The sequence below is a fragment of the Gastrolobium bilobum genome, unplaced genomic scaffold (assembly GCF_033153095.1).
Source record: "Gastrolobium bilobum isolate Gb01-03AN ecotype WA unplaced genomic scaffold, APGP_CSIRO_Gbil_v1 utg4070, whole genome shotgun sequence".
In the NCBI taxonomy this organism is placed as follows: domain Eukaryota; kingdom Viridiplantae; phylum Streptophyta; class Magnoliopsida; order Fabales; family Fabaceae; genus Gastrolobium; species Gastrolobium bilobum.
The window spans coordinates 1-143,133 of record NW_026898134.1 but is presented as its reverse complement, the minus strand read 5'-3'; the positions used below and the strand labels follow the sequence as shown (position 1 = coordinate 143,133).

General features: G+C 34.6%; 15 protein-coding genes, 1 long non-coding RNA gene, 2 other non-coding genes and 3 pseudogenes across 20 annotated transcripts; 8 read left to right on the top strand and 13 right to left on the bottom strand.

Annotated features, from left to right (window-relative positions):
* Nucleotides 1–1,230: 1,230 nt before the first annotated feature.
* Nucleotides 1,231–10,521, bottom strand: LOC133313093 (DNA polymerase I A, chloroplastic/mitochondrial-like). The gene is made up of 12 exons (XM_061514414.1): nt 10,382–10,521; nt 9,043–9,913; nt 8,705–8,896; nt 6,841–7,520; nt 6,118–6,556; nt 4,967–5,062; nt 4,071–4,163; nt 3,795–3,989; nt 3,072–3,164; nt 2,757–2,969; nt 2,365–2,454; nt 1,231–1,815 (listed from the first exon to the last, which is right to left on the bottom strand). Exons 1-12 carry the CDS (start codon nt 10,480–10,482, stop codon nt 1,654–1,656), a joined length of 3,225 nt encoding a protein of 1,074 aa, XP_061370398.1. The 5' UTR covers nt 10,483–10,521; the 3' UTR covers nt 1,231–1,653.
* Nucleotides 10,522–12,900: 2,379 nt separating this feature from the next.
* On the bottom strand, nt 12,901–15,234 carry LOC133313096 (probable serine/threonine-protein kinase PBL23). Its single transcript, XM_061514417.1, has 5 exons — nt 15,111–15,234; nt 14,335–14,516; nt 14,041–14,230; nt 13,225–13,616; nt 12,901–13,152 (listed from the first exon to the last, which is right to left on the bottom strand). Exons 1-5 carry the CDS (start codon nt 15,232–15,234, stop codon nt 12,901–12,903), a joined length of 1,140 nt encoding a protein of 379 aa, XP_061370401.1.
* A 4,681-nt stretch (nt 15,235–19,915) lies between these two features.
* LOC133313139 (small nucleolar RNA R21) lies at nt 19,916–19,992 on the bottom strand. The gene has a single exon (XR_009751766.1). It is a non-coding gene; the product is annotated as a small nucleolar RNA R21 (small nucleolar RNA).
* Nucleotides 19,993–20,882: 890 nt separating this feature from the next.
* LOC133313098 (uncharacterized) lies at nt 20,883–21,935 on the bottom strand. Its single transcript, XM_061514419.1, has 3 exons — nt 21,649–21,935; nt 21,217–21,321; nt 20,883–21,124 (listed from the first exon to the last, which is right to left on the bottom strand). Exons 1-3 carry the CDS (start codon nt 21,691–21,693, stop codon nt 21,026–21,028), a joined length of 249 nt encoding a protein of 82 aa, XP_061370403.1. The 5' UTR covers nt 21,694–21,935; the 3' UTR covers nt 20,883–21,025.
* A 171-nt stretch (nt 21,936–22,106) lies between these two features.
* Nucleotides 22,107–22,178, bottom strand: TRNAM-CAU (transfer RNA methionine (anticodon CAU)). Its single transcript has one exon. It is a non-coding gene; the product is annotated as a tRNA-Met (tRNA).
* A 4,055-nt stretch (nt 22,179–26,233) lies between these two features.
* LOC133313094 (uncharacterized) lies at nt 26,234–31,670 on the top strand. The gene is made up of 7 exons (XM_061514415.1): nt 26,234–26,650; nt 28,109–28,249; nt 28,328–28,693; nt 29,135–29,380; nt 29,866–29,958; nt 30,246–30,446; nt 31,103–31,670. The coding sequence occupies exons 1-7, from the start codon at nt 26,288–26,290 to the stop codon at nt 31,316–31,318; spliced, it is 1,626 nt and encodes a 541-aa protein (XP_061370399.1). The 5' UTR covers nt 26,234–26,287; the 3' UTR covers nt 31,319–31,670.
* A 1,945-nt stretch (nt 31,671–33,615) lies between these two features.
* Nucleotides 33,616–35,511, bottom strand: LOC133313095 (taxadiene 5-alpha hydroxylase-like). Its single transcript, XM_061514416.1, has 4 exons — nt 35,020–35,511; nt 34,348–34,789; nt 34,023–34,210; nt 33,616–33,934 (listed from the first exon to the last, which is right to left on the bottom strand). Exons 1-4 carry the CDS (start codon nt 35,509–35,511, stop codon nt 33,632–33,634), a joined length of 1,425 nt encoding a protein of 474 aa, XP_061370400.1. The 3' UTR covers nt 33,616–33,631.
* Nucleotides 35,512–42,156: 6,645 nt separating this feature from the next.
* On the bottom strand, nt 42,157–45,418 carry LOC133313097 (protein FATTY ACID EXPORT 5-like). Its single transcript, XM_061514418.1, has 3 exons — nt 45,130–45,418; nt 43,242–43,329; nt 42,157–42,527 (listed from the first exon to the last, which is right to left on the bottom strand). The coding sequence occupies exons 1-3, from the start codon at nt 45,326–45,328 to the stop codon at nt 42,455–42,457; spliced, it is 360 nt and encodes a 119-aa protein (XP_061370402.1). The 5' UTR covers nt 45,329–45,418; the 3' UTR covers nt 42,157–42,454.
* A 7,343-nt stretch (nt 45,419–52,761) lies between these two features.
* Nucleotides 52,762–53,979, top strand: LOC133313129 (UPF0481 protein At3g47200-like). The gene has a single exon (XM_061514457.1). It carries the CDS (start codon nt 52,762–52,764, stop codon nt 53,977–53,979), a length of 1,218 nt encoding a protein of 405 aa, XP_061370441.1.
* A 33,989-nt stretch (nt 53,980–87,968) lies between these two features.
* On the top strand, nt 87,969–89,207 carry LOC133313128 (UPF0481 protein At3g47200-like). Its single transcript, XM_061514456.1, has one exon. The coding sequence runs from the start codon at nt 87,969–87,971 to the stop codon at nt 89,205–89,207; it is 1,239 nt and encodes a 412-aa protein (XP_061370440.1).
* A 9,024-nt stretch (nt 89,208–98,231) lies between these two features.
* LOC133313115 (uncharacterized) lies at nt 98,232–101,027 on the top strand. Its single transcript, XM_061514449.1, has 2 exons — nt 98,232–100,528; nt 100,918–101,027. The coding sequence occupies exon 1, from the start codon at nt 98,302–98,304 to the stop codon at nt 99,523–99,525; it is 1,224 nt and encodes a 407-aa protein (XP_061370433.1). The 5' UTR covers nt 98,232–98,301; the 3' UTR covers nt 99,526–100,528; nt 100,918–101,027.
* Nucleotides 101,028–101,534: 507 nt separating this feature from the next.
* Nucleotides 101,535–102,519, top strand: LOC133313126 (uncharacterized). The gene is made up of 3 exons (XM_061514455.1): nt 101,535–102,186; nt 102,273–102,352; nt 102,463–102,519. The coding sequence occupies exons 1-3, from the start codon at nt 101,535–101,537 to the stop codon at nt 102,517–102,519; spliced, it is 789 nt and encodes a 262-aa protein (XP_061370439.1).
* Nucleotides 102,520–102,986: 467 nt separating this feature from the next.
* On the top strand, nt 102,987–104,657 carry LOC133313125 (telomere repeat-binding protein 3-like; annotated as a pseudogene).
* A 577-nt stretch (nt 104,658–105,234) lies between these two features.
* LOC133313114 (purple acid phosphatase 18-like) lies at nt 105,235–108,522 on the bottom strand. Of its 2 annotated transcripts, none has more exons than XM_061514448.1 (5): nt 108,273–108,522; nt 106,753–107,425; nt 106,112–106,296; nt 105,935–106,023; nt 105,235–105,778 (listed from the first exon to the last, which is right to left on the bottom strand). In XM_061514448.1, the coding sequence occupies exons 1-5, from the start codon at nt 108,414–108,416 to the stop codon at nt 105,559–105,561; spliced, it is 1,311 nt and encodes a 436-aa protein (XP_061370432.1). In that variant the 5' UTR covers nt 108,417–108,522; the 3' UTR covers nt 105,235–105,558. The 2 variants fall into 2 exon arrangements, with proteins under 2 accessions (XP_061370432.1, XP_061370431.1); XM_061514447.1 differs by having other exon boundaries at nt 106,112–106,300; nt 106,757–107,425; nt 108,273–108,520.
* A 2,180-nt stretch (nt 108,523–110,702) lies between these two features.
* LOC133313116 (disease resistance protein RUN1-like) lies at nt 110,703–113,316 on the bottom strand (annotated as a pseudogene).
* On the bottom strand, nt 112,902–114,022 carry LOC133313124 (TMV resistance protein N-like). The gene is made up of 3 exons (XM_061514454.1): nt 113,952–114,022; nt 113,190–113,696; nt 112,902–112,929 (listed from the first exon to the last, which is right to left on the bottom strand). Exons 1-3 carry the CDS (start codon nt 114,020–114,022, stop codon nt 112,902–112,904), a joined length of 606 nt encoding a protein of 201 aa, XP_061370438.1.
* A 164-nt stretch (nt 114,023–114,186) lies between these two features.
* LOC133313117 (uncharacterized) lies at nt 114,187–117,071 on the top strand. Of its 2 annotated transcripts, none has more exons than XM_061514450.1 (3): nt 114,187–115,418; nt 116,341–116,417; nt 116,596–117,071. In XM_061514450.1, the coding sequence occupies exons 1-2, from the start codon at nt 114,539–114,541 to the stop codon at nt 116,364–116,366; spliced, it is 906 nt and encodes a 301-aa protein (XP_061370434.1). In that variant the 5' UTR covers nt 114,187–114,538; the 3' UTR covers nt 116,367–116,417; nt 116,596–117,071. The 2 variants fall into 2 exon arrangements, 1 of the variants encoding a protein (XP_061370434.1); XR_009751762.1 differs by lacking the exon at nt 114,187–115,418 and adding an exon at nt 115,788–116,044.
* A 410-nt stretch (nt 117,072–117,481) lies between these two features.
* On the bottom strand, nt 117,482–118,018 carry LOC133313123 (TMV resistance protein N-like). Its single transcript, XM_061514453.1, has one exon. The coding sequence runs from the start codon at nt 118,016–118,018 to the stop codon at nt 117,482–117,484; it is 537 nt and encodes a 178-aa protein (XP_061370437.1).
* A 2,839-nt stretch (nt 118,019–120,857) lies between these two features.
* Nucleotides 120,858–121,514, bottom strand: LOC133313122 (disease resistance protein RPV1-like). The gene is made up of 2 exons (XM_061514452.1): nt 121,039–121,514; nt 120,858–120,939 (listed from the first exon to the last, which is right to left on the bottom strand). The coding sequence occupies exons 1-2, from the start codon at nt 121,512–121,514 to the stop codon at nt 120,858–120,860; spliced, it is 558 nt and encodes a 185-aa protein (XP_061370436.1).
* A 7,810-nt stretch (nt 121,515–129,324) lies between these two features.
* On the top strand, nt 129,325–133,673 carry LOC133313121 (uncharacterized; annotated as a pseudogene).
* Nucleotides 133,674–140,720: 7,047 nt separating this feature from the next.
* Nucleotides 140,721–142,507, bottom strand: LOC133313099 (uncharacterized). Its single transcript, XR_009751761.1, has 4 exons — nt 142,397–142,507; nt 141,525–141,598; nt 141,376–141,439; nt 140,721–140,803 (listed from the first exon to the last, which is right to left on the bottom strand). It is a non-coding gene; the product is annotated as an uncharacterized LOC133313099 (long non-coding RNA).
* Between the last annotated feature and the right edge of the window lie 626 nt (nt 142,508–143,133).

The following is a 143,133-nucleotide window of genomic DNA, read 5'->3' as shown; positions in this document are numbered from 1 at the left end:
CCATTTATAATTCTCTCTCAGTTGGATTAATGGATCATCCAATTGGAAATTATAACAAAATGTATAGGTTGTTAGAAGAAGATCTATTAAGCATATACAAATAGTATACCACCTAATTACCTTATTTCCTCTATGAGGAAATAAGAAAATTAAGGAACCCGCGGCTATTGGAAAAACCACAACTATTGTTAACCAAGGAAAAAAAAGAAAAAAATTCGTGATAAAAATAAGATATCGTTGCCTATTTAATTTCCCACATGGTTATTGTGGTTCACTACTATTAGTAGACACAAATAATTTATTAGTGGAAGTCTTTGCTGGACTTAGTCCCTTGTGTGGTTCATTTTTTACTAAGAGATGATTTGGGTGTGCCTATTTATTTACACGGATAGGGGAATATATTTTGCTTTTCCTTGGCCTTTGATGGTTATCTTACTTTTTCCCATCATAGGTACTTTTGTTGAATGATTTTATTTTCATTCAATCTCTAGTTGCAGATCTTTCCCTTGCCTTCTTGGTTGCAGGAGAGTTGGCAGCTAAAATGTATGTGAAAGTTCTCCAGTTGTTTTCTTCTGTTGCATAAGATAAAAACAATATTTTTACACTCACAAGAGAAAAAAAGAGGAGAGAGAATAGGAAAAAGAGAAAATTTAAAACGTGTCCTACATAAAATTTGTGTGTGTAAGAAAATTATTTTATCTTATGCATTATAAGAAAAACAATCCCCTATTTAATTTTAAATGATATTTGATGGTGGGTTTTGGTTCATTCCATTATTATAACAAACCTGTTTAATATTTTAATTTTTCTTTTCCAATTTACTGCTTTTGATGAATAGCCATCTGTTAAGCACCAAATTATGTTTCCCACCGTTTCAGTAATAATAATTAGATGTATTACAACTATGTTGGAATACAGATAACCTCTAGTACATATACCAAATGTTGAACTATTTAACGGTTAAGTAGGTCTTTGGTCCATTCCTTCATCCGATTGATCTCTCTTTCATATGATTGAAAGGTAGAAACACATGCACTATGCTAACACGAGATAACAATTCTGCGAGTGTTTCCTATTGAAAAATTGTAACGTAAATAGTTACTGGTTGCTGATCATTTGTACATGCAAAGTGCAATTCAAGCCTCCATTTATCACCACATTAAGTTGTACAGGAAGTTTAAGTCTGCAACCAGGCTCACATGGTGAATGAGATCAACAGAAATGCGGAAATTTTCATTTAATAATTTATATACAATACAGATACAGTTTGCATCAAGCAAAAAGACCATACTGGTAAATGACACAAGGCGTGAGAAATAGGTATACATTCAAAATAAGATTGAAAAAAAAATAATAAATAAAAGAAAAACCTGCCAACAAAAGCAGTAAAATGCCGAGGCCAGTGGTTTTGGCCTTTTCCTTCCTTCAAAGCTAAACGTGCTATGCTTTGGTTTTACCAAAACATCACACTGGAACTACTCATAGGACGTCAAAAACCTCTATATAGTAATATTTAAGGAATTAATTTTGCCTTGAAATAGAAGCACCAAGTGTAGCAGCCTCTTCATTGCAATCACCAAGGCTATCTGAATGAGAAACATCTCCCAAATAAAGACATGGCTTTTCATTCTGTACATTTGTATAGCGAAGTGCCTATTTCGCAGAGTACCAGTTTTGAGCACACTTGGCATCAACAGATAGGTCAACTTTAAGAATATTCTTTCCATGAAAGGGTTTGGACATGCATTCAACAACTATAGACTTCGCAACCTCAGCTGATTCAGTTGGTCCTTCCAATATGACTTCATCATGAACCTGCTTTGTCATGTCAAAAAATCTTAGCAAGGAAGTTTGTAAATAGATATCCAAAAACATTCAGAGTGGAAATAACTTCGATATCAGAATATTGTGATAAAAATTACTGATTGATGCCAATTGCGACTGTTTTGTAATTAATAACATATAATTAAGATTTACGAAAGCACCTCACTTAGAAAAATATGAACAACTTGTATGATGGAATCATTCACTAATGGAACAAACTACATTATATATAATGCAACTATAATTACAATGAGCCATGAAAATGATTACAACGTATACCAATCATGTTTCCATGAAACAAATACTCACTTCATTGATCAATAGAAATTGTTTGAGACAACATATAAATAAATTATTCATTACATAGTAAGTTTATATACTACCTCCATACTCCCTCCCTAAGCCCACGCCAAAGAATGGATAGAATAGAATCAAAACTCAAGTATAATAATGGCACGTGAATCCGTAATTCGAATACACACGCACCAATAAAAGTGAACAAGAAAATTGAAAAAGGAAAATATTAGGGCATAAAATTACCTGTAGAAGTAACTTCCATCCAAGATCCTTCAACCGTTTATTATTCAAAATTTGCAACATGGCACACATGGCAACATCGGCTGCACTACCCTGTTGCATTCTACAAATCAGAAACCGATAAAAGAAAGGTCTGAAGGTGGAGGTAGATCACAAACTAATGGCAAGTGTCAAGTGGATTTTTTAAACATGATCTCATTATTCATTGTTGTTCTTAAAAGGGAAGTTCCAAAAATGCAATTGATTATTCTGTAGACCCCACTCTAGTAAGAACTAGTCAGCTTTCCTTATGGTAGGATAAACAATTCAGTACAGTTTAGATTTACTATAACGTTACCATCATCAAATTTGAGAATATAGTGGTAGCCTAAAAGTCTATTCAAAAGAATTAGGACCTGCACTGGAGTATTAATAGCAGCTCGCTCAATGTGACCTTTCTGATAGGTGTTAGCTTGGGCCATCAAAGGGAACCGCCGGGCTCGGCCTAGCAACGTGTAAACACAATGTAACTCATGAGCTTCTTTTTTCCGCAGCTCTTGCCATTGCAAAACTTCCTTTCTATCATTGTACCAAAGGTCAACTGTTTTCTTAGCTTCTTTCACAGAAACCTGAGAGAAAAATATGTGACTTGTCAGTACAGTCAAATGATAAATTATGGGCATTTGTCACCTATATAAATCCCTCATAATAAGCAATAGAATTCATGGTACCTTCCAATCCTTGGAAAGCCCCACTGGAGTCTTCCCATATGCAATTGAGAAGTTAAGCATTTTAGCTTTTCTTCTTTCAGAACCAAAGGCATCCTGAAATGGGAAAAAAAAAAAAAAAAAAAAAAACACAAAATAGAAACAAGGCGCATGTTCAACTGGCCAAATTATGAAACAGATGGTTATAATGCTAAACTGCTAAAGCAAGCTTTCTATATCTTATGGGAATGGCATAATAAAACAAGCTTACCTATGCCTAGTGTATTCTGATTTACTTTTATTTATGTATATAAACATTATTAAACACATCCACAAACTCAATGAATTTTCATATATATTTGGAAGCCCATCAATCTCTCAACTGGTGCTATGTGCGGCATTTTCCCTCTTTAACAGATTATTCTAATGTGCATTAGCAGTCCTTTCTTTCTACTGGAAAATTCATAAGTTCTGGTCCTTTGTTCGTCTTCTTGGTTTTCCGTTCATCAGACCATAAAGACAAAAATGAATACTAAAAAAACCAAGCCTAGTAAAATATCTTATTGTATTTGCAATTGATAGAACTGTGCTCAATCTGAATAAAGGGCGGTCGTCCTACATGCATTGCCAGCAATCTGGTGCTCACTGTATCCAATGCTATCAGTTAAAAGACATACCAAACTAAAAGATAAAGCATTACTCACTTATCTCAATGCAATTGGTTACTACCATCAGCAGACAGTTTACCTTCAGTAAAGGAACTGGGGGTTTGTCTTCACCAGGCTGAGGATGCCACTCGAGAAGCACTTGCTTTTTCTCAACTGCTTCACGAATATATGGGTACATATTCATTGCAGTCCTTGAATGGAAATCTCCACCAGCTTTAAAAGCTTCCAACATGCTCTTACAGTTGGCAAGATGTGCCAGAATCCTAAGTTCCAGCTGAAATAAAAAACATAACACAGTCAACAGAATGAAATTTCTTGAAAATAGTTCAACTAGACGGCAATATAAACTATTAACCTGTCCATAATCAGCAACTATTAGAGAATTTCCAGGTGCAGCAATGAATGCTTGACGGATTTTGTAGCGGTCTTTTTCCAAAGCAGGTTGATTCTGATTCATGAATTGTATGTTAGATTAAGTCTCTTTCTGAAAGCCAAGGATTAAGCTAGTACATGTAATATCAATATGTGAATGTCAGAATACAAACTGAAAATCACTGAGATGCACAATGCAGTCCAACTTTAAGACCCAAATAATTGTAATAAATTAAAAGAAAAGGTATCAAGACCAAGTAGGAATCTAACAATTATTTAATTAAAAGATTACATAAATGTGTATAGCAAGACTGATTAGTACAAAAACAAACAAACAACTTTGATAAGAAAGTGAGATTTTTTAACTATGAATCTATTAACAAAAAAGAAAGGAGATAAAGCTTGAGCTATTAGATGGCAGCATACAAATGGTTTTATATCTTTGACATGCTCCCTCATGCATGAGCACTTCAGGTGTGAAGCATGGATGATCAATAGACCTACTTCACCTTCTGTCGATTTTTTTTGGGTACAAACTAATGCCTTCTTCCAATATTAATTATGAAGAACAGGGGCAGAAAGAATGGAGTGGAGGCCCACGAATGAATTTCTATATCTAGTAGGAAGAAATCCTACTAAAAGGAGAAACTACATTTTAGATCAAAAGACAAAATGATAAAGCAACCTACTAAGAATTTAGTATCAAGAAAATTGAATGACACCAATTAGCAAATATACATGCGCACAGATGAAGGTCAATCATGGTCAAATGTATGGTACTTGAAAAATTTCTAAGTAAACAACGATTACCATTAAAAGGAAATATCTTAATCAAAATCTTCAAAGAGGACTTTAATATATCTTGTAAATTAGAATAACCTGCAGATTTGGCCTTCTTGCTGACAAGCGTCCTGTCTCTGTGTTGATATTTAAGGAACAATGAACACGGTGATCCTTTCCTGATATATTATGTCCCTGACATGGAGAAACTGTGAAGCTAGCATAAAGCAGATATAAAGAACTTAAGTGTTAAAATACAGACATATACTCAATTATAGTTTTAATATGCAAGTGGTGGCAAAGGAATCACACAAAACTCCAAGTCAGATAACGAATGAGTAATTTCTCTAGCCAAGCAACGGAAGAACTTCATACTGACTATCTGCTATGAGTATTTTAAAAGTTTGAGGGAGGTGCTATGGCAGCTTTATGATTTTGGCACCCAGGTGAGTTGCGAAGCATTTCATTGGGATGATTTTATAATATTTGTTTAAAAATATGTTAATATAACTAGCTGCGAATGAAATGCTTTAAAATTCACCCTGGGTACCAAAACCAGGAAATAAAGATGGGTACCCAAGTAATTCCCTAAATTTGATGATTTAGCAATAAAAACAACAGATCTGAGAATAACACTCATGGTCTCAGGTTCACAAATATCCTTGAGACATGCTGTTGCAAGGCATCATACAATCACATATCAAACGTTTATTTAAAGTTTATTTTCACCATTGTCAGAAACAGTAGAATATAGAAAAACAAAGATACAAATTGGAGAAAAGATAATAAAATTTAATAGAACCCTGTACAGAAAGATATAGACAGAAACTTGAAGTTTAGTCTCAGAATGGTTTTGTAATTATTCTATATCTTGAAAATATTTTCAATATTGTGGAACACCTAATACTTCTAGATGATGCTTAAATACATCAACATTACAAATTCAAGAATGAGTAAGATCTTTAGTAAAAAAATAACTAGAAAGTATCATTAGTTCCTTATGAAATAGATATATTATATGGAAGTTTGTTGCACTAGTTTCAAAATAAAAGCTGACACCAGAGATGCTTTAGAGCAAGCTCAACAAATTTCAAATTGCAAACACCTTCAAGTATTATAGATGCATCTGGCTACTGCTTAAATACTTGATTGACTCTATTTATTTTCATTACAAGGGCTTGGACCGATTCAAGTTCTATTAACGCCAATCACATTGAAAAATATCGATAGATCTTACAATAAAGAACTACCTGAAGGGGAAGGATGAAGTTAGAAATCAAAGAGTCAATTGAGCAGACTTCACATAAAGCAGCAATTGCATGGCAAGCTTCTCTCCCTTCTTCCTCTGTTGGAAAAGCTGCAAAGGCTGTTCCATATGCAGATTTATCAATTTTTACGGGTGCAATTTGACTTTCAGAAGTATTTCCATCTTCATCAAGATCCAAGTTACAAGCCTCATCAATAAGGTCAAATTCAGCAGAAATATTTCCAGCCAGGGCCTTTAAAGCATCACCACTAACTGACGGCCAACCACTTGCTGTGTATATATCAGTCTCCAGGTTACAACCTACGCTCTTCAACTTTATATCACGAAATTTCATGGGAGCCTTCTTTCCTTCTTCAATCACTTTATCAACATTGGGAATTTTGAATATTCGCTCAGTTGGAAGAGCCAGATCAGAGTCTTTTCTGTAACAAAAAATGTGGCAGGTGAAAATGAAAGCTGTACTTCCATCTAAAACATTCAACTACTTTGTCGTAGACAGCAGAGTTTATAAAAAATATGTAACTTTTTTCCTTCATGAGCTTATTCAACGCATACACAAGAATATCAAAGTACTAACTTTCATGAAAACATTAATCTTATGATTGTCATACAGTTTACACGATAAATATTTCAGGCTTCGACTAACAAATCAACAATCTACTAAGATTGAAACAAATGGCCCACATAAGATTTAAGAAATGTGCACCTGTTCACAGTGCCACCAAAAAGCAGCTGGCGCAACTGTAAATCACTTCCCACATTCATATACTTGGCATCGGGACAATACCTACATGCCCATTTTCGGAATCTATTAGAAGCTACCTCTTGCTCTGCTTTAGCAATCTTTTCTATGCCTTCTAGATATGCCCGATCAACTAGCATCCCCTCAGATTCCATTATGACTAGAAGCTCGCCAAATGGTCGCCAGTATTTATTGTAGAAATCATACATGGTTTTCCCAGAAACTGGAATACCATCAATTTTCCAAGGCATGTCTAAAAGATGGCTCTTTAAGCTCTCATAAAGCTTCAAAGTGCTTCTAGCATCTAAGGCAGAATAACATATCCAAGGTAGACGCTCATCTTTTTGTAGCTCTTCAACAGGAGCAATGGTAATCATTTTACCCTCAGATCCATCCTTCTTCACCTTTTTCTGACCAAATATAGTTTTCATTGACAGCTTACCAATCAAATCCTTTTCATGGTTCAGCTGAGTCCTAGACATGACCCTTCTGTCACCTGTAAGTCCTTCAAGAGAATAACCCCCATCCAATTGTCTTGATGAATCCCATAATCGTGCCATGTGCATTGTATCAGCATGAAAACCAGAAACTTTGAATCCATAGTTCTCTATAACATGACAATCAAAGCTATAGTTATGCCAGACCTACAGAATGCATCAGTGACTTGGTTATTTCAAATATTATTTGTATTCCCAAGTAATATGCATAGAAAAACCCAGGAATTTAAAGACAATATGATTTTATGAAAGATAGACTTAAGTTTTCCATTCCCGATGGAATAACATCACCGACAAATACTTCACTAATAAAGAGCCCTGCTTCTGTATGGAAAAAAAAAGAACAAATTTTCACTCATTAGTAAGTTGGTTGCAGGAGGGAAAGGGATGAGTATTTGCAAGGCTTATCCCAGAACAACACTAGATGAGTATTATTTAAGTGCCATAGAGTCTTAGGGACTGCCATTCCCCTCTCCTTCAAGATGTCATAATTTATCCACATGGTCTGCAGAGAGGACCCATCACTCATCATACCAGGGTTGGAGGTGGCCTGGATGGAATTGGATTTAATATATCATTTAGTGCAAGGGTAGTACTGCTCACAAAGATTTCCTTCACCCCTACCCTCGTAAGTCAGGGTTTCACGGAGAGTGATTTTATGTGTTTAAGTGGGGGAATGAGTGAGAGCGGAATTGGGCACGGCACAAAAATATATCAAGTCAACAATGCAAAACACATGATAATTATCCAAATATTATAGCCCAATGAGTCCAGCAAAACTAAAAGATAAAAGAAAAGCAGAAGCATCAAATTGTCTGGTGCTGGTAAGTACTGAATGAGTGACATTTTAATGGCTTAAGATGTTAATAAGGACAAGTAATTTTATAGCTATCTCTATGCACAAGAGTCAGCTAAGGATAATAAGTGATATTGTTAAAAGGTTGGTTTTTTGCCAGTTTATGTTGACAGAAAATAAGATAAGAATGTCTAACAACTACAAAAAATAAAATTTAACCAATTGTGCGAGTTTGCTACAATCATAAGATGCAAATTTCTCTGTTCTATACATAAAAGTCATGCACCAAAAGTTTACAACACAAACTAAACTACTAATCATATGTGGCTCTTTTAATATAATATGACAAATTATACATTTAGATTACCAAAGGATAATTCCACACCAGCAAGTAGCTGATTGTCATATATCATAACTAGTATGCTATTATACATACAGCAACAAGCATGGAATTAAGACTTAAAAGGTGCTGTAATTGAGGCAGGTGATAAAAATTAAGAACACAGAAGGGAGGGAAGAAGAAAGAAAAGTTCACCTTCTTGATGGAAGAGTCACTAAAAAATTCAGCAAATTTTTCTAAAATTTCTTTGCCTCCACCATCAAGAACATCTACCCAGATACAGGACTTTCCACCTCCAAAATCAGCTTCTGGACCAGAATAAATGCTGAAGCATATTATCTCCCCATGATCTACTGGTGTTTCTTGTTTGACATCTATCTTGGCTACCTTTGAAAACAAAAATATGAGCAGATAATATAAGTTCACAATTTATACACGCATGTGTCCAAGAGAGAGGAGATAATCTAGCTATATACACTCTTGTGATCAGGGAACAACCATAATACAAGTGAATACAGTCAAAAGAATTGTACCTCAGTATCACATGCATAAATAAGATGCCTGTACTTTACTGTGAGCATCTTAGCAACTTCCTCAGCAAGAGGAATATTATCAACAACCAGAATATCTTCATAGATACTACAGAGCCGGTCCCGAAGTTTTGATTGGTCAGTACATCGTGCCTGTCTATCCAATATTGCATTAGTTGAATCCTTTACAGTTGCATCCAAACTGTGATCACCATTAACTCTAGTAATTTTCTCTTTACTGATCTCCAGTGAAGATTCATTAACTCGGGGGACCACCCTTTTAGAATCCGTTAACACCTTTAAATTGTTTGATACAGAATATTTAACAGAAGATGGGACAAGTTCATCATGATCCTGCAGTACAAGATTGCCACCCATGTTCTTAGAAACAGCCTGTTTCTGACCAATGGAAGCAAATCTATTAGATGCATAAGAACTACCATTTTTCCTCACAAATTTATTTGAGCCATTCATTTCCTTTTTACTTTCAGTTAATTTATCTTTTGCTATAGCCCATCCTCTATAATCACCACCAGACAAATTTCTTTCAGCAGCAATCCTGGAAAATCCAGGATTGCAAGGAGCCACAGCCACCTTCCCAACTTGTGTTCCACAAGAATGCAAAGAACTCAGCTCTTCTTCATCTGTCATTTCCTCCAGCATGCCAGTTGATGCATTTGAAAATTTCACCAATGAAATGCGAACCGGAATTCTGTATGGAAAATTACATTTATATCTCATGTCATTGAATTTATTTAACCCCACAGATGTCCTCTTTAGGCAGCATGAATCAGCTCTAAATTGTACAGAATCACTAAGCACAATGCAATTTAGGAGACCATTGCTGGCAATCTGGCTTGACTGGTTTTTTCTTCTGCAGTTCACATCATGCAACAGAAAATAAAGGTTCCAATCAATGAAATGTAATAACACATTATTTAGCCATGCACCAACAAATATAAAACTCCTTCTGTAGGTGTGTGGGGGGTAAAATAATACATGTTTATACTTTTGACATGTCCTGAATAACAATAAAATATTTTACATTTATTGCCACATTTGAAAAGAGTTAAAAACATGATAGCTAAGCATCCCTAATAAACTGTTTTACATTTTTTTTTCATGAAGAGAATATCTCAGTAACTACAAACAAATTTCAAATAGTCATACTAACCACTAGGACCCAATAAAGTTACTAACGTTAATTTATTACGAAATAAAAAAGACGCGAAATTTGGAGTTATAAAAGAATTAGAAGACATGGGCAAGCTAAATAGAAGAGCAAAGGCATGAAAAGATGTGAACTTTGAAAGAAAGAAAAGAGAAAGGAAAAGAAGTAAACCGGTGAAAGGAGAATGAAGAAGGTGTGACAGGGAAGGGGCTGGAACAAGAGCGTGAGAGGGAATCTGGTCTTAGAGAAGTGGTCTTGCTGAAGACCTCCATGGCTGCAATGACCTTCTCTCAATTCTCTGCTTCTCTTCTCTTCTCAGAGACAGAATGGAGCCAAAGAGGCTAAACCCTGCAAAGTTAAAAATAAAAAAGAAATAATATTTTGAAAATCTTGGCCCTTTATATAAAATCATAATCATAAAATATTTTTATATCTACCAAAAATACAAAAATAAATAAATATAATATATAGTTGCCATGTATTGTAATTAGGGGTGTAAATAGGTTGGGCTGAGCTGGGCTTTGGCCATCCTGGCCCAAGCCTACGTCAAAAAAAATTCAGCCTATCTGGCTTATTAAAAGCTTTATTTGTAGGCCAAGCCCGACCCATTTTCAAAAATAGGAAAGTCTGACATGGCCTATAGGCCTTGTAGGCCTCCCACTATATATACTAAGCAAAAAAAAATAATTGTATAGAGCAGAGAAAGTTCCATTCATGCATGCACTAGTACTTCTCATAAGAAAAAAATGACAAACAAAAAAGAGTCAACATAATACCTCAGCTCTAGAATATATATTATAGAGGAATAGAGTCAAAGAAATGAGAAAAATAAGAAAAATACAATTACTTGATGCTGAAATAAAGTCTACAAGAGAATGTCATTCATCTAAAAATCTTTAAACCACCATCAAGACAAGGGAAAGAAGAGTATTATTGAAAGATCTTCATCAGTAACATCATAATCCAGCAAGGTACCCATTGCTCCATGGTATTAAGCTGCAACAACATATAAAATTTGGATACATTAGACAAGTTTTCCTTTCATAAAATAAAATAGCACAAAAAGTAAGAGATATTAGTATTTGGTACTTTGTGTCTTTGCCACATAAAATAAATATTATTTTATTATTTTATTTTAATAAATTAAATATGCCAGCCTACAAGGCTGTAGGCCGGGCTTGACAAAATTGGCCTATGCCTTATTTATTAAAAAAACTTTTTTATAAGCCTAAGCTTACTCTACTTTTCTGAAAGGTCGGGCCTGAGCTGGACTCAATGTAGGCCGGGCCTGAGCTGGACTCAATGTAGGCCGGGCCGTAAGCTGGGCTGGGCCAGCCTGACCCATTTACACCCCTAATTGTAATAAACCTTTTTTTTTTTTGGAGTTACCCAACCCTAATTACCTCTTTGAGACGAGTTGGCTCCCTCCGGTATCTTCACGAGCTTCGACTCTTTGAGCCGGCTATGGGACTAATCCGGAGTGCGAGGGAGCAGTGATGACTAAAGGTTCAGCCCCCTCCCCAAGAATGCATTCAACAGAAATCGAACACATGTCCAACCCCACTAACTCAGCACCAAATTACCAACTGAGATGCACCCATTGGGTAATAAACCTTATTCACATGCGGGTTTAAAGTTGATTTTGTCGTGAGAGAAAGGGCTGCGACGTCAATGAAGAGGAAACTATAAATAAGAAATTAAAAAAAAAATCAAGAAAATATAAAAAAGTGTTAAAAAGAAATTATGATTTTATAGTTTATTTTATGGAAAAAATATTTGTTCTTTTAAATGATTAACTTTGTATAATTTTAAATTATAATCGTTGATTTCTGTCAATCAATAATTAGAATTTATTGGGTCAAACTTATTAATTAATTAGTAATTGACAATTATGATTTATTAGGTCAAATTAATTAATAATTAGCAATAAAATCCAATAAATTCTAATTATTAACGGACGGAAATCAATAGTTAGAAACTAAAATGACACAAATTATATCACAAATATTTTTTTCTTACTTTATATTTAATTTAGTTTAACATATTTATTTAATTATTTTGTCAGTTTTTTTTCATTGTTAATCTTAAACAAATTTAAATAATAATATTAGAGATAATTTATTTTGTCATATAAAAAGTGTTATTGAAAATTAGTTTTTTCAACACTTACTTTTTCATTCCTAAAAATTGTATTTTCTTAATTTAATACTTTTTTAATTATTATGTTTATTTGAATTTACTTTATTTTAATCATAAAACAAATAGTTTTTTAAGTTTATTGTATAATTAATTTATGATAAAACCAATAAGCGGATACACATTGCCAGAGCTTGAATCCAAGTTCAAATTTCTCTATGGAAATCCTCTCTTGGGTTAGAAAAATTCGCAGTGAAGAGCCATTGGTAAATATGCTGCTTCTTAATCTTCCTATGTAGAGATTGATCAGAGAATCTAAATGAGCAGGCAAATATGAATCTGGTAGCAATCTTGTTATTCTATCAGCAATGTCTAATGCTAATAATCAATAAATATTGAACATTGAAAAATATGGTACTGGTTTTGATTTTCATAATGATGCCAATGTCATCATGATGAAATTTTATAAAATGATTCACAAACTTCATTTGCAGTTGCTTTTTCATTTACTATCTTTTTTATATATAATCCTCTACTCTTTCAGATTGGTTTTCTCAACTGCATTCTCTGCTCTGAAAATAAGTCTCCTGTGTATTTTTTTGTTTAGCCACTTGTACATGCTGCTTTGCTAAAACATCAAGAGCTGTAACTACATCACTAATCAAAGGCCTGGTATCAGCTTCCTCTTGAAGACACATTGCTGCAACTGCTAGTGCTTGGTCTAGACCCTTTTTTGGGTAGTTTCCTTCTAGTAATGGATCAGCCATAAATGTGAAATTCCTTTTGTCTTTGAATAGTGGTTGTGCCTGAAAACAAGATATTCTATGCTAAGAGAAATGCTATGAATTTAAGCACATAAAAAATGATTCATGACATACCCAAGTGACTAAGTTTTGTTCTTCTGATGGTCTTGAATAATCAAGTACTCTTCTTCCTGTGATTATCTCTAGAAACACTACTCCAAAGCTGTATACATCTGATTTTGTAGACAATTGACCTGTTGAGGCATACTCAGGGGCACAGTAGCCATAAGTTCCCATCACCCTGGTTGATACATGTGTTTTATCACCAGTTGGACCAAGCTTTGCAAGTCCAAAATCAGAGAGTTTTGGACTGAAGTTTTCATCTAATAGTATGTTTGATGCTTTGAAGTCACGATATATAACTGGTGGATTTGCTACATCATGCAAATATTCAAGTCCTTTTGCTGCACCTTCTGCTATTTTCATCCTAGTACGCCAGTCCAAGGGCTTTCTGTCCGGAGGTCGTTCTGACAATCATTTTTCTTTTCTTTTTGGTCAGATAAAATTTAACTTGCTTATTACCAAATAACACTGAGGTAATGCTTTAAAAGGGGAAATTTTATGGTGCCAATTTTGCTTTTATGCCATGAAGGATGTATCAAATTCATCAGGTTGGGCACAGTATTCTATATAAATTTCATATGTAATTGGTCTGTAGCACAAATGGAAAGGTAAAACATTATCTACATAAAATCTTCAAGCTGCAAGAAGTTTGCTTTTATTGTAATTAATCACCATGATGATCCTATGTGCTCATTCAGTCATATGCTACTATACTTGGTTTTAGTCATAGCATTTATTCAAATTTGATACTTGAAGTGGATGTTACTATGATTTGTGGCCATGATGAATTGCGTTAGAATACATTGTGTAAGAAATGCATTTACTTACCGAGAAGGTGATCTTCTAAAGAACCATTCACCATGTACTCGTATACCAAAATCCTTTGATCACCATCAGCACAATACCCTACTAAATTGACAAGGTTAGGGTGGTGCAAGAGACTCAAAATCAAAACCTCTGCAATAAATTCCCTGTTTCCTTGGAATCCTTCCCTGTTAAGTTGCTTCACAGCAACAACCTGCATGTAACACAGCATTTAGAAGGTTACTTATTACAATCTTACCTGAATGGATTTTTTCCTTAGCATAATATTCAAACAGACCTGAGTTGAAGTAATAATACCTGATTTTTGCTTTTAATGCGTCCTTTGTATACCCTCCCAAATCCTCCTTCACCAATCATATTGTGAGGGTTAAAGTTCTGAGTTACAACACATAGTTCATGATAAGAAAAAATCTGAGAGGTATTTTTTCCTTTTCCAATTTTTCCCATTTCTTCTTCAATGTACTCCCGCTTGCTGCTATCTACAACATAAAATTTGTTCAAAAGTTTTAAGCATCAGTATTTATCATTGGCAAAAGTTAGTGTTTCAGATGGTTCAAATCCACTACATAGGATCACTTTATCAAAGATGCAGTTCCTCAGGCAGGATTCCAAAGATGAATGTAAACTTGGTGACACAATGATCAACGATTTCATTTGTACTTTTTGCTTCTAAACATGCCATCAAGAAGTTCAAAACAACAAAGTATTGAACTAACAATGATACAAAAGAGAAGCACAAGACTTAAACTTCATCATTTTACATCCTTGTGGCTTCATAATAATTATAAGACTAATAATGTGTTGATTGATGAAGCCTATTGGAATTGTACTAACATTTCATAGATTTCCATTTTAGGATTTCATGTTGAGATAAATATGATTACACTTGAGGTAAATGATTTGTAACGGAAACAACATTAGGCTCTAGAATGAGACATTAAATTGCAGAAGTTTGGCCTGGGAATCAATACAATGATGAGAAACCAGCAATTCAAAACCCCACATGATGAAAACAAGAAGGAAAATATAATTTGTACAATGAGGAAGATATGCATTGAAGCTAAGAAAATTACCAGTTTTAAAACAGACATTATCAAATGAAGTTTGATCAGTTTTTGCATCATGGTATTCCTTAATGCTCTTCTTCAATGACTCTTTGTTGATCTTTTGTGACGTACAACATGAAAAGAAGCTCATTTTCCACTCCTAAATATTTTGATCTGACCAAACCACACATATATCATTGCAAAGTTCCTGCATCAGCTTTTCAAATCTATCTCTTAGCATGCAGATTCTATGATCCAACCCTGGTAATCTTAGACACTCCAGAAGGGGTTTAAAATCAATTTGAGATGTTTTAAATTCAAACCTTGGCCCTGCAAAATCCAAATTGATCCTCTGAGTTATGGCTTCACATAACCTTTCCCACATGGCATGGTTTTTCTTCAAAGGCCATAGTTAGTAAAGGAAATGATGACTTTGTCAAATATGCTAATCCAAATTATCTAAAGTTTCTCAATATAGGATTTCATAAAGTGTTTTTTCATAGGTTCCACTTCATTATGCCAACCACTCCTTTATGACAATCTCATGAACAATAAATAATGGTAGCTGTTTTATATGGATGTCATATGTTTCCGTTGTATCCTTCCCATCTACCTCAGTTATATTTTTATTAAGCGTGTACCTAATTTTACCAATGATATATGCGTTACTGCTTTCAGCTTTTAAATGACAATAAACTCAATTAAATGATATATTGAAATATCAAATATAGCTTTTTTATTTTGGATTTTACTTTAATTTTCTGAGATATATATAGAATCATCTTACATCAATGTAAATTATACTCTTGATATTAGTTTAAGGTCCCATTTACATCCTCTTTACATATCACCCTATATTTGTTCTTTATTTTTCATATTTGTATTCTAAATTATACAAAATTCAGCGAATTCTTTTATTCTATTTAGTTCAATGAACACCTTTCTTTCACGTGAAAGTAAGAGATAAAGTTAACTTGAACAGAAATATTTTCTTCTTTCAATATATTTGTTTTAAATTCTACCCAATGCGAAGCGACGTTGAGAGAAAGTAAGTCGTTGCTTTCGTTGAAAGTGTTTAGGATGTTTGTCCTTTTCAAACTTAGCCATACAAATTTTAGATCATGTGACACGTTAAAAAGAATGTAAAACGAATATATAATTACTTAGTCACTTTACAAGTTAGGTCAGAGGAGTCTTTTTCAGTGTTATAGAGTTGCAACGATAACTTTTCCATTCTTGTGATCAAGAGTAGCATCTTAATTTGATGTGAATTAATGAAACCAAAAGCAATACAATTAGCTAGCACCAATAAAGAGGAGGATGATAAAATTTGTTGTCTTTCATTAACATTGCAACTCTTTTGTAGGCAACCTTCACCTGCCCCAAATTGTATTGAATGTTTTTCTGTACAATTATTAATAAATTTAATGGTATCTGTTAACAGTGAATGGGAAATGGGGGAACATATAACATAGTAAAACTGATAAAAAAAAAAAAAAAAATTCAGTTAGCCATCATAACATATAATATTATTAATAATTTGTTGGTAGAGGTCGTATCCATGATCGCGTGATCTCTATTCATCGAGGGAAATAGTCATTGGCTTTCCGCTGAGGTATCTTGGAATAATTTCAAAAAAAAAAAAAAAAAAAGTTAGCCATCATAACCATAATAAATCAAAACCAAGCATAAAGGAAAAATGTGTCTCCAAGGTATGCCTGACTTCATAATTTCATCCATATATGAACTTCTACGACTACTTCTGTCCTTTTACAATATTACGGCACAAATCGGAGTTCAAATATGGAACAATTGGTCACATCTGTTGCCACATATATATGTAAGACAGAAAATGATTCAGGAAGATGAAATGGAACAGCATTACTTCTGAAGAATAGCAACGCTAAGTAAATCAATAGTTATTATAAACCTTCAAGAGAAATATGTAATAATGACACAAGGAATCCAATTATAATGACACATAAAAGGGTTTCAATTTGCTGAGACTACCACACTGACACGGAATTAGATAAAATGGTTCCAATTAGCCATGTTAAAATTTCCCAACCCCTGCTTTGTCCTTTAGCCAAGGACTTGAACTTCTCTAACACTATGTCAGTGTCATTACAACATTCTGGACCTCTTCATCTTACCATTAGATATAATTCTCACTTGCATATTCTGCTGATTAAACACTAAATTATGGATTACAAAAGACTGCACTTGTTAGGATAAACAGACTTCAGTTGCAGATGTATCAGACAAGGCTATGCAGACAAAGATCTAGTGTTATAGATTGCTAAATACCTAGGTACCCGTTTGTTTGTACGTAATTTTTTTAGCTTTTTTTCTTTTTATAAGGAAAAACTTATTCATTCATATTTTACAAAAATTTATAATATAAAAAAAGTTTTTTCATAATGAATAAAAAAAGAAAAAACTATAAACTGGCTAGAGAAGCTTTTTTTAATATATAACTTTTTGGAGTTCTTATATTTAATTTTTAATTTTACCCTTAATTTAAACTTGTATTTACAAATTTTACCTTTTTATCTTAATAATTTATCCTAATAAAAAATCGTTTCATCTTTCCTTTTTAAAACCCTAAACACAATTTTACAAAAGGGTGATATTTTTCTTATGTTGCACAAGAGAAGTATTATCTCTTACACTCACATTTTTTAAATGGGTTCCTCAAAAAAAAAAAATTCTCTCACCTGCAACTTTTCTCTCTCCTATTTATTATTTGGATAGAAAATAATACTTCTCTTATACAACATAAAAAGAATATTACCCTTTATAAAATTATCAAACTGCTTTTAACTTTAATTTAAAAGTAATTTTTATCTTGAAAAAAACTCCTCTAAGTAATAAGTCCAAACCAAGAAAAACTAAGCAATGATTACAAATTGACCTAATTAAACGTTTCTAACTTTACCAGTTAAATCAACAAATAAAAGGCCAAAGATCAATAAACTTTCTAAAAGTTCGGCTCTTTATCATGTAATTCAATAGAACAGTGTGCCTAGGGACCATGAGAAAAGCCCATCCCAAAAGGATTTAGAACCACACTGATCCCTTCTGTTTATTCATCGTGGGGGGCACAATTTGCGATTTAAAAGTCTAAACAATCTGACAATATATATTAAGAATGAAAACCCAGATATTTGGTAAAACCCACGCGCCACCTTCCTGTGCTATCCCTTATGACACCCCCGCATGAGCACTGTTGGGCCTCCTCCTTTTGATTTTTGTTGGAATATTTGTAAAAATAAAGGCAGCCTCCTTTTTTCCTAAGATCTAATTCTTTGTAGCTAACTCACAAAAATAATGAACTATTGAACTTCTAGAACTGGTAAGACAATCTGAACGGTGAAAATTAATATTCTCTATCCGGATCCTCAATTCATATTCTTGGTTGTGTATCAACTTCAGAATCCGCATCTCCTCCTTCATAAATTAACCTTGAGGCTTGAAAGTAGAGAACATGGCAAAAGCTTGCTTTAATATGGGCATACGATTAATCGATTATTATGCGTAAGCTAATTATTTTTATACTGATTTTTCCTCTTAATTTTAAGTAGTTGTTTCCTTTTTATGACTTCGAGAAGATCAGCTCAGTTTCAAACAAAATCATCCTTTTTATGTTTTTGGAGATTTCTTACCCCTTTTTTTTTTTGTTGAACTGGGGAAGGCAGAACAAAACCCAACACATAAAAACCAAGCTTACTTTCTCTTTTTGCCCCCCTTTCTTGGTCTTAGTATGTGCGTGTATATGATGCTAATATATATCTAACTAGCTAATACTATTCAAATCCACTAAGTACAAGATATGGCTAATTAATACTAACAGTGAACAAAAACTTAGCATAAGCCACAAACATGAGCCCTCTGGGTCAAATGAGGCAGCAGCAAGTCAGATATATTAATTAATATGCCTCAAAAGTTGAGTTCAGAAAGGATTCCTCCTTTCACACTAAAATGGTATGAAAAATAAGATTTGATGGAAGTGCCTCCCACCTACTCTTGAGACATTGATAGAAACCAAAGGAGCAGAACTCCCCTTTGTTGAATCTATAAAGGGCAAATTGGCAAGAAGCCGTTTATCATCCAGACAACAAATGGGATGCAAGTTACAAGCCCAAATGCCTCATTCAAATCAGGTGGGAGAAAGGAGTAACCAGAAATGTTTGATAAATGAGAAATTTTTTTTTATCCAGGAATCTCAATTTTTAAAAATATGATTTTTACATTTAGTTTACGATAATATCTTAAAATTAAAAATTTAAAAAAATTCAGTTTCCCAAGAATCTCCAAAAATCCCACGTACCAAACGGGCATATTCTTCGCCAATTTGAGTTTTGCTCACATCTCGAATGAATTCAAGGACATATTCAAAGAAATTCTTACCGAAAGTGGAAATTGTTTGTGGATTTCGAACAACTAGAATGGCTGAAACTAATAAGATAGCAATTACAAAACATAGACAATTATCAATGTATCATGTATTACAGAGATTGATGAATCACGGTAAGAAACCCACTATGAAAAGAAACATCTTACACGAATTGACAATGGAGACCACAGAAAAATAGTAAGTGTTGATTTTGTAGGGAAATTTATTCGCTGGTCCTTTTTTTCTTTTTTCTTCTCCCTCTCTCTAGCTTTTTCTCTCATGGGCTCACGAGGGCCGAGAGCTCTAAATTTTCTCTCATTTTGTAGATACGATGCTCTAATAAAGTACAGAACAACAACGACGTCACAACTCACAACAATAAGAGAACCCCGGATGTTAAACATGAACAATGATTGTAAAATACACGACAATGGAACATCCCTCAGATTTCATGTCTCCTCAAAAAAATTCAGTCCACTACTTTTAGTATCTACCCAATTCATCACAGGGATGCAACAACAAAAAAGCCATTCAGAAAAAAGAAGGTGCAATTGTGGATCAGCAAGTCACCCCATGACAAAATTATTCAAAACAAATCACCCCTTTCCATTCCTACCATTTAATATGACAACTATGCAAAGAAAATATTAGAAATGCATAAAAGCATCCATTTGTAACATTATGTTCAGAAATCAGGCTATTACTTATCTCAGTAGATTAAAATAATAATAATAATAATAGCAATCTTTTCACGGCAAAAAGGAGAAGAAATCATAAAAATTTAATAAAGAGATTAATCAGACCACAACATGGGTTATGAACACCGGAAAAAAATAAAAATAAAAAAACAGATTTAAAAAAAAAATAGAAAAAGAAGTTAAACTGAGCTTGATGATGTGGTTCTATACTGGAAAATAACTAAAGCAAATTGATCTCTGTGAGAAGTAAGAACAACTAATTACCCATAACTAAATTATTTTTTTTCACCTTTCGGAAACATAGTAAAAATACCCAATCGAAGAAAGAAGAGAGGAATTTGAATAGGGGTTTAAATTATTGGATAACTGTATCTTCTTTCGCTCTCTTTGTCCCCTCACGAAGACTTGGTGTTGAGTAGTCTTCACTAAATAGAGGGAAGTATATATATACACTAAAAGTAACAGTAAATAGTTGCAGTCATCATGATTCCTAAACTAATTTCTGTCTTTCTGATAAGATATTCTCTCAAGGAAACTATGTCAAGTCCAACTGTCATCAATAACATACATATCATGCAGAAATAGACACTAAAACATGTTAATTTGTTATCTGGTGTGGAATCCAAACAAGCAATATTATGCTCATGGTAGAGGTTAGAGCAAAAAGGTGGATGCTTAGAAACTATTTATTTGTTATAAGTGGGTATTCATCCTTGCTTGATTCGAGTTTAAATCCCAATTACACCAAATATATATATATATATATATATATATATATATATATATATACGCTCTCATTATCTACGAAGTAACATGTATCTTGTTTTTCAACATTGCATAAAATTCTTCTATTGACCACTGCTTGCGGAATTTTCTTTCCTGAAAACTCGCAACTGTTCCCTAAACTTTTTGCTCTCTTCAAAGTTGGCCTTTCGCTTCAAAGCTTTCTGTTGGAACACATGTATGATTATTACAAACCACAGCAAAACAATGAGACACAGAAAACAGATGACAACAAATGAAAAATCGAAAAGCTCACTTCTTGTCTGAAACAGCGATCCAATTTTATTTTCAAATCTGTACATTCACCAAAGAATTTTCCAATAGGATGTTCTATATGACACTTTTGGAACTGTTCAATAATCTGCATAAAAGCACAGTCTGCAATTAAAAAGTTAAGCTATAATATATGAAGGTTCAAACCGCCAATAATATGGTTTTTAGCAATTGTAAGTTATCATCATTGTTTGCAAGACCAAAAGCACCGGAGGAAAAGAACAATGATCTAACAAAGGAACGGAAGGGCAATTGAACACTGGCTTGTCGCATTGGGACACAGGAATGTAAATATATCAAATTAATCATAAGAAACAAGCACACTAATAATACAACACAATATCCAAACTAATAATAATCGTAAATAATTACAAAAATTAAAAAAAAAAAAAAAAGGATGATCAAATAAACTCACTTCGGCGCACATAGGGTGTTTGTGTAATGTTAAAGGAGGGTGCATCTTCCCACAACCAAATCAAAACTTGTCCTCCAATGCAACCACCGCCCTATTATGTTCCGTTCATGGTACCAAAACGACTGCAATCGAAGAAAGAAGAGAGAAATTGTTTGGATCGAAGACCAACGAAGATTTTTTAATACCTCCGTTTCTATTCCACGGCGCAGAGTTAAATGCTCATTAATGACATTTTTCTAGGAAATGGGAAAAAAATCTTTCTCGGAAACCAACACAAACAGTGAGAAACGACGCAAGGCAGAGTAAAAGAGAGAATAGGTTTCGCTGCTGAGATTTATAAGAAAGAGAGTGAGGATCATTTTCCGAAATCATCCCTAAACATTTTATTGAATTACAATTAAGTCCTCGACTCCCTAAAATGTGTTGAGGAAAAAAAAATTGGGAAGCCTTCTCTTTTATATCAGAGCCTGGTTTCGATCCAGGGACCTGTGGGTTATGGGCCCACCACGCTTCCGCTGCGCCACTCTGATTGTTGAGAAGTTACTTCATAAAATAATATTTATTATATAATTATTATATCGCATTTCGTACTAATGAAGTTTCACTAAAACGTAGAATTTTGAAGATACTTGATACTGAGATAAATCCCTGTCTCCCTGATGCGCAAAGGAGGCTTCTCGAATAAACATCGAGAGTTGGGGATTAACCGTTGCAATCGAAGAGGAGGAAAATTAGATAAAGAAAAGAAAGAGTTGTGGTTTGCGTATCTTTTATGCTTTTTGTTTTGGGTTATGTTTATCTCATTTTACATGAGATAAACATCTCTCCTACACACACAAAAAAGGTTGGGTCCCACCATTTTTTTTTTCTCTCTCCTCTTACATGTGGGTCCCACTTATACTTTTATTTCTACAACATGAGGTAATTCTTTTCCTACAACATAAGAAAAATATATCCCTTTTGTTTTTTCCGTCACATCCGAAACTTTTCATCACTATATGCTCTACCCAAAAATGTACATAGTAAAAGGTTCCTTCCACGAATAACCAATTGAGGTAGCTGTATTCAGCCAATCATCAAGTTGTATAAGAAAAAAATAATAATATAATCCTCTAATAAATCCTTAATATTCAATTAACCGATACACTACCTTCAGAAAAGTAAAAAGAAAAAAACAGTTCACCAAGTACTGGTGCTGAACATGATTTGTAATTTATCAAAGTTCAATTGAAAAAAATAAAATATAGTTGTACTTTGTATATCATTTGCACACTAATGAAAATTAACGTTTGTTGTTTATGAATTTATCGAGGTTGACCTACTATTTTATCTCACAAACTTTTTAGTTTTAGTATGAATGATTAACTTTAACATTTAATTTATTCGGAGAGATGAATTAATCAAAATAAATTTAAACTAATCCAAAAAATATCAAACCTTTATTAAAAAAAAGGAAAACGTAAATAAAACCTTACACAAATTAAGGGGAAAAGGAAGTTTTATTTCGTACCATGTGCCTATGATCCTTTGAAGTGGCGGAGTCACACCAAAATTTTAGGTGGTGCCAAATTTTTTTGACATATTAAATTATTAAAATATTTATTATAATTACACAAATTAATCAGGAAAAAAATTTACTATAAATTCTAACATAGTTATCTAAATTATGTATTAAATAATATCACGTAACATTGAAAATTCAAATGAACAATTATCAATGATTATATATCAAAGAAAACATATAAAAATGCACTAACCTTTTCGATAAATATTTCAAACATAAGAATTTCACTTTCCTCTCACAGCATAATAAGTAGGGGATAGGTTATTTTATCTACCATTTTTTTCGTCTACCTTTGCCTATCACTCTCCAACATCGTTAGATCATAATCTTAATAAGAGAAAAAAATAATAAATGTAATTGAGATTCTGATCCAATGGTATTAAAGAGTGGTAAGCAAAGGTAGACAAAAAAAAATAGTAGGTAGAATAATATATCCCAATAAGTAATGGACCAAGTATTGTCCTAAGGATATGAAAACACACAAATATAATAAATACATGCTTAATAACATTTAATAAATAATTTAAAATATAATAGAAAAATGCATACATAAAATTGTAAATGACGCTCTTTTAAACTGACAAAATCATCAAGGATAGAATCTCGTAATTCTTGAATAAGTTACTTTGTACTTGAAAATAATTGTATATCATTCAAAATATCTTGAGATTTTTGTTGTAATGCTTGAAAAAGAATCTCGGTGATGCTCATTATCTCTTTCATCAAAAATAAATTAAAGATAAATTTAAAGGAAGTGATCATCTTATAAGCTGTAGTAGCATCTCCTCTTTGAGAGTAATTTGAGCCTTCACTACGAATTATTTTAAGTAAGTAGCATCTCTTCTTTGAGAATAATTTGAGCCTTTATTATGATTGCAATTGTAAGTCATAAATTAAGGCTTTAAAAGTAATTTTAAGTGATGGATTAGGTAAAAGGGTTTGGGTATTGAGTTTTATTTTTCTAATTAAAAAACATAAATATAATTATATTTATTCAGGTGGTGCCAAATTACAAATTTAATCTTAATTAATTATAATTAATTATATATTTATATATAACAAGTAAATTTTTTTAAAACCAAACAGGTGCTGAGACATCCGCTGACATAGGAGTGGCTACGCCACTGATTATCCTTTGATATTAACGAGATTGTTCATATCGTTACATCGTCAATTTGATCGAACAACATTTAAAACTATTACAATTATTTTCAAATTTTCATTTAATAATTGAGATTTTAAGGATTATTAATTTTAAACAGGTTATTAGGGTCTCTATCAGGAGTTTAATCCTTATACTGTTCTAATTCAATTAATATTATACGAGAAAATTTGGTGGATGAATACCACGAAAAATCTCCCCATGAACTCACCCTTTCAATTTATCAGAAATTCAAATGTAATGAATGAGTAATTAAATCTCATACCAATTAAAAATTAACTGAGAATTATGTAAATAAATAAAAACTCATAGATATAAGATTTTAAGATTTTAACTTGTTAAAATTTAACTAGGGTGATTTTCAATATGTGGGCTCCCGAAATATTATTTTTTTCCTAAAATAAACTGAGTGCAAATTTTACATGAACACTTTAAATATTTTTTTTCTGAAAAAAACCCTAAATACAAATTTTTCCTAGACACTTTAAGAATTTTAACACTATTAATAAGAAAGAGAAATATCATAATTTTGGCCTGCTTTTCCTTTTACGAATTAAACATCGTTAACTAATTGTTTTTAAAACATATTTATTTAATTAGGATAAAATAATTTTGTCTAACAAAAAGAATACTAACCGATGCATGCGGCAATATTTTATACTGATTGGAACACATTTATCTACTCCCTTATTAAAAAGGAGAAAAAAAATATAATATGAATGAAAATAATTATAATAATAGAGATAGTATGAATATATTTCTTTTTAGCATGTAGCACTGTAAATATTAACGATTGCAACATCTAACAATTAATTGATTATGACAGGCTTTGATTATATCGAGCTAATTAGATGATCACCTCTCCCAAAAAAAATCTCCTTCCCTGAATAGGACTGAAGCACGTGGTATATAATAAAATGACGTTAACTATAAAAGAAAAACAAAGGAAATGGATAGTCTCATTCTCATATTTATTTAATATGATATGTAATGTGAAAGAATTTTACTTATATAAAAATAAATTAATGATGATAATTTTATAGTTATCTATCTCTATATTTTTCTCTTTTTTTCCTTATTAATATTCATCTATTTTGCTTGGTTATAATTTATTCACATAATAATTATCTATCTTTATATTTTTCTCTCTTTTTTCTTATTAATATTTATCCATTTTGTATAGTTATAATTTATTCACGTAAGAGAATTTATTTTAAAAATTAAATAAATAAATAAATAAATAAAATAACATTTTTTTTGAGTTAGTTTTTTCAATACTTTTTAAGACACGGGACTTTTTTACAGTTATTTAGTATGTTTTTTTATTTTTCAAAAAATTGTTATTTTTTAATAGTTTTAATTAGATTTCGATTGTTTATATTTTCAAAATTATTTTTTTAATTTTTTATTTACAAAAAATATATTTTTCATGTCATATGAGACAAATTATTTTTTATAACACATAAAAAAATTAAGTAAAATCTACTTAAAAAAAAGTAAATTTTATTTATTTTTTTATGTGTTAAATAAGTTAAATTATCTTATATACCATGACAAACATATTTCTCAGTACTCATATGGTAGATTTTTGTCTTTAAATATCAGCCCTGCATTCTTGGGGAGGGGGCTGAACCTTTAGCCACTGACCCTCCCGCACTCCTCCGGATTAGTTCCATAGCCGGCTCAAAGAGTCGAAGCTTCTGAGGATACCGGAGAGAATCAACTCGCCTCAAAGAGATAATTAAGGTGGGTAACTCAATATTTGTTTTTAAAATTTTTCTTTTTTAATATTAACATTTGCTTATCAATGTATCAAGAAGGTGTGAGCAAATTATAGATCGTTGACTCTTTTTATCCAAACATTGGAAAGAGTTTCACACTTTCACTTCATCTTGTTCTTGTTCTGTTGTTCAATGTTCGGCTTCCATCGTGCTATGGCTTCTTCTTCATCATCATCATCATCATCACCATCTTTGTTTTTCAAGGTAGCGTGGCTCATCACCCTCCTCGTGTCTCACATGGGTCTCCATGTTTTGGGGTTGAAATCGCCATTTCACCCGCGAGACGTGCTTCCTCTGCTGCCGAAGCAGGTGTCTTGGCCCATCCTCAATTCTCTGCATAGCGCGGTGGATATCCTACCTGTGTTCGTGGGTGCTGCTTCCTCTTCAGATGATTCCCTCGAGTGGAAAGGTGCCTGCTTCTACAAGAACAAAGCTTGGATGGTCTTTCACAACAAAAGCCAATCTCAATTTGGTGGTGGAACCCTTCACTTAAAGGTTACCCTTTTTTTTTCTACTTAATTTTTGTTCCTCTGTATGAATTTTCAAGTTTGGAAATCTGGGTTACTTTTTTTTTTAATATTCAGGTTTTATGATTAGTCTTGTTGTAATGAACTTTCCTTTACTAGTTAAACTAATCAATGAAGTATTAATATACTTCGTTTGCTGAAGTTATGGGTCTCAAAGATAGTTTAGTCTTCAAAATTCCTCATACTGAATGGCAAAGCATAAACAGAATTTGGTCATATTCAGCAGATAATTTAAAAAAAAAAATAAAAAAATTCCTTTTTAGAGTAGATGTGTTTTAAAGTATTTTCTTAATATCAGGATGCTTAAATGATCAGAGCGTACTATACCTTATTTCTATATTATAGAATTTTCCTTGAGGTCTAGATTATATTGTGTGTTTGAGTAGTAGTTTGGTGGATTTTGATTGGAAGCATTGACGTTTGAAAGGATCAGAAAAATCTGCCTTGGGTGGTCGCCTAGATGATATGACATTAGAGGAATCAAGTTCACTAGATTTAATGCCCCTCAGTATCCTGTAGAAGTCATTATTAGTCTATGAACTATGAAGTTCCTCATACTGAATGGCAAAGCATAAACAGAATTTGGTCATATTCAGCAGATAATTTAAAAAAAAATAAAAAAATTCCTTTTTAGAGTAGATGTGTTTTAAAGTATTTTCTTAATATCAGGATGCTTAAATGATCAGAGCGTACTATACCTTATTTCTATATTATAGAATTTTCCTTGAGGTCTAGATTATATTGTGTGTTTGAGTAGTAGTTTGGTGGATTTTGATTGGAAGCATTGACGTTTGAAAGGATCAGAAAAATCTGCCTTGGGTGGTCGCCTAGATGATATGACATTAGAGGAATCAAGTTCACTAGATTTAATGCCCCTCAGTATCCTGTAGAAGTCATTATTAGTCTATGAACTATGAAGTTCCTCATACTGAATGGCAAAGCATAAACAGAATTTGGTCATATTCAGCAGATAATTTAAAAAAAAAATAAAAAAATTCCTTTTTAGAGTAGATGTGTTTTAAAGTATTTTCTTAATATCAGGATGCTTAAATGATCAGAGCGTACTATACCTTATTTCTATATTATAGAATTTTCCTTGAGGTCTAGATTATATTGTGTGTTTGAGTAGTAGTTTGGTGGATTTTGATTGGAAGCATTGACGTTTGAAAGGATCAGAAAAATCTGCCTTGGGTGGTCGCCTAGATGATATGACATTAGAGGAATCAAGTTCACTAGATTTAATGCCCCTCAGTATCCTGTACAAGTCATTATTAGTCTATGAACTATGAAGTTCTATAATTGTATTTCTCTCTCTCTCTCTCTCTCTCTCTCTATATATATATATATATATATATGTATATATATATATGGGATTCAAAAATCTATGCAGTTTTAGTGATTGATTAATATCTATGTGCTGGTCTAGGTTAGCAATGCTCATAGTTGGACGTGCATGGATCTTTATATTTTTGCTACCCCATATCGTGTAACATGGGATTATTATTTCCTTGCCCGGGAGCATACACTTGAGTTCAAAGAGTGGGAAGGGAGAGCTGAGTATGAATATGTAAGTGGCCATCTTTCTTGTCTACAGTGTTGAAACATGCTTTTTGGTTTTAGAAATCCTTACCCTCTTTGCAACCAGGTAAAAAATCACGGGTTATCAATTTTCCTCATGAAAGCTGGGATGTTGGGGACCCTTCAAGCTCTTTGGGAGGTCTTCCCTTTATTTACAAATACTGGATGGGGAGAGAAATCCAATATTGGATTTTTGGAGAAACATATGGGAGCTACTTTTGTGGAACGCCCTCAGCCTTGGGTTACAAATGTCAGTGTTGATGACATTCATTCCGGAGATTTCCTTGCTGTTTCAAAAATTCGAGGTCGCTGGGGTGCTTTTGAGACTCTAGAGAAGTGGGTTAGTGGAGCTTATGCTGGTCATACTGCTGTTTGCTTAAGGGATTCAGATGGAAAGCTCTGGGTTGGGGAGTCAGGACATGAAGATGAAAAGGTAAAATGTTTATTTTTCGTTGTATCTATTGGTTAACACCTTCACGGTGTGATATATTATATTTCATAGTTATTTCTTGATAACTTCATAATATTATAATTTTCTTCATCCTCCAAAAAATAGAAAATTTCTTGAATCCTATGCGATTTTAAGGTTTTTATATATTTTATAAAGATTTTTTGTAAGCTTTCCATAATCATGTCGTCATCAGGGTAGCTAAGCCTATATTCTCAGTTTCACTCAGATAGAAATTGTGATCGAAAATTAGAGCATCATATTTATCATGTTAACATATATAGATTTTCTTTTGTTACAAATGATTCGTCTTGGTAGAATGACTGTTTGAGAAATTGAAGGTACCATAGTGGTTCGTCAAATCTGCAGCCTCATTTGGAGTAAAGTTGCAAGTGTTTTATTTCCTTCCTCTCTTTTTGTTTGCAGGGGGAAGATATAATTGCCTTGGTACCATGGGATGAGTGGTGGGACTTTGAAGTGAATAAAGATGATTCCAATCCCCATATTGCACTGCTTCCTTTGCACCCTGACATGCGTGCTAGGTTTAATGAAACTGCTGCATGGGAGTATGCGCTGAGCATGGCAGGAAAACCATATGGTTACCATAACATGATCTTCAGTTGGATAGACACTTTAAATGGGAACTATCCACCCCCCTTGGATGCTAATGTGGTATTAATTTAAAAAATGTTCTGCCTAAATTTATCATTTCATCTGTTAACACATTGGATGCCACAGTCTTGAGTTTTTCACTCTAACTTCTAATCTTGAGTTTTCTAACAATCATATGAATTTTTTCAAACAGAGAATCAAATAAACTATTGTCTTTGTCTTGTAGAAATTCAACATGACCTTCTATGCAAGTTGTTTGAATAGTATCAAATTTTGTTTGAAATACAGTATCATCAACTCATGTAGTTTTACTTATAATTGCTTGTCTTCTGCCCAAGAAGACCATTGCTATTGAACAAAAAGTTCATTCACTTATTTTTGAAAAAAAGAAGTGATGAATAAGTTTGCAAAATGTGGTATAATCTATTGTCTATATGCTGTCTCTGTCTTCACCTCTTTCTCTCTTTTGTATGTTCTAGCCCATGCTACATAGCTTAGTGTTTTTATGAATGAATCTTTTGAGCACTTACTTTGTTGCTCTGCAGGTTGCTTGTGTTATGACAATTTGGAGTCAACTCCAACCTGAATATGCTGCAAACATGTGGAATGAGGCCTTGAACAAACGACTTGGAACTAAAGTATGCTGCAATTTAATTGTGTCATTATGGTTTAGCTTATGACAGTAAATTGAATCCATGTCTTCAGTTGTCTAGCATAAGTCACGATATGCTTGTGATGTGATCTATTAAATACATTAGTAAGCAATTATCAATTGGAATTATTTTTTATATATATTCAAGGTATTTTGGGGCCTGTAAAACATACTAGGCATCTCTATCTCTTATAACTGCTTTGTGATAATCTGGAATTTCACCATCAGCTGAAAATAAGTGAACCATACACAGACATTTTTGTGTTTCTACAGGGACTTGACCTTTCAGAAGTTTTAGTAGAAGTTGAAAAGCGTGGATCATCTTTTGATGAACTGCTAGCAATTCCAGAACAGGATGACTGGGTCTACAGTGATGGGAAGTCAACTTCTTGCATTGCTTTTATACTTGAGATGTACAAGGAGGCAGGATTGTTTGATCCAATTGCTAGTTCTGTTCAAGTGACAGAGTTTACGGTGAGTTTGTCTGGAAAGTTTGATTTCTGTCTTTTGGATTGCAATATAATAGTAATTTTTGAATTTTAGCCTGCACAAAATTCATGGGAATGATTGAGTAGTATATAGAATCTGTTATCTTGGCCGTTCAGAATTTTTGTGTGCCCTTACAACTATTTTTAACTGAACCTTATTTCAAAATGGTTTATCAAATTTCCAAAAGTTTCATTATTATGTTGCTTGAGCTGTGGAGCGCTTTAGCTAAAGGATTGAAGGATGACTGTATGATATGTCTAATATAGATGAGATCAAACGAATGTCTGCAGAGACTTGTTCATGAAATGTGTTGCACACTTTATAGTGTTCTGACTCTTGATGCTGTCCACTGTGCAAAGAGTCAAAGTCACTTGGGTGTTTCAGAGACAGTAGTGTCCATGCCATCTTCATTCAGTGAAATCACCCAATAGTTTTTTTGCCGTCTTTATAAAGCAGGAAATATGACTAAAGAATTAACTAGTGACTATCTCATCCTTAAACAAATTTACTAAGTAAGATCAGGTCGTTGAGCAGGGCTGATATAATGTATATTTTTTTAACGACTTTAGAAAATAAAGAACTTTTTTGTAGTAGTTTCTTGACTAGGCGCTTATGGGCTTATTTTTGTGCAATAAATGCAGATAAAAGATGCTTACATTCTCAATTTTTTTGAGAACAATTCTAGTCGCTTGCCAAAATGGTGCAATGATGGAGACACGGTGAAGCTTCCTTATTGTCAGATTAAAGGCAAGTATCGAATGGAGTTACCTGGATACAACACCATGCAACCATATCCTCATATGAATGAAAGGTGCCCATCTCTTCCCCCAAAGTACTCAAGAGCCAGGAATTGCTAGCAGTCTTCAATTTTTTAATCGATCCTACGGCTGATAGCTTCACCAGAATTTTTCGTCCTCTTGATTTTTGAATTGTTTAGGAGATGCCAAATGAATGATTGATGTTGTTTATATCTATTTGATTTTTTAGAAGAAGTTCATGTAATTTGTATTATCTTTGTAGCTAGATTGAACGTAATGTAAATATATGGGACTTGAATATCTGTATATGATACATAATTAATTTGAATATCTGTATCATATGAAACATCTATTCCAAGTCTTGCATCTCCAATTTTGTCTTCAATGAGTCTGGCAACATTGAATTCAAAACTTGAAAAATTTTGTACTATAAAACCACTCCCGTAACGAGGGCATGAGTGAGGGTAATCTTTATATATTGTTTTATCCTTACATATATTTGTTCCAATCCACCCCCTTGTTCTATGAGTTGTGAAAACAGCACTTTTGTAGTTTACTCAAATCTGCACAGTAACCTCAGTTTTGTTAGAGTATTACTGGCTTACCATTTACAGAACTTAGACATTGGCAGATAGATTAATTTGCAGAACAACATAACAGTTTTAAGATCTGGTATAATCGTATAGCTAGGAACTTGAAACACATGTAATTTTTCTATTTTTCTCTATTTCTTGCATCTCTTGTTCTTTTTGTTGGCGGTGCAAGAGGATTCATATTTATTAGCAGTTCAATTTTAGTATAAGTATGGTATCAAACTTTCATAGATTTCTCGAGCTTCTACAATCATGTCACAGCTAAGTGTGTGCATACTTATCTATCGCCCTTAAAAATTTACAGTAAACTTTCCTACTGTGTCACTGATGCATCTGGATAAAATGTTTTTTTTTTCCTTTTATATTTTACATAAATGTAGTTTTTACTATTAAAGAAGAGGTATTTACAAAATATCATACATATATATAGATTCATTTTAAAAGACAATTAATCGCTCAAATGGTTAATCAAGTTAATAATTGGTTTGCTTATTAATCACTTTTTGAAAATTATTAATTGTTGAGTGATTAATTATTTTTAAATTTTAAGATCATTTTTTCCAAAATTCTTTTTATATAGGTCTCTCCCCTTTTTTTAAAAAATGCATTGCAATTTTTTTTTTTTGATATAACCTGAAGATAGTCTCATTCAACTTTTTTCGGTCAACTTTTTCTCAGAACGGCCCGAAGGTTACACCATCATTGACACAGCGGATGTATTAAGTTTTGCCATCGAAAAAAAATGAAACTAATTCCACATTCAGGGAGAGAGACACATTCTCTAGCCCTCAAAGATTTTCCAAGAATTTGTTTCAAGCAAACTCTTGCAAGCTCGGAAGTGCGCGTTAGCGCACCAGCTGAAAAAGCCCTTTCCCCTGACTCTAACAAGTAAGCAAGCTTCACCCCTCTCCTTCTTTCTTGGGATAGGGGGAAGGTGGCCGGGCCTATCATCCCAACCAGGGGTATGCTGGGATTCGCGAAGAGCAGCACCTTACGATGTTCATGACCAATCGGATCCTGACGTACCAGTAGGTACCAGAGGAGATCGCTATGATCGTTACTGTATCCGTATTGAAGAGATGCGACAAAGTCTGCGGATCATTTTGCAATGTCCTAAGAAAATCCCTAGTGGCATGATCAAAGCCGATGATCGTAAGTTATGTCCTCCATCACGATGTCGAATGAAACTATCCATGGAATCGTGCGCCGTGTGAAACGTAGATCATCGCCGTTCTTAACCGAGACTCAGGTTAAGCTCTGTCTCGGAACCTTGTGGGGTTAGGAGTAAAGCATCCCGAGGTTGGCGCATCTCGTTGGGCGTGGAGAAGCATTGGGAACCTCCATTTCTTTCTTCGGAGCCGTTTGCTAGGGGTTAAATGCATTGCATTTTTTTATTTTTTTGGGTACATAAATGCATTGCATTTTTACTTAGTTGTTTGTCTCACTTGAATATTCTGGTTGTGAAGTTTGGCATCCTTGTGCTTTACCCTAGCAAACGAGTCCTCCTAATAAGATTTTAATTTTAAGATATTTTAGAGTTTGAACACAAAATAAGTTATTATAAACAAGGGAAAAATATTTGTCCTTTTAAATGACAGAATTTACGTTGTTTCACTCTCACAAAAAGGTGAAATCCACACCTTTATTTTTTTTTTGTCCACTCTCTTCCTTATAATCTATCTTTTTCTCTCACTTAAAATGACATAATTTTACATTCTTTAAAATGATACACACTTTTTCCTATAAACAAACACTTACAAACATTGACTTATTTTTGGTACATCTTAGGAGAGAAGACCAGCAGCTATTGAAATGACATCTAAGAAAGTTTCCTTGGCCAAATTTCAACTAGTAGCCCTTGAGTGGGTACTGGCGTTGGATCCCTGCTAAAGAAATTGTCTGAACAAAGCTTCCAACTGAACCGGGTCACAATGTAATGAATTGCCACGAGAATTTCAACCCTGGCAAACTCATATCCTGGACACATTCTTGCTCCTCCTCCAAATGGAATGAAGCAGTAGGGTGGGACAGATGCTTGGTTTTCAAATCTACTTGGATCAAACTTCGATGGTTCTGAGAAAATGCTGTTGTCCATGTGGGTCATTGCTGTAACCCAGAAGATCTATAAAAGTATAAAAAGGTTTTTATCAGTATCATAATTACATGGAGTGTAGTCCATCAATGACAGACACCACCAGAGTATCACTTACCTGCCACCCTTTAGGTATAAGGTATCCACCATATTCAATGTCTGCCACAGCCTTTCTGAAGCCACCAAAGACGGGAGGAATCATCCTAAGAGTTTCCATTGCTACTCTCCAGGTGTACTTCATCTTTGAAATGTCTTCCCATGTCAGTGTCTCTCCTGAGGGCTTGCTTTTTGCTATCTCTTCCTGTTCTGCAACCACATAACCAAATATATAGAATTCTTTGCCTTAACTTTTAACCAAATATATAGATTTCTTTGCCTCAACTTTCAAACAAGAAGAATCCTCATTCCTCAATAACCAAGAAATAAGGCCTGTCTGTGCATACCTTGAAGAACTGCTGCATAAATAGCAGGTTCATTAGATAAGAGTCGGATAATGAAAGTGATTACAACCGATGAAGTGTCATATCCGGCAACCATGACAAGCCTAACATTGTGAATGATTTCCTTCTCGGTTATAACTTGTTTGTCATCTTCACCAACCATGCCAAGTAAGCAACTAATTAAGTCTTTGTGAGCAGAGGCTCCATTTTGCTCGAGTTCAATCTTCTTCTTGTGCACAATCTCCTCCATCATGTTCTGGATCCTTGCACTGGCTCTGAGGCTGCGGTTGTAACGTGTGAAAGGCACGTTAACTGGGACTGACCACATTCCTCCCATCATCGCTTTGAAGCAAGCCAGGAATTCATCTCTTTGTTTTCCACGCTCAATACCAAACAGAAGAGAGCAAATTATGTTGAATGTCATAGTCTTCATCAAGGGTAACACCTATCAGAAAAACAAAAATAAATAGCAGTACAATATTTTTTTTACCAACTTTGATTTGCTTTTGCTTAATCCTAAGAGAAAAAAAGAGAGTAGGTTATGTTGTAAATATTCAAATGAGTGATGAAGTCCTATATCCCTTGTTGTTTTGATTTGTCTCTTAACCCTCTCCACATGACAGATTTAGACTGTTTAATGTAACTGATATTGGGTTGTAACTTGTAACAACATACCTTGATCTGTTGTTTCCCATGCCAATGCATTTCAAGGTGCCTCTTAACTTCTTCATCCATTTTTCCCACATACAGCTTCAAGGATTCTGGCTTCAAGAATGAGACAAGTGCATTTCTGACTCGGCTGTGATCTTCACCACTCAGTTCCATCAAATTTCGGTCACCCAAGATCATTTTGATGGACTGTGTTTGCTGGTTAACAATTGTGTTCCCACTATTCTGGAATATTAACTTATTCGCAGCCTGTCCATAGATAAAAACTGTTGGTTTTCCGAAGAGGCTTAGCTTTGAAATAGGACCATACTTCTTGGTTCTTTCTTCAATCCATTTTTCTGCAACGTTTGCACGCATAGCTCGAAGAAGGCCAAGGCTTTGACCAATAATAGGTATTCCAAGTGACCCAGGAGGGACCCTTTTGGATGGTTTTCTTCTTATTCTATGCAGAAGGAGAATTGGGATGAGTAAGAGGAAACTAACTAGGAGAACACTCATGGCTCAAGACTTCCTTTTCAGGTTCTGAAGAAAGCAGTGGAGGGGGTATATTTGGCTCTCAGGGTTCTAAATCTAATAAATGCTCCTAAGTCCTATCTATGATAGTGTTTCGGTGATGCTTTTATAAGAGGACTTGTCCTACTCCTTTGCACTGATCTCTAACTCGATTGTCCATATATGAACGGTTTTGATAGCAGCCGGCAGTGCATATTATCAAAACTTAATTCTAATATATAATAATCCTTCCTTCTCTGTGTGATTTAATCTGCCCAAAATGTAATGAATTCGATTTTGAAAATAATATCTCTTGAGAAAAGTGGAGAGATTCAAACTCGAAACATTAGCCGGGTCTATTAAGGTTTTGTTGGATATTATAAGAAGGATTCGTTTTTTTTGCCGTCGACGTAAATAAGTTATTTATATTAAGTCTAAAACGATGTATTTTTGTAATTATAATTTATTTCAAGGTTATAATAGTCGTTCTCATTATAATTTTTTAACCTTTCAACCCAAAACAAACGACGTTATTTTGAAAATGAATATAAATAATTTATCTATATTTATGGTAGAGTTTAACATAAAATGAAAATTTTGTTTTATTGTACTGAAAAAGATTCATTATGTCTATTTATGTATCCCTCAGCGCATACAGGATAAAATTGCCATAACCAAGACCCCAAAAAAAAAAAACTGCAGAAGTATTAGTACCTAATAATGCCAAAAAAAAAAAGGTTGAATCTGGAGAGTATGGACAAACCGAATTGAGCCCACTGGAGAGTGCCTCATCATTTTCTTAGTTAACAAATGCTAGCGTGCTGGCTCTCCTATTTCTTTTTTTTTGGAAATATTCCATCGGTTCATCGCTTCGCAACTAATCCGATTCGGGGCGGGTCTAGGATTAAGGCTTTAAACTCCTCCCAAAGGTGGTACTAGGAGGATTTGAACACATGCTCTCTCCCCACCTGCTCAGCTCTTATGCGCCAACTGAACTACCACCATTTGGTTCCTCTTTCTTAATTCATTGGTTTTTGCTTATAGGGAAATATTACTCTCCTTCAACATGAGATATCATCTCTCATTTTCTCTCTCTTCGATTTTCGTGCCCCACCTTTTTCTTTTTTTTCTTTTTTTTTGTAATGGTGGGACCCACCTATTTTCTCTCTACAACATAAGATATCTATCTTATGTTGAATGAGAGTAATAAAACCCTTGCTTATATTAGTTTTTATAACTTAGAAGTTATATAAATAATATTGCATTGTTGAATCATAATAGTTTTATTTAGGGAAAAACAAACAAAGGAGAGGGGAATCTGACAGTCAATATGCTTTGGAGATGAATTCAAAACAGTTGGTGTTGAATATATAAAACAGCATCTCACTTTTCAAAATACTTATCACACTCCGTTGACCAGAAAGAGCATAAGTGCATAAGGGTTTGTTTGTTTAATGTTTTCACAATGAATGTGTGTTAATTGTGAAATAAAAATAAAAAATTACAAAAACTTTAAGGCTATTAGGAAAATATAACCGAGAAAAAATAGGAAAAGATGAGAGTATTATTTAGGGTTTAATGTCTTCCATATTATAGGAAATAAAATCATATCTTATATATACATAAAAGTGTGTAGAGTCCATACAAGGTTATGTGAAAAGAAGAGAGAGAAAAAGAAAACATGAGTCTTATGCACCTTTATGTGTGTAGAATATAAATTTATTTCTTATGATATGAGAAACATCAAACCTACTATTTTTTATACTCTGTTGTATCTTACCGGTTTTGTACATGAGTTTTACTTATAAGCTCTTCACCATCAATAGTTGCATGTTGTATGGGAAGTATTTTCTCATGTTGTGATCTTTGTTTTAGTATATATATTTTTATATTTTTTATTTTTTTAGTCAGTTAGTTATTTTGTTACAGGTGTACATTCCCTATGTCATGAGCCCATGTGCTCCACCTTTCTGTTAAGAGCTTATATGCTCCACTTACGCTTTTTGTTTTGATCCTTTTCTATTATTCATTGCTGCATATATATAGCAGTAAGCATTGTACATGAATATTGAGAAATAATGAAATTCATTTTGTCAGATTTCTTCTTTTGTAATATGGTATCAGATGACTTTCTCTGACCTCACCTTCTTCTTCTTCAATGGCTCGAGGTGGTAAAAACACCAATCTCACTTCATCCTCTACATCTAAAGCTAGTTCTTTTTCCTCTCCAATGGAGGATTCTACCAGTCCCTTTTATCTACAGAATGGAGATAATCCTGGTCTCATACTTGTTACTCATTCACTTACAGGTCCTAACTTCAATTCTTGGAGCAGGGCCATGTTGATTGCTCTCACCGCCAAAAACAAGGCGTGTTTTATCGATGGAAGTCTCCTCCGTCCAGAATCATCTGATCTCCTGTTCGCTTCTTGGAATAGATGTAATTCCATGGTGACCTCATGGCTCCTTAACTCTGTTTCCAAGGAGATTGCCGACAGTTTGATGTACTTTACCACTGCCTATGACCTCTGGGATGATCTTCGTACTCGCTTTCATCAGGCTAACTGTCCACGAATTTTTCAGCTCAAACAACAAATTTCTTCGCTGCATCAAGGAGCTCTTGATGTCAATTCTTATTACATAAAGCTGAAAATTCTTTGGGACGAGCTTCAGGATTATTCTCCCAATTTCTCTTGCACCTGTGGTGGTCTTCGAGGTTTATCTGCATCTCTACAACAGGATTATGCAATGAAATTTTTAATGGGGCTCAACGACTCCTTTTCTTCCATTAGAGCTCAGATTCTTCTCATGGAACCTCTACCTCCATTGTCTCGAGTTTTCTCTTTAGTTTTACAAGAAGAACGTCAGAGACAGATATCTACTTCATTTCCTCTGTCCATTGATGCTCCTCTTGCAAACTCAGCTTCTGGATCTTCTGCATCTACCGTTCCGGCTCCATCTCCGATGACTGCTGCCGTCACAAATCAACGATGTTCTCGTCCATTCTGTTCTCATTGCCAGGAATTGGGTCACACGCGTGAAAAGTGCTTCAAGCTACACGGTTTTCCTCCTGGCTACAAACCCAGGAATCCAAAACCATTTTCTGGCCCACCTCACAACCAAGCCCAAGTCCACATGGCTACTTCACAGCCCAATTCTCCTCCATTACCCACTTTTTTATCCCCTACCCAATATACCCAGCTTCTTTCTCTTCTCACGAATTTTCCCAGCACCACAAATTTGCCATCTGTCCCTGCTTTGTCTCCCGATCCGCCACCTACCACCGCTCCTGCTGCTAACCCCATGATGGCGAGCTTCAGTGGTAAGTCATCTCCCTTTATTTCTTCTACTTGCTGGGTACTTGACACTGGTGCTACTCACCATGTCACCTACATCGCATCAGAATTGTAGGAACATCAGAATTGGTCATAGAAGGCAAAGTAGTTAAAGGGGTGAAAAAAGGTGCAGATGAAGCAAAATGGAAGATGGACTCATGAAAGACAACATCCCTAGAGATAACAATGCGGTTGGTATTCAGATCAAGGAGTTTATAGGCTTTATATCCATGGGGATATCCAATGAAAACAGCAGGTGAAGAATGGGCAGAGAACTTGTGCCTTACACGAGATAAAGTGGAATAAAAACATAAAGAACAAAACACATTGACATTGATTGCCACTTGGTTAGACAACAAATTGTGAAAGGATACCTTGAGACTTTCTCCATTGTATTTGCACATCAGCTGGCTGATATTCTTACTAAGGCTCTTCACCGTGCTCAGTTCACTTCCTTGCTTTCCAAGATGGGAGTGCACAACATTCACTCTCCATCTTGAGGGGGAGTTTTAGTATATATATTTTTATATTTTTTATTTTTCTAGTCAGTTAGTTATTTTGTTACAGGTGTAGATTCCCTCTGTCATGAGCCCATGTGCTCCACCTTTTTGTTATGAGCTCATATGCTCCATTCACGCTTTCTGTTTTGATCCTTTTCTGTTATTCATTGCTGGATATATATAGCAGTAAGCATTGTACATGAATATTGAGAAATAATGAAATTCATTTTGTCAGATTTCTTCTTTTGTAATACCATAAAAATTATAGGATTTATTCTCCTAAATTGTTAAAAATTATATATTTTTATATTATGTCTTTCGGAGATTGTCCACATTCACATCAATATTATTTACAACAGTTTAATATTATTTTTTAGGTTTAATTTGGCCCCTCTATGTCCAAATTCTGAATGCAAATGGATACTGGTAGACACTTCACATGTTTTATAATTTATACCACCAGATATAATTCAAAAATAAAGAGCTACTATATGTAGAACCATATTAATTAATAATAACCACCACCACTCACAAATTACAAGCTAATCATATTTTAAATTTGTTTCCTCACAAGTTTCGGAATCAGGTCAGCACACCAAGTATCACTAATGAAATAAATCACTTATTAATAATTCCTTAAGAGGCACTGTCAAAACCAAGTCTAAATGTTCACAACATAATTTATTTAATCTGTCAATTAGATTGTGAAAATATCCATAAGCAGTAGTTCGGAAATAACTATCACCCTAACTTGCCTCAAGTCAAGAACCTTACAAAATTAACATATCACGATCAGATTATGAGGACAAAATAATCTATTACCATCATAAATGTCAACGAAATAAGAAAAATCTGTTTAGCACAACGGTGATTAGTGTTATGTGTGGAGCAATTTGACAGGGTGTGAACAAAAAATAATTAATGGCTGGTTAGTTCCTGACTTCCTGTTTGCAAAATAGTATCCAGATCTCCAAATCAGCAATGAGATTCTAGAACGAATATTATGACATGTACAAAACAAGTTTAAGATACTAACACACTAAAATTTTCCTTGTATTCTCAAAATAAATGGAACGGTGAAGCCTTCATTATGTAGAAAGAGTTTAAAGAAAAAATTTATTTTCATGGATTCATTTTTCTTCATAATAGATATTTTCATGTATTTATAATTTACAAACTGAAAGTTGCCCACCCAATTCGTTATGTCTATTTTATTTATCTATCTGCATATTATATATTACCGGATAAAATTGTCAGGCTGGTTCAGGGGAGTTCGTGGCGGCCTGGCAGGGGACCACCTCCAATAGACTTTTTATTATTAACTAATGTGAGATTCATCACACTTGAATACTTCAATAAAAATTATCTTAAAAGAAGAAGAAGAAACTACCTCCACAAGTATAGTTACCTAATGTAACAAAAAAGAACCCGTAAGATGTCAAGTGGAATCGAACAACGGTACCAGAGTAGGATCCTGTATAGGGTATGAAGTATGGACAAACCATAATTTGCTAAGTTAATGCAAAGTAAATTAATTAATCAAGGCAAGTAGTATGCTTATCTAATTATTAGGCTAATCCCATTTGGCAGCAAAATGAAGCGCTGTAAGAACTGATCTTAGCATTTTTTGTTTTTGTTTTTTTTTCCTGGTGGGTGAGGTGGGGTGGGTGGGTTAGAATGATCTTAGCTTATCCAATCATGGTTTTGGGGAGTTTTTTGTAATAATTATTAGGAAAGTCGCCCCTTTTTTTCTAAACCAACAACTGCACAGTCCAAGACTCAACGTCAACTTATATATTTAGGGAATAACATCTATCCTTTTAAAGGATATTAAATTATATCATTTTAGATCCTAACCGTTGATTTTCGTCCATCAACGATTATAATTTATTGAATTAAAATTATTAATTAATTAATAATAAATTTGACCCATTAAGTTTGACCCAATAGATTATAACCGTTGATGGACGGAAATCAACGGTTAGGATCTAAAAGGATATAAACTTATATCATTTAAAAGGATAGATATTTTTCCTTATATTTCAATATAAGCCAAGTGATTTTAATTTTTCTATAATTATTGGAATAACCTAGAGTTAGTACCTGCTAAAGAATATAATTAATCTCTTTATCAGCATAATTTTTTTAGATGCTTTATCAGCAGATTAATTATTAAACTGACTATCAGCAAAATTCATATTAAGGATATTGCATAATTATATTTAAATTTTTCACATTTAAACAAAAGGTAAATGAATTGTTATATTACATGATATAACATAACAATTCCTACTCTCGTAATGGAGAGAAGAGAGGAAAGAAAAGAGTGAAGAGAGAAAAGTTAAGGGATAGGACCCAGATTCCGTTGCAAGAGTAGGAATGTTTTGTTATATCATGTAACATAACAATTCATTTACTCTTAAACAAAAATAGTTTTATTTGGGTAAAATGACCAGAGGAGGCAGAAGTTGGAAACTGTATAGTTATTTGTTAATATTTTTTCTTCATGAAATAGTGTGAAAATACCAGGAATCGGGAGGGGAAGGCACAAAAGAAAATAAAGGACAAGCTAGTTACAATTTAAAGATTTTTTTTTTCATCACAAGTTTCATAGTTAGATCAGCACACGAAGTGTCGCCCAATACAGTAAATCAAGCTATTTAACCTAATTTCTGAGAGGCCCACGGCAGAACATAATCTAAATGTTGACAATTCAATTTACTTCAGATTTCAGATGTCAGGTAGAATCACGCCGCGCAAAAGAAAATTTGCATAGTCAAATAATAAGACAATACATTTCATTTGGAATTTCCATCGAGTTTATCAATCATGCAACAAATAAGCACCTGTCCTGCATTTAGGGCAACCTCAATAATACTAAATTAAGAGAAAAAAGAAAGGAGAAAAAAGAGAAGTGACCCGATTCTCCTACATGTATGAGGACATCGACGACGACAACAACAACAACAACTATCTTTTGTTTCGTACTCTGAAATCACTCAAGTATATAAGTACAATGATACAAGTACAATGATATATCTCAACCATCTAAGGCATGCAGGTCACCCAAAATCACTGTATTATATTAAGAAAACATATCATATATCTTTTTTTCATCATTCAGCCTTGGCAGGAAGATGGTTGCCACCAGTTGCTAGTTTGTAGAGATAAAATGCAGTCATGAGAGCACTGCAAGAAAAAGAAAAGCAAATTTCTTAACTCCGGATACAAACATCACACATTGCTCCACTTGGGAAATGCAATCAATGCACATCCATAGGCAGTAGTTTAGAAATAACAGACACCCTAACTTGCCTCAAGTCAATAACATTACAAAGTTAACCTTTCATAATCAGATTATGAGAATAAAATAATCCATAACCATAACCAGCATCAATGTCTACAAATGTATACATTAAGTGAAGACACCACTAAAATCACGTAACGTGAAAAATCTGTTTAGCATAATAGTGCTCGGAGATAGATGTGGAGCAATTGGACAAAATATAAACTAAGTAATGGCTATTAGTGCTTGATTCCTGACTTCCTATTTGAAAAATAATATCGATCTTCAAATCAGCAATGAGAAGTTAAAACAAATTTTAGAAGAACTTCCACAAAACAAGTTATGGATAATAGAACACTAAAATTTTCCTTTTATTCTCAAAATAAATGGAATGATGAAAAGCCTTCACTATTCAAAAAGAGTTCAAAGAACAAATTTAATATCATGGAAGCATTTACTTATCATAAAAGATATGTTCATGGATGAATAATCTACAAGCTAACAACTTATCCAGCAATTAAATCTTAAAAGTTCAAATTTAATTCCCACAACTCTGTGAGAATGAAACTATGTTCAGAATATGAGCTTGTGGTACTTCTAATCAATCCTTTAATTACCTGATTCCTGCAACTAGACCAGCAGGCATAATCTTGGATGTTTGCATGTAACGCTCTCCCATAACCCAAGTAAGTATGGCTGCACAAACTGTTTTGCACAATACAAATAGTAAAAGAATAGAAAACTACTTTCACAGATATGGACCATAATTAATGCACTGAACATAGTTTGTCAGGTGAATACACATTAACGGACATACATTCCCCAATACAAGCACAGAGATAGCAATTGTTCCTATATATTGGTTGCAACTTGTCAAAATATTCTTAAAAAGTTAGACAGACATATGATTCATGCTTAATTTTGGGATTCACAGAGATTGATAACACAATCATATATGTTTCAATCCAGCTGAAGTTTCTATGTGCACTTTTTATTATTTGGTAGAAGCAATGCCACTAATTGCTCACATAGAGCATGCCTTTCATTAGAAAGAGAACATACAAGTACAATTGTTCAAAGGCATGAGTCAAGTAGAAGGCTTAGGTAAGTCAAATAAGTTTGTCAGATGATCTGCTATGGATTATGCAATGGGAGTAAAATATGGTAACAAAAAGACAGCACTAAAATCTCATAAAGAATAAACATTTGATCTAATAGCCCAAGAAATTTTTAATCCAATTCTAGAAACCCTATTATGATATGTTGCAAATGAAAGGCATTACTATTATCATATCAGCCCCTATAATACTTAACCATTCGCTAACTGCCACCAGCCATTAAACATGAGCAAATACTTCTTCCTTGCTGAACAATTATCCGTGTTACATGTAAAATATCGACTTAAAAACATTGCCATAGTCACCATTCTCACAAGGTGGAGGAGACTTGGGATTTATAAATTCAGCCATGATCTGTACTTTCTGTCTATCCATCTAGACACATTTATCTTGGAATATCAATTGGGATCTTTTCAGACATCACGAGCACTAGTAAGTACACTCACTTAGCTCTAAACATTTCTACATAAATCTTCTCTCATGATGAATAGTAATATACAAATTTAATGGAAATAAACGTGTTATATTTGTAAGCATTTTAAAACCAAAAAATTTAATATAAAACTCTACTCTCAATAGAATAATATTTGTTACAAATATTTCCCCTTCTTATAATATTTTAGATTTAATATTCTAAAGCCTGGTCTTATTTTCAAAGGTATTACACAAAGTTCAAGTAATAGCATGAACCATGTTCCATTGCATCAACCATACTAATGGCAAAACTGTAATGGGGTCAACACACAAGTCTGATAAGCAATGACAACTTGACAAACCACAATCCAATATATCTAGGTCAGGCTCAATGCATTCATCGATGCTCCCACGCCTTTCAATATTTTCCACAAAAAAACTCTTTCACAACTCTTCGACAACAAGTCAATAACACATCTATGTATCACTTCTATTCTTGTCATTTATTCCCTTCCTCTCAACCTTATTGTCTATTATAGCCAACCTAACAAATCCTCCTAACACCCTCATAATCACTTAAAATAGAAAGTAGTAAATGAAAAAGCAGAAGCATTTAATATATTGGAAACCCAAAAAGCATTTAATGCTATTCTGTTCAAGTGATTCAGAGGGTTATGAGGCTGAATCACTTATCACCCAAATATTACCACCCTAAGATAGAGTCACAGAGAGAGGGACAATTAAAATCCAACATCTCAGACCATCTGAAACGAATCCAATAAATCCACATGTATAAATCAAATTGATAACATCTTGCCTTGCATCAACCATTACAAGCAAAATCGTCAAATCACGATTTCTAGGATATAACTTGTTCCAAATTCAGATACAAAAACCAAAACATCAACCAAGTCAATAATCAACACAAACATTTTTATTTAATAATAAATAAATAAATGAAAGGGAAACATACCGGTCTCGAGAATCAAAGCAAGGTAAGAGTTCTTTCGCTTGCCAAAGGCATTGAGACTGAGATAGCCAGCGAAGATGAGAAGCAAACCAGAACCAACGCCTCCACCCAGAGAAGCTGTGCTCCCTTTATTAATGTACCCAAACAGGCCCCCAGCCACCAATACCAACCCGTACGGAATCGTGAAACAGAAATCGTGCATTCTCTTTCTTTTTTCTTTTTTCCCTGAAAAAACTGTGATTTTCCGGGAAAATTCAGATGATTTGAATCGGAAGAATGACAGAAAAAGTCCGAAACTGAAACTGAGATAGTGTGGCGCGTGGAGTGCACAAGTCAATATCAATAGCCATTTACTTTATTTTCCGTATTTGCCCCTGGACTACCGTGTAATTTCGGAATTGTATTCGTTGCTCTGGTCAATAGTCAACCCATTTGTTCTTTTGAATTAGTTAAAAGTTTTTCACAAGATTGATTAGATTTTAAAATTTAATAATAATTAGATATATCCTCCATCTTAATCATTAACTCTTGAATATAATGATTCATGTAATTTATAAATTAAAATTATTATATTTAAATGAGATAGTAATGATATAGCCAGACCTTTTAAGATTAAAGATTATCATAACAATAATCACCTCTTGTGTAATATATTTCATAATGTTAAATTTTACCCAAAATAAAAAATAAAATAAAATAATCGATGAATTGATTGAAAAAATTGTCGAATAAATAATATTGGACTGGTTTTTTTTTTTGATTTGGTCAGTTTAATCAAAACATTTATGTTCTTTGACTGTTGATTACTAGGTGTTTAAATTTGAAAGTCTCAAAGATAACTCAAAATTTCTGGAAGGAACAAATTAATTATTTATGTTTGACCAAATATCATTACGAAAAAGAAAAGAAAATGTGATGAATTACTTTGTTTTTCTTTTTCTCCTGATATGAGCGCATTTTTCTGTTTTTTAAGTATTTTTTCATTAAAAATTAAAATTTTATAAAAGTTTAAAGTTTCTAAAAATAATTTAGATAACTTTATCTAATGTTTATCAAAATACATACATAAATGTGGGTGGATACATATTTTTTTTCTCTTTTTCTTTTACATGGGTCTGCATGAATCCCATATATTTTGTGAGTGTATTTAGATGAATTTTAGATAAAATTATTTAAAGTAATTTCAAAAACTTTAATCCATTTTATAATAATTAAAGAAACTTTAAACCTTAAACCTTTAATCCATTTCTCTCTTTTCCCGTCACCGACAAGCAAGATGGACGATTCCTGCCATCGCTTTACTTTCTCTTTTTTTATTTAAAAAAAAAATTCTAGTTTTCTTTTTGCATGTATTTTCCTTTTTTCTTTTATACAACTGAAAATTTATCTATCGAAATATCTTATTTTGATTAAAGAGAATGAATAATCAATTTTGTGATTTCATTAACTATTGTGTATAATTTTAAATTTAATATATTATTGAGTTACAAATCATAAAAATTATAAATTATTAAGTAAGAGCTATTAACTGTGGATAATTTAGCGTTAATCAATCTTAAAATAGGATTTAATGTATAAATAAATTAAAAAGGAAGTTTAAAAATTAAATAAAAAAGAATTATCGAAAGTATTTTTGTCTATTTAAAACATAACATGACACAATCTGACTCACACAAAACACATATAAAATATCATTATCCTGGTTAGGCTGCTCATTTGGTGCACACCAAACACAGAATAAAATATGAGCTTATCAAACTCATATCCTATCATACAATTATCCAACCCACTTATCTTATCCATCCTTATCTTATCGTGTGCATCAAACGAGCCCTTAAGGATAAAATGATAGTAAATATAATATTTTTCCATTAATTAATAAGTTTGACCTAATAAATTATACCATTGATTGTTGAAAATTAATGGTTAGAGTTTGATGTCAAACTTTCAGTGTCAAAAGATCATGCCCCATATAATATGATTCTAATAATTTGTTTCATAGTACATTAATATCGAGATTCAAAAATTTGCCAAAAGAGAAAGAGGTAATCACAAAAAATGGAAAAGGAATAGCTTACAAATTAAAATTAACAATTGGTATCTTACATAAGTGAAGCAAGCCAAGGAACAACTTCTTTATTGCTTTGGCACTCTATGAGTCCTCACCTTTTTTCTCTTGTAATAATTTATTCAGAGCCATCAGTTTTCTTCTCTTCATCGCCTTCACTATCTTCAAACACTTTGAAGTCTGTCATCATCCAAATTGAATTTGCTGCTTTGAGCCGAACACAGAACACATAGTGGGGCTAATTGGGTCAGTAAGTTTACTATTTTCTCCACATTGGAACCGCGTAATCACTACTTCTCTTCTCCCTTATATACTTCAACATTAATTTCAGGTATTGGACACTACTTTAACATTTAATTAATGTTAGAATCTTTTGAACTTTTGGATTGAAATTCCTGTCATCACCGGTTATTATCGCTGTATATTTTTCAAAGCATATATATAATTCTTTCACTAGAGTTTTTACTATTTTTTAAACTTTTTTCTTTAAAACTTAAAAAAATCATTTTTTTATTAATTATTTTATATTTATTCTCGCTCTTTGAATATTTCTTAATCACCTCCCAACCCGGCCCATTAGTTAAACAGGAACGGACTAAGCTTTTTAATTCATCTCAAATCAGAACGGGGTGAAACAAGTTTATTTTTTGACGGGTTGATAGCGAGTATAGGCAGACCGAGGCAGATCAGTATAAAATAGGTTCGGCCTAGCAAGCTAACTCGCCCAGCCAAACGGGGAGGGGTGAGAGTTTTTCAACCCAATTTCAAAAATAGGTCGAGACATGTTGACTCATTTTTTAGCGGATTAATAACCGTGTAATTTTGGGATTGTATTCGTTGCTCTGGTCAATAGTCAACCCATTTGTTCTTTTGAATTGGTTAAAAGTTTTTCAAGAGATTGATTAGATTTTAAAATTTAATAATAATTAGATATATTCTCCATCTTAATCATTAACTCTTGAATATAATGATTCATGTGATTAATAAATTAAAATTATTAGATTTAAATGAGAAAGTAATGATATAGCCAAACCTTTTAAGATTAAAGATTATCATAACAATAATTACCTCTCCTGTAATATATTTCATAATGTTCAATTTTACCCAAAATAAAAAATAAAAATAAAATAATCGATGAATTGATTGAAAAAATGGTCAAATATATAATATTGGACTGGTTTGATTTTAATACAAGATCAACTTTAAGATTTTTGGTCAATTTAATCAGTTTAAAACATTTATGTTCTTTGACAGTTGATTACTAGGTGTTTAAATTTGAAAGTCTCAAAGATAACTCAAAACTTCTGGAAGGAACAAATTAATTATTTATGTTTGACCAACTATCATTACCAAAAAGAAAAGAAAATGTGATGAATTACTTTTTTTTTTTTTATCCTCATATGAGTGTATTTTTGTGTTTTTTAAGTATTTTTAATTAAAAATTAAAATTTTATAAAGGTTTAAAGTTTATAAAATTACTTTAGATAACTTATCTATTGTTTATTAAAATACACATATAAAAGTAGATGAGATTTTTTTTTTTTTTTTTCTCTTTTTCCTTTACATGGATCTACATGGACTCCATATACTTTTTGTGTGTATTTAGATGAATTCTAGATAAATTTATTTAAAATGACTTTAGAAACTTTAATCCATTTTTAAATAATCAAAGAAACTTTAAACATTAAACCTTTAATCCATTTCTCTCTTTTCCCGTCACCGACAAGCAAGATGGACGATTTCTGCCATCGTTTTATTTTCTCTTATTTTACTTTAAAAAAAAATTATCCTTTTTTTTGCATTTATTTTCTTTTTTCTTTTTACACAAGTGAAAATTTATCGATCGAAATATCTTGTTTTGATTAAAGGAAGTGAATAATTAATTTTTTTATTTTATTAACTATTGTGTATAATTTTAAATTTAATATATTATTGAGTTACAAATCATAAAAAAATTATAAATTATTAAATAAGAGCTATTAACTGTGAATAATTTAGCATTAACCAATCTTACAATAAGAATTAATGTATTTAAATTATAAAGGAAGTTTAAAAATTAAATAAAAAAGAATTATTGAGGGTATTTTTGTCTATTTAAAACATATCATGACACAATCTAATTCAAACAAAACACAGGATGAAATATCATTATCCTATCAATCTGCTTATCTAGTGCACATCAAATACAGGATAATATATGAACTTATCAGACTCATATCATATCCTACCATTATGGGTGAAAATGGGTCAGGCAGGCCTACAGGGACCTACAGCTTAGCCTATATCATGCCGGGCTTGGCCTATTACATATAGTCAAATAAAACAGGTTCGGATTTTTAAAGAATCCTATTTAGAAAGTAGGTAATGAGCTTTTTTTTACATATCGGGCCTATAAGCCTACTGGCTGGCCTATATCATATTATTTATTTTAAATTAAATAAAATAATATTATTCATAGTAGTACCAAATGGCGATATTTGGTGCATATGAGCTAAGTAGGTGGTGGAAAGACTTAGGTTTGTTCCCTCACCAATACTATCTTTGAGAGTGACAAAAAATCTGTACCAATCTCTACATTGTCATCAGAAACAACATTCAGTGCTGGAGAAAAAGTTATTAATGCCTATCGTTCTAACTTAGCTGAAGATACCATCCAAACTTTAATATACGACGAAGATTGGCTACGTAATAGGTATGTTGAAGAAAAAACAAAAGGTATACATTTACTCAATTAAAATTATTTTATAATTTAATTATATTCGATTAAATTTTAATAGACATTTGACTTTATTTTTTATGCAGGAGGAACCAACATCTCAGCATGTGAGATTGCCTATATAAATCTATTAAAAGATTTTTTGTTTCTTAATCTTATTCTTTTGTTTCTATTCTTTATTCTTGTTTTTTGTTTTCTATATTTACAAATTGTTTGCCAACTTATGTAATCTTGGAATTGTATTTGTAGGGAAGAGAAGATGAAGAGAAGTTTTTGGCTATTATAAGCATCTTGATGTGTTTGTTGGATTCATGTAGTTATTTTAATTTACGTAGTATAGATTTGTTTGTTGAATCTATGAAATATATGTTATTTAGTTTGAGCATTTTGCATTTGAAAGTGACTTAAGTGCAGATTGTGATGAGTTTTGTTGTGATTCATGGTTTTGTTTGGACCTTGAAATTGTGATTTTTGTTTTAGCAATAGAATTTGAGTATTTTGTGAAGTTGATTCATGGTTCTGCTTGAAAATTAAAAATTAACAGGCTAATGGGCCAAACCAGGCCATTTGTTTTTTTTTTTTGTTTTATAAACGGGCTAAGTCAGGCTAACAGTTAGACTCGTACTAGGCTCGGGCCAGGCCAAATTAAAATTTTTTGGCATATGCTTGGGCTTTTTCGGGGAAAAGCTTGGTCCAGCTCAGCCAACTTTCACCCCTACCTACCATTATCCAACCCACTCGTCCTATCTGTCCTGTCCTTATCCTATCTCGTGCACCAAAGGAGCTCTTGAGGATAAAATTATAGTAAGTATAATTTTCCTCATTAATTAATAAGTTTGACCCAACAAATTATAACCATTGATTGACAGAAATTAATGAATAGGATTTTGTGTCAAACTTTCCGTGTCAAAAATTCTTGCGTCATATAATATGATTTTAATTATTATTTTTATAGTACATTAAAATCGAGATTAAAAAATTTGCCAAAAAGAAAGAGGTAATCATAAAAAATGGGAAAGGAATATCTTAGAAATTAAAATTAACAATTGGTATCTTACATAAGTGAAGCAAGCCAAGGAACAACTTCTTTACTGCTTTGGCACTCTATGAGTCCTCACCTTTTTTCTCTTGTAATAATTTATTCAGAGCCATCAGTTTTCTTCTCTTCATCGCCTTCACTATCTTCAAACACTTTGAAGTCTGTCATCATCCAAATTGAATTTGCTGCTTTGAGCCGAACACAGAACACATAGTGGGGCTAATTGGGTCAGTAAGTTTACTATTTTCTCCACATTGGAACCGCGTAATCACTACTCCTCTTCTCCCATATATACTTCAACATTAATTTCAGGTATTGGACACTACTTTTAACATTTAATTAATGTTAGAATCTTTTGAACTTTTGGATTGAAATTCCTGTCTTCACCGGTTATTATCGCTGTATATTTTTCAAAGCATATATATAATTCTTTCACTAGAGTTTTTACTATTTTTTCAACTTTTTTCTTTAAAACTTAAAAAACTCATTTTTTATTAATTATTTTAATTTATTTTCGCTCTTTGAATATTTTTTGGTCAAAGAAGAGCAAATTAATATATACTTTAAGAAAAAGGGTAAATTATAATTTAAAAAAGAATAAAAGAATAAATTAATTTTAAAAAAGGATTAAAACGGTCGATGACCCTGATGAAAGTCAAAAGATAAGAAAATAAAATTATGCAAGTGGTGGGGACAAGCAATAGACAAAGAAGAGCCACAGCACAGGTCAATTATTGTTTCAACTGATATATTATACATTTAAAGTGAAACTTTATACCACAAATGAAATATCTATACAGGGAGTTACGGCCAGCTTTGCACTTATTTGGATTTTCATTAGCTTTTCATTTTACTATTTATTTTCTTCTTTGAGGAAACGAGTTATTTAAATAAAACATGACATTGTCATCCGAAGAAATCATGATCATACAAAAATAAAACAACAATAATAATTTTATGATTATCTATTTTAATTAATATTTTTTTCTCAAAAATTCCCTTATATCCCACCTTTGCAAAGTGATGATTCTCGGCATCAACATATCATATCATATTTAAAGAGAGGATCACTTCCTCGTTTTGGACGCAAACAATTTTTGCAATATATTTTCTGAGAAAGTATCATGACCGCCGACTGATTCCTACAGCTGATTCGTTTGGATTTGGTAATTAAGATCGTAAAAGCAAAGAGTTTGCCTGTACACTTTGAGGGAGGGATCATATGGAAATGATTGAGTATGCTGTGATTCAACCATAAAAATCACAGGATATGGGAGGTGATTAAAAAATTCATTACTTGCAAGAGGAATCTTAATTTCTTGACAATAGATTTGACCGGGCACACGCACACCCATCACTCGGCTTGGAGTTAGAATGAATGTTATGCGAGATGATAAAAATTAAAATTAAAAATAAAATTGTTCCAATGGCTTTTTACTACTACTATTTTTGTTTTTATTGCATTTACATATATATAATTTGTAAAGAACCAATTCAACCCAAAAGCTTAACCTATTGGGTGAGGCTATATTAATGATTTTATATATCTCAACACGCCCCCTCACACGAGAGCCCACTGGGCTTGAAGGGTGGACAATGCACAGGTCCACTTACCTGTGCGAACAAAGAAATTCCACTTGAAAGAAAGTGGGGGGCGGCGAAGATCGAACACGGTACACCGAGGCTTTGATACCATGTAAAGAACCAATTCAACCCAAAAGCTTAAGCTATTGAGTGAGACTACATTAATGGTTTTATATATCTCAATATAATTGATAATATTTCCTTTCTACTGTTAACTTTATGTTGTAGATGGCGGATCAGGAGCGCAATAATGTTGCAATACAGATTGAAGAGAAGCTGGCCAATGCAGAACCTCTACTTACAACTGAATGTTGCATCTACCGAGTTCCCCATGAAACCCGCAAAAACAACAGTGAAACATACACCCCAAAAGTTATTTCAATCGGACCTTTTCACTACGGCAATCAGAGACTGCGAAACATGGAAAGCCACAAACTGTTATATTGCAAAAGATTCATAGAACAACGAGCTCATACAAGCTTGGACAGTTTGGTGAGCTGCGTGCAAGAGTCAGAACCGGATGTTCGTCGCTGTTACTCTGAAAGCATTGAGTTGTCCTTAACGTGCCCTTTTCCTTTGGTGACACTAACCGGTAATGCTATCCCATTCGAAGAATGTTTGGAACATTGGATAACATATGATTTGCTTTTACTCGAGAATCAACTTCCTTTCTTTATTCTTTTTAAGTTATACACTCGAGCTTTTCCCTCGTCCTTGAATAATAATCGGTACCCTCCTTCACTTGAAAATCTAATTTTTAATGTTTTTGATCAATACACTTTACAATTTCGGGACCCTACTAGTAGCATGAAACACTTTACAGATCTGCTCAGAATCTCTCAGTTACCACCTGCTCCACGACCTCCAAGGACATTTAATCATTTCGTACAGAGGCAAATTTATAGTGCAACCCAGTTAAAAAAAACAGGAGTTAAGTTTAAGGTGAAAAATGAAGAAGGCCACTCGTTAGACTTGAAATTAATTTCAGGACATTGTATTGAAATTCGAAAATTGGATTTGTGGGATGATACTGAAACTTTGTTTAGGAATATGATGGCTTTGGAGGAATGCCATTATATTGAAGAATCCTACGTCACCGACTTGGTTATATTCCTTGATGATCTTATCAACACAAGCGAGGATGTGGATGTCCTTGTTCAAAATGGAATAATCAGAAACATGTTAGGCAATAACGAGGCCGTGGCTGAACTGTTCAATGGTCTTTCCAAAAATATTGTGCTAAAGGGTTTTAATTCTGATTACTATCGTATTTTTGAAGAGTTGGAAAAATATTGTAATCATCCTTGGAATGAAGCAATGGCAACTTTGAGAAGTGATTATTGCAGGACTCCATGGCAAGTGGCTGCTTCCATTGCTGGTATTGTATTGCTTATTCTTACTTTTATTCAAACAGTATCTTCTATCCTCCAAGTGTTGCAGGCTTAATGCTTGTTTAATTTAGGCGTGATTATTATGAATTTCCTTGATGCTGATGCTTGTGCTGAAATTGTACTCCTTTCTCTTTAAGGTTATCAAAACATTATGTTTTATATGAAAAGTAGGTCGTTACTTGTTAGTATATTTTTTTATACGAACAATCCTGACGCTAAAATCCTAATGCAACTAATATGCAAATATTACTCTAATTTTACCAAAATTTCATATCAGCACCGAAACTGTAAATGTGTAGAAATGATATGATATGCTAAATTTATACTGAACCGGGGGGCGGGGTGAATAGAGACACTCGTATCTATTCATTATAGCAAGATCACAGGTTTGACAACAAGGGCGGATTTGGGGGAAAAAAAAAGTAGGACTATGAGCAGATTGAAAAAATACGACCAAGGGAACCTTGGCATTTCCCAATTTATTTTTCGTAAGAATAAAATTCACGACGGTTGTATAAAATTCAGAACCCAGTATAGCAGACCTTGACCTTGACCTATAATTACTCACCGGTGCTATTTATATGAAATAATCCCACTCCCCTCTTTGCTTTAAATACACGGAGCAACACCAAAACTTACGGATTTAAACTTAAATAACAGCATACTCATTTATTCTTATTAAGTCATGAACTTAATAGAACATTCCAAGTGCAGAATTTTGCATGTCCTTACATATATAAAACAGTATAAAAATGACCTTAAAAGTAAAAAAAAAAAAAAACAGTTGGATCCTGAGTTATCTTAACAAAACAAAGTTTCATCCTCGGAAGGTTTAAATCTTAGAAGCATTGCAAAGAAGCCCAATATCCATATCTAAAGAGAAGAAACAGAAAATCCACACAAACCATGGTCTAGAGGTGGAACTTTCCATTTCATAAAAAATCGTGAAACTTCTTCTGGGCATCAACAAAGTCATTAATTTCATCCTTAATTTGTCTTGCGAAGCTCCCGAGTTAGATGATCATGACTCTCGCGAAGCGTACTGAGTTGAGCCCTCGCGTGTTCGACCTCGGGGTCCCTGACCATAACACGATGACGCATTTCATCAACCCATGACCTCTCGAATCCAAGTTGGACAGCAGCATCGCATAGTCTATGAAACTCCTTTTCTCGCTGAGAAGTAACACTAATGGGGCTTTCATCTCGAAGGAACAACAGCATATCCGCCAAAGTTCTCAACATCAAGGCTTGAATTAAAGCGCTCACTAAACTCCCCACAAACGTTCCAAAGATGAGGATATACTACTGCTATTGCCTTGGCAAGCAAAGAAATTTGTGCATCATCCAGATCAGCTAATTGCTTATATGCTCCCAATCGCGCAATGATCGATGAATGGCTTATACGAGTATCTGCAGAATCTCCTAAAAGTTGAATTAGTACCTCTACTATGTGAGATGTATACATATATGATGGAAGATAGATAAGAAGGATCGATGTGCTAACCCGGAGGAGCCTCAACGCTCTTGTCATTAGAAACAACACCGATTTCACCACCTTTATCCATCAAGTTGGACCTCTCTTGGATACTATCATCAACACTCTGAGCTTTCTTATTCCTTTGAAAATATCATCACATACTTCCGACTCTGAGTCGATGCATAGAAACTCAAGATTGGAATATAATCCAATCGATTTGGCATTTCTAGACACCATAGATATTTTAATGAATTGGAATCCACATTCACATCTTCTCCCAATGCATTGATCATTATATTCTCCTTAATTACTTGCAATAAAATGGGCTACAGCGCCAACTAGATTGACACATTTTCCCACATCTGAATCTAACATCAAACAAGCACTTACTAGCTTACTCTTAGCAGCACTCACTTTGTTCCTTGCCCTTTCATATGAGTGAATTTTTTCAAATAAACCTAGCCCTAGAGCAATTCTGGTTAAATATTCGACTGAAATCTCATCATTTACAGGGAACGCAGAACATAACCAAAAATGTGACTTGGCTTCTTCAGGGTACAAATCATCACAGGACAGCCAAAGAAGCTTTAGCAAACCTTCCATATCCCAATTTCTCAAACTATCCAATGCACCCCACCATTCCGCTATCTATAGCACTGCGGCATTTCAAAGACTCACCCAAACAGATAACAGCAAGAGGTAGTCCTCCTCGACACGCGTACGAGATTAGTCTTGCTACATGCTTTATTTCTTTAGAGGCGCCTTTTATTCCTGCATGCATTTGAAAAAGATCCCATGCTTCGTCATGCGTTATGATTTGGTTATCCAGTATATCAATGGGACATTTTGCACATCATCCCTAGTTATTATCGCTGTATATTTTGCGGTGCATATACATAATTCTTTCACTAGAGTTTTTACTATTTTTCAACTTTTTTTCTTTAAAACTTAAAAAACTCATTTTTTTTTATTAATTATTTTATATTTATTCTCACTCTTTGAATAATTCTTGGTCAAACAGGGGTAAATTAATATATAGTTTAAGAAAAAGGATAAATTGATATATAATTTCAAAAATGAATAAAATAATAAATTAATTTTAAAAAGGGGTGATGAAAGTCAAAACATAAGAAAATAAATTATGCAAGTGGTTTATCAAAAAAAATAAAAATTATGCAAGTGGTGGGCACAAGCAACAGACAAAGAAGAGCCCCAGGTCAACCATTGTTTCAACTAATATATTATACATTTAAAGTGAACTTTTATCACAAATGAAATATCTCTATGAGGGAGTTGTGGCCAGCTTTGCACTTATTTGGATTTTCATTAGCTTTTCATTTTACTATTTATTTTCTCGTTCTTATATATCATTTTGGACGCAAACAACGTTTCCATATATTTCCTGAGAAACTATCATGACCACGGTCTAATTCCTACTGATTCGTTTGGATTTTGTAAGATCCAAAAAGCCAAGAGTTTACCCGTACACTTTGAGGGATCATTGTTGAATAAACGCTAAATGTAGAGTTATGTGTCAGTTTAATTTGGGGTTAGTTGGGCCACCAATTTCTTATAGTCGAAGTCCATTAAGTTATATTTTTCTTTTACTTGCAATTTAAGCAGCCAGGCCTTTACTTGTAAATAACAGCCGCCACACATTATATTCTTTTAATTTCATAATTAATTTCCAAATTTCCGTTTCGATTTCACAATAAATGTCATTTACTATATTTTTTTAATTCAAAAACTTTGAAATTCGAATATCACAATTAATGTCATTTACTATTTTCACTTAAGAAACACGGGAATAAATTAACTATTATTTACATTAACTACTATTTTGGACGGAAACGATCAGCCATGAAAAGTTTCTTTTTTTTTTGGTAAGCTAACTGTGAAAAGTTTCTTTAAGGTAAGCTGCTTTGCACTTTTTGGGTTTTTATTAACTTTTCATTGACAATAGAAATATTTTTCCATTTATTTTATTAATCTTATCATTTTAATTGGACGCAAACAATGTTTCCATATATTTTCTGAGAAAGTACCATGATCAGCGAGTGATTCCTACTGATTCGTTTGAATTTGGTAATTAAGATCGTAAAAGCCAAGAATTTTCCTGTACACTTTGAGGGATCATATGGAAATGATTGAGTATGCTGTGATTTAACCATAAAAATCACAGGATATGGGAGGTGATTAAAAAATTCATTAATTGCAAGAGGAATATTAATTTCTTGACTGTAGACTTCACCAGGCACACCCATCACTCGGCTTGGAGTTAGAATGAATGTTATGCGAGATGATAAAAAAAAATTGTTCCAATGGGTTTTTATTATTTTTGTTTTTATTGCATTTACATATATATAATTGATAATATTTCTTTTCTACTCTTTATGTTTGTAGATGGCGGATCAGGCGCGCAATGATGTTGCAATACAGATTGAAGAGAAGCTGGCCAATGTAGAACCTCTACTTCTTACAACTGAATGTTATATCTACAGGGTTCCCCATGAAATCCGCAAAATCAACAATGACGCATACACCCCAAAAGTTATTGCAATCGGCCCAGTTCACTATGGCAATGAGAGACTGCGAAACATGGAAAGCGACAAACGGTTATATCGCAAAAGATTCATAGAACAACGAGCTAAGACAAGCTTAGAGAGTTTGGTGAGCTGTGTGCAACATTCAGAATCAAATGTTCGTCGTTGTTACTAAGACAAGCTTAATGCTTTCTAAGTAACAACGACGAACATTTGATTCTGACTCTTGCACACAGCTCACCAAACTCTCTAAGCTTGTCTTAGCTCGTTGTTCTATGAATCTTTTGCAATATAACCGTTTGTCGCTTTCTATGTTTCGCAGTCTCTCATTGCCATAGTGAAAAGGGCCGATTGCAATAACTTTTCGGGTGTATGCGTCATTGTTGATTTTGCGGATTTCATGGGGAACCCTGTAGATATAACATTCAGTTGTAAGAAGTAGAGGTTCTACATTGGCCAGCTTCTCTTCAATCTGTATTGCAACATCATTGCGCGCCTGATCCGCCATCTACAAACATAAAGAGTAGAAAGGAAATATTATCAATTATATATATGTAAATGCAATAAAAACAAAAATAATAAAAAGTCATTGGAACAATATTTTTTTTTTATCATCTCGCATAACATTCATTCTAACTCCAAGCCGAGTGATGGGTGTGCCTCGTGAAGTCTACAGTCAATAAATTAATATTCCTCTTGCAATTAATGAATTTTTTAATCACCTCCCATATCCTGTGATTTTTATGGTTGAATCACAGCATACTCAATCATTTCCATATGATCCTTCAAAGTGTACAGGCAAATTCTTGGCTTTTACGATCTTAATTACCAAATTCAAACGAATCAGTAGGAATCACTCGCTGATCATGGTACTTTCTCAGAAAATATATGGAAACATTGTTTGCATCCAATTAAAATGATAAGATCAATAAAATAAATGGAAAAATATTTCTCTTTGAAAGATAATGAGAAAGAAGGAAAGGAAACCTTGAGGTCACCACCCCAAAAGCTAACTCAAGCGATGAGAGTGCCCAAAGCCTTATAAAGGCCATATTAGTTGCTCATCCAATCAATGTGGGACTATATATCTCAACACGCCCCCTTACGCAAGAGCCCTTTAGGCTAGAAGGGTGGAAATTGCACAGGCCCATTTTTGGTTTACCTTTTTGTGCTTTATTTATTTATTTTTAATTCCACTTTTTAAAGCCGGGGACGGTGAGGCTCTAATACCAACTGGAATCAGTGGTGGAGAGGTAGTCACTTGCTGCATCCAAAGATTGAGAGGAGGATCGAGGAATGGAGTTTCTGAATGACATGTTCATTTGTGGAGGGGTTGCAGAAACAGAAGAAGAAGCAGTGTTGCTGGTAGGTTGATGATAGGGACTTTGAAAATTTTGGTTGAACCTGTGATAGCATTCCCATGCCATATGACCAAGTTTGCCACAAACTTGACATTGGAGTCTGTTGCCATTGCTTCTGCCACCTCCTCTTTGAAATCTTCCTCCTCTGTAGGTGGTGTTTCTGCCTCTGGTGAAATTAAAATTACCTCTATTGGGATTGGAAAAGTTGGAATTTTGTCTTCTGAAAGGGCGTTGATCAAACCTCTGAGTGAGATTAGCTTGCATGGCCATAGTTTCTGTTGTCTTTTTGTGTTTGTCAAAACGTTGTTCTTGAGCCATGAGCAAAGCTTCTATTTCCCCAACTGTGTAAGGATCGGTTCTGGAGATTACAGATGTGACAAAAGAGTCATAGTCTTCGTTGAGGCCATCAAGAATGGCATCAATATGATCTTCGGAGCTAATGGGAAAACCTGATGCAACCAAGGAATCAACAATTTTTTTGATTTGCAACAGGTACTGAGATACATTGGTATCTTTCTTAATGTTCTTTAGCTGGATTTTCAGCTGCTTGATCTTTGCTCTTTTTTGAGAAGCAAAGAACTCTTCAAGTTTCTGCCAAACCTGGAATGAATTGGAGCAACCTACCATGCGTGTATAGATGGTTTCAGACATAGAAGAGAGGAGCCAGGAGAGGAGAAGCTGATCTTGTTGTGTATCAATGGAATCTTGGTCAGTTTTTGCTTTCTTTGCAGTTTTGCTTGTCTTGCCTGCTTCTGCATGCGTCTTTTCTGAGTCATCTTGAGTGTCTTGAGGTGCTGCATGCGAAGTTGTGGCAGTGAGAACTTGAGTTTCTTGCTCAATGAATCTGATCAGGTTATAACCTTTGATCGTGGCCAATGCTTGCTGCTTCCATGGCAAAAAGTTGTTTTCATCAAGCTTGAACGAAACTGGGTTGGCAAAAGATTGAATGGAATTTCTCTTTTCGGTCTCCATGGATCATCAGCTCATGATACCATGAAAGATAATGAGAAAGAAGGAAAAGGAAAGGAATTGTAAACTGAATAATACTTTGTATTGAAAACTGAATAATTCTGTGTTTACGCAAAGGTGCCATATATATACTGATACAAATCTAACTGATACTATTAACTAACAACTAACTAAAGCTTTAGGCTGGGCCGCATGACTTAACGAGAAAGAGCCCAAAGGGAGCCCATATCCTATCACTCTTGTCAATGAAAAGTTAATAAAAATCCAAAAAGTGCAAAGCAGCTTACCTTAAAGAAACTTTTCACAGTTAGCTTACCAAAAAAAAAAAAAAACTTTTCACAGCTAATCGTTTCCGTCCAAAATAGTAGTTAATGTAAATAATAGTTAATTTATTCCCATGTTTCTTAAGTGAAAATAGTAAATGCATTGATTGTGAAATTCGAATTTTAAAGTTTTCCGTTTAAAAGAAAGAGGAAGGTTATACTTAGAACATTTTTTTTTACAACCTCTTACAACCATATATTATCACTGTTAATTTTCGTCAATCAACGGTTATCATTTATTGTGAATTAATAACTAATTAATGAGTTTAATTTGCTAAAATGATAACCGTTGATTGACGAAAATCAACGGTGATAAAATATGGTTGTAAGAGGTTGTAAGAAAAAAAAGTTGTAACTATAACCTTGCTCTAAAAGAAAATAGTAAATGACATTAATTGTGAAATTCGAATTTCAAAGTTTTTAAATTAAAAGAATATAGTAAATGACATTTATTGTGAAATTGAAACGGAAATTTGGAAATTAATTGTGAAATTAAAAGAATATAATGTGTGGCGGCTGTTATTTACAAGTAAAGGCCTGGCTGCTTAAATTGCAAGTAAAAGAAAAATATAACGTAATGGACTTCGGCTATAAGAAATTGGTGGCCCAACTAACCCCAAAAAATTTTAAATTTTTTTTTTTAAACACCAAAATTTTCAACTTTAAATAGTCAACAATATTAACTGTTGAAATAGGATTTGTTTAGACATTAATTGTAACGGTTGACATTAATTAACATCCAATAGGATCATGATTAACAAACTACAACAACCGCATTAATTGGCTTTGAAGATGATTTGATTAGTCATAACGATTGATATTAAATTAATTAAAATTATATCCTAACTTTTAGCTAATTCAAATTATTTTATATCTTTAATCTACTACTGTAAGTCCAGGTGAAAAAAATCATAAATATAAAAAAATCATAAAAAAAATAATCTAAATTATAATAGTATAATTGAAGAGCCAAATTACGAAAAGAAATCCTATCCCATAAAAATCATTCCTTCATTGAGTCAATGTGAAAATGGACCAGAATTTTTATAGTAAAATGTCTTAAAAGTTCTGTAAAACAAAAACTGCAAAAAGTATTTTAATAAAAGGTTTTATATTTCTCATTCAACATGAGAATTGAATTCTCATGTTGTAGAGACAAAAAGTATGTGGAACCTGTATGTTAGAAAAAATTATGTGTAGAACCCACGTTGGCACGGAAATCAAAAGGTGTGAAGGAAAATTTAAATTCTCATCTTAAATGAGAATTATAAAACCCATAAATAAAATATAAAAACCTTGTCCCTGTGGGAAGGCCAAATGGTGCTCCACGGATGTACAGTGCACACGCCACATATAACTCACTAGTTCTATCCTCCGTGGGGGCATTATTTTCTGCTAAACGAACAGAGGTCTAAGCACAATGATAGTTGAGCATAAGCATAAAGCCCAAGACATAACAATATCTTACAGTTGATCATAAGCAAAGCAATTATATAATTGTAAAATTATCAAGTTTAATAGCGATCCCAAAATTACAGAGATTGAAGAGTTTAACAATGGTAGTTTGTAGATAAGGAAGGGAAATGAACCTGAATCAGAGAATTTAGGAAGGGGCAAATTGCCTTCGAGGCGCATAATCACAAAAACATACATAAAATTAAAAAAACTTACTATATTAGACATTTGCATAATATGGTGCATAAAATTTGATTCATAGACAATTTGCTAACATCAGGTTTCATTTTCATAAATTTTCAAACTTAATTAACCTAAGAAAATCGTGGGGGGGGGGGGGGGGGGGGGGGGGGGGGGGGGGGGGGGGGGGGGAATTTAACAGTGTCGTATAAGATTAATGTTATTGAGATTTCATCTATGAATCCATCCCCAATTAAAAGTATTTTTTTTATCTATAACTCATATTTTTCTAGTAGTCATTACTCATTAGGAGGTTGTAATAATCACCTTTCAAATATTTCTCCCCACATAAATCACGTATTGTTGCTTTTTTTAATGCAAACATCCAATCTAGATAATCTAGTAATAATACTTAAATATAAAATTTAGTCCCTATTAGGGACGGATTTAGAGACAAATTATAGAAACAATACCTTAATTTAGTCCCTAAGGGCATGTTTGGTGCATAGTATAGGATAAGGCCTGATAGTATAAGACCTGATTGTATAAGACCTGATTGAATTTTAATACTATCCAGCGTTTGGTATGGTATTATATAAAATAATATATTATATAAGATAATATCATCTAGTATTTGGTAATGCACTGTCTAATACTATACAGGATAAAAATATCCTTTAATAAAGAATTTATATAATTCTTCAAAAAATGTCATGATTTAAATTTTTACCAAAATCTATTGATTAGTGTGTCCAAAAAATAAATTAATTTTTATAAAAATAAAAATATTCAATATTTTAAAAATTTATTGAAAAATTAATTTTTATTTTAATATATTAATATTAAAATAATATATTACTTTTTAAGAATTGCACTGGTCAACGATGTTAATACACTAACCTCTTATCAGGCCTAATCCCTCCCCCTTAGGCCAGATTAAGTTAGGGCCTGTTTGGTGTGACGTATAAGGCATGATAGTATAAGCTTATACTATACGTTATGACATTTTCAGTTGTTTGGTATGATCACTGTATAGTATAAGCTTATACAGCATCGTTGACCAATGTAATTCTCAAAAATTAATATATTATTTTAATATTAATATATTAAAATAAAAATTAATTTTTCAATATATTCATTTTTAAAATATTGAATATTTTTATTTTTATAAAAATTAATATCATATGACATTTTTTAAAGAATTATATAAATTCTTTATTAAAGGATATTTTTATTAAAAATATTTATTTTTATCCTATATAGTATTATACAGTGCATTACCAAATACTAGATGATATTATCTTATACAATATATTATTTTATACAATACTGTGCCAAACGCTGGATAGTATTAAAATTCAATTAGGTCTTATACAATCAGACCTTATACTATCAGGTCTTATACTATCAGGTTTTATCCTATACTATGTGAAAGTCAAAATTGGCTGCACAAAGGTCCCACCTTGAAGCGCCTACATGAGGGTAAAAACAAAAAAATGGTCTTTGATGTGGAAGCATAGACAATCTATGCGCCTCATGTTTTAGGATATGCCCGTTAAACATGTAGGGTTTAAAATTCATACCTTTTTCACTTGAAGGTGTCAAAGTGGATGACTCCCTCTAACAGTAATCCACACGGCTACCTCTTGGTTCTTTCTGAGAAACGCTTTCTCCCTGAACCCTCCTTTCCTTGGAAGCTCGCTAGGCTGCGGCAAGGTGGAGGCTTTCAAGTGTTTTGTTTATTTTTCTCAAGACTGTAAAGTTGTCTTGAGGTTAGGTGAGAGGATCAATAATGGAGGAAGAGAGATGAAGAGAAAAAGGGGCGGCCAAAAATATGGATTTTAGTCCAGAGAGGCGTTGTATATCTTGATCTGAAGAAAAAGACGTTACTTTACGTGGTTCAGCAAATCCCTTAATCAGCATTAAGAGATGGACGTTATATTAACGTTTCCTCATCAAATCCCTTAATCAGCATTAAGAGACAGACGTTACATTAAATATAATTTTATTTAAATTCATAATTCAAATAAAATAGAAATAATAAATCTCTATCTAATCATATTAGATACAGATAAGGATAATTCAAAACTATCCTTAATTACCTAACCTCTTGAATTTAAATAAAATTAAATTCGATTTTATCCTAGCCCGCAATTTAAATTTGAATTCAAATTCGAAATTCGAAAATTCAAAATTCAAATTCAAACTTCGAGTTGCGCCAAAAACTTATTTTGGCCATGTCAACTATTTGACTTGCTAGGATTCATGGCCCAATACTGTATTGGGCCTACTAACACATTTGGGCTTATTAATAGAAAAATTAATCTTTCATTAATAGTCCAAAGGCGCATGATGATATTGGACTTGGAGTTCAACTCCAACCCAATTACACCTATAGTCTTGAAAAACCCAATAACACTTATTGGTCCAAACTTGCTAAATGTAAGCAATCAAGAATAACCTTAGTGTGTGACCCATTAGGCTCAATTAGTCACTGACATAGATAAACTTGAACCAATTAAACTCTTTTAACAGGCCCAATTTATCTAATGACCACATAAGACACTAGCAATGCTCTGCAGCCCCAGAACTAATTGAGTTGATCAAGTGATCTACCTTTCTAATTTGGATACCATGCCGGCATCATCCCTCACAACGTCATTCACATTTAGTCGAGAGCAAGGATAGAGTATCATCTCTCTTTATTGACTAAATATAATATTTCACAGGAACTAGGAATCTTCTTCCATTGACTCTAAGATAGATCATGACTCTTCATGATCTCTTACTATGCATAGATTCCCGAGTCAACTAGAAGTCATCCAAGCCCTACCAGTCTTGTGAACGACTAATCCTTTATAGGGGATTGTGAAGTCCTTTCGGCATGTTCATCTATACTCATGTATTCGAGTCATACCCAAGAGTACACTGTTCTCCCCATTTTTCAGGCGGATAAAGTTGTACAGTCAAAGTATAACTCTAGGACATGGTATTCGATGACATCCTTAAGTCTAGGACGATCTGCACTACCAAACGATGAGAGACTTTACAAATCCAATGATACTCTCTATAATGAATCCTTGTGGAGTCTCTCGGTGGGTCAGTTCAGTGTTATCTGTTCTTTAACAGATCCACCCACGACATCACCTAAAACATCACCATGCCTGCATTCCATGAGGTTCCTACCTTGTATCTTTATACAAGTAAATGACGTCGTACTAGTCTTATTGAGATCACCAATACCCTTTCTTGGTGATTCAAGACCAGGAACAGATTTTAGATAATAGACATACAGTGTCCTCGAGTCCTCATGATCATGATCCCTATCATAGATCCCCGAGTGAACACCTGTTCTATTCATAGGGTCTTTATCTTTATTCACATATTAACAATAAAATATTGGCGAGACATAAATATGATAAAGATAAAGTTTCCTCAAATTTATATATCATGAAATACCACTTCGAAAAAGGTGTTCATCTGATAAAACAGATTGTCTCTTGGACACCTATATACTAACAATCTCCCACTTGGCCTAGAGCCAATCAGGTCGACGTGTCAAACCTAAAGACTCATAATGACTATCATGTTTTCTCTGAGAGAGACCCTTCGTCAGAGAATCAGCCAAATTATCATTAGTGGGGACGTAGTCCATCTTTATTTCCAGTCTTTCAATAATCTCCCGGATGAGGTGATACTTGCGGAGCACATGCTTGGATCTCTGATGAGACCTGGGTTCCTTGCCCTGGGCTATTGCACCAGTGTTGTCACAATACAAAGATATTGGATCAACAATGCTCGGAACTACTTCAAGTTCTACAACGAACTTCTTGATTCAGACTGCCTCCTTAGCCGCTTCTGAAGCCGCTACGTATTCTGCCTCTGTAGTAGAGTCTGCTGTGGTCTCTTGCTTGGAACTCTTCCAAGAAACTGCTCCACCATTTAAGGTGTAGATGAAGCCTGACTGAGATTTACAGTCGTCTTTATCACTCTGGAAGCTAGCATCAGTGAACCCCTTCACTTTCAGCTCATTACTGCCACCATAAACCAGAAACAAATCCTTAGTCCTTCTCAAGTACTTAAGGATTGTCTTCACAGCCATCCAGTGACTCTCTCCAGGGTCAGACTGGTATCGGCTCATAATGCTTAAAGCATAAGAGACGTCTGGTCTTGTACATAGCATGGCATACATGATGGATCCAATTGCTGATGCATATGGAATCCTCTCCATGCGTTCCCTTTCGGCAGGTGTCTTAGGACACATAGCCTTAGAGAGATGAATGCCATGACCGACAGAAAGAAAACCCCTTTTCGACCCGTCCATGCTAAACCTCTTTAGCATCTTGTCTATGTACGTGGATTAGGATAATCCCAGCAATCTCTTGGATCTATCTCTATAGATCTTAATACCTAGTATGTAGGCTGCCTCTCCCATATCCTTCATGGTGAAGTTCTCTGACAACCAAACCCATATATTGACTTCTGAAGTTTGCATACCATATGCTCTTGGCCTTTGGACTCAAAACCATCAGGTTGTGTCATATACACTTCATCCTTCAAGAAACCATTCAAGAAGGCGGTTTTGACATCCATTTGCCAAACTTCATAATCATAATATGCGGCTATCGCTAGCATGATCCTAATAGATTTGATCATGGCAACAGGCGAGAAAGTTTCCTCAAAGTCAACTCCTTGTCTTTGACGGTAACCCTTCGCAACCAACCTAGCTTTATAGGTTTGGATGTTGCCATCAGCATCAGTCTTCCTTTTGAAAACCCACTTGCACCCAATAGGAATTATTCCCTCAGGTGGTGGAACCAAGGTCCATACCTTATTCTGATGCATCGAATCTATTTCAGATTCCATGGTATCTTGCCACTTTGAGGAATCAACATCTTTGACTGCCTCAGTGTAGATTGCAGGCTCGTCATCCTCAACGGTCTGCTGATTCTCAATCACAAAGTCGTACCTCTCAGGTGGATGACTAGCCCTAGTGCTCCTACGGGGCTGGGTGTCTACGGCCTCTAGTTGAGGCATCGCCTGATCAACAGACTCGGGTTCCGCTATCTGTTCATGTAGGTCTTGAACTTCTTCAAGTTCTACCTTACTCCCACTATCTTCTTGAGAAAGAAGGTCTTCCTCAAGAAAACTAGCATTCTTAGACACAATGACTCTTTGGTCCTCAGGGTAGTAAAAGTAGTATCCCTTAGTTTCTCTGGGATAACCTATAAAGTAGCACAATGTGCTCCTAGCTCTTAACTTTTCAGGTGCTAGGGTCTTGACATAAGCTAGACAACCCCATACCTTGAGATAACTCAAGTTGGGTTTTCGGCCCCTCCATATCTGATACGGAGTATTCAGAACAGATTTCGACGGAACCCTATTTAGTAGGTGTAGCGCCGTATGCAGAGCGAATCCCCAAAACGATTTTGGGAGCTTCGTACTACTCATCATCGACCGTACCATGTCTAACAAGGTTCGGTTCCTCCTCTCTGACACACCATTTTGATGTGGTGTGTAAGGAGCCGTCAAGTGTGAGAGAATCCCATTCTCTCTTAGATAATCCTGAAACTCCTGACTCAGATATTCGCCACCCCGATCAGATCGAAGTGTCTTAATCATCTTGCCAAGTTGTTTTTCTACTTCATTCCTAAACTCTTTGAACTTTTCAAAGGCCTCGGATTTGTGTCTCATAAGATACACATATCCGTATCTGGACTTATCATCAGTAAAGGTAATGAAGTAGGAGTATCCTCCTCTCGCCTGAGTAGATAAAGGCCCACAAACATCAGAATGAATGAGTTCTAGTAACTCATTGGCTCTTGACTCGCAAGTTTCTCAACCTTGGTTTTCGTCATTTTACCAGCCAAACAAGACTCACAAAGCCCATAGGATTCAAAATCCATGGAATCTAGATAACCATCATGATGGAGTCTAGACAGTCTTGTCTCATTAATGTGTCTCAATCTACAATGCCAAAGGTAGGATCGATTACCTAATCTTGGCTTCTTAGTTTGAATACTAAAAATGTCACTATCCGTATTTAAATCCAAAACATACAATTCATTCACCCTCGATGCACAAGCATATTTTATCAATAGTTACAATTAATGCTAGTTTGAAATAGTTAATAAAATAATCAATAGGTAACATATTTTTAATAAACTACCAAAATCATGGTTCATGGAAATAGATATAAGTTAAATAGTGATTATGGGACTTAAATAGAATTTAATACTTCTATTCTGGTTTCGCTTTCATATAAAAAATGAACGGGTTTTATTACTTTTTCTTTTTCTTTTTTCTTTATAATAAAGCTCATTTACTTATTATATAAACGAAAATTCTATTCTTCTGCCACAGAAGAATGAATAGTATTTCCTGTTGATACATTAAAAGTTGAGTTTTTTTTTTTCTTTTTCTTTTTTGTTTTAAAAAGTAATGGGGTCCATTGATATTTGTGTGTGTAGGAAACTAACTTATCACATATCAAATAAGAAAACTAAACCCCTTATATAAATATGGTAGAAAAAAATTTCTTCATCAAAAATAAAAATATTGTTTTCTTTATATATAACAAGTGACCCCACACATAAATATTGTTATAAAAAAGTCGTTGTGTCATATCTATGGGCTATGGTGTTTAATTTTGCATCGCTGCATGTCCAGGTGAGTACCTTACGTTATAGCCACAATAAAACAAGAGAAAATAAATACACAACGATAAAACAAAACGCATGGCTTTTCTTGTCTCCCTTATTTAAAATTAGGGTTTTATAATTCTAATGTTGAAAGAGAACTGAAATCTTATGTTATAGAGACAAAAAACATGTGAGACCCATATGTTAGAAAAAATTATATATAGGACCCATGTCAGCATGAAAATCGAAGAGTGTGTAAGAAAATTTCAATTCTCATGTTGAATGAGAATTATAAAACCCTTAAAATTATTAGGGCGATGGAAGACTCACAACTTTTTATGATGGGGACGAAATTAAAAATAGCATATTATTAATAAAAATACTGAGAATGTAATATAATGGATATTAAAAAGTAATTTACTAATTATTTTTAAAAGGATTTGATTAAAATTCATTTTATTTCAATAATATTAATAGAATGTTTTCCCATAAAGATTTTTATTATATTTGAATGAATTAGCACATTATTTGTTCTGAGTTTTTTTGGCTTTCATGTTACGTCGAATTCATTTTTTGTCATGGCTTCTTTCTATATAAATCATTTGGTATTCCATCACAAAAGGGTGCCCACTAATATGGATTTGAGTGAGGCAAGACCATAAAAATGATAAAACTTTTTCTACCAAATTTTTAATACAACGATATACCCTCTCGATAATTAAGTCAAAGCAATCTTATATCAATTGATCCACATATTTGTTAATTTTTCTTTAGGGGTTGAGATAGTTGTGGTGGGTGGGATAGAGTTTTCCTTATTTTAATTTATTTTTTAAATTTAAGAGAAGGACTAACTATTAATATTAAGGGGAAAGATCGGTTTATAATTTTTTTTTTTACAAATTATATTAAGTATGACTGGTCATGCACTCTTGAATGAAGTATGACCGGTCATACTTAGTGTAGTTTATAAGAATTTATAAACAAAAAATTTGTAAATATAACCTTATCCTAATACTAATAGTTTACTAATATTATAAAAATACTATTTTATATACATAATAATAAAAAATAAAAAAGTTAGGGAGAGGCGGTGGCCAATAGTACCCCTCCTTAGGTCCGCCCTTGAATAAAGTTGAGGGATATCAACATGAGATATCACAACAACAGCATAAATAAATAAATAAAAATAACGTTGATAATACTAAAAATTGAAGTCAAGATATCTATTAGTGTCATCACTGTCATGAGATAGTAAAGATACAAGTTAGATTTTATATAATAGTTGAATGATCTGAATTCCAATTGGGTTATATTATTTTAAAGTTTTAAAAAATAAAAATAAAAAGTTGATAAATAAAATTTATTTTTAATCTAAATAAAATTTTAAGATTTTATTTTTAATTTGAAAAAGAAAAATTATTTTTAAAATTTACATTCTTTTTTATAAGATTTGGTTATATTTCAATTAATTTTGAAAAAATTAAATTCAAAATTTTGATACTACTTTTAAAAAGAAATTTTAACTTAATTTATATATATTTTAAGGGGAATACTTTTCTCATTTAATGCCTGTTTGGATTATCTCTTTCTTAAACTAGAAGCTATTTATAAGTATAAATTAGGTAAAATAGATTTAGAAAAAAACTCTTATAATGAAAAATTTGTTTTATTATAATGAAGAAAAAAGTTAAAAGCTCATAGGAGGAGCTATTTTTCTTAAATTGTGTGCTTCTTTTTAAAATGAAAAGCTATAGGGACAAAGAGAGATAATTTTTTTGAAATATGTTTTAAGTAATTTTTAAGCTAAATTTTTTATATAATTACCAAACAGCTTTTAGCTTTTTTAAGCTCTTACTTTTAACTTTAGTTTATAAGTAGCTTCTAACTTAAAAAAAATGTAAAAGAATGAATTTTATAAATGAATTTTTTTTCTCTAGCTGAAACAAGAAACATGGGGCCCACAAGATAAAAAAGAAAAAGAAAAAGAAAATGTTGGCACATGTTTTGATGAGATTGTATTCTCTTAAGTTGGAGAAAATAATTCCCTATATTTTAATTTGATAGTTGCCTTTTTATAAGGAAAAAGTGTGTATCATTTTAAAGGATATAAAATTGTGTCATTTTAAGTGAGAGAAAGAGATAGATAAAGGAAGAGAGAGAGTGGACAAAAAAATATAAAGGTGTGGATCCCACCTCTTTGTGAGAGTGAAAAGATATAAGTTATGTCATTTAAAAGGATAAACGCTTTTCCCTTTATATAAATATCATAAAAGAATGAATAAATATCATAATATTATGCATATTTTTTTATGCCTATTTTACCTACTATTTTTCAGTACTATTAGATTATAATCTCAATCATTAGATTTAACAGTGTTGGAGAGGAGTAAGTAAAATAAGCATAATATTTTATCTCATAACTTCAGTCATATATTATGAATTAACAAATGGATTAATATTTCTCATGTTATAAGAGATAATTTTATCTCTTACACACACATAAAAGTGTGTAGAACCTATATGAGATCATGTGAAGAAAAGAGAAATAAAAAGAAAATATGGGCCCCACATATTTTTATATGTGTGTAGAAGATAAAATTATCTCATACAATATGAGAAACATTAATCTCATAAATAAAATATAAATAAATAAATAAAATGCCAGCAACCTCTTTATAACTATATAACAAGCTTTTAAAAAGTTTCTGAAGAAAAAAAAATAATTTAAATATTATATTATATACTTTCCAAAATATATATAAAGGTAGCTGGAGATAAACTTATTCAGACAAATATTATTCCCTATATCAATATATAGTAGTATATTAATAGCACATATGCTTATACTCCTTTTCTTCGATTCCCGCTTTTGGTGGGATCAATAACAACAAAATAAAAAATTAAGGGGAGAGATATATTTATAAATTTTTTATGGGTTTCTCTTTTCTCATGTCACATGAGATAACATCTCTCATGCTATAGACACAACAAGTGATAGGTTCCATCACTTGTTAAAAAAATAAAAAATAAAAGAAGATAGCACGAATTTCGATACCTCACAACATGAGAAAACAATCTCCAACAACATGAGAAAACAACCACATATGCTTATACTACGTTATACTATGTACTTCCGAAGGAACATAGTGTAATTTGTAAAAATTTATAAAAAAAATTTATAAACTAATTCTTTTCCAAAAATTAAAGCTTCTTCCGCCTAGTACACTCTTCCAAATTCACCAAATTCTTACAGCACCTGAGTTCAAGGCATCTCCGTACATAAAGAGAGTGAAAAATATAAACATTTATGAAGATTTACTGAATTCACTGAAAAAATGGAACAAGTACGTATGAAGTGGAGTGTGCACGCGGCGATTTGATTTGAACCAAAGTTTTTTTAACGTTCGATTTTCAAATTGAACCAATTTCAATTTTATAAAAGCGGTTTTGTTTTTTTTCAAACCGGTTTGTAATGAATTTCAAAACCCGTTTATGGTTCAATCAAAACCGATTTTAAACATGTGTTGATGAAAACCGATTTTGTTCAAAACCAATCTTATTCAGATTTGGCATATTCGAGAATGCTTCCTCCTTTGAATTAAACTTAGGTAAAGCAACAATATTTTCCTTCTCCACATTTGCTTCGTTACGGTGTTCATGAGAAAGCTGCGCTAGATCTATCCCCATCAACGAACATGTGAAAATTTTAGTTCAAAATCGGAAATTACAATATAAAATTTGAGGGATTTGAAACAATAAGCGAAGTAAAGAAAAATCTGCCAAAACAAAAAAAGTAACAAATAGAGAAATAGAAGGGGAACTTAGCAGGAACCTCCAAAATAGAGAGATCTTTGATTCGATACAAAAGATCATAAGTAAAATGACTTAGTATAAATTTGGTTTGATTATTTTGAATATTCAAACTCGTATGTAAAATGGATAATTGAGTTTCAATCAAAGTTAAAAAATTGAATTGGTTTTTGAAATCGGTTCGATGGAGTTCTTTAAATAATTCAGTGAATTTTTTCACACCCTTAAGTATGTACAAATAGCCAATTTAGAAAATTTTAACATGATATTTGAAATGATCCTTTTGGAGTTCAATACCCTCTTTGCCTTATTGTATGCATCCACAAGGAACACGCCTTCTAAGTCTTGCATAGAAAGCAGCATCCTCCTTCCGGTGAACTCCAAAACAGCATTTGGAATTATTTTCCACATTTTTAAGTGCTTAGATTCCTATCTACACAAATACCATTTTTGAAAGGGTTTAAACTCTTAATTTTGAAGTTATCCCCACATCAAACTAGTTGCAAAATGATAAATTTATTGGAATATATCTAAAAAAATAAAAATATCCTACCTACATCTTATCACTCCTTTTACAAAATGGTTAAGGACCCGCTAATATATGACTAAAGTGATGCTGTTTAGCTGGAAAAAAAAGTGATGTTTCAATGCTATGAACAATAAGAATAGAGGCAAAATATTGTTTATATTATATATAGGGATAAGATATTGTAACAACTAATTAGTGTTACTATCAATATTATTACCAATCAATTTCACTGTTAAATCGATTATGTTGATCCAACGGTTATATTTATTTCCATCTTTATATGGTTATGATTCTCCATATTTAATGTGATGGTAGTAACATTGATAGTAACACCAGTTGGTTATTACAATATCCTTCCTCTTACATATATACCAAACATTCAATACATTTTTTATTAAATATAAAAAAAATAATATATTTATATTATCTTTATTTTTATAATTATTTTTTTATAATTTCTCTTTTTACATTTTAAGAAATAGAGTGTATATTTGAACTTATTTTCTATGGTCGTGGAATATATATTTTTTGTCTAAAAATAAAAAAAATATGAGATATGAATGAAAATAAAAAATAAAAAAAATAATTTTATATTATTTTTATTATATTTGATAAAAAAAAATACCGTATAATCTTAATACTGAAAATACTTTCTATATATTCTCACTCCACAAAAAAATATGCTAGAATAGATGGTATAGGGTTTCTCACACAAAATGAAAAGAGATATAACTTTTTCGGCTTTTTGACCATTTTGCCCCTTATTAATTAATAACCAATTTGCCCCTCCCCCAGAACTATCCACCATCTTGCCCTCATTTAGTCGATCAAGTTGCACTTTTAATCGACTAAATGGGCAAAATCCAGAAATCAAGAAACACGAATTTTAGTCGACTAAATATTCACCTTGATCGACTAAATGTCGAGCACTTTTAGTCGACTAAGGACATTATTTAGTCGACTAAATATCGCAGAAAACCCTATATCCAGACCTCTCTCGGTCTCATTTGCAATATTTTCGAAATCAAAACCCATTTTTCTCTTGTTTGTCAGCAACGGTACCTCCAATCACCCTTCCATTTCATCCCACCATCTCCAATGCGTAGTAATTGTGAAATCATTGTTATTTCCCTTATTTTCTGATTTGTTTTCCCCAAATCCGAACCCAAAACCCTAAAATCTGATTCTTACCCCCAAATTCGTGTGAAAGATGAGCTCAAGTCCAAACATGTATGTTACCATGATTTACCATGATGGAAAGAATTATGAAGGCCCCAACGGTGTTCAATTTGAAGGAAAAACGAAAATGTTGAAAATCAAACGGGGCACCACGTACAATGAGCTTAAGGGGAGGATTCAACAAAATTTGGGGCTACAAGGCAGCCAGTGCGTTCAACGGATGATCGCCAGGGTAGAGTCTACAGTTGGTAAGGATGCTATATTCTACATTGGTAATGATATATGTGACGATGAAGATGTGGAATGTGTCATAGATGCAATTGTGTACCGAAAATTTCAAAACTTTATTGAGATATATGTTGAAATAGACTGTGGTCAATCTTCATCTGCACCTATGCATGAAAGAAGTCAAAGTCAAGAAGACAGAGTGGTCGGTTTATCTGCTCCTGCACCTGTCTTAAGTCAGATAACACTGAGGGAAATAGACGAGGATGAGGATGAGCATGAGAAGGATATGGACAGTGAAGACGATGGTGAACCTGAGAGTGTTATTCCGCTGGGTGACAGCTCAGATACGGACGTAGAGGGGAATTTTGACGCTGACACTAGTTCAGGAAACTTGAGTTTCCAGGTGATGCCACCACTCCGTGTTAACCCTGTTAGCAGTGGTAAGATAGTAGATTAAAGTTTTTAAATGAATATTACCTATTTGTGTTATCAATCGTACTGACAGAAAACTCCTGGAATTTGGACGTAGGTTCCGATATTGAGCCGTTTTGGAATGAAAGTCCACATTATTCCTTTATTAATTGGGCTCACCCTAATGATGAGACAGAGATATTGTATGGCGACGATAACTTCCACGGTGGCTGGCATTTAGGGGATCCATTATATTTGTACCAGGAGTTTTGAACTAAATCTAAAATGCAACATGAAGTCAAATTATATTGTATGCAGTCTCATCGTACTGCTGTGGTGGCAAAAAGTGATGACCATAGATTTGTGATGAAGTGTCGACACCATATTGATGGTTGTCCCTGGTACGTGCGGGCTATGTTGCCCAAGAATAGAATTACTTGGGTTGTTAGTAAGTGGGCTAAAGAACACACCTGCCTAAACCAAGGCCTTACCCGGGACCATAGACAGCTGGATTCTGATGTAATCTGTGCAGCCATTATAAGTATGTATTACGCGATGTTTGGTTTAGGGTTTATGTTTACGTTATTTTTACGGTTTTATTTATTGACTGTGTTGACTTTGATTTTTGTATAGGTATGTTAAAAGAAGATCCATCTCTGAAACCAGTTCTTATTCAGGAGAGGGTACAACGTTTGTATGGATACAACATATCTTATAGGAAGGCTTGGAAGGCTAAAATGAAGGCCATTGTGAAGTTGTTTGGCGACTAGGATAAATTATATGCCATCTTACCTGGTTGGCTGACCTACATGACACAGATTAATCCTGGTTCTGTGTTCAAGATTGATACGGACGAGTGTTGTGACGAACGACGTGTCTACACCGATAAGGCTGTCTTTCGCAGGGTATTTTGGACTTTTTACCAGTGCATTGAGGCTTTCAAATATTGTAAACTCATAATCCAAATTGACGGCACACACTTGTACGGGAAATACAAAGGTACCCTCTTGATTGCTACGTCACAGGATGGTGATGGATACATTCTGCCTATTGCGTTTGCCATTGTTCCACTGGGTGAGAGATTGAATGATTGGTTGTGGTTTCTTAGCCTGATGTGTTTCCATGTCACACAAAGGCATGGTATATGTCTAATATCCGATCGTCACCCCAGCATCATCAGGGCTGTGAAGGATCACAGAGGTTGGCAGCCTCCATACGCGTATCACGTGTTTTGTCTTCGTCACATTGGAAGCAACTTTAACACTAAGTTTAGGGACGTGGAACTGAAGAAAATGCTGATGAAACTAGGTAAGCTAATTTCATGAATGTGTACATGTTGTATGTAATGCTGTTTATGTATAACAATTTTCAATTTGGGTTCATTTTTTGCAGGATACATGTGTTCGAAGATTCACTTTGATTTAAGATTTCAAGAATTTGTCGACAGTAACCCCCAAGTAGCCACATGGATAGATCAGATTCCCAAAGAGAAATGGTGCAGGTCTTATAATGAGGAAGGCCGAAGGTTTGGTCATATGACGACTAACCTATCTGAGTGTATCAATAAGGTCCTACGGGGTGCACGTAATTTGCCAGTAACGGCATTGGTCAAGATGACGCAAAGTAGACTTGTAGAGTATTTTGTCAAGAGGCGTGAAAAGATCCAAAAAGCAAAGACCAAAGGATGGAGAATTGCAAAAAAGGTTGAGGACTTCTTACAAAAGAATGATCAGTTAACTGTCAGTCTCCGTGTCCGTGTTTTTGATAGAGACTTGCAGTTGTTTGAAGTTAAGGATGCCTACAATCAATCTACGCATGATGCCGGCGACATTATAAGGGTTGACTTGCTAAATCGTAAATGTCAATGTGGACGGTTCACAGCTAGACGATTTCCTTGCAGTTATGTGCTAGCGGTGTGAAAGGTTGAAAAATTGAACCACTATGACTATGTCGATCCTGTGTTCTCAATTACACACATTGAGAAGGTCCATGCTGCACATTGGTTTCCAATGGGTAATGAGTTGTTGATTCCAGAAATAGATGGTCCAACTATTATCCCAAATGCATCTTTGGTTCGTGCACAAGGGAGACCGAAGTCTACAAGGATACAGAATGAGATGGATTGGGTTGAGTCCCAACCAACAAGCAGTCAAAGTAGATGTAGCACCTGCAAGCAAATTGGTCACAATAAACGTACATGTCCTATGAGGATTAGACAAAGTTGAACTAATCATGTTCATGTATTTAAGGTCTTATGGTAGAGTTCATGTAATTGTGTTATGAATTTTTATGTTACTTTGTGTTACTCCCATTGTCATTATGTTATTTGACTTTTCATGCCTATTCAAATTAGTAACATTGGGGAATATTGATATATTGAAACTCATAACAATTATTGATATGACCTCTATATGAATTCACCTAGTTTTGGGGAGCGTAAACAAACGATTTCAATCAATACTAAACCCAACAATGCATACGAATGGAGTATTGACTGTTTTGTACCTGAAATTGTGTTCCCCAAGTCATAATATGCTTGTACATTAGACTACAATCGGTTCCATACAAAAAAAATTCAAGGAAATCAGATCGGGATGCCAAAACCACTGATTTAGTCGAGCAACCTGAACTGGTTTAGTCGACTAAATGTGTAGTCGACTAAACCAGTTCATGTTGCTCGACTAAATCAGTGGTTTTGGCACCCCGATCTGATTTCCTCGAAATTTTTTTGTATGGAACCAATTGTAGTCTAATGTACAAGCGTATTATGACTTAGGGAACACAATTTCAGGTACAAAATAGTCAACGGGGGGTTATAAACCATATATGTACATGTATTGCATAAAACTTTGGTTTAGGGTACTCGAAACTAGTGTTCGTCATTTAACTCTCTTATGAGTGACTGTTCTAAATTGCATTGGACATTTTAGACCCTTTGGACTGTGATTAGACCCAAATTGAAAACAAGAATGGAAAAATACCATATTCCTTCTTGCGGTAAACAATAAAAATGACATAAATAAGTAAACGGTTCACAACATGATGGGAACATTAAATAGTCCAGCTCCTAAACATAAAAATACATAAACTCCAAATGTCAAATAAGAAGACCGAAGTCAATTACATATCAACACACACACTACAAACGTAAAGTAAAAAACATAAACCCTAAATCTAATCCTCCTCCTCCTCTTCGGATGCCGTCTCCTCGTCATCCTGGTCGGACACATCAGCCCCCTGCCCTGCAACATCCTCAACCTGCTGTTGTCCTCGTCCAAGCTCTAGACGAGCAAGCTTATCTTCAACACCCTTGAAACGTCCTTGTATATGTCTAAACCTTTCATTCCCTTTCTGGATGTGACTCTTCCTCCATTTTTTGTGTTTCAGCGCCATTTTTCCTATTTTCTTCAGCGTGGCGTTTATGCCCTTCATGACATCACGCAATGAAAACCCACCCTCAGGCTCAACTATCTCCTGCTGGTCACCTTCATCATCATTGTCAGCATCATCCTCCACCTCGGGCTCAACCATATCTGCAAGTGGAGCAACATCAGGAACCTCAACATCAGGAACCTCAACATCAGCCGCGCCAGTGAATTGCCACACTCCTGTTTGTATGTTCTTTGTCATCTTGCACTGCTCCAGTAGACGCTTTCCAAACTTATGATTATACCCTGTGGTCTTCTTCAAGGTCACATTGCCCATGGGACACCAAAGTGCTCCAATATGCTCTGAACAAGACAAGCAAATGGAAGTGCACCCTTGTGTTTGGCCTTATACATCATCGAATAGATGTAGTGCCTCCAGTTCACCAAAGTACCATGTCAGATAGCCCACATGATGGGAATGTCATGTTCCAACACCCTTGAATGGTTGAACGCTCGCGGAAACAGAATGTGGGTGATGACATAGTGTAGTATACGGGACTCCACAGTAAGCAACCCCACCGTATAAGCAATATGTTGCCCACGGACTCTTCTCTGCTCCTGCACGATATCACCTCGTGTATATCCTGGAAGTGTGGAGTCGCTATCTGCGTCATATTCCACAGTGTCCGCAGAATCAAAGTCATACCCCAGTAACTCCAACCATACCAGAGCCGTCATTATGATATCCACCCCGCAAACCCTCGACCTCAGCTCACCCTGTACGTAGCTGAGGTTATGGTAGAAGGCCCGTACATGCAGCTCTGAATATGAACACGACAGCTCAGCCAAAACCCTAAGATGTGCTCCTTCCAACCAGCTCACAATGTTAAAACCTTCTGCTTCAAAAAATGTTGTATCAAGTGATTTGGCCCCACATATGGGTCGGTTAGCAAGGTCACGGACAAATGAATCATGAACCACGGGGTCATGCTCGAACAAGTTTCCGAATGAAAGGTCGACAGGAGCGGGCTCTTCATCTTGTTGCCTTGACGAAGACGGACGGTCTTGTCGTACCTTCTTACGTCTCTCGTTTCCCACGTTATCCGATCTTCTACGCTCAGCCATGGGAACAAGGGTACCTACAATGCAAGTGGAAACAATATCAATGGACAATAACAATATCAAAAAATTTTAAAATTCAACATAAAAAACTAAACCCTAACCCTAAAATAAAACATAAAACAAACCCTAAACCCAATCAAAAACAGCAACCCAAACCCAAACCCTCATTAATACACCCCAACCAAAACAACAGCCCTAACCCTAACCCTAAACCCTAACCCTAACCCTAACCCTAAACCCTAACCCTAACCCTAACAGGACAACCAATCATATACCCTAACATAAAAACAGAAACCCTTAACCTACACCCCAACCAAAACAGCAGCCCTTCCCCTAACCCTAACCCTAACCCTAAGCTACCACATCAACCTTAGTCAATTACCCACACATCAAACTCAACACCCTACCCCTAACCTAAACCCACAAAACCGCAAACAACCTTCTACCATAAACAAGAAATTTAAAATAACAGAAACCAAAGCATGCAGAAAACAAAAAAAAACCTAAACCTAAAACCAAATGCAAGTCAGAAAACGTTACCTACAATGTCAATTTCGCAAGTTGTGAACTAATGATGCTTCAATCGGACCTTCAAGGGATGAGATTCGAACTTGGTTGAGGAGAGGGGCTATTGGCGTGGCCTCAGTCGACTAGGGTTTGAAAATAACTCCCATTGCGAAATGAGGGGGTTTTAAAAAACCTGGTCCGCGATATTTAGTCGACTAAATAATGGCCTTAGTCGACTAAAAGTGCTCGACATTTAGTCGATCAAGGTGAATATTTAGTCGACTAAAATTCGTGTTTCTTGATTTCTGGATTTTGCCTATTTAGTCGATTAAAAGTGCAACTTGATCGACTAAATGGGGGCAGGATGGTGGATAGTTCTGGGAGAGGAGCAAATTAGTTATTAATTAATTAATGAGGGACAAAAGGGTCAAAAAGCCTAATTTTTTCAATTAAAGGACCGCTAACAGGGATAACAGGTTCTCCACCTGCTTTACACCATGCTGGCATCTAGTTCCTTTTTGTCAGTGACAGGTACTTGACATTACTAGCATATTAACACGTGGCAGTGGCATACTCATTTATGATCAGAGCAGTTTCTATAAACAGTATTTTGGAGAGAGAAAATTCCTACTATGTGATATCGGGGACGTTGACCGTACTGTTAATTTTTTTAAAATAATTTATTGAAATCCCACGCCAATAAAAAAAATTAGTCAGAATGTCACATTTTCAATCTTGCTACAACCGACAACAAATTTGATAATGTTACATGGAGAAGGATTTCGATGGTTCAGATCATCATTTATTCACTAATTTAAATCAATCAAAATCATAATAGAGAGAGGAGAAAGAAGAAATAAAAAATAATTTTTTATTCAAATATTATCTTTTAAATGAAAGAATCATATCGAACTTGAAACACCAAAAAAAATTCTTTTTAGATGACATAATTTTTTAGAGTTCAAATTCACTATCAATTATAGCAATTATAATAGTCAAAGTGCTTAATTTTCTTTTTCGAACACGTGACAGGCAAATATAAATTTGCTGTCAGAAATAATGAGTATAGTCAGTGTCAGAAAAGGAGTTAGCAAAAAAAGAAAGAATTAAATCTCTTTTGATTTCCTAATAAAAAATACGATCTCATATTTATCTCTTACAAAAAAAATAATTAGTCGGAGGTCCTTAAGAGATTCAAAGTAAACTCATTTAATTGAAATCGCAGTCCCTCTTAAATCAAAAAAGTACTCACATTAATCTTTCAAAGAACTAAAATAGGTCAATTCTAAAATTTTATAAAGATCATAAAATTAACTTCTTCTTTTTTTTGTAAGAAACAAAAATGGAGATCTTATTTTTTTGTTAAAGATCTTAAAGAGGCTTTATTAAAAAGAAAAAAAAAAGAGCTACTTTGGGGAAGAGAATATCAAAGCACTGAAATGGAGCACTAAGATGGGCTTGAAACTCATGTTGGTGAGTTGAGAGGTAAGGGTTATGGGTAGTGGGATTATTGAAAAAGATATTCTTGTTTTGGGGAAAAAGACGAGTGTGACGTGAAGTTGCTTTTGATATTGACGTAATGTTGGTGGTGACAGAGATTCTTGAGAGAGAGAACAAGACAAGAACCAGGGCAAAAGCACACTAATAAGAAGTTTTGATAAAAGATTATCCTAGTTAAAGCACCTTTGAGATGATTTGCCATACTAATGCAGTCAAAGTTGTATGATTCACGGGATCAGTCCCGTATAGTTGGATGACGGGATCAACTGCCACGTAAGAATCTGCTAGTCAGTCTCGTGAAATTTGTTGACGCCACTCAATGCTGTTGGAGGGAATGGTACTAATCCCGTCAATGTGTATGTCCGCACTCTTTATTTTATGTTTTTTCCTCTCTATATCTTTGATACGCTAAAGCTTGAGGTGGAAGAGAAGCTGAAACAATTCCATACAGAATCAAAATGCATGATCCGCGTGGCATGTTAAGGGCAAAAGTGAACCGCTTCACTTTGCCCTTAACATGCCACGCGGACCATGCCCTTTGATTTTGTATAGAATTATTTCAACTTCTCTTCCGCCTCAAGCTTTAGCGCATCGAATATAGAGAGAGGAAAAAACATAAACTAGAGAGTACCGTCATACGTATTGACGGGATTAGTACCATCCCCTCCAACAGCATTGAGTGGCGTCAACAAATCTTCCTACGTGGTCGTTGGTCCAGTCATCCAACCATACGGGACTGATCCCATCATTGAACCATACAACTTTGACTACATTAGTATGGCAAATCATCTCAAAAGTGCTTTGACTAGGATAATCTTTTACCAAAACTTCTTATTATTGTGCTTTTGCCCAATAGCCAGCGTAGCAATTTAATCCGAACCATAAAAATTAAGGGGTTTATGGTTCTCCTGCTACAGGAACAAACCATTTTTCTAAAGCAGAGAGAAGAAACGATGGAGCCCACCTAATATAAAAGCAAAAAAAAAAAAAAAAAAAAATTGGATGCATGGCTTTTTATGGTGAGAGCAGGAGAGGACTTAAGGTTGCTGCAACAGAAGATTTTGATTTCCCAAAAATTAATCGTTTTTTTTAGACACGTTGATGGTTAATTTTCAAAATTTAGTCTCGATCAAGAGTTTCTGCCCTAATGTGACTCCGTCACTGAATAAGACATAGGAGAAGTGAAATTTTCGTGAAAGTTTTATTTTTATTTTTTAGGCATTTGACAAATATATAGAAGGCTGAGTTTTAAGCCTTGTTTGTATGAATTTAAGAAAAAAAATATAATTATTTTTTAAAATAAAATTATTTTATATTTCAATCAGCATTAAAAAGAATTTTTCTGTAAAAGACAACATTTTAATATTTTTAAAAATAAAACTGTTGCCTTCTAAAAATAATATTTTAACAAAGACCTAAATGCAACGTCAATATACGGTGAAATTTTAAGCATTGATTGAATGAGATTTTAAATTTTGTTTAACGTTGTTTTTATTTTTATTTTTTTAAAGATTGTCATTTAAAAATGAAAACTAATTTGTATTCGAATCAGTACTTGAAAAGCACTTTTAATTTAAAAAATAAAAAATTTCAGCGAGGGAATAATTACAGAAGAAGGATATTCTTATTATCAAAATTTTCTATTACTAACTTACTATCTATCTATCTAATCACCGTTGAATTAAAGAGAAAGAATGCTAAATAGTTTTTAAAAAAAGAGAAAATGTTGATCCAATGATAATTAAATAAATAATAAATTAGTAGTAGAAGATTTTGATAGTAAAAATATTCTCTGATAATTACAAGCCATCTTTTCCTAAACATCAAGTCAAATTTCAGCGAGTTCTACAAGTTGCTATACATCAAATCAAATTAAAGATGCAATTTTTTTTTTCATATACTTGTAGCGAGTTCTGCACATGCAGTTTTTTTTTTTTTTTTTTAACGTTGAGAGTTGAGACTATAGTTGCTGCACCCTATAACGAGTTTACCTTTAAAATTAGAAAGATCAATTTGACCACTTAACTGGTTACAACCAGTAGTCAGTATTATGGTCTGTTTTAAGGTGTCACATTGTATTGTAGCGAGTTGTGCAGTTTTTTAGAAAAAGGAATATTCTATCTATTAAAATTTTTCATTATCAATTTATTATCTATCTAATTATCATTAGATTAACATTTTCTCTCTCTTCAATTTTTTTTTAACATTCTCTATCTTTGATCCAACAGTAATATGATGGGTAGTAAGTTAGTAATGAGAATTTTTAGTAATTAAAATATCCTCACTTAAATTTCTAACCCCCAGGCATTTTTTATTCAAGAAGTTGGCACAGTAGTTTCAGTGTCCCGTATTCAGATAAGTAGTTGAAAAAAACATAACAGTATGGTCATTGCATCCCATATATAATAACGGAAAAAATTATATTTATAAATTTTTTATTTATAAATTTTTACAAATTATATTATATTTTATGGATAAAGTACTTTTAAAATTTTATCGATAAAATATAGTGTAGTTTGTAAAAAAAAAGTTTATTAATATAACCCTTTTTTATTATGTATATTATTTTTTAAGGAATAATTATATTTATAAACTCTTACAAATAATAGTTATAACTATATATTTTGGAGAGTACATAATTATAATACTAAAGTTATTTTTTTCTCTCCCCTAGTTAGCCGACAAGTTTCTAAAGCGAGAAAAAAAAACTTAAAAAATTATACTATATACTTTTCAAAATACATAGTTATAATTATAATTTAAAATTTATATACTTTTAAATTTGTAAATATAATATTTCCTTATTTTTTATAGGAAGAAGTTCAAAAACTATCGTATATTTTATCGAGATATTTATCTCATCCCACGTTTCAGGGACCCCGATTTCATATACAAGTATTGAAGATACGAGAGTGTCTATAGGCAGAAGTGTCGTGCTCTATAGCATGATGCTGTTACTGAACCAAACATAAAATCAAGGAACTTGAGTTAATATTCTTGATAATATTTGATTTATCAAATAATTTTTTTTGATAACATCCCAGAAAATTCGATTTCTCTTAGAATAATGATTCGCAAGCACAATTTTTTTTCCTCTAACAAACAAACGTCTTTATATCACACATGGAATATCTTGGCAAAAGCACCATATTGCTAATACTAAGCAAAAATATCTCCTATTCAAAGCACACGTGGAATGTTTTACCAAAGTAGCACAATTAGTCCCGTCACTTTACTTGACACATTCAGTCCCGTCAGTATTGTTGACGAGACTTGTTTCCACGTCAGCAACTACGTGTCAAATGTTCGTTGAGTCTTGTCACAATAGTTGACGTCATCCATTCTTGTCAACATAGTTGACAGGACCAAAGGAAAAATACTTTCATAATTCCTTATTTCATTAGTATACTAAGTAATTCAGTTTACTATACTAATTCCTTATTTCATCGCGTCACATCTAATCATTTCTATACTAATTCCTTATTTCATAATTCAGTTTACCAAAAAAAAAAAAACACTTCTCATAAATTATATTTATTATTTACCCTAAACACTAATTACAATTACTAAGTAATTATTTCATTAGTAATTAATTTTTTTAGTAAATCATTTTCTATACGATTGAATGTGTCAAGTAAAGTAACGGGACTGATTGCTCTACGTTAACAAAACGTTTCAGATGTGCTTTGAACCGGAGATATTTTTGCTTAATATTAGCAATTCGGTGCTTTTACCAAATATCTCTTTCATGTTGTAAGGGAGTTGTGGCCAGCTGTGCATTATTTATTGGATTTTCATTAACTTTTCATTTTACTATTTATTTTGTTGTTCTTATCATTTTGGATGCAAAATATTTTCTGAAAAAGTATCATGACTACCGACTGATTCCCACAGTTTCGTTAGGATTTGGCAAGATCATAAAGTCAAGAGTTTGCCTGTATACTCTGAGGGATCATATCTCAGCTATAGATATGAGAGGTGATTAAAAAATTTCTTGGCTAGACTTGGCGAGGCACGCCCATCAATCGGCTTGGAGTTCTTTGTATAATGTGATTTGCGGGGTAGCAAAATTTATGGTTAGTTACTCGAAAATTTTGACTAAATGTGGAATTAAAATGGATGTTATGCAAGATGATATAAAAAAGTTGTTCCATTAATGGCTTTTTATTATATTTGTTTTTGTTGCATTTACTTATATATAATTGATAATATTTACTTTCTACTCTTTATTTTATGTTGTAGATGGATCATGTTAGTATTGAATATCCACACAGATGCAAGAGACAACCATACTTGTGTATCTACAAAAAAACTTTTCTTTTTTATTCTTGCTTTCTTGCTCTTTTTCTCTTGATCTACATTTCATACAAACTATCGAAGGCTATTTATAAGCTATAAAACTGACCAACATAACTCCACACATAACACCCTCATTACTTTATAACTGACATAACTGACTCATTAATATTCTAACTGACATAACTGACTCATTAATGTCCACTAACACAAACCTAAGGACATGACTCTTCACCAGAAAACTCTTCACATTTCTATTTTCTATTTTCTATTTTTATCTCATTAAAATTTAACCCAACAAAACTCCCCCTTAAATTTTAATTCTTCTTTTTGAATTTTCCACAGGTTGATTTTTTTCCGCGCTGCTTCCATGTTGCACTCATTTCTTCAATTTTTTTTTTGTCCGGCGGTTCCTTCATTGGTGGAAGATAGACAATCTTGAATTTTTCTTCGTCGACCTCATCCTCCGATATACTTCCACATCCATTCTTACATGTATGATCATCACACAAGTCATCATACTGATCAGTATCTGTATCACTATAACGTCCCATTAGTTTTACAACACCTATGCCAATTTTAATACTTTCAGATTCAACATGTGCTACATTAATAGCACGTTGGGCCTCATCAACCACAGTAACCCCATCACTCATTGAGGACCGTTGATTCCTATCATCAAGCAAATAACTCAACGCATCATTTTCTGATTCCGCCCCACGATCTTCTTCTGGTTTACGCTTTAGCCAAAATGATTCCGCCATAAAAGTAACTCTAGGCTCCTCATCGCCGGGTTCCCTATCCACAATCACACCTTCCATTTTTCCGCTCTCAGTTTCTTCATCGCCGGGTTCTTCTTCAATAAGTCCAGCTTCCACGCGCCTCATCAATGGAATTTCAGACCACCGTCCTCCAGGGAAATGGTCTCTTTTCGGTGGTGTCGACATCTTCCACTTCCACCATAAATTCAATGCAGTCTCCGACTTCTGACTTCCAACCCGAATCGCGCCTATGCCGGTCTCCGACATCAACCTCATCATACCGGGGTCGAGCTCTTCTCCAAAACATGAACTCAGTGAATTAGCCGGGATCTCCCACATCCCGGTTATCAACACGGAACTCGGATTCACGGTCTCCTCCATGCCGGTCTCCATCAAGCACCTCGGCTTCTCAATCTCCTTTCCGATTTTCAATTCTGTCTCCAGACACTCAGGTTCCGCGAAGTCTTCTACCTCGACAATGGACTCGGCGTTCCCGTCCTTCTCCGCTTCGATCTCGGCTCCTTCGTTCTCCTCCTCTTCTATCTCGGCTCCCTTGTTCTCAGTCATCTCCATCGTCTTCTTCTCCGAGTCATCTCTTACGCGCTCCGACACGTCAATCTCCTCCGCGGATGCGTTGCCGTTGGCAACCTCGGATTCCGCCATCTCGGTCTCTTCTTCATCCGCATCATTCTCCTCATCTTCATCATCATCATTGAAGATTTCATCTTCTTCATTAATCAGATCAAAACGTCCAGGCAAGTATTTTGTTATGAAGGCCATTAGAAAATCCTTCCACATATTATTAAAGTCGCGGCAATTCCATGTATGGAACCATTTGATTGCGCTTCCTCTGAGTCTTCTCATGGCTACCTGCCATTTGTCCTCCGTCCAGGTTTTTTCTTTCCAAAAATGTTCCTTCAAATAGAGAAGCCAATCCAATGCTTCATCCTTATCTCCATGGAAGAGTGGCACCTCCAACTTGCTCTTTTTCTCCATAGCTCTGATACCGATTTGTTAGAATTGAATATCCACACAGATGCAAGAGACAACCATACTTGTGTATCTACAAAAAAACTTTTCTTTTCTATTCTTGCTTTCTTGCTCTTTTTCTTTTTCTCTTGATCTACATTTCATACAAACTATCGAAGCCTATTTATAAGCTATAAAACTGACCAACATAACTCCACACATAACACCCTCATTACTTTATAACTGACATAACTGACTCATTAATATTCTAACTGACATAACTAACTCATTAATGTCCACTAACACAAACATAAGGACATGACTCTTCACCAGAAAACTCTTCACATTTCTATTTTCTATTTTCTATTTTTATCTCATTAAAATTTAAAATTTAACCCAACAGATCAGACGCGTAATGATGTTGCAAAACAGATTGAAGAAAAGCTGGCCAAGGCAGAACCTCTACATAACAACTGAATGTTGTATCTACAGGGTTCCCTATGAAATCCGCCAGTTCAACGATGATGCATACACCCCAAAAGTTATTTCAATCGGCCCTTATCACTATGGCCATGAAAGACTGCAAAACATGGAAAGCCACAAATTGATATATTGCAAAAGATTCATAGAACGAACTAAGACAAGCTTAGAGAGTTTGGTGAGCTGCGTGCAAGAGTCAGAACCAGATGTTCGTCGTTGTTACTCTGAAAGCATTAAGCTTAGTGTGGAGGAATTTGTCGAACTGATATTGGTGGATTGTTGCTTCATATTTGAATTGTTCTTAACGCACGATTCGAAGGTTGGTAATGCTATCCCATTCGAAGGTTGGTTGGAAAGTTGTATTGCATATGATTTGCTTCTACTCGAGAATCAACTTCCTTTCTTTATTCTTGTTAAGTTATACACTCTAGCTTTACCCTCGTCCTTGAATAATAATATTGATCAGTACCCTCCTTCTCTTGAAAATCTCATTTTTAAATATTTTAAGAAGTGCAACTTACAACTTCGGGACACTACTGCTAGCATGAAACACTTCACAGATATGCTCAGAATCTCTCACTTACCACCACCTGATGCACGTCCTGCAAGGACGGGTCAATTACCGAGGCAGATTTATAGTGCAACCGAGTTAGTTGAAGCAGGAGTGAAGTTTAGGGTGAAGAAAGAAGGCCACTTGTTAGACTTCAAATTTTCAGGACATCATCTTGAAATACCAAAATTGTATTTGGGGGATGATACTGAAATTTTGTTTCGAAATATGATGGCTTTGGAGCAATTTCACTATCTTCATGAATCCTACTTCACTGACTATGTTGTAGTCCTTGATTACCTTATCAACACAAGCAAGGATGTGGATGTCCTTGTTCAAAATGAAATAATCAAAAACATGTTAGGCAATAACGAGGCCGTGGCTGAACTGTTCAATGGTCTTTACAAAAATATTGTACAGACGAGGTTTAATTCTGATTACAGTTATATTTCCAGTCAGTTGGAAAAATATTGTAATCATCCTTGGAATGAAGCAATGGCAACTTTGAGACGTGATTATTGGAGGACTCCATGGCAAATAGTTGCTTCCATTGCTGGAATTTTATTGCTTATTCTTACGGTTATTCAAACAGTATGTTCTGTCCTCCAAGTGTTGCACCCTTAATGCTTGTTTAGTTTAGGCATGATTATTGTTCCGGATGACCTAACTACTACGCGGCCCAATGGCTCAGGCTCAACTTCAGGCTCCAACCCACATCAGCCCTAAGGGCTGACGTGGACCCTCTCATCCCCCAATGTTGCGACGCGTCCAAGGCGAAGCACCAAAATGTCCCATCTTGGGATCTTAACCCCCAAAGGTGACCTTCACAGGCACCTGAAAGGGAAACTGCCCCTTTGCCCAACGCTGACATCGCCAGGCACAGAAGGCGCAACGCTGCTACAACAGCAGCGCCTGCCACGCCAAACACTGCCACCACGGGAGTGAATCTCAAGGAGGGTTGACCTCTTCCTCATCAACCCACACCATTTTCCCTATAAATAGCCCCCTTGGGCACACCATGAAGGTATCTTATGTATCGTTATTCTGCCCATTTACTTTGAATCATATTATCTCTTACCTATCCATTGTTGATTGCTTGCTTGTACTTGGCACAATACTTCTTAGCCTGGTCTATACCCGCGCTAAGGGTATTATCCATACAGTGACTCATTCCTGAAGAGAACATAGTGGGCTTATAGATCCTAACGGTACAATTATCATGAATTTATTTTTCCTGATGCTGTTGGAAATTGTACTCCTTTCTCGTAAGGGTTATCAAAACATTATGTTTTATATGAAAAGTAGGTTGTTACTTGTTAGTTTATTTTTTATATATATGTTGGTTGAACAATCCTGATGCCAAAATCGTAATGCAAGTAATATGCAAATATTACTCTAATATACCTAAATTTTATATCAGCACCGATACTGTAAAAGTGCCATGACATGCTAAATTTATATTGATTTTAATTAAAAAAAAATAGAGACACTTGTATCTGTTCATTAAAGCAAGATCACAGGTTTGACAAATCTGTAATCCAAAAATAAGGCTAACAATATTTCAGCCAGTTGAATCAAAAACATAATTTGGGAAAAAATGTGTGTCATTTTGATAGAGTTAACTATCTAGAAAGGTAATACAGAGAGGAAATATACGTAATATGATATCATCAACGGCAATTCAAGGATGCCGGCAACTCCAGAAGGTTTTTGCAGGGAAGAAAGAGAAGTTTGTTACAAGATATTTTGCATAAACCCTTAAGTGGTCCCCCTATCAACCTATATAGCAACAGAAAGCAAAATTATAAAATCACATTACTGATGGGCCTATGTATAACACAACCCATTATTTCTACTACTTCTTGCTGATCAGCCCACCATGAGCCCTTCTCACTCACAGCCCATTACCCACTTCCATCTACCAACATCAGAGTTCCTCAACTGGCCACGTGGCCACATCACTCACCCACCATCTAGACACCTGTCAGCATCACAAAGTCCCTGAGCCATTGAGGTGTCCGCTTCTCTCTCCTCTTTAACCCACGTTGTTCTTCTCTGCTCGGTTCTACTCTATGTCCTTCATCTTCTATTTTATCTTCCATAGCCACTGAGTTCGAGGGATCAGTGTGACCCCTTGGAGGACCTGTCTGACCATGCGGAAGGTTCATATCACATTTTAAATTACACAAGTTGTGTTATTTTCTAGACACAAAGATGTGAGACTTATATTTTTTTATCTTTATTTTTTTTCAATAGGACTCACATCTCTTTATGTCTGAAATAATACAACTTTTAAAATCTAATCAAAATTAATAAAGCTGCATTTCAGTCTCAAGTATATCAAACTAACGATTCTATAGATGCTCATAATAATTCTGTAACAAAATCCAGATGATAACTAAATAAAAAGTTCAAGTTAATTATTCCACCGGATGTGGTAATCTTCTACTTGAGTAACAAACATTTCTTACTCAGGTAAGAGGATTCTTTTTAAGCAACCAACAAACTTCGGTAGTGAATTAGTTCACTTATGAACGTTCAACCAAAAAGAACAAACTCAAAACCAACAAGGCTTATATCACAAATGAAACCAATCAGAACCTGCAAATGAACAGGGTTGCTGCTAAGAACTTCCCTAAAGAAAATTTTATTTATCAAAACAAAAAAAATTGCTATTCCACCAATTGATTATTTTCAAGATTGATGGGAAATTTATTTCCCAAAATAATGTTCTAATTAGGTTAAGGCAGCACCCATATTTAAAATTGCATGTTACCGTAAAATTTTGGAATACTGTAACTTTTGATTCTCGGGAATCCAAATCAGATAATATTTTTTTTATTTCATTTAAGTTTTTGAGATTCACATAATGACTCTTTATTTGACATATTTTATCTCTCACAAATTTAGTTCAAATTTATAACAATGGTATCATAATCACAAGAGTTTTTAAATCCAGAAGCATATGTTAGGATAATAACATATGATGTTTGCCAAATTTTGGCGGGAAGAGGTAGAAACTCTTGATTTGTTTAGTTTCCTTGATTTCCAAACCACTTTTATTGAGATTTTAATTAATTAAATTTTTATATGTTAGAGTTGTAGTAACATGTGCGATACAATAGTTAATTTCATTTTTGTGAAAAAAAAAAACAAAGAAAAAGTGAGAGAAAAAATGGAGAACCCTAGCGTACGAAAAGAAGGAACATAATAGAGATAGACGATAGCTTCAAAGGCATCAAGTATGGCCAGTATGTTATTGGTTATGCCTTCTATGTGAGTTCTCCATTTTTGCTCTCACTTTTTCTTTGCAGTTTTTTTCTTGTGATTGTGGTACTATTGTTGCAAAATTAAACTATGTTTGTGAGAGATAAAATATGACAAATGAGGTCGCGTAAATCTTCACAAATTATGTGAAATCAAAAAAAAAAAATCTAATTTGAATTTCCAAGTCAAAAATTATAATTTTCTGAATTTTTACGATAACAAAACTGTCTAGGATAACGATATTATGACATTTGGCATACCCATGTGAATTCGGGGAGGGAAGAGTCGCAGCACTCACCTGAAAAAAATAATGAATGCCCTAGGGGATAGCGGCACTCGGTACCACTGACCCCTCGGCACTAAACAACTTCCGCTGATAAATATCGGAAATGATATCAAATTGTTACGTTAAAATTTCAAAGACCCCGCTTTCGTCAGAGTGCCAAAAAATTCATGAGCTGACATGCTTTCTAGATTACATGCATCATGCGCAAGGAGTTTCAAGGGTTCAACGGTAAGGAATTTGAACCAAAATAGAGAAAAGTTCAAAATTCGTAAGGCTAGCACAAGACCAACATGGTACAACATAGTGATCCAAAGCAGTGTAGTAGCAATACAGTTACACAACCACTAATATTATACTACACACAAGTTAAGCAATTCAAAACAGTCCAAAGATACACCAATATACAAGTATCATTCTCTTTCGAAATCTACCACACAACAAAGATTTTATATTACAACTTACAAGTTACAAGTATATCATCACAGCATTAAACAAAAAAAAAAAAATACAAGTCAAGTTTCAGCTATAAAAAATCAAATATCCCAACCAACGACCAGAACTAGCCTCAACATGGGAGTCTGACTTTCCACTTTGATTCTGCCAATGTCATACAAGGCAGTGAGTTGTTCAGACTCACAACCTCGTAATCAGTTATGTGTATACATTCTAGATCCTCTAGACACTTCACTTATATCTTTATCAAATTTGATCAACTTTTGCTCCAAATATTAAAATCCAAGGTCGCCCAATTTGAAAAGATAGAATACAGACTGTCCTCAAATGTCAACCAATGCAATGTGCAAGAATCTGATTAGTTCATATATACAACAAGGTCTTTCAGCCACAGAGGTAAGGCTTCAAATATTTTTATTTTGACATAAGATTGGCATGCTTAACGATGTGTGAAATTTTTTTATTTTGAAGATTAATATCGAATAATAATATAGTTGTCGATCAAGTTTACTAATATTAATAAGTATGGTGGCCTAAAATTGAATAGTCTTAAATACAGGAAAAAGTAATATTTCCTGAAAATCGAGAACAAGTCTTAGCTTTGGAACGTCTTAGTATATTGAGCATTCTGTGGTGGAAGGTATTTTCCAACTGCAAGTTGTAGGACAAATGCCCTTGAACTCGAACTTATCTCATTCATGTTTAAAGGATTTAACATGAGTTGAGGCTCATTTGGAAGGGCCCAAAAGATCTCCCCAGCCTCCAGAAACTCAAAAGGTTAGTGCTTGTGGGATGCAAAAACTTGTAAATCATCTTCTCCCCACTATTGTTGGCAGCCTAGCATAGTTGAGTGAACTGGTTACGAGGAAGTGTGGAAAGTTGGAGCAGATCATTTATTCAGATTACAGTGTCGGTGCGCTCTGGTTGGTTCTCAGATTACAGTGTCCCAACGTGTCCTAACCAATGATGCACGGACGAGACACGACACGACACAGCGACACGTTAATTCTAAAAAATGACATATTTCGACATGTTGGGACACGTTTTGATATTAAATAATATTTTTAATATATATAATATAATTTATATTTAATAGATATAACAGTCAATAATAAGTCATATAACCAATCAAATATTTAAATTTCATAACATAAATATAAACAAAAATAATTTTCCGTATCTTGTTATTTTTCACGTCAAATTTTATAACAGAAAAAAATTGATTTATAAATAATTTTTTTTAATTTTTAGTTAATAAAATTATTATCCGGAATCATAATCAAAATCAAAGACATGTTGAGCTGTTTTATCTTCTTCTTTTTTCATTCTCTCTCTTTCTCACTCGCTCCTTCTTATTACGCTTGAGACCCTCTTATTGTTGCAAGCTGTAATTGGATGGGAGCAATTTTGGACTCAACTTATTAAGAGTGCTCTCTCTCTCTGAAGAAGAGTGTTCACGTATGAGCTTTCTCCTAATGTCACCCATGGTTTTGAGACGCCTCGCTCTGTTTTCTCCTCCACGCGTCTCTCTCTCTCTCTTGTTCCCATTTCGAGTTTTCATTTCCTCTTCTGACAATGAGATCAAAGTTATAGCCTTTTTTTCCCTTCTTCTTCTTTCTCATTGTTATTATCATTTTTTTGTGGGGTTAAAAAAAATAGAAAAGAAAATACAGAAAAGAAAGGGAGATATTGTTGGAAAAACGCAAACAGGTGTTGCTATTTTTGTGTTTCCTGAGTTGGGTTTGTGAGATCAGACCCCAAAAATGGAACCTTTATTCAATTGGTGGGGAAATAGAGTCACAGAGGAACCCCTGTGGTTGTGAAGATGGAGAACCCAAACTGGTCCATGGTTGAGCTTGAGGGTCTCACTGAGGAAGAAGATTTCATCATTGCAGACTCATCTTCAGGTCTTCCCAGAGACAAAGGAAGAGGAAAAAACGCAAAGCAACTAACTTGGGTTCTTCTCCTCAAAGCTCACAGAGCCGCAGGTTGTTTGGCTTCCGTTGCCCCTGCATTTTTGGGGCTAGTCTCGGTTGAGATTTATAGTCCCACATTGGTTGTATGTGCAACTAATGTGAAGTTTTATACGGTCTTGGGCACTCCCACCCTTTGAGCTAGCTTTTGGGGTGGTGTATCCCAAGGTTCTTTACATGGTATCAGAGCCTCGCCGCCCCCCACTTTCTCTTGTGGCGTTTCTTAGCACAGGTAGGCTGGGCCTGTTGCATTGTCCACTCTTCAAGCCCAATGGGCTCTCGTGTGAGGGGGCGTGTTGAGATTTATAGTCCCACATTGGTTGTATTGATTTTTATCCACCTTTGCCCATTATTGAACCAGAACCTACCTTCCATATTCCTGAATCCGGGTGCCAAATCCCAACTTACCTGCCCACCATTAACAAGCTGAACCCGAAGCACCACCCGCACAGCAGCTCCGTAAATCTAACAGAATAACCAGACCTCCAAGTAAATTCAAAGATTTTGTATGTACCACCACTACTTATCCCATCCAAGATCATGTCTGCTATAAAAATGTTTCATTGAACCATAGAGCATTCCTTGCTGCAATTGATGAGATTTCTGAACCAAGCACCTATGAAGATGCTAGAAAAATTCCTGAATGGAAGAACGCAATGAGCGAAGAAATAGCTGCCCTTGAAAAGAACCAGACTTGGGAAATTGTCACCTTGCCTAAAGGCAAACACACTGTTGGCTGCAAGTGGATCTATAAGATTAAATATAAAAGTGATGGCAGTATTGAAAGACATAAAGCTCGCCTAGTAGCAAAAGGATACACACAAACTCATGGAGTTGACTACAATGAAACATTTGCTCCGGTAGCTAAAATGAATACTGTGAGAGTCTTAATGTCTGTAGCTACAAACCTCAACTGGCCTTTGTTCCAGATGGATGTCAAAAATGCTTTTTTGCATGGTGAACTTGAAGAAGAAGTGTACATGGATCTTCCACCCAGTCAGTCAATGCTTATTCACTCTGAAAAAGTATGTAAGCTTAGAAAGGAAATTTATGGCTTAAAACAGTCACCTCGAGCATGGTATAAAAAACTAAGTACAGCACTAATGGCATTCGGATTTAGCAAAAGTAATTCTGATTATTCTCTATTTATCAAACACCACTCGGGTTTCACCACAGCTGCATTAATCTACGTTGATGACATTCTCATCTCAGGAAGTGATCTTAAGGAGATAGAGAAGCTGAAGGCATTTCTTAGCAGGGAATTCGATATCAAAGACTTAGGGCCTTTAAAGTACTTCTTAGGCATTGAAGTGGCAACCTCTAGCACAGGATTGTTCATATCACAAAGAAAATATGTCTTGGACTTGCTCAAGGAAACTGGAAAATTAGCAGCCAAACCTGCAGATACTCCAATGGAGTACAACAATAAATCTGAAGGAGATCCCTCTTTGTTACCAAATCCTCAACAATTCCAAAGATTGGTGGGAAAATTGATATACCTTACCATTACTAGGCCTGAAATCTCATACACCGTGAGCTACATCAGCCAATTTCTACATGCTCCCACTGTGGGTCATATGAATATAATTGACAGACTCCTCAGATACTTGAAGTCATGTCCAGGAAAAGGGATATGGATGAAGAAAAATGGTCACATCAACTTAGTTGGTTATGCAGATGCCGATTGGGCAGGAAATCCGATGGACCGAAGATCAACTTCAGGTTTATGCACCTTTATAGGTGGGAATCTTGTCACTTGGAAAAGTAAGAAACAAAGTGTTGTTGCAAGATCTAGTGTTGAGGCAGAATACAGAGCTATGGCTTCAACAACTAGTGAAATAATTTGGCTGCGAGGACTCATACAAGACCTGACTAATGAAGCACCAAAAACTCCTACGGTACTACATTGTGACAATCAGGCTGCTATCCACATTGCTTCAAACCCGGTATTTCATGAAAGAACCAAACACATTAAAGTAGATTGCCACTTTGTAAGAGAAAAAGTTCAAAAAGGGATCATTTGTACTCCTTACACTCGCAGTGAAGACCAACTTGCTGATATATTCACCAAAACTTTGTTAAAGCACACCTTTCAAAACATAGCTGCCAAGTTGAATCTAGTTGACATTTTTGCTCCAACTTGGAGGGGGAGTGTTGAAAGTAGAGAAAATTGTGGAGAAAAATATGGGAATACAGTAGATAAGGCTTATCTTAATTTAATAGATAATAAGGATTGGGCTTATTGTAAATTTATATTCAAATTACTGTTGTTACTTATCTCATTGTATCAACTTTTATTTAAAGCCAATGGAACCTCCCTGATAAAAACATAGAAAGCAGGGGGAGATATTCAGAGGAGTAGGTCAGATTTGACTGAACCTCTTTAAGACTCTGTGTCAAAATTGTGCTTCATTTATTTGCCCTTTTATTTTAATATGGTATCAACGCCTCGCCGCCCCCCACTTTCTCTTGTGGCGTTTCTTAGCACAGGTAGGCTGAGCCTGTTGCATTGTCCACTCTTCAAGCCCAATGGGCTCTCGTGTGAGGGAGCGTGTTGAGATTTATAGTCCCACATTGGTTGTATGTGCAACTAATGTGGAGTTTTATAAGGTCTTGGGCACTCCCACCTTTTGAGCTAGCTTTTGGGGTGGTGTATCCCAAGGTTCTTTACAGTCTCCGCCGTGAAACGCCGCGTGGATTCTGGAAGAACGGACGTTGACAACGACAGTGCTGTTGGTGGATGGGAGAAGGAGAACCCTGTCGGAACGTGGCTACCCATTTATAAATGATTTTTTTTTTTAATTTTTAGTTAATAAAAAACAATGTGTCCAAGCGTGTCCCAGCATTGACCACGTGTCTGAAAAAGTTGACTGCGTGTCGGAAAAACGTGTTGAAGAGTTGACCGCGTGTCCCCAAATGTCGAACGCGTGTCGGAACGTGTCCGTGTCGGACAGTGTCGGACACGCAAATTTTTAAAAAATGCACGAGTCCGTGCTTCAGAGGTCCTAACAATGTAAGCACCAGAGCATATCGTTTATTCAGATTATACTTAAAATCAAAACGTACGCTCATGTATAGAAATTTATTTTTTAGAATTAATGTATTGGAGTGTCATATCTCGTGTTTTGTGTCAATGTCATGTCAGTGCAATATAGCTAGTGATAACTTATTTTCATTGACTAAAGAAATTCTTTACTCTTATGTGACATTTGGTAGATGAGAAATTTTTTTTTATCCAGAAATTACAATTTTTAGGAATATGATCGAAAAATGAGTTTTCTGGGAATCTTATCAAAAAGTTATTTGGTAGAGTAGAGTATTATAAGAAATATTGAATTAATTTTTTTAAGACTATGTTTGGTTGTATTAAATTTTTCTTTGCCACATAAATCCTAGAATCTCACATGATATTCCTGGATGGTATTTTCAAAAAACAATTACAAACAAAATAAAATTCTGAAAAAATCAGATTCCCTAAATTTTTTTAAAAATCTTGTAGCAAACTTGATAAATAAAATTACTATTTACAATTTCCCGAAAATCCTCAAAAAAAGCTTGTACCCTAATATATTTTACACAATTTTGATCTATTTATACTAAAGTGTAGCCAACCTAGGTCATATATACTCCTGTCACAACTCCATTTTTGTCCATTAACCGCTTCGACAAAACGATGTCGTAATCCCTGATTCCTTCTTCAAACCATTTTAGGGTTTTGTCTTGCAGCCCCAAACTAAAAATGGCATTTCTTGGGACCCGGATCCAAACGACAACACGGTTCAACCTTTCACCCGGACACAAGTTCCTTCGGATGTCGATGGCACAGGGCAAATCCAAGAGACCCAGTTGCCCATCTTGTTCCAAACCCTTACGAACATGTCTCTGCTCTCGAATCCTTAACCCGGGCATCGATAATTCGGTGAATGTAACCATTCTACAGCACGCGCTAGAGTTTAAGCACCCGCTTAATTCTACTAGAATCGCTAGACTTGGCCTCAAGAATCTCTGCGTTGCAACTGTTTCTGATGTTAATTTTGAAGCTCGGTTCGTGATTCGGTTAATAGATCCGAATTCCGAATCGGATTCGGTTGGAAATGTGCCAAATGGTTTGTTCTCTCATCAGTCTTGGGAAATTGGTGAGACCCAGAAGTTAGTTTCTGAGAAAGGTTCTAACTTGATTGATAGTGCTGGAAAATGTGGTTTGCAAAATGATATTGGAGATATTCAAAGTCCTCCTGTTCCTGCTGAAGTTGTGAACCGAGTAAGTATCATTGATGGCGTAGTGGTGAATGATGAAGTTGAGAAAAATCTAATTCATTCAAATTGTGATCTAACTAGAGTTGTCCATGAAAAGAATAGAGGGCCTGCTATTACTGTTGCCATTGGCAAATATGGTGCTATTAGCTCTCTGTCTCATATTTGGATGCAACAATGTCAATCCCCCATGTTCAGTTTTAACGAGATTTTGGCTTATCCTGAAGCTTGTGAAGCACTCTCAAAAGGGTTTTTGGTGAAGAAGTTGCAAAGGAAGCAATTGGACAGGGGCATTAACTTGGAAGAATATGAAGAATTTGAGCTTAAGGTTCCTCCTGGATCAGCACTACTATTTCCTTCTGATAAGGCTGTTAATATTAGCGACCTAGATGCTATTGGGTTTGAGGTGAAGAACTTGATTGTTCTGGATGGAACATGGGCTAAGGCAAAAAGAGTTTATAGTGAAAACCCTTGGTTGAACTTTTTGCCGCATTTGAAATTAGAAGTGAACGGGATGAGCTTATACAGTGATGTGAGGCATCAGCCTAAGGCTGGTTATTTGTCAACCATTGAGAGCATTGTATTAGCCTTGAAAGCAGTTGGGGAGAATCACGAGGGCTTGGATAATCTCCTGGATACTTTTGAGTCCATGGTTGGAGATCAAAGACGCTGTAAAGATGAGAGACTGAGTAAACTCTTTCCCAGTTGAGGCCCTTTCTTCTTTTGATTGAACAACTTGAAACAAGTTGCTTGAATCCAAAGAAAATATTTGGAGTAAATTATGAATCATGAAACTTCTTAGTGTTTTTGGTCCCTGTATCCTTTCTCTGCATGCAACACATGAATTCCACTGGATTATCTGCATGTAATATGTAGTTATGTACGGAGAAATTATACTCTCAATGGTTTAATTGGAAGTATACAGATTATTGCTATGCCACATCTGCTACATACGGGTAGGAGCAGACTTAAATAAAATGATTAGTTACTGATCGAACTATGCTATTATTAAGAGGGTGGGAGCTGTATCAATGTTTTGGCACAATGCGTGAGATATATAATGAGGTATAAATGTTGGGAGATAGAGGGCAAGTTACACATATCCCAAATAGATCCTAGTACAATGGTAGAACCAACTTGTAAGTATTCCCTCTTCCATTTGGAAAATATGGAACATACTTGTCTGCAAGATGTTCTTGAGTAAAAGGAAGAGCACGGTGGGGAATTTGTTATGGGAAATTCTCTCCAGGAAAACATCGAGCTGTGAAGTATTGATGACATGCGAGGCTATCCGGGTCCATGAAAGACTAGTGTTAGATACTTAGATTGTTAACTTTGGGTAAAGAATACAGTAGGAGGATGGAATAGAAAATTCCTTCCTTAGAGAACTAACTAGAGGAGTCAATATCTGAGAACTAACCAGATATTGGGCAACAGAAGTTGTATTCCAATTAGGAGTTGTAGTATTATCATAATCCAGAAACTTCAGCCGCAAGGCAGGCACAGGCCCAAGTGTCTTCCAGAGTAACATTGTGGATGATAGGATGGTTATCAAGTGAACTATAGATGCAAAACCATACTGATTGCATTCCACCTGTGATGGAGAGACGGGAATTTTGGTGCAGACCTCTTACAATGGTAGCGGTACAGAATGAAAAATCAGTCTTTACTGAATGCTGTTCCCCAAGAACTACGACCTTCTCTGTACTAGAGTATGTAACTATAACTGTAACTGGTACTGGTACTGGTGCACCTAGAGCAGTCATTTGTTAGTTGTATGTTGATGGCTGTTTTAAGATGCTATTAGATGTTAATTGTGTTGGCAATTCCCATTTTGTTACATATTTTTTATTTAAGTAAAATGCTAGTGTTATCTCCTTAAAATAATAGTATATTTTGATGGCAAGATATTTTCAAATAATAGGGGACAAATATATTTCTCTCCTTTACCCTCTTGAAACTTTCACCACATACAAATTTGTGTTACCGGAACGGGGTTCGTCTTTAACATCTTTATTAAATCGCTTTATGATGGTTTATGATGGTATAGATGTAATTGGATTCTTTGTGAAAAGATAGGTAAATATTATGTTTTATGCAGATGCATCCAACAGATGACAGATCCACATTCCACTCCACTGGCAAAAATTTAGCATAACCGCAAAAGGTTTTGATAATTACACTGTTCCTACACTTGTAATATGTTTTTTGCTCTCTTTTTTTTTTTTTTTTACCTTTCAAGACATCGATCAATTTAATTCTGGTCAAGCCCCACTATGTGATGTTATTTCATGATTGAAAGGTCATGAGTTCGAATTCAAGAAATAATTTCTTTGTAATTATACAAGAATAAGGCTGCATATATAGATTAACTCCACCTCACACTCGTTCGGATTTAACGGGAGTGGTTTGGCACACCTGGTTGGGACGATTCTAAATTTTTCCCTACAAATGACGGGCTATTAATTCTTTTGTAATAAATTAATAAAAATTTTGTACCAAAAGAAATAATAATCAAATTTATATGTACCTTTGCAGTTAATCGAAGAACGCGTTAAAAGAAGCAAGAACTAGCCTCGTTCCACGAAGGTGAAGCGAGGAGAGTTTCGGTGAAAATTCGTGCAGGGTTACCTTTTTTTCTTTTTTCTTTTTGGGTTACACAAAAGTTTTCTCTACCAGTGATAATACTTGTTGTTAATTTACAATCTCAAATGTACAATGGCCATCAAGATTCCAAATTTACTAACCCATTCTAAGCTATGGAGAATTGTGGGTATTTTGTCAAGTGTAGTTGCACTTGTCTGTTATGCTCTGAGCTCATCTTTTAATTATCTATTCGGAAAATGGAATGTTTTAAAGATGGTTCTGTATGTTGTGGTGAGTTGCAGTGTCTGTGGCGTGATGTTGTTTGCTACAAGATGGCAAGTTTCAAGAAACACCTTGATGAAAGCTCATGTAGTGTTTTTGGCTTTGATCATCACCTCTTTATACTCATTTTTCTACGATAAAGCTGTGAATGGAAAACCAGATATTCTTAGCCTCATTTCAAGTGGGGCTTTCGCTTTGATGTCACTTAGCTTCTCTAGACAAACTGACCTTGGATTCGAAGTGGGTGTGTGTAATTTCTTTCTTGGGTGCCTTACTGTGCAACTAACGAAGATCAACTTGATGCTCGCTTTTGTGGCAGCGTTTTTCTGTTATTCCATCATTGTTCTTCGTTCCTATTCTGATTTCCAGCTAGAGAAACGCAATGTTGTCCAAGACCATGTAACCGTGGAAATTGTTACTTGTGCAAATGGAGTAGAAACACCATCTCACCATGAGAATGGAATGGATGGCGACAACTCTAGCTCATCCACTAATTCTTATGGTAATTATTTGTCTGTTTTCCTACAAAAATTTTTTTGTCTTATTCACTGGGGGTTTATGTGTTTGCCGTGTATATCTTGTAACCAGTGAAGTTTAGCATCAAGTCATTCAGGATACCAGAGCTTTATATCGAGATTCCTGAAACAAATACGGTTCATTCACTTAAGGTATTAGTATAGCAGTAGCTTTAGCCTTATTATTATTATAAAGAAAAATATTAATGTTTGAATATTGGCATTAGCTGTCTTCTCCACGATCCTTTTAAGAATTTTTGTAGAGGACAGTCATGGAGGCAGTTACATCTATACTCGAAGGGGGAGTGTGTGTTTGTTGAGATATATAGTCTCACATTGATTGAATGAGCAACTAATATGGCCTTTATAAAGTCTTGTGCACTCTCATCCTTTGAGCTAGCTTTTGGGGTGGTGTATGGTTCTTTACATAGTATCAGAGTCTCACCGTCCCCCCGCTTTAAAGTGGAATTAAAAAAAAAAAAGCACAAAAAGTAAACCAAAAATGGGCCTGTGCAATTTCCACTCTTCTAGCCTAAAGGGCTCTTGCGTGAGGGGGCGTGTTGAGATATATAGTCCCACATTGATTGGATGGGCAACTAATATGGCCTTTATAAGACCTTGGGCACTCTCACCCTCTGAGCTAGCTTTTGGGGTGGTGTATGGTTCTTTACATAGTATCAGAGCCTCACCGTCCCCCCGCTTTAAAGTGGAATTAAAAAAAAAAAGGCAAAAAAAGTAAACCAAAAATGGGCCTGTGCAATTTCCACCCTTCTAGCCTAAAGGGCTCTTGCGTGAGGGGGCGTGTTGAGATATATAGTCTCACATTGATTAGATGGACAACTAATATGGCCTTTATAAGACCTTGGACACTCCCACCCTTTGAGCTAGCTTTTGAGGTGGTGTATCTCAAGGGGAAAGAAGTGAGAGATGATGCCATGACTCTTGTGCAGACTGGTATATCTTGTAAAGAAAATTTGGATGACCTCTGTTTTATATTGGAACCTAGTACTTTACAGGCACCTCCAGCTTTATATGTTGGTGATCCTCCTCAATGTGAGACATCCCAAGCTGATATACAAAGACCCAGTTTGTGGTAATAGTCATATTTAAGAGCATCTAATTTTTCTTTTCATCAATTAAATCTGGTTGAATTTCTCTTCGATTCTATTTTATGTATAGTTTTTCACTATACAAAATTATCATTTGATTTTTTTAGGTTCCCAAGTACACCTTCCTCTGATTCAGGGGTTATTGATGACCCAAGTGGCTCCTCCTCACTAAGAAGAGATGATACAAACAGTCTTGTTGAAAGTGGCACCGAACCAATTTCCTTCAACACTGACATTATAGAAGCATTAGATGACAATCACAGAGTTGGAGGCTCTGAGCTTGTACACCGTCGAAACAAGGGGCAGCTATTTTCTCTTCCTGAGACAGAAACACTTGTTATGGCAGTTGAGAAGCTTGGCACAGATAGGTTATTTTTTTATTTTTTATTTTTTAAAAAAAATTTCCTTAGCAGCTTGAGCAGGGTTTAGACAGGTGAATGAACTATGCTGCTGCTAAATCCATGTTTACTTCATGCAGGTGGCATGATGTTGAGTTACTTGCTACTGAGAATGCAAACAAGAGGACCTATGTAGACTGGGAGGTACATGTTGCCCTTTCGTTTGTTATATTATACATATGAAGTTTTCTTTAATAAGAGGGGTTAGTTAATAATTAGAAAGATATTGTAGAAAAGGCATTGGATTTTCTCGTGGTTATTTTGGCTGTTTTATGGCTTTCCAGTTTCCATTGTAAACTTGGCCTATGACTATTCTAGTTGAATGCATGCTTCCTGTTAATTTAAAGAGAATCTTCTTGACAATTCAGAGTTTCTCATTTGGTACATAGGATATCGTAATCAGTTTGCATAGTCCAGATTTATTCCTATTTTGGGTTATGAATATAATATTTTGTAAGGTTAGGGTAACCTAAAATATGTTGAAAGTATCATTCATAAAGTCCTTCACTTTAGTTGCATTACTAGGTATAGTTTACAAAGAAGAAAGTTATATTTGCACTGAATGATATCTTCTTTCAAAATCAAGAGAGGTATTGCAGTTTGTAATGTTAGTACTGCTACTAGACCTGACCTACATGTATACACAGGATAAATGGAAGACATTAGTGCAGACAGCTAGATTCTCTCCTCAGGCCTCAGGAAAGGAGGGGAGAACCTGTTCCCCAAGAGCTCTTGGACAGAATCTTGTCTGCCGATGCATACTGGTCTCATCATCAAGCCAAGAGACATGGCAAGCATCAAGCTAGAACTTTGAACATTACAGAAACTTCAGCTGAAAGAGTCATTGATGATAATATAACAGCTGGGGGGCTAGGGATAGGGCATCTGCCCACAATCGTGGAAGTTCTTAATGCAATTAATGGGGAGGAGAATGATCAGAAGTTATGTTGAGTGAATAAAAAAATGTTACATATGCGGGAGGAATTGAATGAAAGGGAGTATCCCTTCGAGAAATCCTTATCTAATTATCTATTCCATGCAGAAACAAAATTTAGAAGATTAAGGAAGGAGAAAGATTTTACAAGCTGGAATTCACGAGATTTACGAGATACTGATATCTGTTATTCGAACTTAGTTTGTCCAGACATCTTAAAATAGCTATGATGGCATACATGCATACATGTAATTGGATTCTCAAACCTGATTCATGTGTTGGTTCAAACTGGGTCTAATCAGTGTTTAGTAGTTCAAGACAGAATAGGCAGACCCAGAAGTTTTAACTAAATGCTTATTTACCACTTTGCGGTTTTTACAGATTTATTCATAGATTGGTGGTTTACATTCTATCTTATCCCCTTCAACCTGTTATCAGACTATCAGCAAACAATGATTTCAGATTGAAGGCATTTTGTTAATTAGACCATTGTGCATCCTAGTAGAATCATCATGACTTTAATCATTGCATGGCTTTGGAATCAAATCTAAACGCCAGTCAAGAATATAAACTAAACATATTTGTCACCCGTTACTAAGCAAACGAGTTTTAGTTTTCCTATATAGAAACCAATCTTCAGACAATACAACCAATATTGTGAATTGTAAATAGATAACAAGCCATAAACTCCATTTCCAGACTATTCCAAGTCCTAAGTATTTAAATACAAGTACAACCAGCAGTTATGTACTGAAATACCTCAGACTACTGACTCTGCTGACAGCCTGACACAAGCCCAGCATACTCAAGCTGCTAATAATCTTATATACTAATCTTTGGAATTGTCTCATTTTCTACATATATCAAACTATTGCTAATCCACCCAGTTAACGAATGACAGCAGCAGAACTAGGGCTTTTAGGGTGTCATAAGCATACTCCTGAGTTCGTGTCTCTTTTGATCAACACATCCTGAACTGGCCAAAGAGGTTATCCATATATCATCAGCTATCACCGACTCATCATCATCATTCCTGTGCCAACTCCAGAAGGCATGAGTGGAATTTACAATCTTCAGCTCACCATGACCAAAACTGGCTTCGCGGAATTCTGACCACTTTGGCTGTGGGTTTATATACCTGTCAACAAACAATGATGTAAGGATACATCCACAACAATGAAAAAACAAATCTTGGGCCGCAAGCTTGCTGACTAACAACCTCAATATAGATTTTTTCACATAAACGATTCAGTGAACAGATTTCTATGGAATGTATCTGGCAGTGATAACTTACTTATGAGCTAAGCCTTCTCTGTTTCCTCCATCACCAACAGTTATATGGACAGCACCACAGGGATCCAATCTTCCATTAAACACACGTTTCTGTCAATCAGACAAAGTACCACTTAGGACCCAGTTTCCATTAAATCATGCCCATAAAGAAAATAAATACCAAACCATAAAGGCATACCGAACGTTCATAAGCATGAACATGACCAGCAAGAACTAAATCAACACTAGCCGCATAAAGCAATGGCTCCATAGCTGCCATCATATCATCCCCTGCACCTTGATGAGCCTTGTTACTATTATACCATGGCGCATGAAATAACACAAGCAGCCAAGGTGTCCTTTCCCTGTCCACTTTTGAAAGATCTGCCTGTAGATGAGGAGTGAGGAAAAATTAAAGAGAGGAAAATAGTTGGCAGGGAGAAATTCGTGGCCATCACGAGGAAAGACTTTGTCCAATGGCATGACCACTGACAGATATATCAAATGGGGATCCTTTTAAATGTCCCTGGTGATCACGAGCTAAATATTTCAAGATTGCCAGAGATCTAATTTAATCTTCCCTTTTAGTGGATCTGAAATGTGTTTTTTATAATAATGGAAATGATTTTGAGCTTTAACCATTTTGCTGTGTACTTTTCTTCGTAAAATGATAAATTGTAGAGTAAAGAAGACAAATAATACTAATAATAATGTGCCAAAAGAATGACAGAAGAAGACTTCCATTTATATTATCTAGTCCAACCACTTATAGCAGGCCATGGATTCTATCCATTTCACTTATCCCAGTATAGTTACTGTTGATCAGTTGGGGCAATCAACTCACCTTTAGCCATGTGTATTGTTCTGAGTATTCATCATAATCTGCATAGGAGCCAAGCATGATAACATGAACACCTGCAACTTCAAAAGAATAATAGAGATTTGAAGGTGATCCACTTTCCTCAAATGGCATTTTCCACCTGGAATTATAGGCTACAAACCCATTCTTTAACAATGGTATGTTCTCCTTTTCATGGTTTCCCTCTGTTACCATCCAAGGCCTTGTACTAGCAAGTGGCTCCACTAGCTTACCAAATGCGTCCCATAGATGTTGCATACAATCAGCATATGAAAGGTCTCCTGGAAGCAGGTACACATCATGTTTACATTGGTCAATATGAGCTAATGTTGATTCAGTCCAACCAGTTTGACCAAGATCCCCGGCCACAGCAAAAGTAATTGGAAATTGAGCTGGAGGTGTTTTGAGCTGGAACTCAGGACCTTGTCCACCACATCGGTAAAAGTACACAGTGTTATCTTCCAAAGGCCCAATTACAGTATGGTGTATCTTTCCTGAGCTATATAACAGATAATTATAAGAGGTGCACTCTCCTTCAGCTACTGAGTCATATCTCCCAGGTAATGCTCCATATTCTACAAATGAAGGTGAATGTTTATCATCAGTTATCCAGGTAACTCTCATGTGCTTGTCTCCTGCCAAAGAAATGTGTACCTGGAATAGACATGGATAAAGTGACTGCTTAATAAAGGAAGCATGGTTCCCAGTTTACAGAATAGTTGTCCTAGAATTGGCAAATAATTCACCTAAAGCAAAGCCAAATGTTTAATAAGCAGTTAAACAACAGTCCTTGTCTGTGTACATGTATTATAAATAATATATGTCATTTGAAGATTTGTGACATAAAGCCCACTATGTAAGACAAGACATGAAACAAGCACTATACTCTCAATACACTAGTGTCAGAAAATTAGTGGATGAAGTTTGAATACCGTCACCAGAGAAAACCTTACAGTTTTATATCTTGAACCAAGAGATATAGTACCCGCAGTCACTCTTACACCATTTTCAGAAGGTGAAAATAGCTACCACAATATACTCTCAAACTCTTATCGAAATGGCTACCGGAACCAAAAGCAAATAAGTGATTACAATTACAAACTGCAGCTAATTATGGGTAACAGAAACTCCTTGATTGTCTCAAGACAGATAATGCTAACCCTTCAAATGGTTCTCTATTTGATGCTTGTAAGTCACTAAACAAAAACCCCTGACCCATGATAGTTCAACATATCATATGTACAAAGAATTCAATTCTGCTGCAAATTGAATGGTTATAAATCAGTGAGCACAATCTGCTCGGATCTGTCTTTATGAAGGTAATTAATTACCTGTGGGAAGGGCTTTGTATGTAAACTCTGAACTCTAATTCTTTCTATTACTAAAGAAATCAAATACTGTAAGATTATCAAGTAATAAATAGCACAAAACTGAATTTCCCAGGGAAAAAAGAAGAAGAAGAAGCCATATATGAATATGATGGAATGAAAGAGAGTTAGACCTGGTTGGGGTAAGAGGAGTGGGACTTTGAGATTGAATCCAATGGGATGTGTAAGGTTTTACGAGGAAGAGGGCGAACATATTCTGCCGTGACAGTTGCAAGAACAACCGTTAGAATCAGAATTAGTTTGAGTTCCATAACCATTTGATACCTGCGGCTTCGAAGTCCACTGGAACAGTAACTGCTGGAACAGCACGACAACAATGTCCTTCCACTTTAACCTTTCTTTCTATCATCAACCTCCTACTCAAATCATCCAAATGATGTCACCAAATTTGTCCTTTGCGTGACTAACAATTTTTTTTTGTCTTATAAATAAAAACGAAGACCAAAATCAATGTATTATTTCTATTAAAAAAAAAATTAACATATTATATGCCCAGCCAAAAAAAATAAAATCGATGAAATTATTTAAATAATTTGGCAAGACAATTTAATTGTGTTATGTTATTGATTTTACTTTGACATACATTGATTTTTTTTATAAGCAAAATATTTTTTTTTTAATTATTGTTTAAAAGTCAAACGATTTATATAAATGCTTTTAGACAATAGTATAAAAATAAGGGAAATACTATTCTTCTGTCACAGCAGAGTGAATAGTATTTCCTGCTGAGACATTAAAGATTGGATTCTTTTTCTTTTTCTTTTTTTTTTTAAAAAAAATAATGGGACCTACTGATATTTGAGTGTGTAGGAAAATTAAACTTATCTACTGTCACATAAGAAAACTAAACCCCTAAAAATAATGTTATTGTAATAACATTATTTCCTAATTAATGATACAAATATTTAGTAAGATAATAATGAAATTTACAACATTTATTAATTTATAACTAATTAAACGTCGGGACCCTGATTCATAAACAACACATAATCTAATATAATGATATATTTAACAAATATTATTTAAAATTAGAACATATATTAGATTTATCAATTTTATTTTAATCCTATTAATAAAAATAATAGAGTTACTCTAGATGAATCGCAAGGCTTTCATACATATATAATAAACATAGGAAAAATATACTCTTATATTGTAGGAGATTTTTTTTTCTTATACATATATCGATTTTTGTGTCATTTTTTTTATAAGTGAATCCCACATATAATTGTCTTTATAATATGAGAGAATTTCTCTTTTATTGCATGAGATTAATAAAATGAGTTTGTTTTTTCTAAAGTTATTTTAGATAACTTTATCTAATGTTCATTGAAACGACGTCGTTTTAAGGCGGAAATCATGGTGTATTTATAATTTTAATTTATTTCAGAGTTATAATAATCTTTATCATTCTAATTTTTTAATTTTTCAATCCCAAAACGACGTCGTTTCGATGAACATTAGATAAAGTTATGTAAAGTAACATTAGATACATTTTTTCCTAATAAAATAAGTAAACAAAATATAAAGTTTCCCATGCGAACATTGTGTCGAACTTATTAAAGATAATAGACTCTCAATCATGCACAAAGAATAGAAAAAATAAAATAAAAAAATCTTAAGTGCATTAATTATATTATAAACTACAATTTGGGTTAGTTGCAATCCAATCAACACGAACAGATAAAATTATACAAAACCAGGGGAGGCTAGGTTGAGTTTGCTCAACACGAACAGATAAAATTATACAAATCCAATCTTGAGTTTGCTCTAACTTAAAAGATTCATTTTTTGTGGCAACTTGGTTGCGGTCTTTTAATTTTTTTTTAAAAAATTGTAGTAAAAGCATTGTTTTAGTTAAGACACTTTTTTTTCTTTCTTTCTTTCTTTATTACCTTAAATTACCATTTATGTCTATGGAACCCGGCAACAGTACATTTTTTCGGTCTTTGAAATGTTGTTAAAAATTAATATTTTTGATAAAAAGTTACCTAAATGAATTTCATGAAGTTATGAGGTTAATAGGTAAAGAAAATACTGATATTATGCAAGATAAAAAAGTTAATCTTCGCTCCCCCTCCCCTGCAATTCTGGCTCAACCACTGCCTATAAGTAAGTGTTATATAGATAGTTGGAGAGTATTTCTGTGTGTGTGTGTGATATTTTGTGCCATAACTATTGTGCGCAAGAGCTCACATCAGTCATGTGGGTGATGATTATGGTCTTGTGAGGAAAGTTAAGGGAATATGATGGTGGATTGGGCTCCAAATTGGGCTCATGACACTCATTCAGAGTATTATAAAAGAATAAACACTGGGTGAAGCAACAGTGTAATGAGACAAGTAAAAGAATAATTAAAGAAATGCAGGTAATTAAATACAAGGAGTAAAAGGCAAAAACAAATTAAGAAATTAAGATGAAGCACTGAATTAATCTCGAAGTAAAAGCACTGAATTAAGTAAATTTGCAAAATAAAAGGAAACGTAACTTGAGGGAACTCGTCCTCCTTCCAGCAGTTTCTAGTTATAAGTCTAACTGGAACTATTATCCTAATTAATAACATGACACTTTATCCATAAACAACTTCCCAGACAGTGGCATTATAACAGCTATCCATTTCTAAGCTGGTGTGATCGGTACTGGCTTCGAGTCTTTGACGGCACTTTTATGTACTCAAGTCTTTATCGATCTGTTGACAGTCGAGCTCCGACCCTTTCCACAATCTTGTTGATAAATTCATATTCGTACCTACAAAAATACACGTCCTTTTAATTCATTCATGCACAGTTTTCCCTTCCTTTCTATTAATCAGAATTTATTTCATCAACATAATAAAACTAAGTCTGGCTAATTAATCTTCACAAAAAACAGATTGCAACACAAAACTGGAATTAATAATCAAGTAAGAGGTATATATGAAGTAGTTAATGATCACATATTATTAAAGACTAGAATTAGTAGACATTAATTATGCAACTTCATCAGGTAAAAGTAATTGAAAGCATACTACACAGTACGTACTCATTCTCTTCGATTTGCATTCCTTCGTTCGAGTTGGCGGCATCAGACAAAGCTGTCCTCCATTTCTGCACCTTCTCAGGTTCATTTCGAAACATATTGTCATGTTCCGTCATGGCTTTGCCATAACTTTTTTCTGGATTGCATAAATCAGACTTTTCAATTTTGTAAAATATCGGTAAGACCTTCTGGTTCTTCGACTTCATACACTCAATGATCATGACAAGTTCATCAAGACACCAAGAGGAATATGCATAGTTTTCAGAGAAAACAATAACTGAGAGCCTTGATTGTGCAATTGCTTTCATAAGAGTTGGTGAAAGTTCATCCCCACCCCTCAATCCATCATCATCCATGAAGGTTTTGAATCTGCCTTGGCACAAGGCATTATAGAGAAAGCAAGCCTGTAAAGGAATAGCGGGTATCTATCCCAGTAAAACTGAGAAAAACATCGGTAGACAAGAAATCCACAATCCTTTGGACGAATTCATGTTCCTTCCTATAAAAGCACAAATCCTTTTAATGCAATAAGTCTAGTATTTGTGAGCACAACCTTTGGTTTTATTTCTATTGACCACAATTATTACTTCAATACAGTAAAGTTAAGCTTCTTACACCAAATCTTAACCGTTGATTTCCGTACATCTAACGATTGAGATTTATTGAGAATTAAAAATTGATTAATGAGTGAGACCTAATAAATCTTAACCGTTAGATGCAAAAAATTAATGATTAAGATTTGGTGTAAGACTTATTATTCTTACACCAGTGTAAGATAATCTTGTTCCTATATATATATATATATATATATATATATATATATATATAACTACATTGAAACTAGAAACAAAACCTTTACGACATATACTATTGAATTATGAAGATCTGATTGATTAACAGAATCACCTTTTGAATCACGTACGAGGTATAAATGATAAGCATGAGACTTGGGGTTTAACATTTCAATAGATATTGAAAAAGGAGGTATAAATTAAATAATTAAAAGTCACAGTTGTTGAATTTTGTAAGCTAAAAGTAATTAAAATTTGAAAGCATAAATGCACCAATTTCGTAATCAAAGCCCTTCAAGTCATATTTTTAAATCCTAATACTAGTAAAATAACATCAGTTGTGGAACTTAGCCAAGAAGAGTAATTGAAAGTATACTATATATGTACCCGATTTCAAAATGCCATCCACTTATGTCGGTGACTTCAGTCAAAGCTGACCTACATTCCTTCACCTTCTCTGCTCCGAACCTATTTTCATGTGCTTCCATGGCTCTGGCATACGTACCTGTCTGATGCCTTACATCGGATGGATATACTCCATAAAAGATGGGCAAAACCAGTTGGTCTTTCCTCTTCCTGCAGTCAAGGATCTGGACAAGTTCATCAAGACACCACGAGGAAGATGCGTAGTCTTTGGAGAGAACAACAATTGAAATCCTTGATTCTTCCAATGCTTCTTTAAGAGAGTGTGAGATTTGGTCGCCAATGTTCAATTCACCGTCATCCATCGATACCTTTAAAACTGACAAAAACATCGTAGGACCAGTGGGCGGGGGGGAGCTTCATGATCGCCATGATTTCTTGGATAAATTTATATTCGTACCTATAAAAGTACAAGGCCTTTTAATACATTCATAAACAATTTTCAGAATTTATTTCATCAAAGTAATAAAATTAAACTTGACTACTTAATCTTCACAAAAATATACGTAGTTACCCAAAATACAAAACAACATCCCAACTGGAAACAAAACCTCAACAACCACACACATACACATATACTAACCCATATCTCATTATCTCTGATAACCTTCCTCACTAACTAAGTTACATTTAAAACAAAAAATACAAGAATGGATTTTTGTTTGACGGTTCACAGATTTTTAAGAAAGACATATATATTAAGATATAGATAGTAAAATTCTTAACAACTAGTGTTAATAAAATAGACATTAATTACGGAAACTTTGCAGAAAGTAATTAAAAAAAATATTATGGTACCTGGTTTTCAAGAACCGTCCTTTGAGGTTGGCCACTTGTTTCAGAGCTGACCTCCATTCCTCCACTTTCTTCGAGCCCTCTCCCAACCTATATTCATGTGCTTTCATGGCTTTGCAATAACTACTTTTCTGATGCCTTACCACTGTCGGTTCCACTTGGTAAAAGATCGGCCAGACCAATTGGTTTTTCTTCTTCCTAGAGTCAAGGATCCTGACAAGTTGATCAAGACTTAAGGAGGAATATGCATAGTTTTCAGATAAAACAATGATTAAAAACTTTGATCCTTCAATTGCTTTGATAATGGATGGTGTAATTTGGTCCCCATCCTTCAATCCCTCATCATTCATGAAGGTTTTGAATCCCTCCTTGTCCAAAGCATTATGAAGAAAACCTGTAAAGGAGTAGCGAGTATCTTTTCCAATAAAACTGAGAAAAACATCGTAGCTGGGCAGCCTTTCGGTGAGGATTTCCACAATCTTTTGGATAACTTCATATTCCTGCTGTTGCCTACAAAAGTATAAGGCCTTTTAATTCATTCATCCACAGTTCTTAATTTCTTTCTATTAATCAGAATTACTACAACATAATCAAATTAAGATTGAGTAATCAATCTGCACAAAGACAGGTTGTGACACAAAATACAAAAGAAACTCAAAACAAAACTTTTTTTTTTAATAAACTACGACTATCATCCACGAGAGGTGAGTCCTCTTTAAACCGAGAACATCCACTTCATGTGGGAATAGCTTTCCCAATCAAAACCAAGCCTTTACAACACATACAAGATCACTTGCCTTGCCTCCACAACATTCCTGGTTAACAAGATCACTCATTTTTTGAAACGATAATTAGGAGATGGGAGATGGGCCTTACCAGTTGACAGACATTCAAGGAGCTAGGAGGTATACATAGTCACATTTGTTAAGAGATATAATAAAGCCTTAGTTTCGGGTGAATTGTTGCGTGACAAATGTATTGGAGCATTTGACTAAGCGATCTCGAGCTTAATTTTTAGAGTCCAATTTTCAAATAAAAAGTTGAATTTAAGCCCAATATAACCAAAATTAAAGAAAGCATGGTGTAGCAATAGCATCTCACATGCCCAAGTATTAGTAATTCTAGAATATTCTACACAAGTTGTTAGGATGTTGTGTAACAATCCTTTGAGGGTATATGTAGGCATGAATTGGATAATGAAAGCAAGCAAGAATTGTCAAGTAATTTCCCTCTCTCCTATTCTCTCTTTCTATCGTCTGGAATCATCATTTCTTCTATTATTCTCTCGGTAATCTCTTCTTCTCTTGCTACTGTTCTCTTCATTTCTAGACCTAGCAAAAGGTTACGTTACAATGGTGCTTTCATCGATGAATTCGCCCTCCCCATGTCCTCCTCAGCATATCTCGTATGTTCAGTCACACCTTCCACAACCGATTTTGGGTTTGCAATCTAACATCCAAATCCGCCAAACTTCCATCAAACCAAATGTTGACGACGTCAGAGCTAGCATCCTAGCTTCTCTTGATCGACATATGACAGACTTCACATCTAAGTTGAATCACATGGCTAACCAGCTTCGAGAGTTTCACGAACAACAACGTCAACACCGTTTGCAATATCGTTGCAAGTGGCACTTGTTGGACAAGACAACCAAAGTCGTTGAAACAAAAATAGCATCAGAATTTGCACTGGAATTGGAATTGGAATCCGAATCGGAATCGGAATCGGAATCAGATCCTGACTTCCACATCTCAGATGTCGCGAATCACTCTCGTCTCTTGCAGGTTACTGCATTGGAACCCCCCTTGTACGGTGCTATTGCGCCAAGCACTGAGATCTTCGATGTTAATGGACAATCATGGTCACCGCTTCAGGTTTGGTTTGATCTACCACTACGGCCTCTCCACTTATTTTCATCGAATTTCATCGGTGTGTGTGCCCACAATCAACGAACAGAGCTGCCAGTTGAAGCAAAGATTCCATACTCTATCTTCTTCCTTGCGGGGAACGATTCATTAATTCCACTCTTGATTAGACGAGGCAATTCCGATTTTCCTTATGTCAATAATACTCTTTTTGAGTTCTACGTTAAACTGGGTTTTACTGCTTTTGCACGCCAACTGTTTGATTCCGGTGGAGGCGCAAATTATGATGCAATAGATTGGGCTCAAGGACTCTATGATATTCTCCCATCAAATTCTTTGACCATCTCAACTACAATACAACTACAAGGTTTGTTGGAGGGAGTCTATAATAGCCCAACTTAATTAATTAGTAAATCTAGTGTAATTAATTAATTAAACATGTTTTAGTGAGTGAAATTAAGTATAAGGCTTAATTAAATGAATCTGAGTCACTTTGGAGTTAAAAAGTGTACTCAGTGAAAATTAAGGGGTATAAATGGGTACTGGCGAAAGTGCCCAAAATATAAAAATAAAAATAGTAATATTCCTAGAATAATATTCCAGACTTTTGGGTAAAGTTTGGTAATTATTGGAGTTGAATAGATAGATGAACCAATACCCGCTTAAAGCCACTTAACCAATGTTAAGTGATAAAACACCAAAAAGAACCCCCATTTCCCCATAAACCCGTCGAACCAGAAGAGAAGAAGGGAGAAGAAAGGGAGGAAGAGAGAGAGAGAGGAAACCTTAACCGATTTGAGTGATTCAAAAGCCTAAATCGCTTAGAATCTCCTCCTCTTTCATAATCCTTGCTTTGTTTTGAGTGGGGAGCATTGTGAAGAGGGATATTGCCTCTCAAAAATTCGGCCATTGGAGAGATTTTGGGGTTTTGGTGGCTTCTACCTCCATGGGAGCTTGAGGAGCACTCACATCGTTGTTGTGCAACCATTGGTGGTAAGATTTAAACCCTTGAACCTTATTTTCATGGAAAATTTCATGAGTAGGGTTTTGTGAATAGTAAAGTGGGAAATTTAGAAATGGTGAGTAGATTGACTATGTTCTAGGAAGATTTAAGCTTAGAGCATGTTGTGAAAAATGCTAGGAACGACATTTAATCGGTGGAAATGAGCCTAGATAGTCATTTGATAATTGTTCATAATATTGGAAAATTCATGCTTGGATTGGTTAGTATTCTAGCATGTTGAACAATTAGTCAGTTGAATGATTGATTGTGTCCTTGTGATGTCTAGGACTGAGACATTTGGACCAACCGTGAGTGATCAACCATTGGAGTAAGCTATGGAGCTTGAATAGCTCATTGGAATTGGTAAGCTCATCCTTGTGTTGTGGTATGAAGAGGTATATATCAAGTAATTAATAATCACATATTATTAAAGACTAGAATTAGTAGACATGAACTATGCAACTTCATCAAGCTAAAAGTAATTGGAAGCATATTATTACAGTACGTACTCATTCTCTTTGATATGCTCTCCTCCTTCCAGGTTGGCGACATCAGACAAAGCTGACCTCCATTTCTGTACCTTCTTAGAGTCATTTCCATACATATTGCCATGCTCCGCCATGGCGTCGCCGTAACTTTTTTCTTGATTGCATACGTCAGACTTTTCAACTTTGTAAAATATCGGTAAAACCAGTTGTTTCTTCAAGTTCTTACGCTCAATGATAATGACAAGTTCATCAAGACACCAAGAAGAATATGCATAGTTTTCGGAGAAAACAATAATTGAGAGCCTTGATTGTTTAATTGTTCTGATAAGAGTTTCTGAAATTTCATCCCCACCCTTCAATCCCTCATCATCCATGAAGGTTTTAAATTCCTCCTGGCGCAAGGCATTATAGAGAAAGCCTGTAAAGGAGTAGCGGGTATCTTCCCCACTAAAACTGAGAAAAACATCGATAAACAAGAATTCGACAGCAAATCCCACAGCACTTTGGATGAGTTGATTTTGGGACCTATTAAAGCACAAACCCTTTTAATTAATTCAGTAATTCTAGTCTTTGTGAGCACAATATAGTGAAGCTTGACTAATCTATCAGCTCAAAAATATATTGTGACATCAAATATATATATATAACTGCATTGAAACTAGAAACAAAACCTTTGCAACATACACTACTGAATTATGAAGCTCTGATTAACAGAGTCACCTTTTGAAACACGTGCGAGGTATAAATGATAAGCACGAGACTTGGGGTTTAACAGTTCAACAAATATTGAAAAAGGAGGTATGAATTAACTAATTAAAAGTCACAGATGTTGAACTTTGTAAGCTAAAAGTAATTGAAATTTGAAAGCATAAATGCACCAGTTTCCTAATCAAAGCCCTTCAAGTCATATTTTTAACAACTAATACTAGTAAAATAATTTCAGTTATGGAACTTAGCAAAGAGTAACTGAAAGTATATACTATATATGTACCCGGTATTGAACTCCAATCCTTTTAAGCTGGCGACTTTAGACAAAGCTGACCTCCATTTCTGCACCTTCTCGGAGTTCTCTCCGAACCTAATTTTATGTGCTTCCATGGCTTTGCCATACATATTTCTCTGATTCTTTACATCGGACGAAACTACTTCGTAAAAGATGGGCCAAACCTGTTGGTCCTTCCTCTTTCTACAATCAAGCATCTGGACAAGTCTATCAAGACACCACGTGGAATGTGCATAGTCCTGGGAGAGAACAACAATTGAAATCCTTGATTCTTCCAATGCTTCTTTATAATCAGTGTGTGAAATTGAGTCGCCAGTAGTCTTGAATTCACCGTCATCCATGAGCGCCTTTATTCCCCAGTCCCGCAAAACATAATTTAGATTATTCATGCCGCTTCCGCGGTTATCCTTACCGCTAAAACTGACATAAATATCGCAGGACGTGTGGGCGGGGAGAAGCTTCATGATCGCCATGATTTCTTGGATAAATTTATATTCGTACCTATAAAAGCACAAGGCCTTTTAATACATTCATACACAATTTTCAGAATTTATTTCATCAAAATAATAAAATTAAATTTGACTACTTAATCTTCACAAAAATATATATATGTAGTTACCCAAAATACAAAACAACATCCAAACTGGAAACAAAACCTCAACAACCACACGCACACACGGAGAGAGAGAGAGAGTAACCCATATCTCTGATAACCTTACACCTTTTGTTGATGGGAGCCAAGGGAATGATCATAGTGTTTTGTAAGCTAAGTTCCATGATTTGTAAAGAATATGTAATGTAAATGATGCCTACTTGAAATTCAATATATGCATGCTTGTTATGTATTGAGTTGCTGAATTGGTTGGGCTGAAAATCAATTAGGTACCCTTTGTTTAAATTGGTAACGATGAGAAAACAAAGGTCATGCTGCCCAATTTCTAGCTAAATCTCATGAGGAGAGGTTGGATGAGGGCTAGGATTTAGTGTTGAGGCATGGACAATTGGGGTTTGTAATGGGGATGCATCTTCCCCTAGGCTTGGACTTGAAAAATGTGGGAATTGGAATTCCCTGGCAGCGCGTTTAAGCGCCCAGGAGCGCGCCCAAGCGCCCTGCTGCCCCTGCGAGTGCCAATGCATTCTGCCTCCTCGCGCTGGAGCGCCCAAGTGGGGGCTTAAGCGCCCAGGATTGCGCGCTGGAGCGCCCTGGCTCGCGCTTAAGCGCCCTTTGCTGCAGAAAGTTGGGATGCTTACTGTCCCCTCGTGTTTTAGCGCCCAGGGTGGGGCTGAAGCGCCCAGGGTTGCGCGCTTGAGCGCCCTGGTCCGCGCTTGAGCGCCCTTAGCCACTGAAGGAGGAGATGCTTCTGTCTCTGCGCGCTAAAACGTCCCAATGGGAGCTTAAGCGCCCAGGATAGCGCGCTTGAGCGCCCTGATGCGCGCTTAAGCGCCCATCTACACTGAAATACCTGATGCTTCCTGCCTCTGTGCGCTTAAGCGCCCAGATGGAGGCTTTAGCGCCCGATAGCGCGCGCTTGAGCGCCCGGTAGCGCGCGCTTGAGCGCCCGGTAGCGCGCGCTTGAGCGCCCGGTAGCGCGCTGAAGCGCGCGGGGCCTGTGACCAACACTCTCTGGTGTTGCTTCTAATTGTCATAACTTGGGCTACAGTGCTCCGATTGGAGCGCGGTTTGAAGCCACGAGTAGCTAATGAAGAAACCTACAATATAGTAGAAGTTGTGAAATAAATAAGAAGTAAATTAATGGTTTAAAAATGGAAAGTGAACATGATGTTAAGCTTAATTTATCTGTTTCCGCAAGGTAATATGGTTATGATCACGAAATTGGGTATTATAAGTTCGGTATGTTTTAAAATGAAAAATTTATCCGGATTTTAATTGAACCCATGTGATTGTAACTGCGCTTAATATCATAATGCGATGTTAACAAACCGATTCTAGAACGGGGTGTTACAGAGTCTGCCACTCATTTCCAATGAACATCCATTTTATTGTTTCAGTGAAGTTTTGTCTTTCATATATCCTATTCCGACCTTCACTTTCACAATTCAATGTTATGTCTAAATGTGCAACTGGAATATTCTTGGTATTGCGTTTCAGAGGTAGTCTCACAGTGAAAACTCTTCAAATGATTTTGGATTATAGTCGCTTGGTTATCTCCATGTTTAAAAACTTGATAGGAAGTGAGCTTTTGACTCGAAGATTATATAAAGAGGTTTACAAGGTCATTGGTCTGGTTGGAAAAAACGATGATGTGCTTCTCACAGGTGAAAATTCAACACCTTATAATGATCAATTTTACTCTCAGAAATGGTTCTTCAAGGTCTCTATTCGGGCACTTGGTGCTGCAATATATGCCCATCATGCAACTCTAATCTTGATTTTCTGGAACCCAGAGACTGAGGCATTGCTATACAAGAAAAGAGAAAATGATATATTGGCACGAGCATGCACAATCATGAAAGAAGTATATGTTTATGACATTATAGTGGGAGAAAACGATAAGATTGAAAATGTAGCTCGTTCATATGGTGACTCTGTTATTGTAACTACTAAGTTGGGTGATATAGTTCATTTTGACAGTACTTCTCGATCAATCAATTATGGATTGCTTTTTTGGGGTATGGTAGCAGAGGCAGCAATGCTTGGCCAGCATATCAGCATGTTATTCTCTGGTATTGTTGGGTTCAAGTTAACTGGAAAATGCTGCAGAAGTGTGACAATTGACTTGTTTTTAACTATGACCAAAGTGCTCAAGAAACATGGTGCTATTGGAAAATTTGTTGCATTTCATTATGATGGTAAGGGTAAATCTTGTGATGTACCCCGCGATTGCTTGCAGAATTTTCAAGGGTGCCAATCTCTAGGCCTAGGAACGGGGTCTACATTGGGTACCCTATTGAATTTGAAAACCAGGGGAGAATGCATAGATCAAGTGATGACCAGGGGAGAACACAAGGTGACAAAGGATGCTAGATTTATAGGTGGATTCACTTTAAGTTCTTTGGTTGAAGCTAGAGGATTTGGAATCATTTCTCTACTTTCTCCACCATTAATATTTTGTATTTTTATCTTTGATCCTGGTATTGTTATAACTCAACCTCGAGGACGAGGTTGGTTTGAAGGGCGATGGAATGTAGCAATAGCATCTCACATGCCCAAGTATTAGTAATTCTAGAATATTCTACACAAGTTGTTAGGATGTTGTGTAACAATCCTTTGAGGGTATATGTAGGCATGAATTGGATAATGAAAGCAAGCAAGAATTGTCAAGTAATTTCCCTCTCTCCTATTCTCTCTTTCTATCCTCTGGAATCATCATTTCTTCTATTATTCTCTCGGTAATCTTTTCTTCTCTTGCTACTGTTCTCTTCATTTCTAGACCTAGCAAAAGGTTACGTTACACATGGGCATTATCCAAACCATAAAAAAGCATACAATAATTATGGAACTTGGTGGGCTAAAAGTATTACATGCACGTACCCAATTTTCAACTGCCATCCAGTTAAGTTGGCGACTTCAGACAAAGATGTCCTCCATTCCTGCACTTTCATATAGTCTTTGTTGATCATATCTTCATGTGCTACCATGGCTTGGCCATAGCTACCTCTCTCATATCTTACATCGGATGGATCTACTCCGTAAAAGATCGGCCAAACCTGCTGGCCCATGCGCTTCTTACAGTCAATGATCTTGACAAGTTCATCAAGACACCGCATGGAATATGCATAGTCTTTGGAGAGAACAACAATCGAAACCCTTGATTCTTCCAATGCTTTGACACGCCTGAGTAGCTCATCACTATCGTCTTCGTCATCGTCATCATCATCTACGGGGAATGTCTTGATTCCCTTGTCGCGCAAAGTATGGTAGAGATTAGCTGTGAAGCTCAGGCGGGTATCGTTGCTATAACTGAGAAACACGTCGTAGGGGGTTGCAATGGCGCCTTCATTCGTCATCATGTTCCTAATGATGTGATAACCAAGTCTAGAGTACACGCAGAGTGCTAACACTAAAAGAAAAGGGATTTGACAAATAATTAGGTAGGAGGGTGAAGATGAGGTTCTACCATATACAGTACTCACCCAAGTTGAAAATAAAATAACACTGATGACAATGCATGGTGTTGTCCCCTTCTTCTCCATTGTACTATTTTCTTGTCATCTTCTAAGTTCTAAGCATCCCTCACATGCACCTCCCTCACACCGCCGTTCCCACTTCGGACAAGAAAATTAATTGATAATATCACTCTTATCAAATAACCTGTTTCCTATAAATCATTTAAATAATAATGAGTGTTAATTTTTTATATTAACTTAAGGTGTTTGACAATTCCAAAACCAGTAGAACGTAACATCCGATAGAACTAATTAGCTAAGCACATATAAAAATAAAAATAAAACGAATTAAAATTTAATTTGATTCAAACTACTTTGAAACTAACTCTATATAAATTTTATTTGAATTAAAATTAATTTGATTATAACCTTTGAAATACAAATAAGTATGTTTAACTAAACAATTAAGTTTATAATTACGACAAAATATTATTATTCACATACATCAGAATATAAATAACAAATTAAATGAAACACAAAATAATTAATTTATAAATACAAAAGAAAAAATTTGTCAAATATTCATAATTAAATTATTTGTCGAATAGATTTTGAAAACAAACAACAATTGTCATTTAAGTATATATATTGTTCGGTCCGGGAAAGACCGTATTGTTATACCGTATGGTATGCGCTCAGAGATATTCTATGAATAGGTATCTTCGTTGGCTTATAGCCAATATCTCCATCATTGTGCATAAGCAATAGACTTATTATAGTCAAGATGTGGGTGTGTGCACATTGTGGATGGGATCTTTAACCTCTTATTTATAACGGTTACCTCTTGGGCTTGTGTAAATCTCTCAGTTGTAGTAAGATTCAATTTCCTTTCTGTTGGGATAGAGACTCTATCCTTAATAGCCTTACTGTTTCATATTGTTAGAATAATTGAGTAATTATCCTTCAAAGGATCCTTGAATAAGTGGTTAGGATATGAAAATATTTCATAATATATATTATGGGATAAATAAGAATAATGTTGTAGGAAAAAAACTGGTGTCATGCAACCACTTGAGACAACACAAAATCCTTGAAAAGAGTGCATCTTTCACTTTCTTTATTATTATCTAGTTTGTCTTTTCTTTGTAGAAAAAAAAAAAGTTATTCATGTAACATGACAAAACTAAAGCCCATATATTATATATATCATAATAGGTTTTGTGAACATGGTACTAACAAAAAAAAATATTTTTCTGTTTTTCATCATTCTTGCTTGACCTGCATCTGCATGTGTAAAATTATAAAGAATGTGGATATGTGGTAAAAGAAAATGATTTCTTAGGCGGGACCTACGCGGTTTTGCTGGTAGACTGCTCCTTCCTTCTCATGAGTCACCGTGACATATACTGTAAATAATATGTCAAATGGTGGCACAATGGTCGATGTCTCAACTTATCCGTTATTCTCTTTACTAATTTTATTTTCCAACTGAGAAATTTCCTTCCGTAAAACACGCCGCTGTTAGCGTTCTCAATACGGAGAAGAAATTATATACATACATGGTTTATATTTTGCAGCTGCCGGATACGCAGCATGTAACATTTTCGTTTCGAGCTGGTTCAATTAATATACATATGATACAAATAAAAACAGCAGAGGATTTAACTTACGAAAATAAGAGCTAAGTTTTTTTTCTTTTTCTTTAATCCTTTTTCACATGACATATCACATTGCATACTTCTTCTACCTTAATTCTTATTTGACGGAGACGAAAATCGGACAGAGTAACCTCTGTAAATCGGGCAACTGGAGATTTGCAAATCCCACTCTCAAGGTACCTGATAAACAATTTATACAATATATACTTTCAGACATACCAGATATCCATATAGGATCATATACTCATCCATGGGCGCATGCATAACTTGGCTCCGTGCCACTATGTCTAACAATATGCAATTCAACACATAAACATAAACTGAATACTACATCATCATATCAACATGCCTGAATACTCAAATGTACATGCATCCAACTGAAAGACATGTACAAAACATATACAGGCCATATCCAAAATAAAAGATCAGACATCATGATCACCAAATGAATAGAACACTATACAACAGTACATGTTTTCCAAAAATCACATCTATAATAAATAGTAACCTCCGGCTACCCAAAACTCCATATCCTCATACTAGTACCTCTAGCCACGGGTAGTGTCCTTGTCCCATTAGGGCTCTTCAATTAACTGTGTTCCTAAAATTATATCCCCAAACGAGGTTAGAGAAGAATCTCTAGTAAGCTCCAGGTTTATAGAGAACTCTCCATACCCTGGGCTCACTTCCTGCAAGACAGTCAGATACATAATATACAAAACATCATATATCATACTATACTGAACATCTCGTATAACATATCATATAATCAAATATCATAACTAAACAAAGTATATACACAAAACTTATCAGAGACGTACACAGTCATTCCCAAGGGATGACCCCAAGCGAAAATCAACGCACGTAACAAATATCATATACAAAAATCATCACAATAATCACATCAGAACAAAGCATATCATATCAGAGATGTACGTAGTCATTCCCAAGGGATGACCCCAAGCAGAAATCAACGTACATGTTCCCAAGGGAGGACCCCAAGCGGAACCAAAAACACATCAGAGATGTACACTATCAGTCCTGAGGGATGACCCCAAGCAGACTTCAGTGCACATAGGATCAATGGCCAAATATCATCACAGAACAGAGTGTACACGATCAATCCCAAGGGAGGACCCCAAGCGAAAATCAGTGCACATGTTCCCAAGGGATGACCCCAAGCGGAACTCAACATGTAACAGATATATACACAGTCAGTCCCAAGGGAGGACTCCAAGCGGACATCAGTGCATAAACAAATCAATGTCCAGAAATCATTACAGAAATCATATCGAAACATATCAAAGTAAACACATCAAAAGATATCAAAGTAAACACATCAAAACATATCAAATCACATCATCATATAGCTTTATATGAATGCATCTATATCATATATCTCATACATATCATGCAACCTGACCACAGTCCGTACACTATGGCAGAACACAAAGTAGGAGCGAACCCCATAAACATAGAGCTTACCTCTCAAAGTTGTATAGATGGCCTACCCAACAACCGAGTTACCAAGCCTTCTCTGATGTAGGATCCTCAACAAGACTCTTAGGCGCACCTAGAATAGGGAATCCATACAAATATCAATAAAATGGTTCAAAGCCAAGTAGTTAACCAGACATACCATTTATTGATTTCATCTTTTACTTATCAAATATTTCTTAACTATTCATACATACGGTATTGTTCATCTCTACGGTACTATTCATGTATACGTCACTATTCACATATACGGTACTATTCATATACGTCACTATTCAAAAATACGGTATCTCAATTTTTCCAAATACATTTTCACCGTTAAAATCTTCATCTGAACACTTTTCTCAACATGAGCCAAGCCTCAATTAAGCTCTAACATGCTCAATCAAACCAAACTTTCAAAATGAAAACTTAAATTCAATCTTCCTCAAAACTCAAAGAAAACCAGGATTCCTCAATATAAACTTACCTAGAACGAAGGGGAAGGCTTACTTCAAGCTCCATCAAAATCTCCATTATCCATGAAATCCGAAATCTTAGATGAGGAAGATCTCTCTACAGTGAAACTCACCCAGAAATACTAGTACCAATGGATTCCTCTCGAAATTTATCACAAGTTTGGCTTTGGAACGGAGTGATTTGGAGGTCTCTAGCTCAAGTTATGATCCTTGGAAGATTTGATTTCAAACTTCCATTTTCCTTCTCTTTGCCACTGTCGTCCGCGAGGAGAAATAAGAATGAATCGTAAGTTTTTTAGAAATGTCACTTATATAGGTCAAGTTAAATTCAACTGAGTAAAGGTTTATCTAACTACACACCTCTAGTCATTACTAAACTTTACCCATGGACTAGAATATTTTTCTTATCATATTTTTAACTTTACTTTCACTTTTCGGGTAACTTTGTTTACCCGCATTTTTATCCCTTAATTGTCATTTTAACTTCTTTTTCACTAAAGGTGACTTTATTTCTTTTACTTCTAATTATTTTTCAACATTAAATCCACAACTACTAGTGAGGGCTTTTATACAGCAATTAAATACTTGTCATGTATATACTTGAAAGAATTAAATACGAAAAACTATAATCATACAAAAGATGAAAGTATTAAATGTGAGGAATCATAACATACACCTGTCGTTGATGTACGTAAAGCGGCTGCAGAAATAATTTTACCTATATATATATATAGGGATTTACATTTCTGTAGCTGCTGTACTTGCAGCAATCAAATATTTGCCATATATATATTTTATACTTGAAAGCATTAAATGCGGGAAATCATAACCATACAAAGGATGAGAACATTAAATGTGGGGAATTATAACCATACACTTGTCGTTGCTGTACGTAAAGCGGCTGGAGAAATAATTTTATGAGATTGTTTACAAACTACGCTATGTTCTCTCGGGGGGAAAAAAAATCTTATTTTGATATTTGCGATATAAAATAAACCCTTTTTTTTTCCTTCTTTCTCTTCACTTCCTCCCACATCTTTTCTCTCTCCTCCCCTTCCTCTCTTCCTCGGTTTTTTAATATACGTTAATTTTTTTTTTTTGAAATCTTCGTATTTATTTATTAATTATGTTCTTATTTTAAATTTATATATTTAATATGTATTATTTTGATTATATGAATAATATATTATTAAAATAAAACAATTACAAAGTTACCATAAGATATATTAAATAAATGTTATAATATAAGAACATTTTCAAATTTAAAAATATTTTTTAACAAAAACATTTTATGTTAATAAATACTTAAAAAATATGTTTACAGAAAAAATATTTAAAAAATACACAGTAATAAAATTATTAAATAAATTTAATGTTTTTATTCAGTATTTTTTACTCTTAATTATTTCAAAAATATCCACGTTAAAAAATATATATGAGATTGTGAACAGAATTGTAGATAAGAAAAAAGAGAGTTAGAAGTGTCACTCTCAGGATCAATCTTTCTTTCTTTTTTCCTATCAAGCTTCCCTCCCATAAATGGAGATTCCACTCGTTTTTAGATTATACAGATCTTTTTTGAAAGAATAATATGTGGCACTGGATTTATCCTGCTTCATTTATTTTTTGTCATCTTAGAAGCAATTAGAGAGATCTGCTAGAAAGTTGACAAAAAATGGATCTTAATCGGTTATGAGGAACATTCGAACCCATAAAGGAACGTTGCCTAATAACTGGACTAACTGCAGGTCGCCCCGTTGTTTCACCTTCTAAAAAAAATAAAAAATTTATCTCTTCTTTTTTTATTTTGATAAATATTTTTATCTCTTCTTTAATTTAGAAGTGTTTTTTACAGAAGTTAAAATTATTTATGTTTTTATAAAAATATTTAGTTTTTGACTTTTACTTTTTTTAGAAGTTAAAATTTTTAGCTTCTGAAAAAAATAGATTTATGACTTTTTGTGTGATTTTTGTTTTTTTTAAAAAGAGACGTCCAAACCACTAAAAATGAAAAGTGCTCTTTTGAAGAGAAAAAAACAACTTTTGAAGAGAAAAAAATTCATCCAAACGGACCCTTAATCACACTATATTCCTTATACCACTTCCATTTTCCCCCTTCATACGAAGAATCTTACACAAACTATTTTTTTTTATTTTTTGACAAATGGTCACAAAAATAATTCATTTTTACAGAGTGATCAGCCACATTGTAAGTTAGGATGTGTTTTTGATGGTTGATCTTTTTTCACTGTTTTTTGATAGAGAAAAATGTTTCTTTCAGAAAAAATTATTTTACCATACTCACATAAAAATGAATAGTCCATTATAAAGAGAAGAGGGGAAATTTTTTTAGTAGAATCCATTTGAAATTTTTTTTCTGACGCAAATTATAAACAACATTAAACCCATTTTGATATGTCAACCTTACTTTTTTTTATTTTTTTATTTTAAGTAAAGAGTCAACCTTATTTTTTATTGGCTTTGATTATATAAGAATTTCTTCTTATTTTTTCTTTTTCTTTTTTGTGGCAGGTACAACTATCCGAGAAGGACAAGGCTGTTCTCTCCAAGATCAAGTGGAACTATCAATTTTGTACTCAGGTTGGTCTTTTTCAATTTTTATTTTTTTCTTGGTCTTTTTTATTTTTTATTTTTTTCTTGGTCTTTTTTATTTTTTATTTTTTTTCTCTGTTCTCTGATCTTTTTGTCTGTCTTTTAACGTTGTCAGTGATTTGGGAGGAACCTTTAAGACTGTCTTCAGTTCTATATGTTTGTGAAATTAATGAATTGGAAGAAATTTGTATTGACGCATTTGATTTCAAATTAGGAGGAACTTTTTGATAAATTACTTACTTGTAAGAGAGATACACATTCATATGCTTCATTTGGGGGTTTGGGATGATGTGACTCTTGGATAAATTTTTAGAAAAACAGTTGTTATAGAATCGCAAAAAGACTTCTTTTCCGTTTCAAAAAAAAAAAAGAATCGCAAAAAGAGAAGAAGCAAAAGGAAAGATTTTCTTACCTGTAAAATTGAAAGCAAAAGAACGGAAACAAAAATAGGATCATTTGAGTAAACCTTAAATGCATCTGCGGAAGTTTATTGCATTTTTTCCTTTTCTTTCTTTTCATGAACCACCTTGCTCCGCTTTAAGTAGATTAGGTACATATAAGGAGAAAAATAAACAGATTACTAGTAATGCACGGGAGACTTTATAGTGTTATTCATTTTCTTGCTTAATAACCATTATTGAAATCTGCATCATTTCAAGGTCAGGTATGGGAGCTGCCTCTATATATTTGAAAGAGGAGACTGTTGAAGATTTATTTAAGTTCAGAACGCTCAGAAAATGTAACAATATTTGGTCCGTATGCAGTACAAAGAAAAAGAACATTTTTCAGAAGTGAAATTAAGTCAAAATTTTGATTAACGACAAATGATTAATCCATATGGGTTTTTGTATATTATTTGAATATTTATACGAGTAATTGATATTTGACATCTGGGGCTATATGAGTATTTTATTTGCCAGCCTTTTGGCCTTAGCATGTGCGGGTTGGTCCGTTTTGACTGTTCTGATTCAATAGTGACGAGGAAGGTATTTAAGAATATAGTTAATATAGAAAACTGAATTTAAATTATACAAGAGGTAAAAAAAATGGGCCAACCCCAAGTACATAAGACTTCGGGATTTGCGAGGGTAGGAGTAAAGGTTCGTTGTATACAATCTTATCATTGTATTTTTTAAAAGAGATCATGCTTTTCTATCAATACGGAAGAACATAATTTCGCACGCTGGATCTACTATAGTCCATTTTATCAAAAGCTATATCATTGTCTAGTTATTACCATTTTCAGTATTATATATTTTCCCGAGTTTGTTCCTTTTCGGATTGAGATCTAGCTAGATTGGTCGAACATTGTAACTGAAGGCACAACTGTATTCGATTTCTAATTTTCAATGGAAGTTCATTTTATATCTGCATGTCACTTTCGTTGACTTAATTTATTTTTGTTTATTGCATGAATAGAATGCCATTAATATGCATGTGGATCAAGACTTAAATTGATTATTTTGCCAGGTTGCTTTTGCTCAAATGGAAGAGCTCATTGCACTTCGATCAAAATTGGAGGAGAGAGTTTATGAATTAGAAAAAGATAAAAGAATAATCACTCCAGAAGTTCAGTATTGGCTAGACGAAGCGGACGCACTCCGACGAGAGATGGAGGGCGAGCGTGACAGCAGTTGTTTCCAATGGCGATGGTCTAATGTGAAGAGACATGGGTTGAACAAACGAGTGCAACGGTGCATGGACTCTCTGGTTTTGTATAAATTTTTAACTACGGTACATAACCTCCCAACACCAATTCCAGATATTGAGAACTTCCCTTCTCATTTTAGGTATCCTCATAATTTTGTGTTCTTCCAGTCTACAAAAAAGGCTTCAGATCAACTTTTGGAGGCACTACAAGATGATAGTAGCTATATAACTGGATTTTATGGGAAGCGGGGCACTGGTAAAACGAAGTTGGTGAAAACAGTGGGTGAGGAAGCCAAATATACGAGGATTGTTGATAAAATTGTATTTGCCACTGTGTCCGAAAAACCAACTGCGATCATTCAAGGCGAAATTGCTGACTGCTTGGGTCTGATATTCCATGAAAATAGTGAAAGTGGAAGAGCAAGAAGACTATATCATAAACTAAAAGTTGAGAAACGAGTTCTTGTGATATTGGATGATGTTCGGGCAAAGCTTGAGCTAGAGGATATAGGTATTCCTTGTGATGACAATCAGTGCAAGGTCCTCTTGATCACACGTTACCAACAAGTATGAGTGTCAAAAGGAGATTCCTCTGCATCCCTTATCTGAAGAGGAAGCTTGGTTGTTTTTCAAAATGCATTCCGGCATGTATGATGATGAGTCCTCATCCAACCTAGTAAACGTGGCACGTGAAGTTGCTTTTGAATGTAAAGGGTTGCTTCTTGCAATTAAAGATGTGGGTTCTTCCTTGAAAAGAAAACCCATGCAACATTAGACAATCTGAGACATTCAATGGCCCGCTACCAAGTTTTTCTCAGTTTTAGAGGACAAGATACTCGCTACTCTTTTACTGGTTTTCTCTACCATGCTTTGTGCAGGGACGGATTCAAGACATTCATGGATGACGACGGATTGGAGGGTGGAGACCAAATTTCACAATCTCTTTTTAAAGCAATTGAAGATTCAAGGCTTTCAATTATCGTTTTCTCTGAAAACTTTGCTAATTCCACCTGGTGTCTTGATGAGCTCGTCAAGATCCTTGAGTGTAAGAAGATGAAGAATCAACTGGTTTGGCCAATCTTTTATAAAGTGGAACCCAGCGATGTCAGGTATCAGAATAATAGTTACGGCAAAGCAATGGCCGCACATGAAAACAGGTTTGGAAATGACCCTGACAAGATGAAGAAATGGAGGTCAGCTTTGTCTGAAGTCACCCACTTAAAAGGAGAGCATTTCGAAACCGGGTATGTGGTATCTTTTCAATTATACTTTTACTTAAGTTCCATAATTAATGTATAGTCAACTAGTACCAGCTGTTAATAATATAATTATTAACTACTCGATATATACCTCATTTTGAAGATCCATGAAATGTTTAAGCATGAAATCTGATCTTCTGATTGTCATTTTAATTGTAACTTCGACGAGGAATATCCTCAGATATATGGTATTCTGTTTTTTTTTTTTTTTTTTGTCACAATCTGTTTTTGTGAAGAAAATTTAGTGAAGCTTAATTTTATGTATGCTTTTGATTAAATAAATTCTGACTTAGAGAATGTAAATGAAAATTATGTGCACCAATGATTTAAAAGGCGTTGTACTTTTGCAGGTATGAACATGAATTTATCCAAATGATCGTGGAAAAGGCCAATAATATCAAAAGTCGCTTATACATACAAAGCATGGACTAGAAGAAAGAATTTAGTTTTTCTTCCATATTAATTTAGTGCTGCTCCAGACAGAACAGGTGGTTTTATATACACGATATTAGATCCCACAGCTTATTTAGTTTTGATGTTAATTAATAAATGAAGTCAAAACATCTAACAGTGTCATGAAACTGTAAAAATTCAAGTTAGATTTCATATAATGATTAAATAATATGAATTCAAATTAGGTTATATAATTTTAAAGTTTTGAAAACTAAAGAAGGAAGATAACCTTTTTTATTTTTATTTTTAATCTGTATGGATTTTTAAGATTTCATTTTCAATCTTGAAGAGAAAAAATTATTTTAAAATTTTATATTCTTTTCTGAAAATTTTGATTCTATTTTAAAAATGAAATTTTAACTCAATTTGTACATATTTTAATTTGATATTTACGTTTATTACGAATATCATAAAAGAATAAATAACACATAATTATAAATAGAGAATAAAATATCTTTATTTGAAATGATTCAAAATAACAGTTGAAATAAATAAATAAAATTCTTGTTGAATCGTAAACATATGTATTTATCATTTATATTTGATAAAATTATATATGTAAAATATATTTTTATTTTTATATCATATTTATAAATATTTAAATTCATATTTTATATATATATATATAATAAAATTTTGATAAAGAAATTTTTTATGTATTAATAAATCCCAATCCAATAAATCAAAAAAATTTGAGACTACGATTAAAAAAACCTATTGTGAATTTGGTGAATTAGGACTGAATATAAGATTTTGCATGATGAACCGGGAGTCACGACCCATTTTGCCCTTGACTCGAAATTGGTTCACGATAGAAACTTGGCCAAAACTATTTTGCGAGAAGAAAATAGGATGCAATAGCAAGCCTATCTCTATGGAAGAGTGTCAAAATAGGTTATGGTCGACGCGATACGACTTAAAAATCATCTTCAGGGTTGATTAGGGAAAAAAAATTATTTTGTGTTCGTATTAGAAAAAATGATACCCAAAAAATTCGTATCATGAGAAGAATTATTGAAAATTCATATGGGCATCCGCTAAAGAACTTGAAGATTCTGTTATCAAAAGATTTTACATGTGGAGCTTGCTCTCTTGGAAAAATGATTACTAGGCCTTCCATGAATAAAATTAAAAATGAACCTCCTTCTTTTCTAGAACGAATTCAAGGAGATATTTGTGGGCCTATCACTCCTCCTTGTGAACCATTTAAATATTTTATGGTGCTAATAGATGCTTCAACTCGATGGTCACATATATGTCTTTTGTCAACACGGAATGTTGCATTTGCTAGACTTCTAGCATAAATAACTACTTAAGAGCTCAATTTCCAAATTATATAATTAAGAAAATGCGGCTTGATAATGCTGGAGAATTTTCATCCCAAACATTTAATGATTAATGTATGTCAAATGGGATTATTGTTGAGCATCCAGTGGCTCATACACAAAATGGACTAGCAGAATCCTTCATCAAGAGATTACAGTTAATTGCTAGACCATTAGTCATGAAATCTAGATTATCATCTTCTGGTTCGGGGTTATTCCATTTTACATGTTGCTGCAGTTATTAGATTAAGGTCAATCGCTTATCATAAATATTCCCCATCACAACTTGTTTCTAGTTTAGAACCAAGCTTGCCTCATTTAAATTTTTTTGGTTGTGCCTTAATGTTCCAATCGCCCCACCACAAAGAACAAAGATGGGACCACAAAGAAGATTAGGAATTTATGTTGGTTTTGAATATCCATCAATTATTAAATATTTAAAACCATTAACTAGTGATAGTTTTACAACACGCTTTGTTGATTGTCAATTTGATTAGGCAATATTTTCGATCTTAGGTGGGGAAAAATAAAAGCAAGAAAAACAAGAAATAGCTTGGAATACATCATCAATATCTTATCTTGACCCACATATTAGTCAATGTGAACAAGAAGTTCAAAGGATTTTATCCACCTGCAACGATTTGCAAATGAACTGCCAGATGCATTTGCTAATACAAGAAGGGTAACAAAATCACATATACCAGCTTTAAATGCACCTGCTCGAATTGACATTCATAAGTCCACTACGGCAATATCAAATGAGTCTAACATTTGTTGCAAACATGAAAGACCAATTGGGTCTAAAGATACAAACCCAAGAAAAATGAGAGAACCGAATAAATTAATTGGTGATAATATAATTGTCCATACCCTAAAAGAGGTAATGGAACAACCAAAAATATATGCTAATGATGATATTGAAACTCTGGAAGAGGATCAGGCACCTAAAAATATGGATGAGATCTCAATTAATTATATCTCAAATGGGGAAAGATGGAATAGAAATGAAATAGTTGTTGATGACATATTTGCATATGCTATAGTAATTGATGTAATTAATGAAGAGGATTGTGAGCCAAAAACTATTGACGAATGTCGACATAAAATAAATGGCCTCAATGGAAAGATGCGATTCAAGCAGAATTAAATTCACTTGAGAAACGCCAAGTTTTTGGACATGTAGTCCAGACTCCGGATAATGTAAGACCTGGAGGCTACAAATGGGTATTTGTGATAAAAATGAATGAGAAAAATCAAATTGTAAGGTATAAAGCAAGACTTATGGCACAAGGTTTTACACAAATGCCAAGAGTTGATTATCAAGAAACATATTCCCTTGTAGTGGATGCAACTATATTTAGATTTTTAATTAGTCTTGCAATCCTTGAAGCACTCCAAATGAGGCTTGTGGATGTTGTCACTGCTTACTTATATGGATCATTAGAGAATGATGTCTATATGAAGGTCCCTGAAGGACTAAAAATGCCTAAAGCATATATGTAACATCCCGTATATATCCGGTAATGTTATCATACTATCGTATTAAGCAGCGCTTAATTAAAAATGCGGAATATTTTTTTCTTTTCAATTATGATGTCATTATTATTACCAACTTGCTTATTAATCAATTAATAAAACATTGCCTGTATGCAATTGCAATAAAACAGCTAACTGAAAATACCTCATAACATAGATAATATAAGTGTGGCTCTAGTCACGGAACTACAACAACGTAGGCCGGACCATCTAACAGTTTATACAACTCCAATCTAAAAGTACTAACATAAAGTGTCATGGACAATCCCACGCTCACTCAAATAAGGCAACACGCCTAACATCAGTCTCAACAACCACATAATCATAAATAGCGGAAAACATAAACAGCATCCATATCTAGTCATGGCAGCAATACAGCATAATTTCATCAACTAAGCTCTGGCCTCCTGCCGCCAGAGGCATCAGTCACCAAACTACCGGAACCTGAAATAAGCATTCCCCAAACGTGGGGTGAGATCTCTAAACAAGAAATCTCAGTAAGACAAGGGGTCCTCAAGGATCTTCCACCCCAAGCTCACTTACATGTGCAAAATAAGTTTAAAAGCAGTTCATCAATATCATTTCTAAAACAGTGCAATGCAGCAGATAATCATGCCATGTGTGTCAATTCTATTCTACTGGCCAGAGAAATGCAGGATTTATATACGTCTAATACCCACAAATAGTGCAAGACGCCACTTGCATCCACCCCGGATCACCGTCTTGTATGACGCTACATACTCAGGCTTACCGTCAAGATGGAACAACACATGCATATTAAATGTCATTACACATAAAGCTCAACAACATTTCAAATATCCAAAGCATGTAACACAACATGCATATAACCATACCCCCATGGGACATGGTGGAACCACAACATGGCTAAACCGAGGACACGAAAGTTTACCTTGTAAGCTACTATCCAAACCAAGAGTCCACACAGCTCAAGGCCCACAAACAGCACAATCACAATCTGCCCATATCATAATTACTCATCAATAATCATAACTCAGATTACATTAAGTGATTAAGTCTTTCTTACTCATTTTAACTAATTACATGTTGTTTCTGCAGGAAGTATTCGAATACTCCACGAGTAGTATTCGAATACTCCAGCTCTCCAGAGAGTATTCGATTACTTTCACTTAAGTATTCGAATACTCGACAGTATCCGAATACTTAAGCCCCCAGTATCCGAATACCTCAGTATCCGAATACTAAACTTTACTGTATTCGAATACTTTCCAGTATTCGAATACTTTCCAGTATTCGAATACTTCTTCAAAGGTAACCGAATACTTTTCTTCCCAGAAAAGTATTCCAATACTCCAGCAAGAGTATTCGACTACCTGATGAACAAGTATTCGAATACTACACGAAAAGTATTCGAATACTTCTTCAACAGAATGCAGAAATTCGAGCCAACTTCTGCATAATCTCAAATTTAAGGGTCCAAACGCGATTGGGAGTCCAATGACTCCCTAAATAGATATAACTCAACATGTTATGAACCCAGAAACACATTCTTTTACTCAAATTGTTAAAGTTCCTCTTTTTAATAGATTAAACAAGTTTTAGGCCTCAAAATGATACTTAGGTGATCATGGCTCACCTCAAGAGCTCAAAACTTCGAAAATGAAGCAGAAAGGAAGCCTCCAATGCAACTCCAAGGTTCTGACTTCACAAGGCTACGAAGATACACTTCAAACTAGACCCTTTGTGCCAAAAGGTGGCTTCTTGAAGCTCAAGAAGCCAAGAACAAGGTCACACAACCCCAAACCCAAGAAGACAGCCCCAAAGTCAGCAACTTCACCTCACCACAGAGGCCACAAACTCAAAATGACACACTCCACACCCTCCCAAGGTCAACACTCACAAGCTACAAGTGTTCAAGGTGTAAAGTCTCTCATAAAAAAATGGTGTCTTGAAGGATTTTGTGAAGAAAACCCAATGGAACAGTGAAAAAGGAGAGGAGGCAGCAGCCACACACACAAGCCACACATAGAATGGCTGAGTATCAGCCTAAGGTTGTGTGCAAGTGACTATATATAGTCCACTTAACACTAACCACACAGTATTAGCTTTAATTGATACGCTTAGCATTTTAATCCCAAACTTTGGATTCTTAATTTACTCAATTTTACAAGAATTTTCATATTTTTATTATATTTTTCCGAGCACATTTCTGGTACGCTCTTTTCAAAGCCAATACCGGTTTCTAGCACCAGTTCTCATTATTTGGACTTGAAACTCGTTTTACAAGTCCTACATATTACTTTAGTAATTATCAGGCATTTATTATAATTTTACGGGATACTTTTTCGGTACACATTTATACCGACTAGCAGAACCGGTATCTGCACTTTTCTTCCGAAAAGAGACTTTCAGCATTCTTATTCACTTACTATAATCATGAAAGCCTCATAAAAATTATTAGAGTCAATTATAGAATCATTTCCTATTTTTTCATAATTTATTAATTAAATTCCTTAATTAACGGTGCGGGTTCTTACAATATAAGTCTAAACCTCGAGAAATGTATTCCATAAAATTACAAAGATCCTAGTATGGACTAAAATAATCTGGAAGAATTTAAAAAGGATACAAAAATAATCCCATTAGTCCATGTGTTTTTATTAAAAGATCATTATCATGATTCACCATTGTTGCAGTATATGTTGATGATTTAAAAATAATTGGGACTCTTGAAGAGCTTGAGAAAACTACAAAATATTTAAAGAGTGAATTTGAAATGAAAGATCTTGGAGTAACAAAATTTTGTCTCAACCTGCTGAACGAGCATTTATCTAATAGAATTTTTGTTCATCAGTCAAACTATGTAGAGAAGATGTTAAACATTTTTACATGGACAAAGCTCATCCATTGAGTCCACCAATGGTCATTCAATCTGTCAACATTGAGAAAGATCATTTTTTTCCCTTGAGAAACTGATGAAGAAGTCCTTGGTCCTGAAGTACCATATCTAAGTGCAATTGGGGCTTTAATATACTTTACTAATAACACACGACCTGATATAAAAAGAATTCAAAGCCTGAGTTACTTGGGTGTGCAGATGTTGGGTATTTATCATACCCACATAAAACACGATCACAAACAGGATATTTATTCGTATATGGTGGTACTGTAATTTACTGGCGATCAACAAAGCAGACTTTGACAGCAACATCTTCAAATCATGCAGAATTAATAACACTATATGAAGCTGGTCGAGAATGTGTATGATTAAGATCAATGATTCAACATATACAAGAAGCATGTGGCCTAGAATTGATCAAGGGAAAACCAACGTTACTTTATAAAGATAATGCTGCATGTATTGCTCAAATGAGGGAAGGTTACATGAAAGGAGATAGAACTAAGCACATTTCGCCAAAGTTTTTTTCACACATGATCTTCAAAGGAATGGTGAGATAGATGTCCATCAAATTCAATCAAATGATCATCTTGCAGATTTGTTCACAAAGTCATTGCCTACTAAATCTTTGGAGCAACTTGTACACAAGATTGGTCTATGTAATATTTGTTGATATTAGGGAAAGTAAATCAGTTATGAATAATGTACTCTTTTTCCTTCGCTAAGTTTTTTCCCGTAAGATTTTCCTTAGCAAGGTTTTAATGAAGCATATTCTTAATGTGTAGTCATCCAAGGAGAAGTGTTATAAAACATGAGTTTCACATGTAGATGACTATTGAGAGTCAAGAATGTTGTGACCTTTTGCTTACCATAACCTTTTGTGTGACCTTTTGCTTGCCATGACCTTTGGTGTGAAATGTAACTATATAAGCATAATGGGGTAATGATATGTAATTAGTTATATATTCATTCTTAAAGTCATATGTAAAGGCATGTACCCTCTGAGAAGTGAATAATATAAGAATTGTTTTATAACAAATTTCTCTAACGTCACATAAGAGAAATAAAACCCTTACTTAATATGCCAAATCGGTGCAAACAACTTGTGCTCCTATTTATAATATGGGGTATGATATTGTAACAACCAAGTAGGTTTACTACCATTTTACTACCAATCAATCTCACCGTTAATTGGCTATTTTGATCCGACGGTCTTAATTTGATCAATATATAACCCTTCTCTCTCTCCCCCTTTCTCTCTCTTCTCTTCTCTTCTCTCCTTTATTCACAATGCATTACAACATCCACTAGTAATTAGGCCATTTCAATTTACGATATTCATTCTTTGAGATCTCCATGAGACCTCCGTCATGGATCAATCCTCTTATGCTTCATAACACCTGAACCTCTACAAGTAGCCATTTCCAAGGAGAATTCCACACATTAACGCACACATATAATCACATTTGTTTCCTTTATGGCATGTCTGTCAAGCTAGACCATATTCCGTTACGGACAATCATACTCTCAATGAACCTTGTTCAATGCCATCCATGGCGATTCTATCAACTTCTTCCTTATACATATAATACATAATTAATTCATCTCCCCTATGCTTAATCAATACTACCTCCTTATGGATTTAAATCCCATATTTCGATACATCTCAATTTAACAATTGACCAACATTATAATTTCAAGTGGTCAAATCCCATAGGATTAATCATCAATTATTCTATTTATTTCTCTGCATGAACCATCTCACTTTGTTTAAGTGCACATCATCCATCAAGGACTTATAACTTCTAGTCAACATAAAATATTCAAACTCATGCCTAAGCATATCTTTTCACCATTTTCAATAATCCAACAGGTTCTAAACCTTTCACCTTGATGAAGTCTATTCACCAAGTCCATTGTACACACTATACTACACACATACTTGGAAGCTTTACCCATACCATTTCCATACTATGGACTCATCTCAATTATATATCTTTATTATTCATGGTACTACAAGGTTCATCCATGCAATACCGTACATATCATAGATTTGTTTACAACTTTCACTTATAATCCAGCATTATAAATTTCATCTACAAGGTCAGACGAAAAATTTAAGTCTGTTTCCCATAAGTCCTATAATATTCATATTTTACTTACTGCCATCTCTTGTCCATGGAGCAGTCAACACTGCATCCACAACATCAGGCTAAGGACTTACATTTGGTGTTCCAAGGTTGCCACGCAGGCTTCTTACGATGACTACGCATGTAACACAAAGGAATGGGTTGATCAGACCCACACTAAGGAATCACATATGCAGTAATCGATAAGAATCTACATACAACTATGCAACACACAACACAACTATATATTCATTATCAGAGTTCCCTAACAAAACTGCTCTGATACCATAAAATGTAACAGCCCGTTACGTACCGGTATTGTTAACATTAATTATGATATTAAGCGCAGTTACAATCACAGCAGTTCATTTAAAAAAAACGAGAGTAAATTTTTTTCGACTATTACGCGAGCATTTAAATCATAAAAAGCGTAATAATTAAAAGCTGTGACCGTAACCGTAAACTCTTGCGGAAGACTTATTTCAACTATTTTTATAACTTACATCATTTATTATGAGTTACTAAGGAGTTCCCATAAACTCACTTAGCCAATTTCCAACTTTACGTTTTTACCAATTCGAACATGTTTCACTCTAAATTTTTCTGCGACCAAACCGATCGCAACCAACCCTTCTTCTCAGATTATATTTTTGTCTTACTTAATTCCATTTTTAAAAAGCTATCATACGCTCAATTCGGAGCTCATTTGCTCCGGTTATCGCCGTTTGAAGTTGGATAAGCAATTAGCCCAAACAACCCCAAAACAGCTCCAAACCACTCACATTACTCGAATTACTGCACTCAATAGACTCAAACATTTGCTCTCACATTTTTATCCTACAAACTAGACATCTCAAACTTCATTTTGATATATCACACGCTTAATTTGACGGAGAAACGAAGCGGGAATTAATTTCCCAAATCCGGTCCAGAATCTGCCTCAGGTGCAGGGGCACATGGGCAGTCGTGTTTCTCTATTTTTTTCAGGCCGAAGATCAACCCAGATTTTCCTCAAACTTGGACACAAGGTAGAGGACATCTCAACCTTCAAAATGGCGTATGGCACGTCCCTAGGGGACTTCTATGCAGGGAGATATGCTCTCCCGAAGTTTTCCTAAAATCTGCCAATTCTACAGAAAATTCGCCAGAGTTTCCTTTGTTTTTCCAATAATCCCAAATTTGTAAAAGATCATTTAAACCTCAAATGTACCTAATAAACACATGATAATACAGTAATAATCCAATGGGTGGCACACACAAGGACCAACAACGCCTTGGGGCACTTACAACCCAATCCAGTTTATAGTTATTAAACATAGAGTCCATATAAATCATTCTTAAGTAGTTGCAATCACTAACACCTTTTTCATGCATATTTCCATCATACATATTATCATAACCTAAAATAGGCCTAAGGCCCTTCCATCATAATTAGACATGCATCAATACTATTACAATATGGCTTTACAAATTACAACTTGAAACTAAAACTTCAAATTACATTCTTCTAAAATTTCAACTTAATTTAAAAGACAACATAACCAAATACATCACTACTAGACTTAGGCAAAATGGCATGAACAAGATGCTAATGAAGCTACTAATAAATACAAATGACATGTTCATGCCCTAAGTCTAGCCTAGGCCACACGGCCAACAAAATGCAAAATAAGAAACGCTCCATCGCTCACTCTGCGGGCCTCTTGCCCGAGGCTCCTGCTCCACTGCTACCTCCTGAAATAAATGCCCCGAGACGGGGTGAGATATACGAATATATCTCAGTAACCAAGAGGTTCTGGAGAAAACTCCACCCAATGGTTCACTTCGATGCATATCAATAGAATACAACAACCACTTTGAAAACGGGATATAGCAAGGGATTTAGAGAATGGGGAATATAAAGAAAACAAAATACGACGATACGGGATGGTAACCCCAATTCCACGTACGCCCTCGGCATATATAAGCCTATGGGTATCATCCAAGGTGTGTTCACAGAAACCACAACCATGATGCCCAAACCAACCAAAACGCCAAAGACATTCCTAGTGTGCTCCTACCCGGATCACACACCATGACACGCGGTCAACTGGAACTCCCTCCTGGAGACCTATCCAGCGGAAGTCCGAAAATGCCCGAAGGCTAATAAAACTGTCTACTGGCCAGAGACTCGGTACATAAGTACCCATAGCAATAATGCATGCATGCTCATGTGTTATATACTATTCATACACACTTCCTACCGTTACCATCAACTGGCAAGGTGGAACAGAAAATGGGAACAAGCCCCAATACCAAGAGGTTACCTTAATTCGTGTTTCCACAAGCTTCGCAGCAGCTTATCCCTCAACTCGGTACACAGCGGAATGCCTACACAGAGGACATTCCCAATCACTCTTAGATCAACCAATACATGTTAATTTATAATTACACATGCAATGAACCAATTTCTTACCTCAATCCACTTGGTCCCAGACCAAGGGCAACTCACTGATTCAAGATTCGGGATTCAGGTCGACGTACGGCAACCTATACAATAACGTACATCCATCAGTACTCGTCAAATAGTATCAAAACGCACAACACAAAAATCCTCCCCATCCTCCCTTGATGGTTCGGCCATTGTAGTGTAAATGTGAGATTTATTTTTCTAAATTTTCTTTCTCATTTTGTTACGTCTCATTAGGTTGTCAATAGGCCAGTTCAAGTGCCGGTTCGTCATTTTCGCGTCGAATTACATCAAAACGCGAAAATCGCCAAATCACCCAGTTTTCCCCTTGGAGGTTCGGCCATGTAGGTGTAAATTTGAGATTTATTTTCCTAAATTTTCTTTCTCATTTTATAACACTCCCTTAGGTTGTTTAGAGGCTAGTTCAATCGTCGTTTTTCCGTTTTTCGACATTTACGCATCGTTTTGCGAAATATTTCATTCTGGGCTCATTTAGGTCTCTAAACACAATTTAATTTTCTCATTGATTCCAACACTCTCCAAGCACAACACAACCCATCTAAGCACCATATAACTACACAAATCATTATCCAATTCATTTTTCAACATCAATTCCTCAATCTTTCCTCAAAGAATCGAATTTTAACCTATGGCATTCCAAGGAATTTCTCATGATCATCAAATTTTTCTAAGTTAAATTCATCAATTTTCACCAATAAATTTCATCGCATTTCTAGCTCTAATACATCATTCTAACACATTATCATCTAATACACATTTTCAAATTGAGCTCTCTAACACAACACATCATCAAATCAAGCTTTAGGTTTCCAAAAATTCAATCACAATTAAACCATGTAAATGGGATGGAAACATACTCACAACAAAGGCTAGAAGCTAACCCAAGACTCCTCCAAGCAATGGAAGATCAAAAAGCTCCATGGACAACCATTTTTTCTCCAAAATTTCGTGGCTGTAAATGGCCAATATCTCCCCAAATACATGGTTTCAAGGCTCAAGAGTGGTACCAATGTGTTTAGAAGGTTGTTTCCAACAAATTTCAACACAAAAATCACTTGATTTGGTTAAGAAATGATCAAGTTATGGTGAAAAGAAAATTTGAATGCAAATGGGGTTTTTGGGGGAGGGGGCTGCGGGTTTCACGAAGAAGAAGGGAGGAAAGTGATGCATGAATAGTGCCAAGCACATGTGGCTTAAGTCACTTAAGTGGGGTGGGTCCACCGCCACCTCACGCCCGAATTTTCCTCCGATTCCACTAAACGTCCGTAAATTCACAACCTATTTAGAAACTCAAATTTTTAACATTAACTATTCCCCTTTAATTAGGCTTGATCAGATGAATTAAGAGTCCTCCATTCGTTCGGAGAAAACACTGTTTTAAGCTATTACGCGCGCCATTGGCACGCTTCCCCAAACTGTCTTAATTTCATCGAATATTATAAGAAATCATATTTCCTAACTCATTAGACCATTTTTAACTCATATTTGAAACCTAGAGCTCAAAATTCAACTGGCACGTTTTACGGTGCAATCGTAGCACAATATATTCCCCAAAAACACTATTCACTGATTTTTCTGAAACTTGCCCATCGAC

Excerpts from the sequence above, each read along its gene's own strand:
- LOC133313093 (XM_061514414.1), bottom strand. The coding sequence starts at position 10,482 with ATGGAGGTCTTCAGCAAGACCACTTCTCTAAGACCAGATTCCCTCTCA. Across the intron at positions 6,557-6,840 it reads TTTGGTGGCACTGTGAACAG|AAAAGACTCTGATCTGGCTC; the intron begins GTGCACATTTCT and ends TTTTTGTTACAG. Across the intron at positions 3,990-4,070 it reads TAGTTGCTGATTATGGACAG|CTGGAACTTAGGATTCTGGC; the intron begins GTTAATAGTTTA and ends TTTTTATTTCAG.
- LOC133313096 (XM_061514417.1), bottom strand. The coding sequence starts at position 15,234 with ATGAGCTTCTTTTCATGTTGTACGTCACAAAAGATCAACAAAGAGTCA. Across the intron at positions 14,517-15,110 it reads TAATGTCTGTTTTAAAACTG|ATAGCAGCAAGCGGGAGTAC; the intron begins GTAATTTTCTTA and ends TTTATGTTGTAG. Across the intron at positions 14,231-14,334 it reads GCATTAAAAGCAAAAATCAG|GTTGTTGCTGTGAAGCAACT; the intron begins GTATTATTACTT and ends TGTTACATGCAG.
- LOC133313098 (XM_061514419.1), bottom strand. The coding sequence starts at position 21,693 with ATGCACCCTCCTTTAACATTACACAAACACCCTATGTGCGCCGAA. Across the intron at positions 21,322-21,648 it reads AACACCCTATGTGCGCCGAA|ATTATTGAACAGTTCCAAAA; the intron begins GTGAGTTTATTT and ends GCTTTTATGCAG. Across the intron at positions 21,125-21,216 it reads ATCGCTGTTTCAGACAAGAA|AAAGCTTTGAAGCGAAAGGC; the intron begins GTGAGCTTTTCG and ends GTGTTCCAACAG.
- LOC133313094 (XM_061514415.1), top strand. The coding sequence starts at position 26,288 with ATGTTCGGCTTCCATCGTGCTATGGCTTCTTCTTCATCATCATCATCA. Across the intron at positions 28,250-28,327 it reads GGAGAGCTGAGTATGAATAT|GTAAAAAATCACGGGTTATC; the intron begins GTAAGTGGCCAT and ends CTTTGCAACCAG. Across the intron at positions 30,447-31,102 it reads TTCAAGTGACAGAGTTTACG|ATAAAAGATGCTTACATTCT; the intron begins GTGAGTTTGTCT and ends CAATAAATGCAG.
- LOC133313095 (XM_061514416.1), bottom strand. The coding sequence starts at position 35,511 with ATGAGTGTTCTCCTAGTTAGTTTCCTCTTACTCATCCCAATTCTCCTT. Across the intron at positions 34,211-34,347 it reads TTATGCAGCAGTTCTTCAAG|AACAGGAAGAGATAGCAAAA; the intron begins GTATGCACAGAC and ends ATGTGGTTGCAG. Across the intron at positions 33,935-34,022 it reads TTATACCTAAAGGGTGGCAG|ATCTTCTGGGTTACAGCAAT; the intron begins GTAAGTGATACT and ends ATACTTTTATAG.
- LOC133313097 (XM_061514418.1), bottom strand. The coding sequence starts at position 45,328 with ATGCACGATTTCTGTTTCACGATTCCGTACGGGTTGGTATTGGTGGCT. Across the intron at positions 43,330-45,129 it reads TGCTTTGATTCTCGAGACCG|TTTGTGCAGCCATACTTACT; the intron begins GTATGTTTCCCT and ends TGTGCAAAACAG. Across the intron at positions 42,528-43,241 it reads GGTCTAGTTGCAGGAATCAG|TGCTCTCATGACTGCATTTT; the intron begins GTAATTAAAGGA and ends TTTTTCTTGCAG.
- LOC133313129 (XM_061514457.1), top strand. The coding sequence starts at position 52,762 with ATGGCGGATCAGGAGCGCAATAATGTTGCAATACAGATTGAAGAGAAG.
- LOC133313128 (XM_061514456.1), top strand. The coding sequence starts at position 87,969 with ATGATGTTGCAAAACAGATTGAAGAAAAGCTGGCCAAGGCAGAACCTC.
- LOC133313115 (XM_061514449.1), top strand. The coding sequence starts at position 98,302 with ATGGCATTTCTTGGGACCCGGATCCAAACGACAACACGGTTCAACCTT.
- LOC133313126 (XM_061514455.1), top strand. The coding sequence starts at position 101,535 with ATGGCCATCAAGATTCCAAATTTACTAACCCATTCTAAGCTATGGAGA. Across the intron at positions 102,187-102,272 it reads CTCATCCACTAATTCTTATG|TGAAGTTTAGCATCAAGTCA; the intron begins GTAATTATTTGT and ends TCTTGTAACCAG. Across the intron at positions 102,353-102,462 it reads ATACGGTTCATTCACTTAAG|AGGACAGTCATGGAGGCAGT; the intron begins GTATTAGTATAG and ends GAATTTTTGTAG.
- LOC133313114 (XM_061514448.1), bottom strand. The coding sequence starts at position 108,416 with ATGGTTATGGAACTCAAACTAATTCTGATTCTAACGGTTGTTCTTGCA. Across the intron at positions 107,426-108,272 it reads ACTCCTCTTACCCCAACCAG|GTACACATTTCTTTGGCAGG; the intron begins GTCTAACTCTCT and ends TGTCTATTCCAG. Across the intron at positions 105,779-105,934 it reads AGAGAAGGCTTAGCTCATAA|GTATATAAACCCACAGCCAA; the intron begins GTAAGTTATCAC and ends GTTTGTTGACAG.
- LOC133313124 (XM_061514454.1), bottom strand. The coding sequence starts at position 114,022 with ATGAGTGATCTTGTTAACCAGGAATGTTGTGGAGGCAAGGCAAGTGAT. Across the intron at positions 113,697-113,951 it reads GTATGTGTTGTAAAGGCTTG|GCAACAGCAGGAATATGAAG; the intron begins GTTTTGATTGGG and ends ATACTTTTGTAG. Across the intron at positions 112,930-113,189 it reads GGACGGTTCTTGAAAACCAG|TTGGGATGTTGTTTTGTATT; the intron begins GTACCATAATAT and ends TTTTGTTTCCAG.
- LOC133313117 (XM_061514450.1), top strand. The coding sequence starts at position 114,539 with ATGGTGCTTTCATCGATGAATTCGCCCTCCCCATGTCCTCCTCAGCAT. Across the intron at positions 115,419-116,340 it reads AACTACAATACAACTACAAG|GACTGAGACATTTGGACCAA; the intron begins GTTTGTTGGAGG and ends TGTGATGTCTAG.
- LOC133313123 (XM_061514453.1), bottom strand. The coding sequence starts at position 118,018 with ATGGCGATCATGAAGCTTCTCCCCGCCCACACGTCCTGCGATATTTAT.
- LOC133313122 (XM_061514452.1), bottom strand. The coding sequence starts at position 121,514 with ATGACGAATGAAGGCGCCATTGCAACCCCCTACGACGTGTTTCTCAGT. Across the intron at positions 120,940-121,038 it reads GGATGGCAGTTGAAAATTGG|GTCTAGAAATGAAGAGAACA; the intron begins GTACGTGCATGT and ends ACCTTTTGCTAG.